At 39.6% G+C, this 132,988-nt stretch overlaps 2 protein-coding genes across 2 annotated transcripts in view; one reads left to right on the top strand and one right to left on the bottom strand.

The window, feature by feature from the left end:
* PDK4 (pyruvate dehydrogenase kinase 4) overlaps nucleotides 1–1,260 on the top strand; it is a 12,785-nt gene extending 11,525 nt beyond the window's left edge. The window contains exon 11 of the mRNA XM_003982778.6: nucleotides 1–1,260. This exon is cut by the window's left edge and continues 1,058 nt beyond it. The gene's annotated coding sequence lies outside the window, so the exon portion shown is untranslated.
* Nucleotides 1,261–37,364: 36,104 nt separating this feature from the next.
* ASB4 (ankyrin repeat and SOCS box containing 4) lies at nucleotides 37,365–94,095 on the bottom strand. The gene is made up of 5 exons (XM_003982777.6): nucleotides 93,822–94,095; nucleotides 83,746–84,045; nucleotides 50,286–50,776; nucleotides 40,691–40,804; nucleotides 37,365–39,611 (listed from the first exon to the last, which is right to left on the bottom strand). The coding sequence occupies exons 1-5, from the start codon at nucleotides 94,006–94,008 to the stop codon at nucleotides 39,423–39,425; spliced, it is 1,281 nt and encodes a 426-aa protein (XP_003982826.1). The 5' UTR covers nucleotides 94,009–94,095; the 3' UTR covers nucleotides 37,365–39,422.
* Between the last annotated feature and the right edge of the window lie 38,893 nt (nucleotides 94,096–132,988).

Raw genomic sequence — 132,988 nt, 5'->3', positions numbered from 1 at the left:
CTGTAGTGGTGGTAATCCAATGATGGTATCCATTTTCTAGGCTTAACAAGATATATTTTTGTTATATTTAATTATATCCTCTACACTCCTGCATTACTATGTCTATAAAAACAATTTCTAATTTTCAAATGGTTTGAGAACATTAGAATTTAAATACTTTTTAGGATATTTTTAACAAATAGCCTGGGAGTAAGAGGTTTTCATGCCCGGATGCTTTCATTTGAATCATTGAGAGAGGGCTGATAAATGAAAGTTGTAATGCATATGGAAATTTGTGAAGCTCAAATATAATATGTAGGTTGACAGGCCAGTCTACTGTATAACTCCCACAAAAAGAATGGAAAAATGAAGGAAGGAAGGAAAGAAGGAAGGAAGGAAGGAAGGAAGGAAGGAAGGAAGGAAAGAAGGAAGGAAGAAGGAGGGAAGGAGAAAAGAAAGGGAGGAAGGAAGGAAACAGAAGACAGGCATCTTGCTTTTTTCCCTACAAATTATTTCAAGAAATTATCTATATTTTCATAGATAAATTACTGGCAAGAGGATGAATGGATGTCTTTCAAAACACAATGGCTTCTTTAAATGGTTCTCTCACTCTTGTGAGATAATAGGCTTTAATGAGGTAATAAACTCACCTGTTCAAATTGATGTATAAACCGGGATTTAGAGAAAAATATAGAATCTTCTGCATTGTTAAATAATCGGTACTGTTTGTATATGTTGAATTTAACATTTTTGTGTAATTTTCTTGTGGCCTAGAGTTGTGGTGTTTCTTGTAGTGGCCAAAAGGGCCTCAAACAATTTGTTGTGGATGTCAGACTTATCATGAGAAGTCCTGCATAGCAACTTTTCTTGATGGTGGGACTCTGGCTCATGCATTTATCGATTACACAAAACTATTTACAATAGGTTATTTGACTTTTCAGTTTTTACTCACTGAAATTTAAACGTTGCATATAAATACTTGTATTTACCAAAGATTTAAAGCAGTTGATTAATTAACCCAAACACTGTGAACTATCTTTAAAATACTAGAGAAAAAAATGTTAATATCTCAATAACATCAACTGGGTAAATGGAGTTCTATGAAATAGAAACAGTCTACATTGGTATTTGTAAAATCTGCGGAAGAACTTTAGGATTCTAGCAGTTGGATACTGAATGTTCAGGCCCACTTAAGTTATTGATGTATAAATTGTGTTTTTGTTTCTATGTACAATGAGATGTAACCATTTTTATAATAAATATTTTTATTATAATAGTAAACATGGTCTTTTGATTTTCATTTCTCAAATTAATGGCAAAGTACTAAGAAAAATTTGAGGTAAAATTTTCCTCACTTTGTATTCAAATCTAATTTATCTATGTATTGGGTATAGCCTTTTAAAAGTATTGAAAGTAACTAAAAATCTTGATTTTTAAACAAAAGATAAGTACTTTACAGCAGTCCAGAAATTTCCGATTGTCCTTGGGTATGCCCCAATAGCACATAGTACATAGTATGATTACTTCCATAAATATATTCAATAATAATTTCTGTGATGCATACATTCTGTATAATTTTTGGTACATTAAAAGTTTCATTTGGTGACTGTTTTTACATAATAAATACAGTAAAGTACCAAAATAATGATAATTTACGTTCCCAAACAACTTCTGGATTAAATGTCTGAATAATAATAAGGTAGAAATTGAATAGAAAATACTAAATTAATCTTTACACAGTCTTTCTTAACTAATTTAATCCTGCTTTATCTTTAGACAATATCCTTTGCCTACATTCATAATGCCCTTATGGCAAAGTTTTGTAAATAAAAAAGAAAAAGGTGGGGGGAGAGGAAAAAGGAAGAAAGAAAGGAAAGAAAAAGAGAAAGAGGAAGAAGGAAGGAAGGAAGGAAAAGTGGAATAGGCTTGTCATAACTAAATTCTAAAATCTTCTCAGAATAATCATATTTAAATCAGAAATGTCATCAACCTAAGGCATTAGACCTGACAGAGCATATTGTAAAGCCCTTTATCAATGATACTCAGGGGAAGTACTCACCATGCCTCTAAGGAAAGTGCATGCACACGTGTGCGCACACACAAACATGTACACACACACACACACACACGGATTTAGGGGTACAGTTTTCTTGGATTAAGCTGCTTGGAAGGTAGAGGCTTAGTGCACTTTGCAGACCCAGAACGTTCATCCACATTTCCATAAAAACTGCAAGACTTCAGTCCCCACAATTCTGTATGTATGTATGCACACATACATCTTTTTGACTCCAGTCCAAGGTTACTAATTTTCAAGTTAAACAAAGTTGGCCAAATTTTCATCAAACCATCTTTATACCATTTCTCCCAAATTTCAAATTTGGCTAGAAACTGCAAAACTTTTGATCTTAACTACAATGACATGTGCAGAAAGAGAGAAATCACTGTGAGCTAGCAGCTTAAGTATTGACCTTGATAATGTCTTCATTTTCCTAGTATACTTTGAAATAGTGCACTTAACACTTAGATGTGTACCAACACTGCAAATGTCCATGAACTCTTCCAGATCACTTCCATATGGCCTGGTGAAAGAATTGAGGGACTTTCATAGTTTCACAGGAGCTTAGAAAAGAAGTCCCTAAGCCTCCAGCCATGAATACTTAGAGCAGCAGGGTTTTTATTTCCATTAACGTTTTATCCATATCTCTCTCTTTTTGATTTTTCACTTTTTTATCTTACATCACAGTTATTTAGGCAGTCCATAAACAGTCACCGGATAAAAATATGAATAAATGAATAAACACATAAACATAAAATTTCATACAATTTTATGCTTTAAATGATATCCAAGGAGTTTTACAACATTGCAGAAACTCTGGAATACTTTTCCAGCAAGTTAAATTGCGACGGGTCTTTGTTTAAGATCACTCTCTGTTGGTCATCTTTGGCCATTGGAAATTATCACATATTTCAAAACAAATGAAATAACAGGTAAAAGTTATTACCACTCAGGAAATTTCTTGAGCAAATGGGTCAGTATTTCAGATCTATGAGTATTCTTTCTTCTTGTTCACCTTGGACTCAGATAAAAAATATCACCATCTGTATTTCATGGCCCCTTAATGGAAATGAGCAACTGTCTTTTAATGAGATTTTTCAGTCCCTACTCAAGTGCAAATAAACATTAGAAGCCACTCAAAACCAACAGAAATGTCAGTAGCCTTGAGAACATGTTGAATCTACTAAATGATGTGAAAATGATGTGAGCTGTCTTAGTGATAAATTCAGCAAGAAAATGATAAAGTTTATCAATGCATTATGAGACATCATTTTCATGTTTACTGCTACCATTTAATGTAATGAAAATAACATGGGACTGGTTGTCAAATAATGCAATAGAGCTAGGAGTTATTTATTAGCATACTGTTTTCCATAAATGTAAAAGGATGTTTTAATATCTCAGACAAATAACATACTGCATAGCCAAGTCTTGAGGCTTTTTTTCCTATCAGTTCCATTAAAACTATGCCCTTTAATGTTTCTAGCCCCAAAATATACTTTGATAGTTGGTAGAATTGCCCTTGACTCAGTGTTTTTCTTTTAAATTCAATTTAAAGCATAACAAAATTTGTTCAAAATTACAAATTTATGATCCGGAAATAAAATTAAAAATTGAAAACAAAAGTAAAAGCCTTACACTGTGTTCTTAGGCAATTATCTTTACCTCTTTGGGTCACAGTTTTCTCTTCTCCCTAAATGAGATCTAGCTATGTAAGGCACTTCTAAAGTTTTGAATCTATATTTTCTAATAATTCTTTACTGCATACTCTGCCTCCAATCTTTCTCCAATCCAAATTAGGCTTCTCATAATATTTCTGCTGACTTTCCAGTGCCTAAAAATCTGATATTGATAGTTTTCTGCATGACCAACCTCACACTTTATACCTCCCATTACATACATAGCTCAAATCCCATTTTCATGGACTGAGCGTCCCAGTCCAAAGTGGCCTCTCTCCCAACTTTCTCCTCTAAAGTCTCACATGGTTAAGATCATTTTAGTTTTTATTACATAATTCTTAAGCTTCTTAGTTACACGTTATAGAGAGGTATAGAATCCAGAAACCCAACTAGACAATGTGTTCCATGCAATCCAGGACCATTAATCTTTACCTATATATATATATATATATATATATATATATATATATATAAAATGAGGTTAGCCCTGTCTCATGCATAATTGACATTGAAAAGCATTTCTTGAGAGACAGAGAAAAACAAGAGAACAATTCCTAAATGGGCAGATGATTCTATTTATCTAAAATCAAAGCCACCCATCTTAATATTTTTTAATGACCCTCAGCATTTCATCTTAATCTGGGAAGGATTCATGTTTTATTTTGTGATGGATTATGGCTGTAATATATACATACAAACTAACCAAAACCTTTTATTTAAGGCTTAAAACCAGGTCTTTGTCTCTCAAGGAGCTTAGAGTCCTAGAAAAGAATTAAAGAGACACAAGACACATGAGGAGTTAAATCATGACCAATGATTTCAATAACAGTTCAAGTCAACAATAGAGGAAATGCCATAATTCTTAATATATATAGCCAGATGGGGCGCCTGGGTGGCGCAGTCGGTTAAGCGTCCGACTTCAGCCAGGTCACGATCTCGCGGTCCGGGAGTTCGAGCCCCGCGTCGGGCTCTGGGCTGATGGCTCAGAGCCTGGAGCCTGTTTCCAATTCTGTGTCTCCCTCTCTCTCTGCCCCTCCCCCGTTCATGCTCTGTCTCTCTCTGTCCCAAAAATAAATAAAAACGTTGAAAAAAAAAATTAAAAAAAAATATATATATATAGCCAGAAAAATGCACTACCATTAATTGCTATAGAAATTTGAAGAAGGAAAGGTGATTTCAGGCTAAATTGACTAGGTGGAAAGAGGCCAATTGACATGGAGGAAGTGGGGAGAAGACCATGAAGAAAGTGTCTGGAGAGAAGTTTGAGCTCATCTGCAGAGAGTAATGTCTGGATATAGTTCGTGAGGCATCAAGGAGCTAATTACTAGGATAGTGAAAGGATCAGCACAGATCTGTTGACTAAATCTTAAAATCATATATTTCATTGCCAGTTTATTTACAAAATACGTTGCAGCAATCAACGCAATTTTCTTAAATGAAAAACTAATTTCATCTTCAAATAACAAAAGACAACATCCTTGGTATGTTAATCAGTGAGTGAAAACAGTGGGTTTTCAGCCTGACTGCCTAGAGTTCCATGCCACCTCTGCCACTTAATAGCCAATGGGAGTGACATAACCTCTCTCTGTCTTAGTATTCTGGTGTGTGAAATGGGGATAATACAGCATCTTCTTTATAGGGATCTATGAAAATTAAAATGAACCTTATATGTAAAGCATTTATAACAGTTCTTGGCACATAACACATCTTATATAGAATTAGTTCTTCTATCCATAAGGTTGTTTAAGTTTTAGATACTGGAACCTTCTGTTGAGCTTCTATACAAATGAGTTGATAGCAATAAAAATAAAGTACCATCTTTCAGATAGGAAGTCATACAGTGTGAACACACAGTATCAGTGACAGTAACAAATTTGCTCTAATATTTCCTATTGCCTGATTTTGACTCTGGGGTTAGATTGTTAGGTCAAAGCATGCTTTGTGACCCAAAAGTGCTGAGCAAGACGAAAACCTCTTCAAGTAAGAATCAAACATAGACCTTGACCTCTCTGGTAATGCCATCCAACCAAAAACTGGGTGGATGGTGATGCCACATGTTACCTAATGAGATCTATTAACTCTTTTGGGTCCCTTTGAGAGCGCTGCACAAGACTGCCCCTCCCTGAACACGGAGGAGATGCCAACTCACCACACTTAATAAATAAACACATGGACGGCTTAATACACACTTTGCCCAGAGCACACTCTCAATAATTATTTGTTGAATGCATGAAAAGAGACTTAAGCCATTAAAGCAACAATCAGGCTTTAGATGTTCCCTAAGCAGCCTCTTTCCCCTTCTAAATATTATATTTCATCTTGTGAAAGCAGACCTCCAAATGATAATAAAAACAAGCACATCACATAGTCTTTAAAAAACCTTTGAAAATAGTTCCCTGGCTTGTTGGAAAGTACAGAATGTTTTCCTCCTTTTTTTTTTTTTTCTTAGAATGTTTGACAATAGTTCTTTGTAACTAAAAATATACCCTGTATTCTGTATAGAATCAGATGTGATTCTTATTTTTACATATTCCAGATGGTTCCGGGCAGGATTTCACTTACTGTGCACTAATTTGGGGGAAATTATTTTAGGGATAATACTTGCCACTGAACCTGAAGAAATGATTTGTTAACAAAAGAATCTATAGGTTAGAATGTTGACTTGATTTTTTAAACTATATTTTTCATTGGCCAAAAAAAATTTTTTTCATGTATTAGAATAGAAAAATTGTTTTACTGAACTTTTTTCTTCTCTCTCTGAATCCTTCCTAAATTGAATATTACATAGGCAAAAAAAAAAAAAAATTCTGTAGAACTGATGATGTGGCAGGTATTTTTCTAAGGATTTTGTAGTAATTAATTCATTTTTTTCCCCTCACAACTCATTATATTATTAACTGCTCTGCATAAATAGCCTCCCTTTATCCTCACAACATTGGTGATTTTATTATCCTGCCCATTTTACAGATAAGAAACTGAGCCACAAAGAAGTCCAGTAAGTTGCTGCTGTCAAGGGACAGAGCTGGGATTTCATTCAAGGCGGTGCACACTCCAGAGCCTTCACTCTAAGGAAACAATCCATCTTTGAGGAATGCACCCAGGACAACAACAGGTCAGAGTGATGGCTGAGGCCTTACAAATGAGTAACCCACTGCTAATCTAGCAAGGAAAGGGACAGAACCACTGGCCCCATCAGCACTGAGCCTACTGACCAGCTGCAAGCCCCTGGATTTCTCCAAACAATATTACCGGAAGACCTCACTTACTTGCAGAACGATCGCGAGCTTTGGATAATTAAACCACTCTCACTTTCTACTGAATAACACTTAATCATTCTTCAGGCATTGAGGCAATTCACTTACTTGCTCAGCAAGCAATCAACAAAGATTTCTTAAGCACCACATACTGCCAGGCACTAGGAATACCATAATGAATCTCAAGGATTTCTACACTCAAGGACATTATAGTCCATTTGTGAACATAGAAATTAAATTTGTAAATATTGACATGTTTTAATATCTATATTTATTTATATTATCCTGAGAGTTAGAGACAAGATTTCTGGGGCAGAGAAAAACTATTTGTATTTGCTTACATTAAAAAAAAACAAAAACAAAAACTGCACCGTTTCCCTAGCCCCAATATTTCCTCTTCTGAGGTTGATACGATGAGAGCCAGATATCACATTATACTTGCTGGAGTCTCTTCTATAGGTGAAGAACCCCAAAAGAATATGAGAATTTACAGAGAAGAGACATTACTGTCTCCCTTCCTTCTCTTCATAAGACGATGAGAGAAAACTCTGCTCCCTAAGGTACACTAACTCTCCTTTGGGAAAAATAGGAAACATCCTGGGTTTTTACCCTTTGGAATGTAAATGTTTCCAGGGGAGATAGAAGACAAGTTTCTCTGAAATGAACTCCACACAAGGGTCATATCCAAGAGTACTCTTGGAATGTCTCCATGCCTCCAGACCTTATCATTCCTTGAAATAAACAGATACCTCCAGGAAAGCGAGTCTCTTACTATCTTAAGTTTCAAGGTTAGTTCTTTAACCCAGGTCCTGGAAAAATTTGCCCCCAAAACCCTAACTATGCAGAAACATAAAAATATTCACTTCCTGACCATTATGAGGATAGTGACCACCACAGATGACACATTCAGAGTGCGGTGGAAGGGTGAAATGAAACCTAATCTATGCTTAGCGAGGGAGGGGCGGTCATGGAAGACATCCCTGAAGAGTGACGTTTGGTCTGAGGCATGGAGAGGAAGTTAGTCATGCAAAGAGCAGGGCTGGTGGGGGGGGTGAGGGGGTCCAGCCAGTGGGATGATTAAGGCAGGTAACTGAAAGGTGGTTTCAGTGGAAGAAAAGCCGGCTGTTGACTGAAATCTGGAGTAGAACTGAACTTGGTAATGAAATGGGAGATGTAAGTAGAAACCAGACCATAAAAGGCCTAGCCAGCCTTGCACATTTCTTTTACAATCTGGCAGCAAGTCAAGGCACCTGGCTGGCTCTGTCGGTAGAGCATGCAACTTTTGATCTTGAGGTCATGAGTTTAAGCGCCACATGGGGGGTAGAGATTGCATTAAAAAAAATCTGGCAATAAGTCAGAAGTTTTTAGGTGGGGATAGTGGCATGATTTCTGATTGTTGTTTTTAAAAGTCACTAGGAACTACATTGTGTGAAATGGATTTGATTGAACACGGAAAAATTGGAGGGGGTGGGAGGCTGAATCTCTAATCTCTGTGATGTTCACAGGCCACGACATCGAGCTTTTTGACAATTTTTTAAAACCACTTTTTGTCAATCGTTCTCTTTGTTCCTTTTTTGATGTTCCAGTCTCAGGGAGATCATTTGCTTAGTGGTTGGCAGCTGCAGACCTGCATTTCAAGCTTTTAAGAAAATACAGTGTACCAGGGAGATTATTATGATAGCTATAAGCAGGAAAATTCTCGATGTTTGCAGTGTACTTCAGAGCCATGACCCCTAAGACCCAAGCCAATCAAAGAAAGATCTCATTGGAGGACTCACCCATTGAAACCAAGTGGTGCTCAGTGAGCAAGCTGACTTTCAGCCTCCTCAAAGTGTTAACCTAGATACAGCAGATAGTATCGGCCACAACTCAGACAGCTTCTTGCTCCCCTAAAAGACAATCAGGGGCTATCCTATTATCAAGAACAACGCTGTTTAGTTATAAAGAGTCCAAGGACTTTTCTTGGGTCTAGCAGCAGATTCTGCAGACTCTGCAATATTTTTAAGAGTTAAGGAGAGGTTCCTGGTTACAGTCACTCCTAGCCGGGGAAGTAGGACGCTGGCAAAGGAAGTATATCCTGAAGCATGAACGACTCCTGGTAATTCCTGTTTCAAACTGTAGCTTGGGACTTGGAAGGTGACAGTCATGAAAGCCACTAAAATTTTAAGCATCTAGAGACAACACAACCAATTTTATTCTCATTACCTTTGCCTTATGTTCTCTCTCTCTCTCTCTCTCTCTCGCTCTCTCTCTTTCACAGAGTCTGGATACAGAGTTCCCCAAGTTTGAGGTTGTTAACCAGAGACAGGGAGACAGACCAGGGGGTCTCCAGCATCGTGACAGTCTGAGAAGTAACCCCCACCCCAACCCCCACCCTCCTCCCTTAGCCATGGCCTGGGAGATATAGATGAATGGCATTATCTTTACAGGCCAATACCGGAGTAAAGGAAAGAAAGACTCTCTGGGCACAAAACTCTTTGGGCTTAGGAGAGAAGGCCTAAAAACTCCTATCAGGCTCTGAATATCCTCTTCTGACTGGGACAAATTTCTGACCATAAAGTTATTAAATCCTTTCAGACATCTTGTCAGTTTTCACCTCTCACAGTAAATACATATAGCAGCATTAAACAAGCCCAAGGACCCAAGAGGCATCCTCAGTGAGGATATAAAAAGTATCTTCACAAGATCTAAATGAGTGAGGATACAAAAGATGTCTTCACAAAATCTAGAGTCACTGCCAAAGGTAGCCTAAGGAATGGACAAGCTGCATGGCCCTGGCAGGTAGAAAGCTAATCCAAGTTCTTAGGATCTAAAATGAGACAAGTAAGGCAATAGCTAGAAGAGAATAGGATCAATAATTGATTGGTCTGGATATGGAAAGGAAGAGACAATACAAAATTTTATTTCCCTCTCCGAACTGGCCTTAAGAGTTAATCTATTTTACAAAACCTTTTGAGGATTATCCCTAGGTTTAAGAAATTCTTTAAGGCCCCTAGTTTGGCCTTTGACCAGAGAGTGAAAGATATCTGAAGAGGATTGCCTATAGCTTCAGATGGTCTAGTTTTAAGAGGCAGCTGTTAATAGTCTCTTCAGAGTGGAAAGGCAATTCAGAGAGGATCACCAGATGAAGCACTGAAATGAAGGAGGGTAGAAGGCAGCAGCAGAAATCCCCTCAGTCTGATACCTCCATCTTATGGTCTTTTAGATACCTTTTATTTCTGGGGTGCCTGGGTGGTGCAGTCGGTTAAGCTTCCGACTTCAGCCAGGTCACGATCTCGCGGTCCGTGAGTTCCAGCCCCGCGTCAGGCTCTGGGCTGATGGCCCAGAGCCTGGAGCCTGTTTCCGATTCTGTGTCTCCCTCTCTCTCTGACCCTCCCCCGTTCATGCTCTGTCTCTCTCTGTCCCAAAAATAAATAAACGTTGAAAAAAAAAATTTAGATACCTTTTATTTCTTTCTCACTAGTTTTTTGCAATGAATCTTTTAGTGAAACTATTTTGGAATTTTGAAAACTTTTGGAGGCTTCTGCATATGAATTTAAAGTAGAGATCTTGGGGCACCTGGATGGCTCAGTTGGTTGAGCATCTGACAGTTGATTTCAGCTCAGGTCATGATCTCACAATCATGAGATCCAGCCCTGCTTCAGGCTCCCCAATGATTAAGATTCTCTCTCTCTCTCCCTCTGCCCCTCTCCTCAGCCTGGGTTCTCTCTCTCTCTCTTTCTCTTTCAAAAAAAAAAAAAAGTAAAAGTAAAAATAAAAATAAATAAAATAAAATAGGTATCTCATTCTGTTTGTTTAATTTTGGAATGCTTGTTTTCAAGTGCACTTCTTAAACAATCATATCTAATTGGAACATTCCTTATAATGGCCACGGTAAATCTAGGTTGTCTTTAGTAAGATTTTGCCATTTTCATAAGTATCTACAGCTTCCAGGACAACAGTCCTTATACATACAGTAAGTGGTGGTGATGGTTATGGTAGGTGCCAGTGATTAACTTCCTCCACCAGGAGAAGGGGATTGGTGGGCATTTTGACAACTGGGGTTCCTCACAAATGAGTGCTTTGCAGTGAGTCTTTGCTGTAGCATGCTACAGAGAGGTGGAAAGGGGGCTGTTGAAATGGAAGGTTTGTCTGTTATACTCCATCACATGCCAGGACTATGAGAGATATGAAGGAAGCCTAAAAATTGTATTATATTATAATAAAAAATTAGAAAGCTCTATAAAATAACATTTAACCAAGCACCATATAGTTTCATACTAAATAAGTAGCAGGGAGAAGAGCTATTGGTCATCAAGGGAGCTTCTAGAAGGAAATAGAACTTTCTAGAAGGAAATGAGCTTTAAAGAAGTTTACAATCTGGCTAGGAAAAAGGATATAAGCAGACAGCAGAAAAGGGAAAAACTATAAGTAAAAGTCCCAGGGCCAGAATACATATGGGGTGTGTGTGTGTGTGTGTGTGTGTGTGTGTGTGTGTGTATTTGAGTAAATATTGTGTGTATAAACCCATATGTGTTGAAGCTAACAGGTGGAGGGAAAGGCAATAAAATAAAGACAATACATTTTATGATGGGGAAATGTGAAATAACATTTGGGATTGGTGGGATGGGTACCGATTACCAAGTATCTTGAATAGTGTAGACATGAGCTGACATACAGGAGGATGCCATCATCAATTTTGACCAAGGAGCTGAATGATCAAAGCAGTATTTTACAAAAAATTAGAACTACATTTGTGTACAGAATAGTCTGGAGAGGAGACAGACAGTTTTACAATCCTGCAAAAGTGCCGTTGAAAGTCAAAACATATTTAAATCTTTGTAAAGCTAAATTGAAGAACTCCCAACAACATATTTTCTTCCTTCCTTCTCAAAGGAATGCTGATGTGGCAAGCAAAACAGCTTCACCATGTCTTTGTTCCTTCTTTTCACAAGGAACATAAAAGAACTGCTATGTTCTTCTCATCTGAAGAGCTCAGTGTACAGGGGCTTTAAGTTCTATCTATGAATTTTCTTGTGGGAAGTTTTCCTCTCAACATGCATACTAGTTATTTTTATTTGGTGTATTAAAATCAATTTCCAAGAAAAAAATAAAAATAAAAATAAAATAAAATAATAAATTCATTTCCACTTTAAATTGACGAGGAAACCCTCCTTAAGAATACAAATACTAAAAACCAAATGCCAAAGACTTTAAGTTATTCAGTGAAGAGTGGGGAATAACAACTCTTTCCCCCAATGGTCACAGATTTATTTTATCACATAGTTTGTATCTCTACTAAAGATATTGAGAGAACAAACAATTTTTTGAACTATGGTTTCAAGAGGAACCCCAAAAGAATTCTCATCATAAGTGGAAACACTAAAACAAACTCTTAAGGAAGGTTATCGATCTTCCTAGCCTTAAGGGTTTTGCTAACATTGGAGATCTGATTTGAGCTTAGGTGATATTCAAACATGTTATATGCAGAGGCGGCAGAGATCTAGAGAAATTAGGGTGAAAGGAATATTAAATATAGAGACCTATTTTAATATTGAGAATGAAATATCATTTGACCTTTACATTTAAGACAGACTCAAATTTACCAGTCTACCAAATGGCAATCTGAAGAGGCAGACATCAGAAAAACATGTTCTGCAGGATGAAGCCAGAGGTAATGAAGTCATTCAAGAAAGAGTAAGGACCCACAAGAAGGGGAAGACACAATTTTGGAATTTTGAGTATAGGATGTTTCTGTGACTTGGATTTTTTTTTTCCAACTCAGTTTCCATCAAATATACTTTTTTAAAGATTAATATTAGAAAAATCATACTACTAGTATGGTGACTTCCAACTTTTAGGTATTGGGTTCCATGCTGCACTGCTCTGGAACGCCTCTAAGAGAATGTAACTGGGAGGAGCTGCCATAAGAAAGTACCACAATCTGGGCAGCTTAAACAATAGAAATTTATTGTCTCACAATTCTGAAGGCTAGAAGTCTGAAATTAAGGTGTTGAAAAAGTTGGGGGGATTCTGGGGGATGTGAGAGAGGATGTGTTCCATGCCTCTCTCCTAGCTTCTGACAACCTTGGAAATCACTTGGCAGGTAGATGATGTTCTCCTTGTGTCTTCACATTATCTTCCATCCCTCTGGGTTCACAGCTCCCCTTGTTATAGAGACACAGTCATACGAGGTTAGGACCCACCCTAATGACCTCATCTCAATTTGACCATTTGCAAAGACTTTATTTCCAAACAAGGTAACATTCACATGTATTGGGGGTTAGGACTTCAACATCATTTGCTGGGACACAACTCAACCCAAAACAGGCACCGTTATGAAGTGGTGAGGTCTCAACACCAACCATAATGCCACATTGGCACCTAGCGCCATTGCTTCTGACATGGAGCAAATCCAAGTATGGGGGCAGTGTTAGGTAGAGCAGGAACAGAGGAATTGCTGGCAACGGATTCTTTTTTTTTTTTTTTTTTAAAGATTGGGTGAATTAAAACCACTTGGTGGATGTGTATGGCTTATGAAAGCCCACACATTTGAAAAGTCTGCACCAAATTTTACCTAATGTCCAGACCTAGAATACTACAAATGCTAATTTAATACTTCTCTTGTAATGTTTCCATTTTCCCAAAGGACCTACATGAGGCTTTGTTTTTAATCCTTTATTTAAAATACAATATGAAGAAGTAGGTCTTAATTCAGCATAAAATTTTGTTTAGCTTGAAAAAGAAGACAGTTACTTTAAAAAAATCTTATTAAAACTTTAGTTGCTTTTTTTTTCCATCCCCCAAAGAGAAAGAAAAGCACTATATTCATCAAAAATATGCCACTGGGAAGATAATGTAATTAAACTTAATTTATAGGAAACAACCAACAGCCATGAAAACATCTGACTCTCTAGAAAGTCTTGGAAAACCTCATTTGAAGGAAAAGTTCCAGAACCTGGCCCATTTTCCTCTTTTTGCCAGAAAAAGAAGGCACTGGGTGTTTTGACTCTGCCCTTGCAAATAGAAGAGTCAAAGTTCCTACAAAACCAGGTTTGCATTTTACATAGCTAGGAGGTAGAGAGTCCAGTATCAAAAGCAAGGTTTTCTGTTGCCTTACTTAGTGCCACTGGCCATAAGTTTCAAAACCCTTCAATCTTACATAGCAATTCCCTAACTACAGTAAGCATTCTTATTTGTACCAGTTAGAAATGGTTTCATCATTCTCACAACAAAGTAGATTAATATTATCTTAAATAGATAGGGTTTGGAGGGGGAAGGATTGTTTTCATTTTGTTTCATTTTTTGCTTCGTTTTGCTTTTCCATAATCCAAACTCTGGAAAGAGTCTAGGACATGAGTAGTGATTCAATCACATCATTCAGAATCAGGCTTTTTCTACTCTACCATTCTCAGTAAGTTGACTTTTTGTTTTTATTTTGATCGCTTCAAGATGGCTGTCAAGCACCAGCCTTCCTGTGTGTGTTTAGGCTGAAAGAAGGAATCACAGGAGCCACAGAGCTCTCTGTTGTTTTTATTAGGGAGCAAAGACTTCCCCAGAAGCCTCCAGATTATCCTTTTTCGGTCAGACCTCAGTCACATGTCCACGCTTAGTTATAAATGAGGACAGGAAATTGAGTATATGGTAAAGGGACATAAGATCATTATGATTTGTTTAGACTAGAGCTAAAAACCTCATGACACTGAATCAAATCATGGTTCTGCAATCAAGAAAGAATGGGGGAAATGGCCTTTTGAGTAAAGTGTCTCCTGGGACAACCTGGAGGGGTATGTCAGAAGGCTTTTAAAAATCCATAAATAATTATATTGGAATGGAAAGTACAACAGAAAGATTAAAACAATTAACTAAAGGAACAAATGAGAAAAAAATAGGGATTCTTTATCACTTTGGAAAGCTCAAGAAATACCATTGGATAAAATCAGAGTCTGTTACAATAACAAGCATTGACTAAATTAATAATAGCATTAATATAGACACAAACTAATTATTTGCTAATCCTTAATAGTCATTTGCCATCACATATTTAAATGCTGAATGGAATCATTTCAACAAGTGGTTGTATGAACAATTTTACAGTATCTAGAATGGAGCTTTGAAAACTAATGTGTTTACAAGTATGTGGGAATATTTTCAAAACGTGGATTCTGATTCAGTAGGTCTGGGTAAGGCCTAGGAGTGAATTTCTAACAATATTCCAGGTGATGTTAATGCTTCTGGTCCATGGGCCATACTTTGAATGGCAAAGATCTAGAAAACAATTCATATCTCTTTAATTATTTCAGCATGGTCAATATGAAGTTTACTTTTGTTTGAGAGTTTTGCAGATAATTGCCCTTGGTTTTGTAAGAAAAACAAAGACTCGTTTCTAGAATGTTAGTAAAGATGATTTTTGAATAATTAGTTGTTATAAACATCATTTCTGCTTTTTTTAAACTTTATTTTAGAGAGAGAGAGAGAGCATGAGCAGGGGAGAGGGGCAGAGGGAGAGAGAGAGAATCCCAGGCAGGTTACACACTGTCAGTACAGAGCTTGACATGGGGCTCAGCACAGGGCTTGATCCCACGAACCTGGGATCATGACCTGAGCCAAAATCAATAGACTCTCAACTGACTGAGACACCCAGGTGCCCTCATTTTTGTCTTTTTCACATAGTTTCAGTCTCAACCAAGTACCAGACACAAGTGATTTTTCCTCTTTGTATTGTTGGAAAACACCCATTTCTGTTCTAATCCCAAATGCCTTCTAAAGATAGAGAAGTCTTTTTTTTTTTTAAGTATGAAATTTATTGTCAAATTGGTTTCCATACAACACCCAGTGCTCATCCCAAAAGATGCCCTCCTCAATACCCATCACCCACTTTCCCCTCCCTCCCACCCCCCATCAACCCTCAGTTTGTTCTCAGTTTTTAAGAGCCTCTTAACGCTTTGGCTGTCTCCTTCTCTAACCTCTTTTTTTTTTTTTCTTCCCCTCCCCCATAGACTTCTGTTAAGTTTCTCAGGATCCACATAAGAGTGAAACCATATGGTATCTGTCTTTCTCTGTATGGCTTATTTCACTTAACATAACACTCTCCAGTTCCATCCACATTGCTACAAAAGGCCATATTTCATTCTTTCTCATTGCCACATAGTATTCCATTGTCTATATAAACCACAATTTCTTTATCTATTCATCAGTTGATGGCAATTTAGGCTCTTTCCATAATTTGGCTATTGTTGAGAGTGCTGCTTATAAACATTGGGGTACAAGTGCCCCTACACAACAGCACTCCTGTATCCCTTGGGTAAATTCCTAGCAGTGCTATTGCTGGCTCACTGGGTAGATCTATTTTTAATTTTTTGAGGAACCTCCACACTGTTTTCCAGAGCGGCTGCACCAGTTTGCATTCCCACCAACAGTGCAAGAGGGTTCCCATTTCTCCACATCCTCACTAGCATCTATAATCCCCTGATTTGTTCATTTCAGCCACTCTGACTGGCGTGAGGTGGTATCTGAGTGTAGTTTTGATTTGTATTTCCCTGATGAGGAGCGACGTTGAGCATCTTTTCATGTTCCTGTTGGCCATCTGGATGTCTTCTTTAGAGAAGTGTCTATTTATGTTTTCTGCCCATTTCTTCACTGGATTATTTGTTTTTTGGGTGTGGAGTTTGGTGAGCTCTTTATAGATTTTGGATACTAGCCCTTTGTCTGATATGTCATTTGCAAATATCTTTTCCCATTCCATTGGTTGCCTTTTAGTTTTGTTGATTGTTTCCTTTGCAGTGCAGAAGCTTTTAATCTTCATGAGGTCCCAATAGTTCATTTTTGCTTTTAATTCCCTTGCCTTTGGGGATGTGAGAAGTCTTTCAAAGGATTCAAAAACCCCCTTTGTTTTGTGAGCACTTTGATAGATCTGGCTTTAAGGTTTTAGCCAGAAGGTCTTTAGATGTAAACCAATTATTTAACACTTCTGCGCTTATTACCTTCAGCACACCTTCCAGATAAAGTACGAAATTAGGGAGAAGTTGTTCTTTATTCATCTGTGTGCAGCTGCTTGAAAATGACATTTTAGTCGCCCGCTAGGCAGAGCCAGTATTGGTGAGAGGAGGCCACAATAAGACACAATAAGGGATCAAGGTCTTTGAGAAGGACCTCAGGGGTCATGCAGAGCACAAGGGCTGATGCAGCCACATAGCATTCACCTCTGTGTACTGGGGTGCCAGGAGGCTTTCCCTCATTGATAACAGAATGCTAAAATCAAACACTGCATCTTTTCTTATTTTAGGTTGATAAACTTCTTGACATGGTGCATGTTTTGTTAAGGATCTCTTCTTCTAATATTTGGTAAGGACTGAGAAGTCAAATGCATTTGGTACCTTTAAGGTTCTGTTTCTTCATTGGTAGTATCTATATGAACATGGGCTGAAAGTGACAATCAGGTTTAATAACTATGGACACTGAATTGTATAGCATCTCAGAGCCAGAATTAATCTTTCTGTCTGTTATGGACTGAATGTGTATTCCCTCAAATTCGTAAGTTGAAACCCTGTTAATGAAACGCTATCTGGAGATGGGGCAATTGGGGGATAATTACATGAGGTCATGAGCTGGTGACAAAGGGCACGATTGGAGGGGGGATTCGTGATGAGATTAGTGACCTTATAAGAACAAGAAACAGGGGGACGCCTGGGTGGCGCAGTCGGTTAAGCGTCCGACTTCAGCCAGGTCACGATCTCGCGGTCCGTGAGTTCGAGCCCCTCGTCAGGCTCTGGGCGGATGGCTCGGAGCCTGTTTCCGATTCTGTGTCTCCCTCTCTCTCTGCCCCTCCCCCGTTCATGCTCTGTCTCTCTCTGTCCCAAAAATAAATAAAAACGTTGAAAAAAAATTTTTTTTAAAAGAACAAGAAACAGGAAGATCTCCTTTCCCCATTTCTGTTTCCTTGTGATCACAGAGGAAAGACCACATGAGGACAAAGTGAGAAGGTAAGTGGCTGTCATCAAAACAGGAAGAGAGTTCCTACCAGAAACCAAACTCCATCAGATGTTGAATCTTGGACTATCCAGCCTCCAGAACTATGAGAAAATAAGTTGTTTGAGCTACCCAAACTATGGTATTTTGTTATTACAGTCTAAGAAGATTAAGACATACACACTCGTTGTGTCTTGTTCATTCTTTCTCTCTGTCTCTTTCAATCTTTCTCTCTTTCCCTAAAGAACTCTCTTGGAAACTGTGAACAAATATTATAAGTATGTCATTGGTCATTTCCTCAGAGCAGGGTCTAGTCTGGCTGATTTAAGCAAAAAGGATTTTTTAAAAGACCATTAAAAGGCTTACAAATTAACTGAGAGAGAAACTTTCCAGGTTGAGCATCCAGGAAGAATTTTCCAAAGCCACTCCACACTGTGGTGGCCCCTGGGAGCTGCCATGATAGGAAATGCCATCAAAGCTGCTGGACAACGCATCACGTTGCTGCTACAGTTGGATTTTAAGCCCTCTCCCCACTTGCTTCAGTTCTGAATTCACGTTCCTCATAAACACATCTCTTTGGCAGAACCTGAATCGAGTACAGAACACTAGCTGCACTGGAGTCTGAAAAGTGTTACTTTTAGCTTTCCAGCATCTACAGTTTAGGAAGAAGGTTGAAGAGATTATTAATTAGGTAAAACCATAATACCAGTAATAATAAGCACAACAAGATGGCACAAATTTCAAACTCACTCAAATCAACCTATGAAATCCTAGCTTCTGGCACCTCATGGAATATCACCCGAATCACACACTAAATCACACATTTGTCTAGGCACCGTTCGCTCTAGACATGCTTAGCTTTTCACCAACTGTTTTCATCCCCAGACCTATCTCTTACCCTCCTCAGATCCACGATGACTCATCCATCCCCACCCCAGAGTGCTATTTTCCCTGATTCCTGATAAAAGCAGGCCAGCAATGGTTGACTGGCTTATGCCGTTCCAATGGTCATAAAACTCTGAAAACATTATTTAGCACTCTGGTTATCTCAGTCTTTCCTGCAAATCGTGGGGGGAAAAGGCTAGCTTTTGACATGGCCTCCATCACTCTCCTCATGGTAGAAACCACAGCAGCTCTGATGGTTGAATCCAATCCCAGCAGCTGTCTGGAGGGCAGATGGGACAGTTAACCCATGGGCAAACCAGAGACGAGAAACAGGACACAGAAAGAAGTCAGTAGAGAGGTTCTTTGCCCTTCTTTCCACCAAAGGACTTTCTGAGATGTTCTTCATAACTGAGCAACTTTTTGAATTGCCTGGATAACTGGAACTCAGTAATGTGGTTTCTTATTTGTTTCTATCCATCCTTTCTTCCTCATTCTCGCTTCTCTGGGATTGCACTCCACGAGAAAGAAAGCATGTGTTCACAGAATTAACCCCAGACTCTCTTCTCAGGTTCCCCGGGCTAAGATAATACATTTACAAATAATATTCCCTGCAGCATGGAAAGACATTTCCTCTTTGCCAACCCACACTCAACTTCTCCTCAAAATCTGGCTCAAACAGCCTTCTTATCACATCTCATCCATTCTATTTTTTTTCCTGAATGTTTTCTGTGTCCATATTAACTTGTGCTTTTCTTCACTTGTTTTGCCCATATTATGTATGACTTTTCATCTTCCTCAAGCTGGTAAGGGAATGGACTGTCTCTTTTTTAAGATATATTTTCACAGTTACACTTAATGCAAAGGATCTACCACAGGAGGGTATCCAACATGGTGGAGAGATGAGGTGACTGTCCACCCTCCAGCCCTTTCCTGCCTTCATCAGCATTTCTGGCAAGCCCACTTTGCCTTCCTGAGGCAACCCCAGACTCTCTGGGGCCAATAGGCTACCCCTCCCTCCCTGGGTCTACCCTACAAGTGCAATTATCCTCCTGTTTGCCTGTAGTTCTCGCTCCACTGCCCAGCTTCAAAAAACAAACTTGGTTACTTGGTTACATTCTTGATTACTCGGCTAATAAACGATTTATGCCAAGTTACTAATGACTAAAGGGAGAACACCTTGGGTGTATTCACATATTTAAGAATATCCTATAAACAGTTGCCTTAAACCAATATAGACTTATTCTTAAAATGTAATTTGGACACTCTAGTGGCTTAATGGAGAAAAACTTTCTGAGCATGATGATTTTAATTAGCCATTGCAGTGACGATTTTCAACCTTCTAGAACTCGTGCTTCTCATTGTTAAGTACCAAAGCACCAAAATTTTTGTTGGTGTGATCTCATTATTTCAGTATTTAAAGAAATCTGTAATCTGAATTATTAATGCTTTGAGAAGTACCTAGAGAGTTAAGTACAGCATTGAAAGGGGTCTGGTCTACTAGCAGAAAAAGAATGAAACACTAACCCAGATTTTCCCAGATCAAATTCACCCTAGTTCTCCTTGAAAGAAGTTGGTTTTGTTTTTTTGTTTTGTTTTGTTTTCTTGTTAGAGTTCTGGGAGTATGCAAAAAAGAGCTTCCTAAAAGAGAATTATAAGGAACAAAGACTCAGTCTTACCCTCAAGATATCAGCACCTTGAATGGGGTCAGGTTGATAGCAAAAACAATCAGTGTTTACTGGTGGAAACTCCTTATCTGTCTGATTGATTTGTGTTGTTTGTTTGAACAAAGGCTGTTTCATAGCAGAAGCTAAGAACCAGGCTTCTTACAAATTGACTGCTGGGCATTAGTAACAGAAACTACAGCTCACTGTCACTAAAACTATTGAAGTCTTTATTAAAAATAAAAATTTAGAAAAGATTGTCTTTATATTATCACATAGATGTGATATTATTTGTCTATAACAAATTCAGAGAAAGATACTTTGGCTTAGTTTGTATTTATCTTCTCACTCTTTCCCCAGCTAGCATACAATATGAAAAAGCTTTTCTAGTAGCTGGAAAAATTTGCGTAAATACTAGGCTCGCCATCAAAGATAACACCATTGATACGCATTGTTCTTAAGATCATACTGCCAAAACCCCAAGTAATTCAACTTATTTTCAATTGTCAAGATTTATTTTCTTCATTTTATGTAACATATTACTTAGTTTATTTTGTATACTTATTTTTATTGCTCTTTTCTTATGATAATATATGTTAATATTTATGTTTTTGAAACGTAAGTTTACTGAATGCTGTGCCAAATGTGCTTATACATTTTATTTGCAAAATATACCAAATTTCGCTGATTTAAAATTTTTTCTGATTTCTAAATACAGTAAAACCTTGGCTTGTGAGCATAATTCATTCCAGAAACATGCTTATAATCCAAAGCACTTGTATATGAAAGGGAATGTCCCCATAAGAAATAAATGGAAACTCAGATGATTCATTCCACAGCCCAAAGATAGTCATATAAAAATGATTACAATGCTGTAATATAATACAAAATAATAAAGAAAATACAAAATATAAAGAAAAATAAACAAATTAACCTGAACTTACCTTTGAAAACCTTTGTGGCTGGTGTGAGAGAGACAAGAGAGAGGAGGGTTATTGTGTAGGATGACTTTCACTATCACTAATGGAATCACTGTTATCTATTGGCTTAATGGAATCTTTTTCTGCATGGGAGTCATTGTATATGTTCACTCAGATGTTGACTACAATACAGTATTAATAAACTCTTGTCATATACTGTATTTAATGTAACTGGCAATAAGGCAACAGAAGAGAGGGTCTATATCTGCAGGCAGCCTGACCTAGAATGAAGCAAAGCACTCTTAAGCTTACTCTTTAAAAAAAAATTTTTTTTAATGTTTATTTTTGAGGGAGAGAGAGAGAGAGAGACAGAGTGCAAGCAGGGGAGGGGCAGAGAGAGAGGGAGACACAGAATCTGAAGCAGGCTCTAGGGTCTGAGGTGTCAGCACAGAGCCCAATGTGGGGCTCAAACTCATAGACCATAAGATTATGATTTGAGCCGAAGTTGGTTGCTCAACCAACTGAGCCATCCACGCACCCCAAGTTTAGTCTTGTAGGGAAAAGCAAAGGACTGTCCATAGGTGCTTTGAAGTGACAAAAAATACACTAGTGCCAGTTTTGGGCACCTTCCATGTTCTGAAAAATCACTGATTTCTGCCAAATACCTCAGCCTGGGACCAAGCGTCCAAAAGTGGGAGACAATCCCCCACCATCCTGTAGCGAGAGAGAGAGAGAGAGAGAGAGAAAGGGGGAGAGAGAGAGAGAAAGAGAGAGAGAGGAGAACCATTGGCTCAGTTGTGATCATGCGATGTTTGGCATCACGTACTGCTCGCATTGCAAGACATCGCTTGTTTATCAAGTTAACGTTTATCAGAAATGTTTGCTGTCTTGCAGAACACTCACCGAACAAATTACTCTCGATCCAAGGTTTTACTGTACCGTTTTTAAATAAACTCCGGTATTCATACCGGGATATCAATAAATTATGAAATAAATATGAAAATATTTTTCCTTTTTGCACTAGCTGTTTCTTAAGTAGCGTTAATTCAAAATAATCTGCATGCCGAAGTGGCACATTTTGGGGGTGGCCCGCCCTTGGCCTCACACCAGCGTGCCCTTCTGCTCCAACGGCATCATCATGACTTTCAAAACACCACCTAAATGACCACCAGTTTTAATTGACTGACTGTGCAAGGGAATGTTCAGTGGATTTTCTCTGTGCCACCCTCCCCCATGCCTCTCTTGTGACCAACTCCTTACCTCTTCTTTCCATTGGTGTCTCCTGACCCTGAAATCTTGGAAACAGGAGCACAGCTGTTTTCTGAATGTCTGCTGTGTGCCTAGCCCTGTGCTACATGCTTTACATAATCATCTTATTTTTTTATTTTTTCAACGTTTTTTATTTATTTTTGGGACAGAGAGAGACAGAGCATGAACGGGGGAGGGGCAGAGAGAGAGGGAGACACAGAATCAGAAACAGGCTCCAGGCTCCGAGCCATCAGCCCAGAGCCTGACGCAGGGCTCGAACTCACGGACCGCGAGATCGTGACCTGGCTGAAGTCGGACGCTTAACCGACTGCGCCACCCAGGCGCCCCTCATTATTTAATTTTCACGATTATTCACTGCGGCCCTTGTGAAAATCCTCATGTTACCGTTAACAAGATGGGTGCGAACCGGGGTTGAATAACACACGAAACAGCACAATGTTGGGGTCTTCTGGCTCCTCTCCACCAGGCCCAGTGTCATCTTCCTTCTTCAAGACATTGGGACTCTTGGTCTCCTCTCTGTGGACTAAAGCTTGCAGGCATTGCTTTGTCTACACACCTAGGCAAGATATTTTGTTTTTAAGAACTTTAAGTATTTCCTCAATAGTTAAATAGTAGTTTGCCTTCAACTAAATTGGACGTGAGAAGAAATGACCTTCATGATCTCCTCAACCCCCCAGGGGGCGGGGGGAATCTACAAAGTGACAAAGAGCGCAAATGCCTGGAACAGCAAAAGGAACATGGTGAAATAGCTCAGAAAATTGGAAAATGGAAACTTGAAGCCATAACGAGCACAATATACTTTTTTCTAGACCAAAAATACAAACTGAGTATCTGATCTGCTCTTCAATATTAAAACATACGTAGTCATTTTCTGAATATTTATTCTCTTTAGGTGACTGGGAATAACATATATCTTCCATCTGTGGAGCACCACCTGTTTGCTGAGCACTTTATATTTGTCAGCAGTTTATTAAACACTGTGAACTCAGCAGGTTCAAACTCCATAGCGTTTTATTTTTCTCCAATCGCAGCTTTAAAACATGCTCCATTGAATCTCCCCTTCTCAAGACTTTATGACAACTCCAGCAGATGCCAGTTTTCTGACCTTCTCAGATTATGAAGGATAAACTCCAGTGCCACCCACTTCAGTTTCTCAACCAATTGAAATGTCCATCTCCTTCCCCGGACCCAAGGACAGGCTTGAGGCAGAGAGATGAGCAAGGAGCTGGGGTTCTCTTGATGCCCTCCCTCTACAACTGCATCTTCTTGTTGAAGGCAGGTAGACAGAATTTGCAAAGGGAGCAGAAATGCTTTTACTTACCTGTTGCCCTTGTGATCTGCTCCCTCCTCCATGGCAACCATCCAAATGCAGCACCTCCTGGGAAACACCTGATGATTCTTTGGAAGGCCCTTCAGAGGCCTCTCCTTTGCGTGTCTGCCTCTCCTAGGGAATCAGCTCCAGCAGACCTTTTCCAGTCTCCCTCAGCTCCCATTCCTGTGTGATCCACCCTGTATACTCGCTGCTGGGGTCTCTTGCCTCAGTGAGTCACATTTTAGGGTGGGGTTCCATCACAATAATTCAAGCCTTTCGTGATGTGCACTTGGCCTATGGAAGACTCGTGTATCTTTTTCCTGCCAGATAATGGGAGTGTGCCCTATTCCCCCACTGCTCATTTTCTCTATCCCACATTCTCTCCCCAGATCTCTTTCCCATTGCCCAAGTAAACACAAAGGGCAGCTTAGAAAATCCATTACAGAAGTAGAAAATGATATTCTAGGCTCAATTCTAGCGCCCCTCTCTAATCTGCACAAATCATCCTCTTGGAATATACCATTGCCTTATTTTTCAAAGAGTGCCCCTCAAGAGTGGAAAGAAAAGACACGGAACTCTTTCTGAGGCCAAAGATGGACAATTTAGTAGTTCCCCCAAGCCTAGATTAATGAGTAGAGACTGAGTAGGGGGCAGTAGAATGAATTTGCTCCTTAATAAATCACAATCATCTCTTTGTCCTCGAATGATCATCTATCTGTTCTGAGACAATGAGAAAAGTCCCACTCAGTATCTTGTCACACATACAGTGTTTATGAACTCCACACAACTCTGCATGTAGGTATGGTGCTGCCTCAGGAAAGTGAAGCTAGAAGAATAATGTTACAGTATGAAAGCAGGGAAATTTCCATCATCTCGCATCATGTTTGGCACATGATAGGGCTCAATAAATATTTACTGAATAAATAAGTAAATAACGTGAATGAATAAATAGCCCAAGGTCATGCTTAGGAAATGGATAAATGGCATTCAAACTCAGCTCTTTTTACCCGTCAATATCTCCCTAAATAAAGTATCATCCTCACACTAGCAGCGATTATAGCCACAACTCAGTGTCATAACAGTTCCTCAGTCTGACTCAGACATCTCTTTTAGTGAAAGATCTAATTTCTCTCCCCATATTGGAATCTGGTCCCATGAGGGTTCCATCCACTTACATGTGAAACCAATTAGCAGGTCCCAAGCCCAGAATGAGCTTATCCTGCCTGGGCTTGGCTTTCTATATTTTGCTGTTGCATATGGTTGGTGAGATCTCTCCATGGCAGAATCCTTAGCATTCACACAGATCATTCTCCCCTGAGCTTTTCTATTTCAGTTTCTTAATAAGCAATAGTAACTGTGTGACATTTATCATCTCTTAATTACTGTAGGTTCTCAACTTCAGGGCTACAAAGGCTGGTTAGTTACTTGTGGGGACTTTAAACTCAAAAAGTATTGGATGCGTGGATGGATGGATGGGCGAACTGGGTGAATGCCTACATTTCAGGTCCATGTGATGCTTCTTGGTTAGTGTCAATTTCATAAACCAGAAAAGCAGTTGAATCTTAGAAACTTAACAGAACTAAGCAAATAGTTTTCAAACAAGAAGCAATACCTTGTACAAATATAGGCAATATATGAAAAACTCACTTAAAATATTTACCTAAAAATTGACACTTGATTCTTTTTTTTTAATGTTTATTTATTTTTGATATAGAGAGGGAGAATGCCAACGGGGGAGGGCAGAGAGAGAGAGGAAGGCACAGAATCTGAAGCAGGTTCCAGGCTCTGAGATGTCAGCACAGAGCCCGGTGTGGGGCTCGAACACACAAACTGTGAAACCATGACCTGAGCTGAAGTTGGATGCTCAACCGACTGAGCCATGCAGGCACCCCAGATGCTTGATTCTTATAGGTATTATTATATGGAAGAACACTTTTTAAAAATATTTGGTTTTAGAGCTGGGCGGTAATGGAGACACCAAGGATTTGGAAGCCTCGGGAAGAGAGCTGGAGAGACACCTAGTACCTCTGAGAGAAAATAAAAGTTTTCTCTTCTCTTCACTTGCACTGGCTGAATTTCAAGTAACCTTTGTGCTCTTTGCTGGAGCCAGAACAGAGGGTGAACTTGGGGGGACAGCACTCAAACTCTGCCTGTCCCTGACTGAAATGGGCAAGGGCAGTAGTTATTCTCCTTGGGTGCTACCTCCCTGGTCCATGGTCTGGGCCTCTGACATATAGAACAGATGAAAGTAGAAGAAACATATTTGCATTTGGCTTTGGATAGCGTAATTACAGTCATCCCAAATGTGCAGTGGCCTCTAGTAATCACTGAAAAACCTGTAGATTGAGAAGTGCAGGGAAACAGTCTGTGGACTTGGCTGGGAAGGTTAGAGGAGCAAGGAGGGGTGGTGGCAGCCCAGCGCCACACAGTGTCCCCTTCTGTGGCAGGAGAGAGGCCTTGGTGTCTATTCTTGGCATTGATCTGACTCTCTCATAAGTTTCTGGCAAACTCCCAGGGAGAACAGCATGTTCCCTGCTGAGTGTATAAAGGGCTTCAAAAACATGTTTGTGTGTGCAGCCCAGTAGGCAGGGCCTGGCTTAGTCACTCCGTGCCACCTCCTGCCTTTGCCTTTCTGGAGTGTCAGGGGGAAGTTTGCTGCTCAGACCTGCTATGCAACTCCTCACAAGCTGGTCTGGTCCCTGGGCCCAGGCTGGGCACGTGGTTGGTGTTTTTGTGATGCCCATATAATCAGTGTGCAGATCAATTTTTAGGGAACCAAAATGCTCCTGTAGACCATGGTCCAAAAAATATTCTGTTGCAAGGAGTAAATATAGATTGAGTTTCAGCTAACTTCCAACTATGGTCACAAAGGCCTCCTTTAGAAACTTGCACCTGTTTTCCAGTGTTAGATCTTCTGGCTGGGCACGATTACTCATCCTGTGGGAGCTAAGATAACACAGATTAACACCAGCTCTGGGTACTATTTGCTTAAAGAGACTGACTCACTCCGTGTTCCTCATACTACCTTTTCAGGAGAGTGGAATCTGAGCAGAGGGAGGGATTAGTCAGCTTGGCCTCAGGGACCCCTGAGGGAGCTGCTGGGATTTCCAGTAAACAGAAAAGGGGTTATCAGAATGACCACGAGCTCCTGGGTCCCGTGGGCCAGCAACCCAGGTCCACTTGTCTTGGACGCTAAGAGCAAACAGCAGCCAAAATATTGTGGAATACCTTAGACACAAACTATTATAGATCATAAGATGTTATCATTACAGACGTATTCTTCTGGATGAGGTGGGGTCCATAAAATGGGGTTTGCCGTAGAACTTTCTGAAATCAAACTATTAAAATTTCTCCATATTAGAATGTATTTAACACTTTCTCCAACCACTGCTAACATACCTCTCCCAGTATGGTTTGCACTGTAGTTTGCTGATTGCACAGTCTTACTATAGTCCTGCCCAGCCCCTCCCCCCATGCAGTAACTCTCTCCTAAGTGTCTGAGCTTTCCTGGTCTTCTCCTTCCTGCTGTCCCATAAGCCCTTCAAATTCAACATGTCCCAAAATAATCTTGTCCTAAGAAACAGTCTAGTATAGTGGTTTAAAAACAAACAAAACACATAGGCATTGGTATGGGACTGATTGAGCTTGAATCCTGCCTATACCTCTTAATTAGCTGTGTGATCATGAACCATTGCATAACCTCTCTGTCCTGCAGTTTACTTGTCTGTAAAATACAGCTAAGAGTACTTTCCTCATAGGGTTGTCATGTGAATTAGATGAGTTAAAACATGTAAAATGATCAGCACCATTATATTTGCCGTATTAGATCTGCCATAAATAATGGTTAAAAGAATGAATGAAGAAACACATTTAATGGTGAATCCAATGTTTGATTGGTCAGGCTACTAATAAAAAAATAAAATAAAAAAGAAGTCAAAATGTGAAATACAGACTTTGAGAAGCCCAGAGCTGAGCAGCAATTTTGACAGGTAGTAATTAGGTAACTTTGGTCAAGTCACAGATCTTTTCTGATCTTCAGCACCTTACATATAGAATAAGGATGATACTAATAGCTACCAATTGTTGACTGCTGACTATGTGGCTGATGTTATGCTAAGCACTTTATAAGAATTGTAAATAACTAGAGAGATTTAATAATCATATCAGAACAATCCCTGGTGATAGACGATAGATTCTTCTATTCATTCAACAGTTTTATAGCAAGTGACTACTAAGTGCCAGAAGTTGAGATTCAAAAAGGAACAAATTATAAAATATTCGAACCAGCAGTCCACCAAAGAACCGGAAGAGTCAATAAGCACATGAAAGCTGTTTAATATCTTTAGCCCTCAGGGAAATGTGAATTAAAACTACAAAGACATATGAATACAGAGCCATCAAAATAGCTACAATTAAAAAAGACTGACACCACTAAATGTGGACAAGAATGTATAGCAACCAGAACTCTTATATATTGCTGATGGAAGTGAAAAAATGTACATCACTTTGGAACACTGCTTGGCATTGCTTATAAAGTGAAATATATGCCTCGACTGACCTTTCAATTCTGTCCCTTGGTATTTACTCAAGGGAAATGGAAAAGTGTCCACAAAAAGACTTGAAGAAGAATGTTTATACAGGTTTGTCCACTGTACTAGTCAGGGTTCTCCAGAGACACAGGACCAATAGGACTTGAGAGAGAGACAGAGAGAGAGAGAGAGAGAGAGAGAGAGAGAGAGAGAGAAATTTTAAGGAATTGGCTTATATAATTTTAGGGGCTGGCACATCTAAACTATGAAGGGCAGGCTGGCAAGCTGGAGACCCTAGGAAGACTTTATGTTTTCACCGTGAGTCCGAGGGCAGTCTGGAGGCAGAAAAAGACTGGGGACCTCAGTCTTTTTCTGATAAAATCTTCAACTGATTGGGTGAGGCCCACCTTATAATATGAAGTATTATGAGTTCTAGTAAACTCAAAGTCTAACTGATTTAAGTGTTAACCACTGCTAAAAAATATCTTCGTGGCACTGTCAAGATTGGTATTTGACCAAATATCTGGACACCATCTTCTACCCAAGTTGACACATAAAGTAATCACCACAGTCATCATTACTCCCAACTGGAAATAAGATCAGCAGGAGAATGGATAAACGTCTTGTGTACATTCATACAGTGGAATACTAGTGAGAAATAAAGAGGTACAAACTACTGATACGTGTGAAAACGGATGAATCTCAAAGTATTATGTAAAGAGAAAGAAGTCAAACACAAAAGGTTATATGCTGTATAATTCCATTTCTATGAAGTTGAAGAAGTAAATCTAACCTCTGGTGATAGAAATAGTATGGTGTTAGGGCACCTAGGTGGCTCAGTCGGTTGAGCATCCGACTTCAGCTTGGGTCATGATCTCACAGCTTGTGAGTTCAAGCCCCGCGTCGGGCTCTGTGCTGACCACTCAGAGCCTGGAGCCTGCTTCCGATTCTGTGTCTCCCTCTCTCTCTGCCCCAACCCACTCGCATTCTGTCTCCGTCTCTCTCAAAAATAAACAAACATTAAAAAAAATTTAAAAAAAAAAGAAAGAAATAGTATGGCGTTGCCTAAGGGAGGTGAGAGTTTACTGGAAAGAGGCAGGAAGAAACATTCTGGTGTAATAAATGTGTTCACTATTTTCATTAAAGTGTGATTACGCAGGCATATATGTTGTAGGACTTCATCCAATTAAATATTTAAAAATCATGGGGGCACCTGGGTGGATCAGTTGGTTAAGTGTCTGATTATCTCTGCTCAGATCACGATCTCATGGTTCATGAGTTCAAGGCCCACATCGGGCTCTGTGCTGATTGCGTGGAGCCTGCTTGGAATTCTCTCTCCATCTCACTCTGCCCCTATCCTACTTGTGCTTTCTCTCTCTCAAAACAAATACACTTTTAAAAAAACATTTAAGAATTATGTATTTTTCTGTTTGTAAATTTTACCTTAATTAAAAAAACAAACAAAAAACAAAAACAAAAACAAAAACAAAAACTCTCAGTTACAGTTCCTTCCATCCTAGCTGGGGAGACAGATAGGCAGAAAGACATTGTCAACATGATGTGATGAGTGAGGCACTTAACGTAATTAGCTTATTAAGGCTTTTAAAGAGTAAGTGGGGAATGGGCACTAGTATTTCTTAAAGCACCTCAAGTGTTCTAATGTGTAGCCCAGAGTGAGACCCACTACCTTATCAGTGCCCCACGTAGGCTGAGACTTTGTCTGCCATTATTTACCTTTGAATCTTTATCACCTGGTAGACGGTCCAGCTCAACAAATATTTGTTGAATAAATTCTGTTTCCTGAAAGAAAGAAAGAAAGAAAGAAAGAAAGAAAGAAAAAGAAAGAAAGAAAGAAAAGAGATGAAAGAAAAGAGATGAAAGAAAGAAAAAAGAAAGAAAGAAAGAAAGAAAAGAGATAAAAGAAAGGAGATGAAAGAAAGAAAAGAGATGAAAGAAAAGAGATGAAAGAAAGAAAAAAGAAAGAAAGAAAGAAAGAAAGAAAGAAAGAAAGAAAGAAAGAGAAAAGAAGACCTTGTACCATAATCATCACCTGCCTGCTAATTCTGTCAGCTTTTTACTTATATAAACACTTGACCATGAGTCTGTGAGAATTTTAAGAATAGAACCCAGCAATCACAAAAAGATTTCATCTTGCCTATCAGCTCCTAGCACATGGCATTGGCAGTCTAGATACCGTGTTGAGAGACTCTGAGGCTGAGTCAGGGTTCAAAAGGAGAGAATACCTTGATTCCTTAGTATTGCCTGCCGAAGGAGTGAAAAGTGACGTGCCACACTTTTTTCATTCTAAGAAGCTCAAACTGCGTACCACGAATACCTAAATAAGAAAGGCAGGCTATACCTATAGAGAGGATAAGTTAAATGTACCAGTCATCCCAAGGCCAAAAAAATATTTAAGGACTACTGAAAACCGAATCAAATATCAACACATTGCAGGAGAGTTGGTCTATTTGACTCACGTGGATGTGTCCAGGGTCTACACACGTACAGATTTCCTTCTGTGGGTTGCAGCACGTACTAATGACATATCATTGACTAGGTATCTCCATACATTCCACTCACGTTGGTTTGCTAGATGTGCGCATGTGTAAACTTTTCTGACCTGTGTGGGGTCTATAAGTCACATGGCTAACTCTGCTTGTTAGCATGTGTGGCCAGCTATTCTTCTAGACTATCTTAGGAAGGGACATTAAATGAATGGAATTACTAATGAAGTTGTCTACCTCAGTGCCACACGAAAGAGAAACTAAGTGCAATGTTTTTTCTTCCAGATTATGTAACCAGAGGATAGAGACCTGTGGTTCTGGTATCTCTTCCTGATTCCCAGACCTCTTTCCAACGAAGAGCAGAGCAGATTTGTCTGAAACTGTAGCCAGAAGATCAACGAAAGTTGCCACAGAATACCCGTTTGCCTTCCTTGAGCTTTCCGGTTTAATTTTCTCCAAGGCTGTGTTTTAGAAGAGCTGCCAGTAGTCCACAGCTCTGATTCATGGCAGGGAGAAAGCTCTACACTGCCCCCTTCAGGCCAAGTTATAAGAGCAGAGAACCATAACCAACTGAGCTTGGAACAGCTTGCCACAGAGAGCTGTCCCATAGGAAACTCATCGTGTTAAATAAGATGCAGTAAAAACCACAAGTCACTTCTCTGGCCTGTGCACATGAATGTCCTAGAAACTGGGGCGCCTGGGTGGCTCAGTCGGTTGAGCGGCCGACTTCGGCTCAGGTCATGATCTCGCAGTCCGTGAGTTCGAGCCCCGCATCAGGCTCTGTGCTGACAGCTCAGAGCCTGGAGCCTGTTTCAGATTCTGTGTCTCCCTCTCTCTGACCCTCCCCTGTTCATGCTCTGTCTCCCCCTGTCTCAAAAATAAATAAAACATTAAAAAAAAAGAAAGAAAAGAAAAGAAAAAGAAACTGTATGTCCTCCGGCACATGCTATATAATGCCCTCGCCCACAGCCGACCCAGGTAGCGTCTGAGCATTTTCTGGGGTTCAGCTACAGACGGGAACCCTGCTTTAGAAAATGCTTTCTGTGCATCATTTCATCTAGTTTCCAAAAGAGCCTTGTAAATCAGATAGCTAATTCCTTCTATCCAAATAAAGAAATTGACACCTGGGTTAAGAAACTGGCTCAAATTCACACAGATATTAAGTGGCACAATCAAGATTAAAATCCCAAACTATTGAATTCCAAAATGCGTATTTTTCCTTCTGGGCTGCACTGCATTGCTCACAAATGGGAGCAAACACTGCAGTTTCTTTGTATGTATCTTTATTGAAGAACTACCCAAAGGTTACTTAGAAACGATTTGTAGCTGCCTAAGCTTTCCTGAATGGATCATCCTAAGAGGTCTTTCCTTGCTGCTCAGACTTGAGCAGAGTCGGCAGTCCTGGGGCCCTTGAAAGACCTAATCATGTCAGTACTTCTGGGAACAATTTATCCTTTGAACACTGCCATGGAGAGAATTATATGCAGTACTAGAACTTCAAAGTTTGCCTCTGTTCCCTCATCCCCTTATGTGCTGGAAGGAAGACTTCCTTCCCTCCATACCCGTGTCCCAGTGCAATTGAAAAAAAACACTCTTTGGGGCGCCTGGGTGGCTCAGTCGGTTAAGCGTCCGACGACTTCGTCTCAGGTCATGATCTCACAGTTCGTGGGTTCTAACCCCGCGTCGGGCTCTGTGCTGACAGCTCAGAGCCTGAAGCCTGTTTCAGATTCTGTGTCTTCCTCTCTCTCTGCCCCTCCCCTGTTCATGCTCTGTCTCTGTCTCAAGAATAAATAAACATTAAACAAAAAAACATTAAAAACACCACACTCTTTAGCTTTTGATATTAAAAAAAAAAAAAACCCAAGGTTATATAGTCGCTTCTTTGCTTGAGTAGATCATTCCATATGATTGGAGTGCTTTACATGAGAAGAAAAGGGTTAATTAATGTCATGTTTAGACCTTTTTTCAAGTCTAAATCTTCAGAATTGTATTGGGGAAGGCAGGGAAGAAGAGGGGAATGATAAAGGCAGTTATCTGTATCAAGCATCATGAAAGTGCTCTGAACATGATAAAATACCATATAAATGTTATGTGGTTGTGTCATAATTATTCACATAATTATGACACATAATATTGTGTCATAACTATCATAAAAGTTACGTGGTTAGAAAAAGAAGTAACTATGATAAGAATAATACTCTCTTGGTTTCCCATGGTGCTTCCCCATTGTTCAAGATACTTCATAGTCTAATCCTGCCCCCACCCTGCCAACCTCATCTTCCACTCTCTACGACAAAGATTCATCTTCTGCTTCCATCAAGATTGTCTAATTGGTGATGGTGAATACTTGTCATATATTTCAACCATAACCGTTCACAGAGGCTACTGACTTACCTTAAATGCCTCCCTCTCCACTGCCCTGCTCTTACTCAAATTATTACTCAAACCCCACCCCTCTTCAGGTCACAGCTCAAGTCCACTTGCTTGACCACTGCTCACAGTGACCTCTGTCTTCTCTCAAGGTCAACAGCTCTTACCATCTGGACCACCACCGAGGCTGTCACTAACTTGTCACTTCCCTGTGCTTGTGCGTGTCAAGATCCCTAGAGGAAATGAATTGCACACTCAGAAGGGGTGATTGAAGATAATGTCATCACTACAATGCATAGAAGCGTAGGTAGCAAAGAATGCTGAAGTGCCTGGGACACAGACAACAGGAAGAAGCGTCTGCTACCCTTAGGTCTGGAGAAACAAGTGGAGGAAGCAGTTTGTATAATCCAAGGGACACAGTAGCTCAGAAGTGCTCCTCACAGGAGCTGTGCCTTGGGAAAGGAATTCAGCTGCCATCTAGAGGAGGCTCAGCAAGAAAGGAACCAGGAAGTGTCCCAGTCCCCATTTCCTCTTGCCCTTCAGTCTTCAGTTGGTCTTGCCATTGACTGAACCCAGCAGGAAGCCAGGCAGGCAAGGGTTCAGCTGACACAGCCCATGCATGCTGTCCAGCCAGGACCCAAAAGAGAGAGAGTTTATGTTTCGAAGTGCAGCTCGTTTGTATGACTTGTTGTTGGAATCAAATTGGTCATAACCTCCCCTGGTTCCCACTTTTGGTCACCCAAACACTGACTTTTAAGTTCCCCTGAATATGGAATGGGGTAGTGAGTAAACATCTTCCTTTGTGACTGTGGACAGTGTCTGGGCTCCTGAACCTTGAGAAGACCCCTGGTACTTAACTTCTACCTCTAAGATATCCTTAAGCTCCCCATGAGAGTTCTGTTGTCAATTCTTTATGCTCGATAAGCACTAAGAACTAGTCCTCCAGTGTCTCTAATCTAGGACGTACAAGGTGGCATCATTATTTTATTTCCTTGGCTGGATTAGCATATATTTGCATAATTGTTATCCAATATCATTGAAGCATACCTATATCTGAGAAAACCAATTACTAAAGAAGAATTTTAAGCACACTAATCCACTTAGTGTTGCTAAAAAAAGAGGGAGAGAAAGAAGGGGAAAGAAAGCAACTGTTTTTTGAATGATCCTTTTTTCATATTTCATGTATTGCTTTGCATGGGTGATAAGTATGACTCAAAATAGAAAGCAGGCAGTTTATCATCAAAATATAGGTTTTGAAAACCATTTCGCATCAACCATTTTATGGCAGGCTGACAGAAAAATAGCTCAGGTAGATTGTACCTAATTTAAAAAAAACCACAGTATATTTTTTATTCTTACCTTTTAGTGAAAACGAAGAGAAACATTGTGCCACTGATGGTGAATCTTGCAGCGAATTGGCATCAACACCCCCTTTTTCCTTCCACTTATTTCACAGAACCACACCTTTAGTAGTACTGAATAAATTCTTGAAAGCGAAAGAATAATTGAAAGAAATTCTTCAGCCCTCCCTGTTCATTCATTCTGATGTGCAATAACCCTCACCTGTAGGAATCTTATTGCTAACCTCCATTCCTTCTGCTACAAAGTTAACCTCCTCCGACTCTTTCCCTCTTTGAAGATGGAAACATGAAGACAGCTGCTCTCTGTCCACATGATGAAGTTCAAGTGACTCCATAACTCTCATGAAATAGTAAAAGGAGCCATTACCTCCTCGATAAACCCATTTACGAAAGGGCAAATTTTCCTAAAGTAAGTAATTCGCTTGTTTGCTAACGTCCAAATCCATGTTAGTTCGACCTTCATCCCCCGCCTCAAAAAATGCCCAAGAAGGTCAAGGACCCAGTTTGTCTTGTTTCCCTGATTGATTCCAGCTCTGAGAAAAGTGCCTAGTGCACGGTAGGAGCTCCAGAAATATTTGACAACGTGAGAAAAATGTACCATGTATCACCTTTGGCTATAGTTTCACTCTAAGAATACATCACCTTACTGGAAGAAGCCTCTCCCTAAATAATAATGATTATGAAAGTAACAAGGACTCTTAAAAATTGAGAACAAACTGAAGGTTGATGGGGGGGGGGGAAGGGAGGGGGGATGGGTGATGGGTATTGAGGAGGGCACCTGTTGGAATGAGCACTGGGTGTTGTATGGAAACTAATTTGACAATAAATTTCATACTTAAAAAAAAAGAAAGTAACAAGGACAATGATAATAAAATGCTTACTATTTTATGTGCTTTAATGTATAAGCAATTTAACCCTCTGATGGGGTTTTAAGACATGCCACCCCAAAGTATGATACTTTGGCATATTGGATATTCCAAGCTGAAGGAGTTTGGGAAAGCAACAGAAGCAAGAAGGTGGCTCTGATCTACCCCACACCTTCTCCCCTGGGAGGTGCCCTCCCTGTACCTGGAGGGAAGACTCATCTTTATCTTTTAAAACAAAGGAACACCAGAGAAGAATCCTAACAAACAGGGCTGGCTAATTTTCCCCTCATACTCCTTAAGGACCTGTCATATTTTCTACACAGCTGCCCACTCTTTATCAAGCTTAACATAACCATACCCAGTTCTGTTTCTTCAGATCCTCACTTCCTTATGAAGGGTCCAGTGTCACGTAAAACTTGTATGCTTTTCTCGTATAATCTTCATCAGTTTAATTTTCAGACCCAACCTGAGACCCTAAGAGAGTCAAGGAAAAATCTTTCCTCCTTTACACCTCAAAGCAATCATATACAACTTTTATGATATAGAGTCCATATTATCCCCATTTTATAGATGAGAAAGCTGAGGCATGAAGCATATCCCTAGATAATGGATCGAATAAGGTTGGGAGGCAGAAAATGAACCCAGATAGATAGGCACCAGAGCCAGGACTCTTAACATCTACCTGGAATGTATCCATTTATACTCCTAAGGAAAGTGACAATGATTTTCTTCCAGATACTAGCCATGGTGTCTGTGTTTTAAAGAAAACCAGTGAATAATTGAGGGTTTTGTTGTTGTTGTTGTTGTTGTTGTTGTTTTTTAAGTTTTGAAGGTGTGCCCGTTTAAAATTTGAGTTCTTCACCAACCGGTGAGTAACAAAAATATAAAGCTCAGCTGTTTTTTCCAGCATTGATAACCCAATGCAAATGGTTTGTTACTTTTCTTTGTACAATCAGCTTTCGACTGCTGTGTTTTTTATTAGAAGCCCCTGAATTCAGGACGGAAGGACCAAATGACAATGTAGCACTACATGATCAAGAAATGTGTCTAGGGGCGCCCGCGTGGCTCAGTCAGTTGAGCGTCTGACTTCACTTCAGGTCATGATCTCATGGTTTGAGTTTGAGCCCCGAGTCGGGCTCTGTGCTGACAGCTCAGAGCCTGGAGCCTGCTTCAGATTCTGTGTCTCCCCCTCTTTCTGCCCCCTCCCCAGCTTGTGCTCTGTCTCTCTCTGTCTCAGAAATAAATAAATATTTTTAAAAAATTTTTTTAAAAAGAAATGTGTCTAGATCCTGAGAAGGGAGAAAGCTGGATAGATGGTCTTCCCTGGAATTAAAGATCCTTCCTCACATGTAACTTACAAAAATGAAGAGGTCTGTTTTCTCAGGTCACTAAGTGACTATTTACAGAAAGTTACAAAAGTGACATCATTTCCTCTGTTGCTGTTGCTCAGGGTTACGTGAATGGGGAGAATGAAGACAAATGAAAAGCCCAGGAGGACACAGATGGTGACAGGTGGGAGAGAATGATCTGATACCATTTCTTTATTATCTTTAAAATACTCTTGTTCCTACACCAACTGCCTGCCTTTTATTTGTGTTTACCCTTTACTTTCTCTTGAAAATATTATTCATTTACAGGCACATTTCCTCATCCTCTTTTTCTTTGTAAATGTTGAAGAAAGCAATGACACATGTAGAGCTCTTCAGAGGTCTATCGCTTTAGTCAATTGGAAAAAAAAAAAGTCTTGTCGGTAAATAAACAACTCTTGAAGATGAAAGGAAACGAGGGCTTTATTTAAGTCCTCGAAATAAAAGTTCAGAGATGAGGAGAAATAACTTTTAAATGTACGAGTAAACAATTCAAAACAAGTAGGCTTGTATTATGTGCTAATTAACATAAAATGTTTAAGTACAAGCAAGCAGATTGAGAAATGTTTTCTAATGCAAGGAATATCCTCTCCCCTTGCCCTCAGCATTAAGTTTTATTGACAAAGACAGTGCATCACAAATGTTTTGGCCAGAATATTCCTGAAGGTGAGGGCAACATGTGTCTCCCCACAGCACCTCTTGCTGCAAGCAAACCATTTTCTGAAGGACCATGTTTCACATGACTAGTTTATACAAATTCAGCAACCTATTCCACAATGTATAGATCTTGTTTTCGTCCAGAACAGTCCTCTCAAAATATTTGAGTAAAACTGAAGAAAACCAGAAAGGTTATTGCACCTACTCATGATTTTTCCTACAGAGCTCAGGGCGTATGAAAATCCCAGTCTACAAGCACAGTGCAGGTGGTGGGCTCGCGGAATATGTGACATCATCTCTACTCAAAACTCAAGCATCTAAAGTTAAATAAGATGAAGAACCACACAAATAAAAGAAACCTGCCCACAACTGGCAAACGGATTTGTTTGTGCTTAATTACTTCTGCTCTAACCTCTAAAAAAATGGTGCGAAGAGGCAATGGTCTTGTCTGAAAGTGATTAGCAAGAACAAAAAAGTGAAGCGAACTTGGCCTCACAAACCCTGAGGTCCAGAGGTTAATAACTATATTTCACTTTCTGCAAACCGCTAACAAGCCTGATTGGCATACTTCTCTTTCCAAGTCTTTCAAACTTTTACCGTTTTCAAAAAGTCTCTCGATTTGCTTTCTGTAGCCAGCCATTGCTAGCAAAGGGTTCCTCATCTTCCAGCTAAGATGCTCTGAAATGTCAGGGTAGTACACAATGAGGCCAAGTAACCAACTTAAGTTCTTCCCTTCACACACTTTCTGGTACACTTTTTACTAAATTTTCTTGTGGCATACAGGGGAGCCACTGAGTGTGCAATATTTTTCCTGAGGGGAGCACTGAACAGGAAGTCCTACTAAAATAAAAAAAAAAAGTTTCTAGATGTTGGGAGAAACTGAAAGTGAATCCATTTACACTAACAGCAGCAGGAGCTCCCTTTACGTCACACAGTCCCTTCACTCTTAATATTCATGCTTCAAAGGAAAACCACACTTCGGGTCAGAAACACGACTTTGAAAGACAAGCGCTAAAAATGAGTCTGCACCTGTACTCTTGCCCCTGACATTTGACACTGCAGTTCCCTGCTCGTATGTCCGGATGCTCTGCTAAGCGGTGAGATTCTGGAGGGCAGGAGTCCTCACCTTACACTCATCTTTGCTTCTCCAGTCTCTGGCTCAATAAGCATGGGTTGAAATGTCCATTTTTTGACTATTAAGTAGATTTTGCTTTTCGTTTCAAATTTAACTCAAAATCTCCTTGTTTTGACTATGCTCATGTGCTCTCTTCACCAAGAAATAAGTTAAAGAGCTTAGAGTGGGGATCTGAGTTTGCAAAACTAGTGACAGTACTCTCTGCTAAGTGGTTACGGTGGCAGGAGGGAGTGTGGGGGGAGACACCGAGATTAAGAGGTCAGTCACAAAAGCCTATGATTTTGCTAACTCGACAGTAATGTAAACTTATTACTGACAAGGGAGAGGACGAGATTGGTTGTAAGAAAACCTGGGTCCCATTTCAATTGAGATGATATATGAAAAGTTTTACAAAAATGTATCAGGCACCAAGTAAAAACACTATACACACTAGTTATCACTGCTGTCGGTACCTTCTGGATCCATTCTTGTCTTTGAGAATTCCTTAACTTTACGTCTTGTTTATTTCCCCTCACCATGATACCCTAGGATTAATGACATGGAGTTTGTAAAGTGTTTTGAAATCCCTGAAGTGTTATAATCAACCCAAGTACCGTTTTATTTATGCAAACTGTGTCTACCCGGTGAGTCCACTTAAATATCTAGGATTGGGAACTTCTGTCTCATAAGGCTTAATAAATGATTCCCTCTGGCTCTAAAAGCAAGTACTTTTTCAATGACAATGGGAGGGAAAGCAAAGGAATTGCTCTGTGACATCTGTTGTGCAACGTTCTTCGAATGGCGCATCTCGATAAATGCATGAGAGTCCTCGGAGAGTTACTGCACACAGTGAAGAGAGAGTGGTAAAAATCCCAGTATCTCTGCAAAGGAAAAAGCAAGACAGGTTAAAACCAGAAAAGCCCCGGAGTCTACTTCAAAAGAAATCCACAATGAGGCAGTGAGTCCCTACTTTGTACACAATGGCAGCTTTCTAGCGTCTCCCACAGTGAGACAAAATTAAACACGAAATTGGGATGGGGGCTGAGACGGTGGTGCATGAAGAGAGAAGAGAGACGAGGGGGATATAGTACTCTATGCCACAATTCCGAACCCAGGAAATGAGATAAAATATACTTATGTGAACTGCCTGAGCCAGTGTATATCAAAACGGGCAATGTGAAATTAATCTAAATGCTATTGTATACACTTGACATGCCTTATGTGGCCCATACGCTCAGATATTTATTCTATTAATGACACTAAAGCCGGTTAAGTGACTTTTTAAGGGTAAGATAGTTAAAAAGTAGCAGAATAAGACTGCACCTAGGCGGCCGGCCTCTGGGCCGCATGAACTTTGCACTCTGTTCCTGATACTTCCCCAAGTGTTGGAGACAGCCTGCGAGGGCTAAAACCAAGAACAGGAGGCTCTGTGGGAGGACTGGTTTGCAAAGGGAGCAAAGTCCATTTGCCGAGTGGGAACTCAGCTTTGTCAATGGCTTTCTGCAGAACTTATTAAGGATTTTTAATACGGCTCCTGCCTACTTCAAGGCTTCAAGCTATTGAAAAATGAATGACACGATCTACATGAAAGACACATCTTCTGGCAAAAATATTATACATGAGCAATTGCAATTATTATTATTACTGTTATTACATTATTATTCAAGTATCTAGATTATTGAGGAGAAAGTAAAATTGTCACCTCTGTACCATTGTTCAACATGCCCTTAAATGGAAAAGTCCCCCAAGACATTCTCAAACACTACAGACTTGATGCATCTATTTATTCTTCTTCTCACACCTGCATTTTATAGCCATATGCTTCATGTGACAAATAAATATTCGAGTAGGTCTTACAGGCATTCTGAAAGCCAGTTCTTCAATTAGAACGTTCTGTACTTCCACTGCAGTCTTGAACTACTTTATAGTGAAAACCATGGGAAGCAAATGGATTCGCTACCTCCAAGTCATCATCTGGGATGGCTCTTTTCCACTTCACGTTCCACCTGATGTGTTCATAGGCATTGACTACAACTTCGATTGCTTTGGGACAAGAATGGCAGGCCTGTATCACCTGGAGAGGAAGCAGACAGGTTTATTTGCTCGACGCACATGTACGATTCATTCATTCCCACAAAGACACCAAGAACTGATGGATCTGTTAGGCTCCTTGCAGCCTTCAAACGCTTTTGCGAAGTCTCCCACCTTTGAGTTTTCAAACACACTGCCAGCCCCAAGGCGGATGGGAAGATTAATAAAATCACAGGACCTCCCTTCAACATTCAGGAGCAAGTGAAAACGAGGTGCTAACGAAGCAGGTGGAAGCCTGATGAAATGCACATCTTGCCCTTAGAAGCCTCACCCCTTCCCAACAGCTTCTGTGTCCACCTGAACACCTCCAGCTTCTCTCTGCCAAATTGGCCTCGTCTCCGGAAGTCCTTTGAGTACGGCCTATTTTCATTTCAAAGGGACCCAACTGGTTCTGCAATGTGTCCGCCAACTGGTCCATAGGCAACCTGCAGCACAAGTACTCTGGACTCCGAATTTACTCACCTTTCTTTCCTTTGCCAACAGAGAAGCAGCCCCAGCCACAGACTTTCACCTTTAACTTTTCTCATCGTGAGTTACACATCGGTTCCATTTTTCCCTTGAAACTCCAGAAAACTGTGGAGTTCTCTTCGCTGGACTTGAGATGCAGAGAAAGCCCCCCATTGCTGACATTACAAGGGACACATGCCTTCGCATTCAAACAACTTTATCCAAAGAGAAGTTCTTCCTGCTTTCCCAGTCCTTTCCAACCTCAGCCTACTGTTGCTGGCCAAAGGGACGCAACACTGGATTTCCCCACCTCCTTTACAAGTTTGTCATAAGTGATCTAGAATTGCATTTTTTAGTGTGGGCTGTTAAGTACCTACCGGCTTGAGGCCCCAGGCAAAAGTGAGGCAGAAAGATTATCATTCTAATGCCGTGTGTGTGTGTGTGTGTGTGTGTGTGTGTGTGAGTGTGTGGTCACCGGAATGGAGGGCCCATGTCAGGAAAGTGCTGATGTTCAGAGCAGGTAAGATGGAACCAGCTGACAGTGCACCTGCACTGCCAGTCTGATGAGCTTGGGACTGACTTCACAGGCCATAGGAGGCTATTACATTTTCTTAACAAGAAAGGGTTATATTCAATCAATTCATTCCATTAGGAGGCCTTTATTGAGCGCTGTGTTTAGCAGTATGACAGTAATTCCGAGAAGTTTATGACCTGTTTTTTGTCTTCAAGGAGTTTACGGCCTAGTTGAAGAGAAAAGATACACATTTTTCAAAGAGAGAGCAATGTAAGCCAGTAAATAATAAAAGACTAACTTAAAGATCATCAAGTGTCCCTTGGGCATCATGAGCAAAAGCACAAAGGAGAAAACAAGGATATGAAGGTCAGAGAACAGTGAGGAGGCTGAATGGGGGTGTATCAAACGGCTTCTCAGCTACCTTCACTGTCAGTCCTGAGAATGGATGGTAACTGAAGCTCTGAGAAAGAATAGTAGGGCTTAATGACTACTCAGACATGGGGAGTAAAGAATGCAACTTTCAAGACTGAGATCAAGGACATGTGGGGGTGCCACTGACAGAAATGAACAAGTTGGAAGGGTATACTAATTGGAGAGTTGTCAAGTCCCAAACAGGAGGATATGTCATATGCAATGTCTTAATGTCAGTCAAAAATGTGCATGATAGCACTCCACTGAAAAGGCCAAGAAGGAGGTGGAGATTTGTACATCATTAAAAAATGTGCTGGCTAAAGCCAAGTGGCTCAATAATGCTCTAAATGGGAATAAATGCAAGTGGTAGAGGACCGTGGTCTAAAGTTTGAGGAATCCTAATAGGCAGGAGAGAGGAAGAAGGAAAAAAGTTATAGTTATCATTTTTTGAGTACTTAGTATCTGTCAGGGACTATGTCGAATCTTTGCATATTTACCTGCACAATCTTCAAACAACTTTATGAGATTAGCTCTACACTTACACCCATTTTACAGATTTAGAATCTAAGAAAATTTAAACTCAAGGTTATTTAGCTCATCAATGACAGAGCTAGGATTCAAACTCAGGTCTGTGTGACTCCAAAGGGTCAAAAGAAAACGGGACCTGTCAGAGTGAAAGACATCAAGCTAGGAGAGCTTTGGAAGCTGGATTATCACCAAAGCCATGAGGATCAGAGAGATGAAGACAGATTAGATACCACAAGATCTGATTAGAAAGCCAGTTTACTAAGAGTTGGGTGGATTCAAACAGGGAGGAATCAGCTTGTGAGAGACAGAGGATGGATACACAGCTGTAACTAGGGCAGATCTATTCTCATCTTCAAGACCTTGGTGCCATAACATACACGGTTTTAGAGACCCCATAAATAACTTTCCCTCCTGACTTTAGAACCTATTAAAAAATAAGATGAAGGTGACAATCCAAGATCAGAATGTCGTTTTTATTATTAATACAACTGATTACATATAATATCTTGAATTACGGGGCCACATCAAGCTTCCTTACACTACACCCCGAATATAAATTTGCATCACCAAACTACAGGCCTTTGCCTCATGTAAAGAGGGTGTTCCTAGAAGCTTACCACAAGGAAGAACCAAGAATTCAGGCATTCTCTAGGCCCACAGTTAAGCAAGTTCGTTCTTCCTCCCAACTTATCAGTAGGTTAAGTGGAAAGTGATAAGGTTGGAGACAGAGGTTTGGGGTGGGGAGGGTTATTTTAGCAGAACTTCCCTTACAAACACATGGGACCAAGGAGATGGCAGTTCTTTTCTATTGTAACAAATCAAAACCCAGCTCCAATGGCCAAGACCCAGTGGGAATCAGGAACAACAAAATATGGTGAGATGAAGCAGAGTCATCAGAGTGGGGATTCTAGGAAAGAAAGATTTTTAAGAACTTATTGAAACACAGTTTCAAATCAGGAGGCATGGCCTCAGCAGAGGACTGTGTCAGCCCCAGCAAACAGGGCAACCAGAAGGTCTCAAGAAGGAATAAAGAAGTTTTATTGAAATACAGGTTTGAGTCAATGGTATGCAAAAAAATGTTCAATTACAGGCTTTCCGAGGAAAAAAAAACCTGTGTATATTTATATGTACATAAATGCATTATAAATGTTTACCAATATAATGTGCAGCCCGCAATTTATAAATAATAAAATGTCCAATACTCTTTATTTCCAATTCTGTAGAGCTGATTGGTTCCCACAGAATGCCTTCACGGATTTTGTATCGATTTTGTATGGATATTGAATTGCATTCATAGCCAAAATCTATGTCTGCCTTTGAATAACACATGTAGTTCTTATGTGAATGTTGCTTGATATTTTTATTACACGGAAGAGTAATTGTTCCACAAATGTGAGGCAATGAAGACAATATTGGAACTTTACTCATTCATCAATGACATGAGTAATTTTTTGTTGAAATATATAAATGTTTTCGAATACTGGAATCATACTTCCTCGCTTTTTGGTGCTACCCACTTTTTAAAAAAATGTTTATTTATTTATTTTGAGAGAGAGAGAGTGCATGCACAAGAGACAGGCAGAGAGACAGGGAGAGAGAATCCCAAGCAGGCTCCATGCTGATAGCACAGAGTTTGATCCCATCACCATGAGATCATGACCTGAGCCCAAATCAAGAGTCAGGCACTTAACCAACTGAGCCACACAAGAGCCCCCACACATTTAAATTTAATCTGTATTAGTAATATTCACCCCATTAATTTCTTAGGTCTAGACATCAACAAAGTAACAAATCAAGGTCTGGTCAGTAGCATTTGCTGATTTCTGTGGTGTAAATACTCCCATCATGGTTTATTCACAGCTACCAACCTGAGGTCACTGAATGTATGGTTGGTAAGAAATGTGCAGTAACAAATCATTACATAATATAATATTTCCACTACACAGGTATAATAGATGCATGTAACATCAAGAGCATTGATATATAGAGTAAAGTGATTAAGAAATATAAAGATGTGCACCTGGGTGGCTCAGTTGGTTAAACATCCAACTTCGGCTCAGGTCATGATCTTGTGGTTCATGGGTTCGAGCCCTGTGTTGGGCTGTATGCTGACAGCTCAGAGCCTGGAGCCTGCTTCAGATTCTGTGTCTCCCTCTCTCTTCCCCTCCCCTCCTTGTGCTCTGTCTCTGTCTTAAAAATAAACAAACATTAAAAAAATTTTTTAAGAAATATAAAGAAAATAATTGGGAAATAATGTGTTTTAAATACCTATGATCTTTGTTTTTAGTATACTTTACTTGTTGTAAGTTTATTTTATTTAATTTTTAATAATGGCTGCACTTAACAATCAGCTCACACAATTCCTGATAAGTTGTCAGCCCTCATAAGCCACGGTGAAGCAATTCCAGCATTCATTTGCTTTTAGTTGTCTCATATTTAAGAAGCACCGTTATAAGCCATGACAGAGTAACTGTATCTACTGAAGCTCTAAATCAGTCAAAGTGGCTGGGTCCAAATGAACACAACATAAATACTTGCTTAATGCATAGGAACCACTCACATACATATTCTGGGCAGAGTGCCCAAAACTGAGCTGCCGACCATGACTTTCTCAGCCGTGCCTAAACAAATAAAGAGCAATCCTGTATCATCAATCCATAGGGAGTAAGGAGGTGGGTTGAAGCCAGAGAGCCATTGCTAAAGGACCTCTGAAAAGTCATCATTTTTTGTGTTTACAAAAAGTGTAGCTAGAAGAACTTCCATCTCGGTCCTTGGCTGTTAGGGTAGTAATTTTTCAGCACCTTGGTCTTAGAAAATGGAGGCAAATGTGGCTGCTCCTTTCTCTACAGCTGGGATGAGGACGGCAGATGGGTAGTTCCAGGTGAAAGAGACCGACAGAATCTGAGGCTGACAAATTAATTTGTACACTCGTTATAAACTACTAACGCAGTGTTATAGAATGCTACAGTCCCAAGAGACCCTAAAGGTTATTCAACACCCATGCCCCCAATTTGGAGAGGAGAAAATTGAAACCAGAGAGGCACATAGTAAAAGGAAGCATGAGAACTTAATCTCAGGTCTTCTTAATCTGAGTTTAATGTTCTTTCAAATATATTCTGATTACCTTATTTTACTTCTTAGGTAACGGCCAGTGAAATTAATAGTTTAAGGACACAAATCTCATTGCACAGATATTTTGACACAAGAAACACTCTTTACCATAATTATGTTAGGCTGAATTTTGTTGAAACTTCAAACTAATTCTCTTTTAAATGTAAAGATGTTGCTGCTAACATAAAAATAGCAACTATCCGGAACTCCATCGACATCCTTTTCTAAAAACCTCCAGACAAATCCTTTCTGAAAGGATGATATGTGGTGAGAAGTACATTGGTAATCAATTGATAATCCAAAATACAGGTTTAAATGTCAGAGTTACTAGTACAGGGATGATAGCTGAAATTAATCCAAGGCTTGAATCAAAAATATATTTATACTGGAATTATAAAAACAAAAAGCTATAAAAGTATGGAGAAACGAGACAGCTTGTAATGAGGTCTAGCACATAGTTTCAGGGTTCACTCCGAAAACTGGCCTCTGCTCTGCATTAATTCCCTGGGTGCATTCACTCTACATGGAAGCCACACTGGTTACATTTAAAGACAAAATGCTCACATACCCAACACAGGTAATTTGTCCCCAGATATTCCTTACTTTCCCCTTCTGCCAACACCTTCATCACAGATGACCAACATTTTGCAACACATTACCTACTTCCCAACTAGGGTTTGCAAATTTAACAAATACAGACTGCCAGGTTAAATTTGAATTTCAGATAGACAGCACAGAATTTTCAGTGTAGCCATGTCCCAAACATTGCATGGGACATGTTTATATTAAAGATTACTTATTATATATCTAAAATTCATATTTAACTGAGCATTCTGTATTTTATTCGGCAACACCATTCATAGCCCCTATTCAGAAAAAGTTCCAACTAAGTTATGGCTACAAGAACACCATCCATTCATAGTTCAGGAGCCTAATTCACACATCTGGTGCCTCAATTTGCGCCTGGTATACTCCCATATATCACAGAGAGATAACTTGCCACCTTTCATGAGGCTAAAAAAAAGAATTAAGTAGTTCTTAACCTGCAGTCTTTCAATGCACGAAGTCCAAAGCTCCCACTGCTGTCATTAGGTTTTGCTGACACTGACCACTAAGTTTTCTGCTGACAGAAGATGGTTCTCACAGCAGGAAATGCTCCTCTGAGGAGCCTGACAGCCTCCCAGCTCTCTTCACTGGCATATCAGGATTCTTCCAGAACTAAGACAGTTGGACACACTGTCTTCAGGCTTCAATAATTATTACACTAGGCAACAACAATGATAAAGATCCTTAAGAGACAGCAATCCCCAAATCATCACAATACACTGATTCCCAGGAACCTTGACCATCAAATGAGAAAGGACTATTGTGGACCCAAAGGGAGAAGATTCTGCTCCTTCCTTGTCAGCCTGGAAAACAGAAGATGCCCAATGAATTTCACTTTCTGTCTCTGGGATCTCTATTCTTTCTTCACCGAGGAACAACTGGACAACAATTTCTTCCCACGCTGGTGGCAACTGGAGACACCTTTGGATACTTCCCCTCATCATCTGACCCCTGAAAGCATAGATTAAAAAACAGATTCAAGATAAATCTTCCTGCCACCCTTCCCCTACAAGTGCCACCTGTGTAAGCCACGTCAGCAGAGAAACTCTTAAGACTACCTCTGCCCTTTTATGTTGATATATCTGTGCAGAAAAGTACTTAATGATCAAAAAACTTGCTTGTATTCGGGACTTCATTTGCAGCATTGTTCAACGGCAGAAATCATCCTTCCCTCTCCCAAACCTTCATGTACATTTCCCTCCCTTAGAAAAATGTCTTTCTTGCCCTACAAGAAAACCCAATCTTGGCTCCCTGGGGTGTCACTTCCTTCTGAATTATGCTTTGAGAAAAAAAAAAATCAAATGTCCTTTTGTACCCTGGAAAGCAATTGCGGACCCTATAATTCTTTTTTTTTCCCTTATGTAATTTATACATTGGCTTTCAGTGAAATACACCCTCTACAAATTTGCTTTGTATTTGGAAGACAGCATCTTCAGCTCTGACCTTGTTCCTTGTAAATAAGGAAACTGAATTCCCCATCCACATGAGAACAAATCACTTTATCTTCTGGATAAATGAGTCAGTCATTTACTTGTCGTAAAGATGACTCTCTCTTTGGAAAGTCGGGCTGTGGAGTAGTTGTGCTAAATCACTTTGAAGCATCTGCATAGTAAATTGAATAGTTTTTCTTCAGTTTTCCTTTGGAAGGGGGCCAGTGCTCTCACACTGTCTGTTGGGTAGCAACAAAAATGTTTATAATACAAGCCATCAACCGGTAGCCAATTCTATCCTAAATCTCTTTAGCATATGGCTAAACCAGAGGAACTCAGAGAAGCAAAACACAACTAAGAACACACTAACTCTGGATAGTGTCCTTGGAACACATAATCGTACACCTATTTTACAGGCTGGTAGAGCCACCAAAGTTAGGCTGGCAGGAGGGACTCCCACAATAGACCCAGCGTGCGTTTTGAGAGGAGGAGTATGAAAGGAAACCATTTTATTGAGTACCACTACTGGGCTGGATGGTTAACATATCTTACTCACTTACTCCTGAAACGTTTTTGAAAAGTTGATATTTTTACCTTCATTTTTTAGATGAGGAAATTGAGATCTGAGAGATCAACGACTTGTTCAAACATCACGTGGCAAGTAAATGGCCAAGCCAGGACTCATCACTAAGCCTCTGCCTCTAACGTTCTTCACTGTCACCTCTCAGAGGAGTGCCTTTGTGAAAAGAAAGGGATGTTCTTCACATTTGCAGGAAAGACTTCTTGCTGGAGAACAGAAGCTCCATGGGAAGGCCCGTTCTCCTTAATCTGGCTCTCAACGGGGAATGAGGAGAGGGTATTCTAGTTACTTTTGCAGAGACCTGTTTCATCCACAGTCAACCAGCAGTGAGTCTCAGACTAAAACTCAATAGTTCGCCTCTGGACAGTCTCACACGTTGTCTCTCCTGGTTGGAAAGGACCCTGTGGGTAAACCAGGCCCAGAGCACTGATTCTACTGATCAAGAAATATGTAATAATAGCAAAGGGATTGCCATCACTTCTTCAATGGTTACCACAGCCCTGGCACAATGCCAACACTTCTAAAATATTATCATTTAATTCTCAAAACAAACTTATGAGAAGGCTATTCTTTTTTTAAAAATTGTCTGACTTTATTGATTTACTTTGAGAGAGACAGAGCGAGCAGGAGAGGGGCAGAGAGAGAGAGACAAAGAGACTCACAAGCAGGCTCCGCACCATCAGCACGGAGCCCAGTGTAGGGCTTGAAGTCATGAACCACGAGATCATGACTTGAGCTGAAACCAAGAGTAGGGCACTTCACTGACTGAGCCATCCAGGTGCCCTGGGAAGGCTATTATTATTCACAATCAAAGGAGGTAGGTACGTTTCTCTGGAAGCTCCATGCCCTTCATCCCTCTCCATCCTCTTCTATAGAAAGAAGGTGGCCTTAGAACATAAATACACAGAAAATTATGTTTCATGGAGTGACCTGTATTCGAAAGAGATCACTTGTATGTCTTCTAGAAGTTGCACTGTGAAGATGGCCAGCCTAATGAGGTGTATGTGGGGAAAGAAGATGGACATAGACCAAAGGAGTGGTACTCACAGATGTGGGACTGGGTGGGGGCAGAGACTGCAAAGATTGTCAGTGACCCCAGAGAAAGAGTAAAAAAAGGTTTGCACCATCCCCTGGGCTCTGAAAATACCTGTGTGCTACCAGTAAGATTAATTTCTTTCAAATGTAGGACCGACTCTGCATATTTTTGCCAAGCCATAAGGACAGAGTGTACCCATTTCACAGGGGAGGCATTTGAAGCTCAGGAGGTTTAAGTAATGTATTCAGAGTCAAATTCTTAGGTAAGTGGCAAGACCTCAGTTTGCTTGACCCCAAAGTCTATGCTTCTTTATTCTTGGCATGAATAGCTTGGTTTCTCTAGAATGAATGAGTTACTGGAGACAATGCAGAGATAAAAATTTAAAGCAGGAACAATTCCATGTGTAATTTAAAATATATTCTGCTTAAAAGATGGCGAGTATTTGCCTGTGTGACACTACTGACCTCTCCAGTAGCCTTAAAGTGGCCTTCTGATCTCTCTCAATTCAGTCCTGGCAGAAGCTGCTCCCAATTCACTGGTGCTCACCCGAGACATGGAGAAATATCTGCCACTCTCGTTCTCATTCTTCGCTCTCAGCCCCAGATTTCAAACAAACTTGGACCACGACAAAGTAGCCAGGGTTGTGTGTGCAAATGTGAGGACAGTTGGAATTAGCCCAAAGATTCAAGCCTCAAATAAGCTTGAGTCACCAGAAGAGTTGACACCAAACCATCCTTGAAGTCTCTGAGAACCCTGCTGACTACCCTGTTCTATACTTGGCACCTTTAGATATAACCTCACCTTGTGGAACTGTGGAGGGTATATTCGAGCAGCTCCATGGTTCAACAGCAGTTGGTAGCAGATCTCAGGCTGGGCAGCTGGGCGCACAGAGGTGACCTTCAGCACATACTGAATGGCAGCACAGCCATTGATATCCATGAGATTGGCTTCTGCGCCAGCCTCCAGCATCATGTGCATGAGCACGTGGTCACAGTTCCAGGCTGCCTTGTGCAGGGGAGATTTGAAGTCGTCATCCCTGGCGTTGACCTCAGCTTTGTAGTCCAGCAGCATGCGGCAGATGAGGTGGTGGTCCCTGCTGTACTCCTGCTCTTTAAAGCGGAGGGCCCAGTAGGTGGCGATAGCCAGCGGGGTCTCCATGTGGGCGTTCACACTGTCCACGATGGCACCGTGCTCCACGTAGAAGGCCACCAGCTCAGGGAGGCCGAAGTGGGCAGCTGTGTGCAAGGGCGTCTCCTCATCCTGGTTGTTCGTCTTCATGTTCACGTTGGCCCCTAGAAAGGGAGATTGAGGAAGACAATTTCGCAAACATATTTTGCCATTATTTCCCAAGTTCAAGAGACTTTTCTCACCGCCTCCCTTTCAACCTCTGATTGCCTTACGGGATCCGTTCTTTCCAGGGTAACTTGGTCTCCTGGGAAACCAGGCATTTGAAACAACAGTGCCATCTTCTGGACAATCAGCAAATGTACCGGGGTTGGGTAGGGGTAGGGAGAGAAGGGAGGATGTCCGCAGAAAAGCTGGAGCGCAGTTCCTTGAGTTTTAATTCTTACCCCCAGATGGATGGGGAAATACAAAGTGATTCCTATAACTAAATAGCTTTTATCGGTAAGATAGCAAATATCATTGAAAAGAAAGTTTATATTGCAACCTATGAAGCTCAGACAGTTGGTTTTAAAAATCATCAATTTCTTTGCATATTTCACAAAATCCTGTTCTTCTCTTTCAAAGCTGGGAAACCCGAAAGTTTGGTCCAAGCAAACTTTAGTGTTGTGGAACTTGCCCAGCTCTGACTGAAAACAGCAGGTACTAGAGCCACTCAAGTGCAAGGCCCCCCTGGGGTACACTGGAGAAAAACAAAAAGCACAAACACTGACCACCAAACTAGCCTAAAAGGTCATATTTTGCTTGGAAAGGGGTAGAAGCCAGTATAATAGAAATACTCATTGAAAGAAAGACAGTGACTTCAAGACATATTTGATTTCTGGTTGATAATGGCTGTTACAAATACAAATTTGTAGTATTTGGAACGTCCCACAGAAATTATTTAACCAAACCCACTTATCCAACACACCAGGAAAGCGAAGTGAATTTTATTTTTCTGATAGAGAATGTTAAGTACTAAAATGGTCAACTTAAGAACCTGAAATTTTCTTCCTTGCCGAATTTAATGGAGTGAATGCCATGACCCCTGGGGGCCTACTCTATAATCAATTCTACTGGAAATTTTTATAGCTACTTCAAGTACAAATCTGGAAAGGTATTATTATTACGATTACTACTATTATTATTATTATTTCGGCAACTAATATTTACTATGCACTTACCATGTGCAGCATTCTGAGCTAAATGTTTTCCATATAGTGCCTTATCGAATCTTTTTAGCAACCCTTTACAATAGGGGCAATTTTTATCCTATTTTTACAGATGAAGAAATTTGTACTTAGAGAGGCTAATAACTCCCTCAAGCTAAGAAGCAGTAGAACGGAGGTTTGAAAGCAGACAGCCTGGTTCTGAAATCTCTTACTACTGTACTATTCTACCTCATTTTTCTAGAAGTCTTTTCTGTGCATTGCTCTCTTTTGGTATTTGAAAACTTGAAAGTAGTAGAGAAATCACATTGCATTTTGTTAATTTTTTAAAAATGGGTTTTTCATGGATTGCTCCTTTATGCCCTTTTTTATGGCATCCTCTGGTCACATGGAAACTGCTTGAGAAAGGCAATACTCCCACAAACATGCTCAGTATCCTATACAAAATCAACCCCCCGGTGAGGTTTCTGAAAGCACATTGTTCTATAAGATCCGAGGCTGCCTATACTCCCAACTTGCAGAAAGCAGAATTCTAACCAAAGACGGTCTCGTACAGAGTCATCTGTGTTCATCAGTATTCCACCCCTGAGAAATTCTGGGTCAGGTGTCTTTCCAGGTCAGCCCTTCTTTGCTCTGTAGGGAAATGGAATGAATAAGAATGTCTTCCCAAAAGCCAAATGTGGGGTCACTTCAGACACTGGAGAATTTCCAGTAAGGAAAGGAATCAAAGGGTCAGAATGAAATTTTTACAGGCCAACTTGGAACAAGCCACATCCTTTATTTTTTAATGTACTTGGACATTTACAATTGATCCTTGACCTGTTCGTACAACTAGATGTGCTGCATAGTTTTCTTTTCTGAATAGGCGATCTTTATTTTTATATTCGAATTGTATCTTTGAGTGTAACTTTTCCAGAGAATATATAAAGTAGGATGATTTCTTTTTTATTTTAGATTTTGTGATTTATTCAAGAAATTAGACACCATAAATATAAATTCTTGGAACCTTTTTAAAAATATTCTTAATGTAAAAATACAATGTAGGGGCCCTTGCGCGGCTCAGTAGACTGAGCGTCCGACTTCAGCTCAGGTCATGATCTCATGGTTCGTGAGTTCGAGCCTTGCGGTGGGTTCTGCACTGACAGCTGGGAGACTGGAACCCGCTTCAGTTTCTGTGTCTTCTTCTCTCTCTCTGCCCCTTCCCCGCTTGTGCTCTCTCTCTCTCTCTTTCTTTCAAAAATAAATAAATACACATTAAAAAAAAGAAGAAAGAAAGCAAATACAATGTGTTAGTTGCCTAGCACTGCCATAGTAACAAAGTGCCACAAACTAGGTTGCTTAAAACAATGGAAATTTATTCACAGTTCTTGAGATGGGAAATCTGAAATTAAGGTGTCGGCAAGGTTGGTTCCTTGTGAGGGCTTTAAGGGAGACTCTGGGTGGTGCCTCTCCCAGCTTCTGGGGATGGCTGGCAATCCTTGGTGTTCTTGGTTTATAGGTGTATCACTCCAACGTCTGTCTTCATCTTCCCATGGCCTTGTGTCTGTGTCTGTGTTTTCACACGGCTATCTTCTTATAAGGACGCCAGTCATACTGTGGTAGGGGCACATCCTGCTCCTACTCAGCTAATAACATCTGCAACAACCCTATTTCCAAACAAGATCACATGCTGAAGTACTGGGGATTAGCACTTCAACATACAGTGAAACCTTGGTTTGCAAGCATAATTGGTTCCAGAAACATGCTTGTAATCCAAAGCAGTCATGTATCAAAGTAAATTTCAAGAACCATTGGTTTGGTTGTGATCATGTGATGTTAGGCGTCATGCACTACTCATATTACAAGACATCACTCGTTTATCAAGTTAAAATTTATTAGAAATGTTTGCTCATCTTGCAGAACACTCACAGAACAAGTTACTTACAATCCAAGGTTTTACTTTATCTTCTTTTGGGGAAGTGGGGCTAAGATTCAACCCGTAACATAAAACATGCATTACATAATATTTAAAGATATGTATGTATAGTTTTTTAAAATATTGTAAAGCCATCACCCACAGAGTCATATTCCAGGTCAAGAAATGAAATACCTCCCAGAGCCAGAGAAGACCTCCACTTTCCTGCTGTCTTTCCCCATTGCCAGAGGAACCTAATATGCATTTCTTTAGAGTTTTGCTACCTTTTTATATATCTCTAAACAAGATAGTTTCATTTTTTTGAACTTTATATAGATGAAATAATAAACACATATTCTTCTATGACTTGCTTCTTTCATTCAACATTATGTTTGTGAAAATAAGCTATGTTGTGATGTTTAGCTGTCTTTTGTTCATTTTATTGTGTTCTGTCTCACTGCACAAGAAATTCACAATTTATCCATCCTACTGGGTATTGGAAATTTCTAGTTTCAGGCTATTGCCATTACTGCCGCTATGAGCATTTTTGTACATTCTTGTACCCTGGTGCTCATGGGTAGGATTTTCCCTGGGTTCCATACCTATGAATGGAATTATACGATCATTGGTTATGCATATCTTCAACTTCATTAGATAGTGTTAGGCAGGTCCAGTTTATGCTTTCATAAGCCATGCGTGAGGGTTCTTGTGCCATATTCTCATGCATGTTTGGTATTTTTGGTCTCTTTAATTTTAGCCAATCTGCTGGGTACATAGTAATATGTCATCGGGTTTAAATGTTTGTTTCCCTAATTAACAATTAATTTTGACAAATTTAAATATTTTTATTGACCAATACTGCCTTTTGTTTACTCTTCTAAGCATTTCCATGTTGTTATAGAATTACTTTAAATGTCATTTAAAAATAACTACCTAACAGTAACTACATAACTCCATGCAGTGAGTTTACCCAACTGTTGGATAAGAAGATTTTTTCCAAAATTTTGATCTTATAATTAATGCTACAAGTAATAAATTTGTATGAAAATTTTAGGATTATTTCTTTGGCATAAATTCCCTCCCCCCCCCCCACACACATAGAATCATTAAGCTGAAATGTGTGAACTGTTTTAAAGACTTTTATGAATAATTGTTAAAAGTTATATAACTCATTGATGTATAGCAGTGATATTTCACTCATCAGTATGTTGTTATATAATTTTAATTTTTTTTGTCAGATTGTAAGTAAAAATGATCTTCTTTACAAAAAATCTAGGGGGCCTGGATGGCTCTGTTCGTTAAGCGTCTGACCTCTTCATCATCTCGAGGTTCATGAGTTCAAGCCCTGCTTCGGGTTCTGTGCTGACAGCTCAGAGCTTGGAGCCTGCTTCAGATTCTGTGTCTTCCTCTCTCTCTGTTCCTCCACTGCTCATGCTCTGTCTCTCTTTCAAAAATAATAAACATTAAAAATTTTTTTTAATCTAAATGCATTTGATTATTAGAGTGTGAACACTTTTTCTGTAATTATCAACTAGTGGTATTTCTTCTTTAGTTAATTGTCCAGAGTTTTGTTCTTTTATACATTAAACACTTCCTGCTTTGTTTACATTTATAGGACTCCGTCATTAAATTAAGATGTAGGCCTACATTATCATAATCGCTATAAATTTTGTAACCAACTTTTTTGCTTTTTGTTAAACACAATGATGTTAACTTCCTTTTTTTAAATATTAGAATGTGTTGTACTTCTCAGAGGTAGCATTGCTATCCAGATTAATTATAATTTTTATAGCTTTTTATAGATTTTTAAAATATTTAACATTTGATTCATCTAAAACTTATTTTGGTGTAGACAACAATTTAGGAAGAATTGACATTCTTAAAATATAGACCCTCTTCATACAGAAATCTGGTCTATTTCTCCAAATGGTTTTCTTTTTTTTCAACAATTTTTAATGTTTATTTTCAAGAGACAAAGAGAGACCGAGTGCTAACAGTGGAGGGGCAGAGAAAGAGGGAGAGACAGAATCCGAAGCAGGCTCCAGGCTCTGAGCTGTCAGCACAGAGCCCAACACGGGGCTCAAACTCACACACTGTGAGATCATGACCCGAGCCAAAGTCAGAGGCCTAACCGACTGAGCCACCCAGGCACCCCTCCAAATGGTTTTCCTTTATACTCTGTAAATTACACTTCCCAAAAATTTGTAGCAATTTTCATTCTAGTGGATAAATTATTTCATCCTGGGGTAGATTGTTTCTGGAGTAAAGTAACTTTTAATGAGAGAAGGCCTTTCAAGAACCTTTTTAATTTATGCAAGATGATCTTCAGAAGTACTCTGGAATGGTAGCAAAAGAGATAGACACAAATTTTAATTTGTACTGCTTGATAAAGAACAAGAACTTTTCAGATTCTGTCTGTGGGCAAAAAAGACAGATATTTGTGTACACTAAGAATGGGATGAAGAGAGGAGATAGAATAAGAATTTGAACAGAAAGAGTGATTGCTGGCCACAAAAATGACCAAGCATGGTCCTAGGGAAAAAGATAATGCTGAAGCCAGGATTACAGAGGGACATAGTGCCAGTCAGTACTAAATTTTTTTTCTGTTCTCCCACAGCATGTGAAAGTTTTCTTTCATTACTCTCCAACGAATAGAATCAATTTCATCAATTTCATCACATTTTCTTCTTCCCTCCCCCCAAATAAATTTAAATTGCCTCTCAGTGCCCTTTTGTTATATTGCCCAATCATCAGTGCTTAGTCATCATGGTGGCTCCCTCTGCTGGACTTTGCTTCTCCCTACAGGCTAATACGGCCGTCAGAAGCATCCTCTCCAAAGCATCCACATTCCCAATTTCTGTTCCCTCAAGAGCTGCATAAGAGTGACAGCAGAGAGCAAGTCTCTGTCACTGCACTGCAGAAACTCACTTGTCTATCTTCCCAGACTCAGGGAATCCACATCGCCCACCATATCCCCAAGCCAGCCCCTGACTTCCTTCTGTTCTAATGGATTTAATTTCTCAAAAAGCCTGTGTGTGAGTGGGGAGATCCGAGGTGAGGTGAAGGACAAGGCCAGGCCAGCACGTCTCAACCCTTTATGACATCCTTTAAACATCTGCCAAATGAGAAGGTGGCTAAGCTGGATCCCTACAAGAACTTTCCTGCTCTTCTTATCTCTCCTCCCTTTCTGGTGCATCATCTCTGAAGGGGTTTGGAGCCCATTATTAGTAAAATGGATAAGAACGAATAGAAGCACGAGATGAGGAAAGAGTATGTATCCCTTCCCTAACTGGATGCTTCCAGTCTGCAGTGGACTTGAGCAACAGAAGAGGAGAGTTTAAGTCAGGTCTGAATTATCAGCTCCGGACGTCCAACTTTTGAGTTGAGAGTGACTTTTGAAGCTTAAAGTGACTATACAACATTTTCTTACCTAAACGTTGCTGGAAATGACATGGACCCACCTGAGTTTTCTTCCCACAGTAGGGGAGACACTCAAGCCTCTGAATAATTTAAAGAGAAATTTACTATTAAATTTAATAATTTAAACAAAAACAAAATTCTTTTATGAATAACATCCCTTGTATTTTACACGATCCAGTCAAAAATCAGGTGGCTAGTAAATTTTTCATGCAGGGCACCTTTTGGCATATTTTCTAAGAACTCAAATACATGAGACTATTTTTCTATTGTCATCATACAATTAAAATAACATTGAAAGAGAGGCCCGGGTGGCTCAGTCGGGTAAGTGTCCAACTTCAGCTCAGGTCATGATCTCACGGTTCATGAGTTCAAGCCACGCGTTGGGCTCTGTGCTGACAGCTCAGAGCCTGGAGCCTGCTTGGGATTCTGTGTCTCCCTCTCTCTCTGCCCCTCCCCCGCTCGTGCTCTGTCTCTTTCTCTCTCTCTCTCTCTCTCTCTCAAAAATGAAATAAACATTAAAAAAAATTTTAAATAATAAAATAACATTGAAAGAGTATAGAATTCTTGGGTAATTTTCTCCACAATATTCCATAACTTCATTCTACTCTTTTTAAATACTAAACATTATAGAGTAATGAAAACCACTAAATCTTTTGTTTCTTTAAAAGCAATCTTCTTTCTTTTATTCAATCATTTGTACACTTTTACTATTTTTTTTTTTTGCTGTTGACATTGAATATTTTATTTAAGATGTATCTAGGCTTAATTTGTTTTCATTAATTTTGCCAGGAACCAAACTTATCCATTTCATCTCCATGTGAATAAGTGTTTTTAGACAAGAATTTTAAATTCTTGAAGTCTTAAATTTTAGACCAATTTAATTATTCATCATATTAAAAAGGAAATATTGCTTTATTATTAAAAACTATAAAACTTTGTTTTGGCTTAAAATTTTCATCACCCACTAATTATCAAGTTATGGTCATTGATAAGAAACTCACTCTCACAGTTGTTGTTTTTTTTAATTTTTATTTATTTTTGAGACAGAGATAGACAGAGAATGAATGGGGGAGGGTCAGAGAGAGGGAGACACAGAACATGAAGCAGGCTCCAGGCTCCGAGCTGTCACCACAAAGCCCAACGCGGGGCTCAAACTCACAGACAGTGAGATTGTGACCTGAGCCAAAGTCAGATGCTTAACCGACTGAGCCACCCAGGCGCCCCAACTCTCACAGTTTTTTAAAACCCCAATCCTCAAATACACCAGTGAAAACATGGTAAATTACTCATGGCTTTCTTTTTAACATCACCTTGAAAAAATTATGATTTCCTTAGAAAAATAACTAAGGATGAAAAGTATATAGTCTCTGGTTATAGTGGCCTGCACATAGGGAGACGTGGAGAAAATATTATCATAGGTCATAATAGGAAGGGTTTGAGAAGGAATTTGGTTTAATTTATTAACTTCAGGTAGGCATTTAGATTCCTCACTAGCTACTAGTTTTGTCTGACATGTCTTCTTCCCCCTCTGCTTGAATGTCACCTGCCTCAATTTGGCCATGCTAGGGCTTGATTAGGCTTTTGTGCAGGTAAAAGACAGTACATTCGTTCTGTGTTCTTTTATGAAAATATTAATAATGTCTGCTACTTTTCCAGCACTCACTAAGAGTTTTACATATATTGTCTTGCTTGTTATTAACAGTAAGCATTCTTTAGAAACATCTATTATTCAAAGGTTAGATTTCTTTTTTCATATTCAGGGCTTTTCATTTTCTGCGTGTTCTGGGATTGTTTCTCAAGTCTGCTTCTTTGTCAAGGATGCAATTTTGTACAGTGTCAAGTTTGTTATTAACTGTCACCAAAGCGTATTTTCAGTTGGCTGCTTTGTTCTAGTTTCAATTTTGCCCTTTCAATCTACAATCTATGGCAAATATATTTTCCTGTATCTTTCATAGTCTTGTCTTAAATGAAATCTTAAATGAAATACCATTTCCTGTAAAGCCCCGTTTCTCTAATACTCACATTCTCCAGGGTCTGGAGTTGAGAACTACCTTTTTCTAGATCAACAATGGTCTTCTGAGCCATTACTCTCTCACCCTTGTGTACAACCCTTCATCTGTTAAGGTTTATTATCACCCAACAAGGTTACTTTTTATCCCTTCTTATCTACGATCTCACAAACTCCCAATCACTCTCCCATTTGCAGTGAGGACATAGGTATCTGGCTCAGTCTTTCTTTTGTCTCTGTCCTGATACCATCCTGCAATACCCTTGTGGATGTCCCATCCAACACGTTCACACGCACAGTTCCTAAATCTTCTGAGGCAGAGTGTATTACCATTATTAAACATCTTGTTGGTCCTTCTTGCAGTGGCTCCCCTGTTGAAGGTTTCTGCATCTCTGCCCTGCTGAAGTCAGTTTGAATGACTGATTCTAATTGCTTAGCGGCCATCTCTATCCTTTCCCTAGCTAAGCTGCTCAACTTTTCCTTGGTCACCGATAGATTTTTAAATTTTCCTTAGGCTAGGATTTAATCAGGACAGACAAATCATGCTGTTGTAATTATGCCACTCACACACTAGTGGCTTGTTGCAATAAGGGTGTATTTCTCACTCTTAACAATGCATTGTAGTTCCAGAACAAATGTACTCTGTTTGATCTCTCAGGAATCCAAGCTACCTCAGTCTTATGGCTTCGCCATCTTTGCTTGAGGATTCCTCCACCATCACAATACCATGGGGAGAAATAGACTTTAAAAGTCCTGCATGGGCTTTTCACTGCCTGAAAGTGACTAATTTATTCTGTTCATATGTCATTAGGCAGAAGGTACATATGATCCTGCTGAACTGCAAAGGGACTAGACTAGAAAGTGTGGTTTCCATGAGCCTGGAAGGGAAGAGAACTGGATACTGATGACACTAGTTATTGCTACCACGGCTGAATTGAGTTTCTGTAGGTCTCAGTAAACCTACTGTAAACCTCAGTAAACCTCAGTAAAAATACGGACCAATTCAATACTTACCTTTACCTTCTCCATTTCATTTCAGAGAAGAGGAGTCTCCCCCCAGTTCAAGACAAATAGCTCCATCTTTGCAACTGATCATGTGTGCAGCAATGGGATGTTGTTCCACAAATAATATCTCTTTACTGTCCAACACCTCCCTCTCCATTAACTTTTTGCCCTCATCGAATAAACATACTTAAGCTTCTCCCAACACTTATCTCCGTTTTAAGCACCCTCCGATTTCTTTCGATCTCTTTTTAGCCAAACTTCTTGAAAGTGAAGTTTCTACTTTCTGCACCATTTCCTCACCACTCGCAATCCCCTCAGCCCATTACAGCCTGCCTTCTGTTCCCTCCACACCATTGGAGCTGCTCCGACAGAGTTACCAGTGGCTTCCAACTGATCATTCCCATCTACAATTTTCAATTTTCATCTTACTACGCTTCTCTGCTATATCCAATAGTGTTGACAACTGACTTCCCTGGAATGTTTTCTTCTCTTTCTCTGGATATTCCTTCATTATTTTTATACAATTCTTTTTCTTCTCATTCCCTAGACTGTATTATTTCACATTGGATCTCATCATTTTTTTCCCTGGACTTCTTACTGTGCATGACTTTCTTGAGCAGTCATAACTACTCTTTTCATTTCATCTATGAACAGATACCTTTCAGGGGCGCCTGGGTGGCTCAGTCGGTTAAGCGTCCGACTTCAGCTCAGGTCACGATCTCATGCTCTGTGAGTTCGAGCCCCGCGTCGGGCTCTGGGCTGATGGCTCAAAGCCTGGAGCCTGCTTCCGATTCTGTGTCTCCCTCTCTCTCTGCCCCTCCCCCGTTCATGCTCTGTCTCTCTCTGTCTCAAAAAAAATAAACGTTAAGGGGCGCCTGGGTGGCGCAGTCGGTTAAGCGTCCGACTTCAACCAGGTCACGATCTCGCGGTCCGTGAGTTCGAGCCCCGCGTCAGGCTCTGGGCTGATGGCTCAGAGCCTGGAGCCTGCTTCCGATTCTGTGTCTCCCTCTCTCTCTGCCCCTCCCCTGTTCATGCTCTGTCTCTCTCTGTCTCAAAAAAAATAAACGTTAAAAAAAAAATTAAAAAAAAAAAAAAGAACAGATACCTTTCAGAACTATATGAATGACCACATATCTGATAAGGGACACATCCTTCTCAAGGTTATATAGCACATTTACAAAAATTGATTCTATACTAACTAGGTCATAAACTCATCTTCACAAATTGCAAAGGCCAGGCATCACTACAGACCATTTTGTTGACCATAACGCAATTAGAAGTTAGCAACAGAAAAGACGAGTTTAATCTGAAATCTATTTGCAGACTGGGGGCACATTTACAAATGACTGAATGGTCAAAGAAGAAATCATATCAATTAAAATATCATTAAATTTTAAAAAAAGGGGAGGCACCTGGGTGGCTCAGTTGGTTAAGAGTCCAATTTCAGCTCAGGTCATGATATCACAGTTTGTGATTTTGAGCCCTGCATCGGACTCTGTGCTGACAGCTTAGAGCCAGGAATCTGCTTCAAATTCTGTGTCTTCCTCTCTCTCTGTTCCTCCCCCGCTCATGCTCTGTCTCTCTCTCTCTCCTTCAAAAATAAATAAAAACATTAAAAAAAATATATATATATCATTAAATTAATTATATGTTAAAATAAATTAATGATATCATATCGTTAAAATAAATTAACGAGGGTGAATAAACTTCATATCCTCCCAAAAGGGAGAGAATCCAATTCAAAATGGGCAAAGTATCACTGTGAAGAAGATATATAAATGGTCAATAATCACATGGAAAGATGTCATTAACCATCAGGGAAATGCAAATCAAAACCACACTTGGATACTACCTTATACCCATTAGGATGGCTATGGTCAAAAAGACAAATAATAACAAGCGTTAGCAAGGGTATGGAGAAATAAGAATCCTCATACATTGATGGTGGGAGTGTAAAATGGTGCAGCCACTTTGGAAAATAGTATGGCACTTCCTCAAAAAGTTGAACACAGAGTTCCCGTACGAACTCAACAATTCCACTCCTGGGTATATACGCAACAGAAATGAAAACACATGTCCACACCAACATTTGCACTGGAATGTTCATAGCAGCATGATTCATAATAATCCCCAAATGTAAACAATCCAAACATCCATCAACTGATAACCGGATAAGCAAAATGTGTTATGTCAATACAATGGAATAATAGTCATCAACAAAAAGGAACGAAGTACTTAAGCTGTGTTCCATTTCATTGGTTCAAAAAGTACTGAAAACATTATGCTAAATGAAAGAAGCCAGATACAGAGGACCGCATATTGCATGATTCCATTTATACGGAAAGTGGCAGAAGAGGCAAGTACACAGAGACAGAAAGTGGATTAGTGGTTGCCTAGGGCTAAAGGGTGGGGAGCAGGGGCTGGAAGAAAATGGAGAATGATTGCTAAAGGGTACAGGTTTCTTGTTAGGTGATAAATTGTCCTAAAATTGTAGGGATGATTGCTGATTGCGTAACTCAGTGCAAATACTAAAAGCCATTAAATTGCAGACTTTAACTGGGTGAATGGTATGCAAGTGAGTTCTCTCGCAATAAAGAAATACCTGCTAAGAAATATCTGAACAGTCTTGAGCTGACCCCTGAGTCTCAGACCTATATGTACAACTGCCTTCGGAACAAATGTATTTGGAGGCCCACCGAGCACTGACATTTAACAGGTCCCAAACTAAACTCTTTTCCTTTTTAATCCTCGCGCTCATGTAAGCTATATTTCAATAAATAGTGCTGCTCTGGCCCCAGCGAATCAAACTGAAAGTCAGAAATTCACCTTCTGTCCCTCCTTCTTATTCATCCTCCTGCCCCATCTCATCAATTGTCGAGTGTTGGCACTACTGCTTGTTTGTACATCCCCCTCCATATGCTGAGAACAATGTATTTAAAATGCATAACTGACCATGTTGCCATCTGTCTTAAAATCCTACAGGAGCTTTGGGGCGCCTGGGTGGCTCAGTCGGTTAAGCGTCCGACTTTGGCTCAGGTCATGATCTTATGGTTTGTGGGTTTGAGCCCTGCATTGGGCTCTGTCCTGACAGCTCAGACCCTGGAGCCTGCTTCGAATTCTGTGTCTCCCTCTCTCTCTCTCTCTGCCTCCCTCCCCCCACCTTGCACTCTGCCTCACTCTGTCTCTCAACAATGAATAAACATTAAAAAAAATTTTCTTTTTTAAATCCTGCAAGAGTTTTCCATATTCTATAAGAGATGGTTTCAGCTTTTTATCATAAGAGATAAAACCATCCAAAACCCAATTTCAGCCTCTGTGACTTCTACCCTGCTATCTTTTGTCTCACACTTTGCTTTAATTACTGAGAAATCCTGTATGTTGTTCTTTGCAGACACCTACGCACCTTTGCTTATGTTGTTTCCTTGACCTGCAATGACCTTAATTTCTTCTTTCCTCATCCTTCAAGTTCCAGTGTCATGTCTTCCAGAAAAAAACTTTCCTCCCCCCTCCAGGCTGTGCTACTTGTCCCTCCACTATAAAAATTTTATTTTCTCACTCTAACGAGTAACAGATTTGGGTGTCTTTTTCTTTACTTTAAGATCCTTGAGAACCGATGCTATTTCTATTTGTTTTTGTGTCCCTCGTATGTGGTACATTCATCCATTCAACAAATATTTATTGAGCCCCTACTATGTACCTGCTACTGTTCGAGGCTCTGGGAACACCCTAGTAAGTGAGAGAGACAATGTCCCTAACGTCATGGAATTCATATGCTAGAGAAGACGAAAAAGTTAACTCACATGTAGGGGCACCGGGGTGGCTCAGTCGGTTAAGCAACCGACTCCTGATTTCGGTTCGGGTCATGATCTCAACAGCTTGTGAATTCAAGCCCCTGCATTGGGCTCTGCTGGGGATCCTCTCTCTTACGCTCTCTCTGTCCCTCCTCCACTCGTGCACTGTCTCTCTCTCTCCCTCTCTCTATCTCTCTCTCAAAAATAAATAAACTTAAAAAAAGTGAACTCACGTATAAAGTTACAGGAAGAAAAATACGAAGCTGGGGGGAGTGATGGAGGATGACAAGGGAAGAAGATGAAGTATTTCACGTACAGGCTCTGAGGACATGACGTTGGTGCAGCACGGAAGGAAACCATCTGAAAAGCAGGGGGGGAGGGCTTTCCTGCGGGTGCGGGTTCTGAGGCAGGCAGGAACAAGGTAGATGTTTTCAGAAAACGCAGAGAACACAAGCATCGAAAGAAGTGAGTAAAAGAGGGAGTGGTAGGAAATGCCATTGGTGAGGCCAGCCTTGACCAGAGGATGACAGGCTCAGCAGATGACAGAAAAGACTTTAGACCACATGCTGGGTGTGAGGGGAGGCCTCAGGGAGGGAAATGGTCTGATTTACCTTTTGCAAAGATCACTAAGGCTGGATGTGTGGAGAGTGGATGGTAAAAAAGGAGATCATGAAAGCAGGGAAATTATTGAAAAGTCTGCTATGGTACTCCAAGAAGAAATAATGTGGCTCGGGTTTGGGTGGTCCCAGTGTAGCTGGCTTGAAGTGGCCAGACTGGAGATATTTTGATGGCACCAACAGGTCTTGTGAGGTGTGAAGGATGAGGGAAAGTGAGGAAATGGAGGTGCCTTCTAGGCTTAGGGCTTGAGCAATGGGAAGAACAGAATCGTCGTTTGTTAAGATGGAGGCAGGGGCAGGAAACAGTTTCAATCTGGACATGGGAAGTTTGAGACGTTCATTCAACATCTAGTGGGAGATGGGTCATATGTAGTTGGGTAGGTGAGCTGGAGCTTGGAGAAGAGGGTCAGGCTGGGTGATACAGATCTGGGAATGAACCCCATTTGATGGCATCTGAAGCCGTGGGACTAGATAAAATCACCAAAGTGAGTTTAGAAGGGAAAATATGTTTTCAACTGAGTCCTGGGACCCAGTAACGTTTAAAAGTGGGAAAGAGAAACAAATCCAGGAATCAAGACTGAAGAGAGCCAGTGAAGAAATAGAAAAACGTCTTGGCTCTATAAATGCTTATTAAACCAAGCTGGTTTTCACATGGCCTCTTCTCATAAGCTTTTTTAACAGCTAACTGTATTTTTTTTAAAACACATTGAAAACAGGAAGCAAATATCACAAACTATTTCCTTCTGTCTACTGAAGCGAATCTTTTTCATATCAAAGCTTATCTGCCAACTCCTCGGAATATTGCTTCTTATCCCTGGGGATGCAGACTTTTCCTCATACAGCCCATGTTTATTTATTCTTATGTTTATTTTTAATTTACTGAACCTTAAGGCAAAGTTATCTTTCTAGACATGAACAATCCAGATGCAGGCACTGAGCTCAGTCACCTTATACTTACTTTATTTTTTATCTTTTTAATTCAAAAAAACCCCACGTTGATGAAAATTTAGCCAAATAACCATAGATAAGACTGAATAACTCAGACTTTGGAAAATGTACTATTATCATACTATTTTGCACTAATCTTTATGGGCTCATGAAGTCAGACCATATCTTAGGATTGGGGATGGTGTTTTTGCTGAGGGGAATGAATGCTGCTATTGTCATTCAGCTGAAAAAAGAGATTAATCCTTGGGAAGTTTGTGGGGTTGTGTATTTTTTAAAGGCCAGGAATTTGGAGAGAGCGAATAATGATTTCTTCCTCTACCCCGGGACAAAATTCTGTTTGTTCTGGAACAAGTGGAAGCCTAGGCCAGACTCGAGGGTGGAGGGGAATGGCCCGGGCCGCTTGGAGGCGGCTGGAATGACAAAGGAAGATGATGAGGAATGAATGGGAATGGTACCCCCACTCCTGAGGCAGAATTTGAGGGGGAGGGGAAGAAGCAAGTGGGGCATTAATTAGGTTAGCAGAAACCTACTGCATGAGAAGAAATTTGCCAAGCAACAAGGGGCCTTCCCTGTCCGGTGGCAGCAAAGCAGTAGTGGTGAAGCCTATCTCAGGAGCCAGCATTCTGGACCATGAGTGAGGATTCCTTTAGTCCTGAGGAAACATGTGGCTTCTTTCTACCTCCAGGGGCCTACAGAAGGAACAACTGCTTGAACCCAGGTAAGTCACTCTGTGGATTCATCTAAGGAAAGGAGGTTTGGGGGAAGACTTCTTGCTAACACAATCTGTAGAAAATTAGAATTATCCTAATGTACCTGGGGGTACATATGAGTGATATTGTCCATGTCCAAGCTGGGGAAACCAGATATTTGACTACATAGAACTCTAGGACAGACCCTGAGGTTGAGGAAAGAGGGAAATTATCACACACACACACTGACCCGCCGCCCCTCCCCGCCCCCCCCCCCCCCAGCTTCCTTTGCATTTCTGCCTTTATCTCAGCCCCTTTTCTGCTTAGGTTTCATAGAGGCCATGTCCCCTTCAAACTTTGGATGGAATTAAGTACAGGGCTTCAACATTTGTGTCTATTTTTCAAAGAAAGCAGTTACAGAATTATCCTCTCTCCTGAGTTGTCAGAGTAACATTCCTTCCCTGTGGGCCAGCATATTTTTCTTAGACTCTCAGTTGGACTTCTTTTTTGTCATCTTCGTATTTGAGAGCTCTGTAAGACAGGTAGGGACTGATCATCTGAGAATACAAGATCTTCTCTAATTCCTGACATGTAGCATGCTGTGAGTGGTATTCTCAATGGATTTAGACTGCTAAGTTAAGGGGAGGAAGAATTTGTGTGCCCTAAATCTAGACTGAATGTGTGAGTCAGTCTCTTTCTTTAACTCTTGGGGAGGGCCATCTGTCTGGTTTTATTTAAGAGTGTATACCATGTGGCATCTCTTCCAGAATGCACATCCCAATCCATTCCTTTGATGATGTAATTAATAGAAATTTCACTCATTCTTTGACTTACAGTTTGTTCATATATTTAGCTTATACAGTTGTTGCTAAAGGATTTGGGGGTCAATTTTAATGTATTTTTATAGATATTTAACAGAGAGCAGGAAAGATATATTACCCAGGTCTGTGTTAGCCCAGAAGAACCCTGGTTTGGCAAAGAAGTCATAATGCTGGTGAGATAGTAGTTCAAGTATCAGCCAGGAAGCCCAGGCTGAGGTGAGAAAGAAATGATTCGAGGAGGGGCTGAGAGACTTGAATATGAGATGAGGTGGTCCCAGAGCTGTGAGTGTGTTCGGATCAGGAATCTACAATATTGAAATCCATCCCCAGGGATGGAAGTAGGGAAATGGACCCAAACTGAGAGACAGATGACCACATCCTCAGTAGGGAATGACTAGTATTACAGTAGATGACAATAGGTATAATGGATAAAAGGTGAGTGTATTAGTTTTTCACTGCTGTCATAACAAATTACCACAGATTTAGTGGCCTAAAACAACACAGATGTATTATCTTATGGTTCTGTAGGTCAGAAGTTCCACATTGGTCTCCGTGGGTGTGATGGTCAATTTTACGTGACAACATGGTTGGGCCACAGTGCCCAGATATTTGGTCAAAAATTATTCTGAATGTTTCAGTGAAGGTGTTTTTTTCTTGGGGTGAGATTAATGTTTGAAACAGTGGATTTTGAGTAAGCAGATAATGTGTGCACCTCAGCCAATTAATCGAAGGTCTGAACAAAACAAAGACTGGCTTCCCCTGAGCCAGAAGGAATTCTACCAGCAGACTGCACTTCTTCCCTGGTCTCCAGGCTGCCAGCCCACCCTGCAGATTTTGGACTCATACCCCCACAATCTTGTGAAGCAGTTCGTTAAAACAAATCAATCAGTATCTTCCCCCTGCCCCCTGTTGATTCTGTTTCTTTGGAAAACTCTAACACAGTGGGCTGAGATCAGGTATCAGTGAGACTGTGTTCCTTTTGGAGTTTCTAGGAGAATCTGTTTCCTTACAGTTCTCAACTTCTAGAGGCCATCCACATTACTTAGCTCATGGCCTCCTTTCTTCATCTTCAAAGCCGATGGTGGAGGGTGTAGTCTTTTTCACAGGGCAGAACCTTCCTTCCATAGTCCCATTTCTTCTGACCACAGCCAAAAAACGTTCTCCAATTTTAAGGAGATGGATAATCCAAAATCAGCCTCTCATGTCAAGGTCCTTAATTCAATCACATCTGCAAAATCCCTTTTGCAATGTAAGGTAGCATATTCATAGATTCCAGGGATTAGGATGTGGACATCTTCTGCCTACTATAGTGAGATAGAATTTGCCCTCAGATCAGACACTGGAGGGAAGACTGATGTATTCAGGGCTGAGTTCAGTTCTTGCTTCTGGTTAAAAGTCCCAATTTCACTCTTTTGTGTCAGCATTGTGACACATAATAGCACAAGTCTATTGTGTGGCATATTAGCACTGTGAGATGCATTAAAAACAAGGACTCTGTGGTTAAATAAATTTGTAGATCTCTGTACCTTTGTATATGCACAATTCACATTACCGTATGAAAGATTCTGCAAAATCCTCAGATGAGGATCTCTGTCTAATTTAACATGTGTTTTCCCAAACTATTTGACCAAGGAACTGTCCTTTTATAATACCGTCCTTTTGTAATTAAAAGTCCCAGAATCAATGCACTTTGGGAAATGCATTTCTAGACAACACAAAGGTAAGAGGTGGGGAAAGAGTCACATATGAAAATTCACAAGCCTTGTTTGAGTTCTCTAGAATCAGCTTAGATTATTGTCAACATCCCCATTTATTACATGAAGGTTGAGATTCCAAGAGCTTAATTCTTGCCCTCACTTGTAGAGAATAAATGGAGGGCTATCAAGATTTGAAACAAGGAAAGTTGATCCCAATACTTACTTCGTTAAGCACTATACTTGAATGCATCTTTTCATATGGAGCTGTATTTGAGCCCCTTGGATTGAATACCACCATCCTGGTTTTATCGTCTATGGTGGGGAAGGATCCAGCGTTACGTAACTTAACAATCTAAGCCGCTTCATCAGGGCTGTGTACAAGACAGTTCTACAAGGGGCTGAGCGAGTGGCAGGTTTACTGATTGACATGTCCGGTCTGCAGTGGAGACGGATTACAAGATAAGGCCAACAGCACAGTCCCAAGACTTACATTACTGGCAAGGATTGTTAAGTAGCAAAGGGAAGGCAGCACCACCTAGTGGAGAGAGCAAGCGCATTGCATTGAGGTCATTCTATCTTCAAAACCTGCTCTTACCGTTAAGCAATTTGTCTAAAGCTCAGTGTTTTCATCTGTAAATGGGATAATAGCTTAACCGCATAGAATAACTGTGAGGATTATGGCAATAGAAATGCCATATCCGGTTATTATTATGATTATTGTTATTATTATTATTATTAAATTATTGACTCCAGGCCGACTTTTCCTTGGGGCTCTTATTCAGTCCTTTCCTCTTGCCCCCACCCAGTTAATTCAACGTTGCTTGCAAGAAGTGAATTTACTTTCTGCCCTTGCCACCCTGCTTTTGGGTTGGTGTGGCCCTCTTAATTGAAGAGTGCTTCTGAGGGCTGCTGGGACTTCTAAGGCTGCAAGTAAATGAAAGCAAAAGATGCTGTAGGAGCTTCCCCAAAAGTATGGAGCCCTCTGTGGCTCTCAATTAAGCTGGCTAATACCTCCTTCTGCCTACCAGGGGGGATGTTTTATCTCAGAAAAGATCCACTCTGTTCTGATTAACTTTCTAATCAGTAGAAACTTCTTCAAGAAGGTGGTATACGCTTGATTCTTAGCTCCCAATTCTGATGCTTTTTGCCATTCGTCATATTTGTGTGTTTTCTTGGTTAGCTAAATAGAAAACTGAGCTGGGATCCCCAGATCCTTGTTTGATTTAACCATTTTACCTCCCAATCTGGGCCCTTGAGTCTCCTTCTAAAACGGTTTAGATTATGTTCCGTTAGTTATTACTTTTGGAGATTACAAAGAAAACACTTACATTTCTGTTTATAAATCTGATATCCTTAACTAAGTGGTGTTTAAAACGTTCGGGAGATAATCTTATCCAGCCTCCTCTGAGTAAGAAACAAATTAGAGACGTGCTGATATAAAAAAATAATAATAATAAAGCAGTGCAGGCCCATGAAAATTTTATCCTTCAATTTCTAGTGTCAGATGCTTCTAGTTATAAAACAAAGATAACATACCCAGACTGAAAACTCACAATGCAAGTCACATATGGCCTTTGATAGGAGTTAAAAGTAGAGAGAACCAGTCAAGAAACCTTTAATACTGACAGGGGAGAGAAGGCTGGAATTCACACTTTCCCCCTAAAGAAGCACTGGGGAGTCATCTGGGGAAGCAATAAGCACCCCGAATTTTAAAAAATAGGCCTGGGATAGTCATATAGGTGAAACTAAGCAATTAGAATTTGGAGGAAAAAAAGAACTAACAGCTAAGGTTAGTGACAAGGATATTTAACTTGCACCAAGTTGTTTCTATTTATTTTAAACCTTGCTATATCACATTATTAGGGGCAGAAATTAGAAATTGATCAGTGTTGCTTTTAATTAAAGAGTTTAATTTTAAAGAAAATGAATTCATGGATTTTTAATATATCTTTTTCAATCATTTTATCTACATCTTTGCTGGAGCAAATCCAAAAAAAAAAAAAAAAAAAACCAAAAAAACAAAAAACAAACAAAAACAAATAAAGTCATTAGACCTAGAAGGCAAAAAGCATCTTCTGTGTTGAGGGTCTGCCTTGCAACTTCAAGCCTTCCACGCACCAGGAAATGCAAAGTGGGCATAAACAATTGCTCTGGAGGGACTCATTTTGGAAGAAGCATTGACAGTTCTTCACATCTTTTAATTAAACACACTTCTAATATAGCCAGCTGTCTTCTCAATTTCTTTTCAAGAAACGCCTTTAAACCCATCTAATGGTAGTGAATGTTTTCAAGCTAATGGGATTCTGATACAGCATTTACACTTCTCTTTTATATAGGCAATGACACCTTAGGACAAACTTTTCTCCTAATTTTTTAATTAGCCAAATGTTACAGAAAGATAAGCTGTACACAATTTTCAGCAAGGCATAGTGGGAGCCTCACGGACCCAAACCAGGCAGAACTGGGCCTGCCTGAATCCTACCGATTTTGTGAACCAGGGCCTTATTTAACCTCTCTGAGTTTCTGATTCCACATCTGCAAAATGAAAGGAGTGGTATGCACCTCACATGGTTGTTGCAAGGATTAAATGAGACATTTTACTTTAAAGTACCTGACATGCCACACCGTAGATGCTTAATATATGTTATTTTCCCTTCCATTTTCCCCTTCATATGCATATATACCAGCAACATCAATTTCCTTTATATGTAAAGCTGATGCTGTTAACTTTATTAGGCTAGATTTTCCATTAAGCATTTATTCTTATTCATTAGCTAGGAGGACTGACGCACAAAGATATTAAATTATTTACTCAAGTTTAATGAATGAAATTGAAAACCTTTTTCCCCTGCTTAACATGAATGTGCCCTTTTCAGTATGCAGAGCTTTGTTGCATTTATTCAGAAGCTATCGCTAAGTGCTTAGTTTGGAACACAGGATTAATGAGCCCGGAGACATGGCGTTGGTCACCATGGCAACCAAACTAGCTTTGCCCTGTTCCAAGCTCAAAGAAAAGATGCAGGATGCTTAACTCTGGCCTGCAGTATATAGCTGGGTGTTCTTTTTCATATGTCTGACTCCCCATTGCTGCTTCCAATTACTCCTTAATTCTCTCGAAAAAAAAAAATAAATAAAAATGAAAGGAACATCTCAGCTTCTTTAGGGCTCCGCTTTTTCATCTATACCACCTCCCCTCCTTCCTGAATACATTTATCTCCCCATCAGTTTCTGAAGATTTGGCTGACTGATTCACATTATCCTTTGCCACTCAAATTCTGGGTGATTTTAACAGCCACATGGATGACCACCCAATGCCCTGGCGTCTCAAACTCTGGATCTCGTTTTCCTCACTGACTTAGTCCTCTTCTCTGACCTAGTGACTCCCACCCACTCTCATACTTGGACTCAGTTATTAATTAGTTTGAACTGATCAGTCTCCAGACAACATGAATTCCCACATTTGATTTTTTGACCATAGCTGCTCATCTTGGTATCTTGGTTCTGTTAGAACCCCTCTCTGTGACCTCTTTGTCCCGTACATGTTCCTTACTTTCCTCCTCTCCCTACCCAGTTGACTTCCATATTCCATCATTTCAATAACTCTTTTGCCAAGACCTTAAACCCCTTCCAATCCTTCCAAGAACCCACCTGATGCAATGAATGAACCCAATTATCCACTGTCTCGGTGCCTGCACCCGAGCAGCTGAGAGCTGTGTAGCAAAAATCACACTACAGGTGAGGTACCAACTGAACCAGACTGGGTACCACCTTGAACTCACACACAACACTCAACTGCATCCTCAAGACTGCTCAGCAATCCAAAGATTCTCTTTCTGTGCTTAATTTATTGTACTGTTCTTCATAATGATTGTTTCAGACATTTTCCACTTCCTTGATTCTTTTTTTTTTAATTAATTTATTTACTTTGAGAGAGAGAGAGAGAGAGAGAGAGAGCACACGTGAGCTGCGTAGGGCCAGAGAGAGAGAAAAGGAGAGAGAGAGAGTCCCAAGCAGGCTCCGTGCTGCCAGCACAGAGCCTGATACATGGCTCCATCTCACAAACTGTGTGATCATGACCTGACCTGAAATCAAGAGTCCAACACTCAAACCAACTGGGCACCCAGGCACTCCTCGGTTCTTTAACGCTTTCCTCTCTGCCTCCACTCTCAGATCTGCTTGCCTCCTATTTTACATAAAAAATACCTTGCAGATGGAAACTTCTTAACACCTTCCTACTACACATATCAACTCTCATCTTCTCCCCTTTTTTTGCCATTCAGCTACATTGGAAAGATGCTCTCCTCTCTAGAGTCAATCCTTCTACATGGTTCTAGAACTCATTTCCTGAACTTCTCAGATTCCTCACACCATAAATCATCCCTCCTCTCTCCTATGTCTTCAATGTCTGCCCCCCTAGGGGATTTTGCCATTGGTTTTTCAAATGCTCAGGTTTCTGTTATCTTCTCTCCACAAATACTCTTCTTTAGAAGGTTTGTTCATACTCTTAGACAACTTTTTTAGTTATCAGTCCCCTCCACTGTGATTTCTGCATCCATGACTCAACTGATGTTACAATCTCCAAGTCCCTCCATGTCATTAAATTCAATGTAAACTTTTTAATTCTCAACTGACTAGATTTCTCGATAGTCTGTGACACTTCTGCATTCTCCCTTCTTCGTACTGTCTTCAATGTAGGAAAAGAAGTTAGGAATGTAATGGACCATAAACCCAGAGTCATCTTGCCAGTAATAGCGACAGGATTGCTCTGGTTCAACCCCACTCTCCTCCTTAGTTATAGTACCTATATTTAACTAAATATCCAATGAATACCCCACAATCAGCAACCAATATGGACTATTCACTGGGCTATGCGGAGCAAAACTCTGCTCTCATGAAACATAGATTGGTGAGGAAAACAGATACTAATCAAAGAATTAAACAAAATGTAAGTTGCACAAAGGAAAACTATGTGCTATGAGAATTCAGAATGACATAGGGGCCTAATCTCATTTAAGGGAATTCAGGAAGAATGATCCTTGGAATTGATGTCTGAACTAAGGCTTTATGTGCTAGAAGTTAGCTCAGCCAAGAGGAGAGGGCAGAACATTCTAGACCACAGGCATACTCCTTAATCATTCCCAGCCTTGTGCCCCAACTCAGCACCTAGAAAAATGACAACTAAGCCTTAACCCAAGAAGAAACCAGGCAGAGGCATTTTGGGTTTTTGTTTGTTTGTTTATTTGTTTGTTTGTTTGTTTGAGAATCTGACCAACCTAAGAAAAAAGATCCAAAGATACTATGTAAGAGATTTCTCAAATAAAAGGTTCAGCCAGATCCCACATAGCAAAGCTAATAATTAATTAAGCTTACTCATACACTGAGTTTGTAGTCACTCCATCTTAACTATCAGCAGACAGCTAAAGATTATAAAAACTTAAGGAAAGCCTTTAATAGGGTAGATAGAAGCAATTTTAAAAAACAGAGAAAAATACTCTGAAGTAAATTTGCCAGGAAGGAAAGGATAAAGATAAAGAAATATAAAAGAGGAGAGACAAGATAAGACAATAGAGAAACAGTGTAGGAAGTCCAGTATCTAACTAACAGCAATTCAAGAGACAGGGCATACAGAAAACAGAAGAAAAGAACTCAGGAATATTTCTCAGAACTTAGAAACATACAGTTTTTGGGGTTGAAAAGACCCAGTACAGTGGATGAAAATAAACACAACAAGGCAGATCATCGTGGAATTTTAGAAAGCTGAAGAGAAAAAGAAAATTCTAAAACCTCCAGACAGGAGATAATAAGTCACATATAAACGATGAAGAAATAAAATGGTTTCTAACTTTTCAGCAGCAGTCCTGGAAACTGGGAGGAAATGGAGAAATGTCTTCATTATTCTAAAGGAAAATGATTATCAGTCTAGAATTCTATGCCACATGACAGTAGGATAAATGCATTCTGGGGCTTGTGTAGTCTCTTGCTCCCCTTCCCAGAAATCTACTAGAGGAGGTACTCAAGCAAAACAGGCAACACACCAAGATATGGAAACACTCAGGATCCAGGGAACAGGAAATTGAACATGAGTGAGAGGCAAAGGGAATCTTTAGGGTGATGGGGAATAGAGGTCCTAGGAGGGCAGCAGTTGGAGCAAGTCTGAAGGTTCTAGAAGGGATTTTTTTTCTAAGAAAATGAAACTGACCATATACTTGTTGAATTGAAAATTTTTCAGAAAAGATGAAAAGTATTGGCAAAAAGTTTGGGGTTAAAATGGTGATGATCTACAGAAAACCAAAAAAAAAAAAAAAAAAGAAAAAAGAAACAATTAACACCAGGGAAAATGAAGTATACAAAGAAGAAGTTACCGTAAGTTTACTACAAACCTCATGGTTGTAATATCATCATATTGTGAGTATGGAAGATAGGAAAGGTACTTGGATTGGGGAGTCGATGTAGAAAAACAGCCAGATCCTCATCTTCCGTTATGATAAATAAATAGATTATCAGAAACTGCTCATGTTGCTACTTATTCTTTTCGATTTTATGCATAAATAAATGGTATTTATTTAACAATATGGAGATAAACATCAAACTAATCAGGCAAAAGGAGGGAAAGTGGCTACCACTTAGGTGGGAGTCATCAAGAACTACAGTTTTCATCATGAACCTTGCACGTGGTATCTTCTTAATGTCGTTCATTCAATTTTTATATTTTTTCCACCCTTTTGTTGACTATATTTTCTAGGTCGCTTAAAGTTTTCACGATATATGTAAATATATCTTTTCTTACGTGATGATTTCTTGCCACTTGGTTCTGGTATATACAATACAATTGATTTTTGCATATTGATCGCAAATGCAGTACCTCTGCTGAACTCCATGACAAATTCTAATCATTTGACCTTAGCTTTTCTTTGTTGTTGTTGTTGACAAACACATTGTGTGAAATAATAGCAGTTTTGCTTCCTGCTTTCCCATCTTCGTACATCTTATTTCTTTTTGTTTTCTCTTTGTGCCGGCAAGGACCTCCAGGACATAACTGGTGAGAGCGGTAGGCTTGTTTCACTCCTGGTTTTAAAGGGGATGCTTCTAAAATTCACCGCCAAATAGACCATCAACTTCAGAAAGCACTGCTGAAGGCAGGGTCTCCGACGGTGTGTTGTAATCTTACATGGGACGTTATTTACTGGGCTGGAATACCTGCCTGGGTGGGAGACATGGCCTGGAAATAAATTTCAAGTTCACTCATTCAGAGCTGAATCACTGGAGACACTGCTTCTAGGAAAAACAACAGCCAGAGATGAGGCTTTTGAGTCATTCTTTGCCATCTGAGAGAAGAAGGTCTCTGGGCAGATGGAGGTCAAGAATTTCATTGCCCATTATTTACTGTTACTGTTATGTTCTATGAATGGCCAGGGAGCTTGCCCTATTTTTTATAGTGACAAATCAATTTTTGTGGTGATACAAAGTTTCTTTTAAAATTGGATTTAATAAGTAATGTCAGTTTGAAAAAAATATTAAATTCATATTATACAGGTGGTACTAGCCATATAGCAGATGGGGCAAAAACCCCCAAAGCTGTTTGCAAAGGACTGGGATGGTCATATCTGTGCTATTATGACGTATCATTGAAGAGCCAGAAAGACACAGAGGGTGACAGACTGGGCAGGGGGTGCCTGTCCAGCCAGCATACCTGCTTCTTGACTAAAGGTAAGTCCAGTGACACTCTCGCCTTGCTATATGTTCTCATCATTGGACAGGGAGTTTCCTAACATGTGGGTAACGTGTCATTGTCACACCCAGTAACAGGGGATGGGCTTTTAAAAGGCACGGTCTCCTTTACATTGGCCTCATGCTACATTCTGGTAGGAAACATTTGAATTTTTATGGCTTTCCTGCAGTAACAAATTTTCCTCCAACTGTCAGGATTTGCTTCATGCAGAGTAAAGCAAGCAGCTTTCATTTTCCTCTTACGAATGGGAATAGGTAGAAATAATATGCTGCTATTCAGCCAGCTGAACTTGACCTGACTCTCTTTATTCGTAGGGAAATGCAGGATTCACAGAGAGGACATTTTCACTGAGGTAAATAAGCCCTCTCAGCTGATGAGCACTATTATACTAATACCAAAGGAAACAAAGGCCAGAAGATGGGGGGCATTAAGTAGAAAGGCAAACAGAAAAATAGCAGACAAAATCCAGCATGGGGACAAAGCAGGCTCTGCAATGCTGAAAAAATAGGGGAAAATCCTTTAAGCGAAAATTGCATGCAATTTTTTGGCCTCAATTAGCCTTTTCCACAAAGAGCACTTTTTTTCTACAAAGAGTCCATTAAATAGCAAATGAAATTACATTGGTTTTCAGTTGCCATGGCATTGGTTCTTCCTCTAATGGACTTCTCTGGTCCGCAGTTTAATGTTAGCCTAACTTGCTTCCCTTGTCTGTGTGCTGTCTCAATTCCCTGTGTCCAGCCACGAGGTGATGTATGTGACTTCTCCTCAAAGTGCCTAGGACATAATCCAAGAGGGAGAAAATTCATCCCTTAACTATCCCCCGAGAGAGGGTGAAACTGACCAACAACCGCATTTCATTAACCATGAACATAACAGTTTCCATTTATTAGATGGCAGTCGTTCCCATCCATGCACTCAAGGCGCCTGGAGCCATTCCCAGATCAGTCAGAGACCATTTATTGAGTACTTCCTATGTGCCAAGCATTGTCCAGAGGCTGAAGACATAAAAATGCAAAAGAGAGAATGTAAGATGCTCACGGTCTTCTAGTGTTTCCAGACTAAGATATCTACTGTAAGCCCTTACCCTTTCTTCCTATTTCTGCATCCATAAAATGGGTAGAATTTGCCCCAATTATCTGATTCACAGTTTGTTTTGCTTTTGATATATTTACCAGGTACCACACTTAAAAAAAAAAAAAACACATATTATCCTAAGAGTAAGGATCTAGAACAACACATTGACTTTTTTGAAGTTGCTTAGTTAGCTACAGCTAAACATTAGCTATGATACGAGGTGTGACTCTGAGATGCATGATCATATATACTTTTTAGAAAAATAAGTTTATGCAGTTCATACTCTCCTCTAAACTTTTTTTTAAAACATTTTCCATGTCAACAAACATTTTTTTACAACATAATTTTTAATGCCTATATGATATGGAAGTAACACAGCTTGAAAATTTTATTTTATTTTAATTTTTTTTTCAACGTTTATTTATTTTTGGGACAGAGAGAGACAGAGCATGAACGGGGGAGGGGCAGAGAGAGAGGGAGACACAGAATCGGAAACAGGCTCCAGGCTCTGAGCCATCAGCCCAGAGCCCGACGTGGGGCTCGAACTCACGGACCGCGAGATCGTGACCTGGCTGAAGTCGGACGCTTAACCGACTGCGCCACCCAGGCGCCCCAATTTTATTTTATTTTAAAATTTTAAAATTTTATTTATATGCAAACATTCTTCAGTTTTTCAGTAACATAAGTAAATCTCTGAGGACAAAAATAAATTGGGCAAATATTTTGTGACTCTAAATATATTTAAAAATGAAAAATGTCAGGATATATATTTTAAATTGTATGTTTTAAACGTATTCCTTAACAAGTCAAAGCTTCTGATGCAAAAATACAAAAGAAAACATAACATAACTACAATATTTTGAAGACTCTTGTAGAATCAGGAGAAAGTCTCTTAATTTCTAGTGTACTACAGATTGCATGACCAAGCACAATTCTGTTACATGCTAAATGTCTTCTTTCTTTCTCATCAGTTATCTCTTTGAGTCAGTATATAGCCCTCTTTAGAGCTAATACCTGGAATTTGAATTGGAGGCCCCACAGAAATGACAGCCTATCTCAGCCAAAAGGTACAAAATTAGCCCTAAATCCCAGAGGGGGAATTTCTGAGTTACAAAAGGTTTCAAGCTTATGACATTGCCCTCCGGACGATACCCATCCGCATCCCACGAAGGGTGTGTGAGAGCACGTCCCTGTGTGTATCAACAGATATACTGTCATCATTTGTATCTTTGTTAAATGTAATAAATGACAACAAAAGCACCTGCCATTTTAATTAACATTTTACAGATAACCAAGGCAGGTGATCATTATGCTATCTTTATTTGTTGTTCATATACTTGGGTTTTATTTCCTGAAATACCTTGGTCTTTTGTTCTCTTTTTCTCTCTCGTTCTTCGTTGTTAATCTCCTTACTTTAATTTTTAAGATTTCTTTCTAAAAGCAAACAAACCAAAAAGCTTTCTTTCTATGTTAAGGATATAAATAGGGCCTTTGTCTACACAGTCTCAAATATTTTTTCCCCCGCTTTATGACAGCCTTTTAATGCTATAATTTGTTTGCCACTCGGACATTGAATATTTTTGCTTTCTCTAATTCATCTTTCCTTTATGGCTTTGGCCTTTGATGCCATGGATCTAAGAGTAAGTAGATCTTTAATTGACTTCCACTCTTCCTCTTTGATTGTTATTAGCCTCGTTCATTAGTGTCAGCCTACAGGGAGTGAGCATTGCTTGGTCTCTCCATACCCCTTTACTCCTTCTCATCTCCAGGTGGTCTCCCTATGTCAATAGGGATAAAGGAGATGGGCAAAAAACCCTTGCTCTGTGAATGAGGCTCCCTCTGATTACAGCTCTGGGGAGTGAAAGCCTTGGCAGCTTTCTGTCAGTCTGTGGTTGATGAAGTCACATGAAAAGGCAGCAATATAAAAAGTCAGTAATTCAACAAATGATACAATTTCTTAACTTCCTAAAAATTTTTAAAAGGACAACCTTAAAATTTTAAATTAGTGAATTAAAATATAAATTAAAATAAAAACTAAATCTGAAAGCCATCAACGTATAAATAAATGTGAACGGTGGTAATGGCCGCGTGCCATAGGTGGCTAAGCCCTGATGGACACCTGCCCCCTCTCCATGCATCTCTGCACTGGACCTTTCCTCTCAGGGAAGGCAAGAAGGAGAATAAGTTGGACTGATTTTCCTTCCCACCAAATACTCACAGGTTGAGAAGACCATGGCATCTTTAAACTTGTTTCCCCATTCTTTCCCTCATGACACCTCCATACCTTCCTATTCTCATCACAATGTCCACCCTTTCTGCTCTCATTTTTGCCTGATGACTTTGCCTCACACATTAATTGTATAAGTTCATACCAGACACGAACTCCTTCATCTCACCACCACCATGTCAATGAACACTCTTCAAAGACATCTTTTACTTTAGACCATCTGTTAAACATGGGGATGTGTCTCACAGTCTCTGGATTTCACCCCATCTCAACCTCAAAGATTTGAACCTTCCAGTTATTCTGTCTCATGCATTTTTAACTGTTTGCTTTCTGCAAACCATTTCCTTCAGCACACAAATATTTCCTTTTATCTCCAACTACAGATAACACTCTCTTATGTCCCCTAGCCCCCTTCAGCAATCATGCTACTCTTACGCATACATGTGCAGCCAGACATTTTTTTAACAGTCGTCTATACGTGCCATCCTTAGTTTCTGACCTCTCATTCACACCTTATACCATTCTAATATGGTTTCTACACCCACCATTTCCCCCAAACTTCTTTTGTCAGTGATAACTCTGTCACCTAATCTAATGAACATCTGATGAATCGAGTCTCTCAAGTAGCCATTGATACAGCTGACCACCTCCTCCTTCTTCAACCTGCCTCTTTCTTAATCCCTATGATGCCAAAAATGCTCCTGGGTTTCCTCCTACTTCACTTACCAATCCATTTCACTCTCATTTATTGGCCTCTCTCCCTCCTGCTAGTATCTAAATGTAAGAATGTATCGGGGCTTGGTCCTCGCTTCTCTTTTGTTTTTCCACACCTTTCATCCAAGTGATTTCATTGATTTCTTTGGCTTCAAATACAATCTATAGGCCAACAATTCCTAAACTTACAGCTTTAGTCCAGAACTCTCTTCTGAAATCCATACGTTTATGTCAAGTGCAGCCTTGACTCATTCACTTTGAGGTCTAAAAGAAATCTGAAACTTCTCATGTTTAAAACTGATCTGGGGAAACTAATCTGATTTTGAGACTTAATATAAAACTACAGCAATTGAGTGAAACATCAGCAAAAAATATATAGATCAATGGATTCATACATTTCTGGCCACTTGATCTTTGACAAAGATACCAAGGCATCTCAAAGGTGAAAAAATAGTCTTTTCAGTAAAAGATATTGAAGCAGTTGTATATATAAGATAATTCATCCATATATAAAGAAGATGAGCCTCAACCTGTACTTTATACTATATACAAAAATTAACTCAAAATAAGCCAAACACCTAAAATTGAGACCTAAAATTATAAAATCTTTAGAAGGAAACATAGAAGAAAATCTTTATTACTCAGATTAGTCAAAGATTTCTTAGGTAGGACACTCAAAGCATAAATCATAACAGGTAAAAAGTGATAAATTGAATTTATTAAAATTAAATACTTTTGCTCTTCTAAAGACAGAAAGAATGAAAAGTCAAAGAATGAATAAAAATATTTGCAAACCACATATCTGATAAAGGGCTAGTATCCAGAATATATAAAGAACTCTCACAAATCAATAATAAGAAAACGAACAACCCATTTTCATGAAGGGGAGAGGGAGCAAAAGATATGAACAGACATTTCACCAAAGTGAATACACAGCTGGCAAAAAAAATACCTGAAAACATACTCAACATCCTTGGTCATTAAGGGAATTTTAATTAAAACCATAATGAGATACTTTATATACCTATTCAATTTACTAAAATAAATTTTTCTTTTAATCTGACATTACCAAGTTCTGGCAAGGCTGGAGAGCAACTGTACTCATACGTTGCCGGTGAGAATGCAAAACGTACAACTCCTTTGAAAAACGGGTTAGCAGTTTTCTTGTAAATTTATTACAATCCATCATCCCACGCCTCAGTACTTACCCAAGAGAAATGAGAACGTTCCCATATAAGAATCTGTAGGCAAATGTTTATATCAGCCTTTTTTTCCCAAAATTGCCAAAAACTAGAAACAATCCAAATGTCCCTCTACTGGGGACCAGATTAATTGTGTTGCACCCATACAAGGAATACAACTCAACAATAAAAGATTCAATATACTGGCTAATGCAACCACACGGCTGAATCTTAAATGCATTATGCTAAGTAGGTAAAAACAGACCTGAAAGGCTCCATATTGTGTAATTTAATTTATATAACATTTTGAAAAAGACAAAATTTTAGGGACAGAAACTAGATCAGTGGCTGCTGGAGGTGGGGATAAAGTGAGGTGATTAATTGCAAAGGGTATCAGGGAACTTTTTGAAATGACTGTGATGATGGTTTCATGACTATGTGTTTCTCAAAAATACCGAACTTTACTGTGTGTAAATTATAGCTCTATAAACATGATTTTTAAAAAACTAATTTAATGATCTTTTCCACATATATGCTTCTTCCTCAATTCTCTCCATCTTAGAAAAATGGCATTATGGGGCACCCGGGTGGCTCCATCAGTTAAACGTCCAACTTTGGCTCAGGTCATGATCTCACAGTTGGTGAGTTCAAGCCCTGCCTGCATTGGTCTCTCTGCTGTCAGTTCAGAGCCCACTTTTGATTCTCTGCCTCCCTCTTTCTCTGCCCTTCCCCTGATCTCTCTTTCTCTCTCTCTTTCTCAAAAATAAATGAAAACATCAAAAACACTTTTTAAAAATGGCATCACTCTCCACCCATTTTCTAAAGCCAGAAATCTGGCAAGGATGCTTGAAACTTCCTTTTCCTTTACCCCTCATCCATATATAATCCATCTCCAAATGCCACTGACTCTGCTTCCAGAATATATTGCAAACCCATCTTCTAATCTTCCTATCAAACTTTGCCCCTTGATACAAATCACCATCCCTTCTCACTTACACTGTTAAAATCGCTTTGCTGCTGGTCTCCCAGTTTCCATACTCGGGCTCCTCCAGCCCTATTCTTGTATAACTCCAGAATGATGATTTTAAGTGAAAATTAAACCATGTCATTGCCATGCTTAAAACTTTTCAGTAGCTCCATTTCTAAACCCCATACCTTGGCCCTCAGCAAGCTGTATATGATCTAACATAACCAGTGTCGTCGTGTGGCACTCCCAGAACGCTCTTGTCCCTCCCACCCACCCCACACCCACGGGCACACTGGCCTTCTTCCATCTGTTGAATAGTTCAGTTGTTTTGCTCCCTTAGCAACTTTGCACATACTGTTCCTTGTACCTGGACTCTTCTTCCTCTTGGCTTCTTTTTTAATGGCTAGTTCCCTCTCGTTCATAAAGTTTCAGCTTACATGTCATATCTTTAGAGAAGTCTTTATACATTTTATAATAGTTCACTCTTGGCATTCTCTTCCATAACACCCTGTTTTGCTCCTTTCCCAATTTATTATTATATATTTACAAATTTATTTTGATAGTATTTCTCTCCCCTATTAGAATATGATTTCTTCCTTTTTTAAGTTTATTCATTTATTTTGAGAGAGAGAGACAGATAGAGAGCAAACGGGAGGGGCAGAGAGAGAGGGATAGAGAGAATCTCAAGAAGGCGCTGCACTGTCAGTGTGGAGCCTGACGCGGGGTTCGAACTCAGGAACCATGAGATCATGACGTGAGCCAAAACCAAGAGTTGCACGCTTAACCAACTGAGCCACCCAGGCGCTCCTAGAATATAGCTTCTTGAAGGCAGAAACTATTTTTTTCAGTTACTTAACACATTAATTGACACCTCATGAGAACTAAATAAATATTTGTTAAATAAATGTGTAAACTAACAAGGCTCCTATAATGAAAAAAGTAATGATTTCAATGTGATCATCATTAAATAACCTGGACCAACACATATAGTTATATAAATATATACATACTTATGCAGTTTTAGGGCCCCCTGAATGAGGCTTATAAATGGGATGCCTACTACATTACCTAAAGTAGGTAAAGATCACTAAGTTTCAAAACCCTAGGTGTGGAAGTGGATGACAACGTCAGCCACCCAGAAAGGCTTACCTCTCCAAACCAATTGCTTGGCACAGAGAATGGAGCTAGGAGTTGTACAGAAGTGTAAAGCTGTGTGTCCACTTAAGGAGTAGCAATTCAGCTTTGCTCCACGGTCACAGAGGATTTTAACACAATCCAAGTTGGCCATTTCACAAGCCACATGAAGGGGGGTTTTCCCATTGGGTCTACAGTTGATTGTAGCATTGTGGTCCAGTAACACCAGAAGACACTCCACATGACCAAACAAGACAGAGAGATGCAGGCCTGTTGCCCAGGAAGACTTTAATTTATAACTAGGCAGCCAATAACCTGAAAAAGAAGAGGGAGAAAGTTTCATTTCGTGGCCTAGGATTTTTCTCTGTTTTGTGAGGATTTTTGCAAGGTCTTTTACTTTGGTCACATCTATAAAATTGGGGGGAGTGATTCAGATGTTGTAAACTAGTAACTGATGGGTCTGCAAATAGAAGCATACTTGGATGTACTTGAGTGGAACAGGCACTCGTGAGTCTCTCTGTTTCTACTATTCTCCATTATCTTGTTCTTTTATTTATTTTATCTTCTTGGCCCTTCAAGGCATTTGAGTTTGAGACCTCATTTACATGATTGCATTTTATTTTAAGTGGTGAGTTACATGAGACTCTTATTGTTTTAAGCCCCAATCATGTTCTTGAGTGATTCCAAAGCTGTTAGTTACAAGCTTTAACTTTTTAACCTTACTTTACTGGTTGTTGTCAGTCTAAAATATGAATGTAGTTGGTGTCTTTAAAAAATTTATCACGCCAAGCTTTTATTTGCCTGCCTGTTGGTTTATACAATTCCTCTTTCAAAGAAGAATTTAAGGCAACTCACAAAGTTTACACAATACCAGATTTTCTAACCATCTAGAAAACAAGGGCAAAGAGAAAAAATAAGGTAGGAAAATAAAAGTGATCAATGGGTAAGATAGGTACACAAAATATAAACTGTGTCCTATACACTAGAACCACATTGCAAATTTGCCTTGAACTTCCTAGCAGCCAAAATAAATAGGAAAACATGATGTATTGCACAATTAACCATGCCCACAAGCTATACACAAATTAATTGCCCAGGAGAAGCATAGCTGTTCCTAGAACTGAGAGCTTAGATAAATTTTTCCCATTAGTCGTTGGAAATGTTCTCTCTCTCTCTCCCCATCTCCCTCTCCCTCTCTCTCTGTCTCTCTGTCTCTCACATGTCTCACAAGCTATAACAAACTTAACTGTATATACCTTCTTTCAATGTCAATACATAGAGCCATGGCATTAAGCCCACTACGAGTGGGTAATGGAAATAGCTTCAGAAAGATAAAATATTGATGGCAGGGTGAAGATGTAGACATAACAGCTTAGAAGAAGCTCTAGGGCTGAAACAACAAAATATATTTTAACATGGGTAAAACAGAAGTTTGCTTTTAAGGTATAAAATTCCACCATGCAAGTACAAGGTAAGCGGAATATGGTTTAATGGTAATCTATTTGAGAAAAGACCTAGGGATTTGAGTTGACAGTATTCTCAAAAGGAGCCAACAGCAGGATGGAGCTGCCGAAAAGCTAATACAACCTTAAGATACGTTAATAAAAGTGCAGTGCCCAAAACAAGAGAGGTAAAAGTGGTAATTTTTACTGGTTACATGAGGTCAGAATAAATCTAGACTATTGTGACTACTTTTGAGCACCAATAATGAGCACCAGGAGGGCACTCAGAGGATGATGACCAGTTTACCAGTGGGCCTGGTGGTCAGGAATCAAAATCCTCTCATTTAAGTGAGAAACATTACACACATGCTACTCCCGGGTATTTATCCTACAAGTATAATCACTCATGTGTGAAATGCCCTATAGGGGCCACAGTATTGCACAACTTCCAAGGACACCATCTGTACTGAAATCTTTGTGACAAGTATAAAGTTCTCAGGAGTCATAACCTGGCCTGTGGACAAGAATAGGCATCACACTACAGCATAGTTCTTAATGGTTAACAACTGGAAACAATCTCAATCCTCGTCAATATTTGGAGATTGTTTAAAAAATTATGGTGCACCCATATAATCGAATACTATACAGCTATTATAAAGAAGAGAGCAGTTCTGTGCATACTGGAAAATGGTATATCTTTGGAATGGATATGGAAAAATCTCAAGATATATTATTGAGCAAGAGAAGCAGGGGCTGACCAGTGCACTTAATATGCTATCATATGTGAAAATATTTATCAACACCTAGAACAAGAAACTGGTTATAGTGGTGGCCTCCAAGAATTGGGGGCTAGGAGACAAGGACATAGATTTATGTGTCTTTGGATGCCCCCTTTGAGCTTTTAAACTCCGTACGTTTGTGCTTGTATAACTATTTGTAAAAATAAGTAAAATTAAAATAAACTATTGCCCCCCTGTTTGTAGGGGAAAAGATAATTTAGTTTAAAAGGCCATTTATAGGGGTGCCTGGGTGGCCCAGTCGGTTGAGCATCCGACTTTGGCTCAGGTCATGATCTCACAGCTCGTGAGTTGGAGCCCCACATCGGACTCTGTGCTGACAGCTCGGAGCCTGGAGCCTGCTTCAGATTCTGTGCCTCCCTCTCTCTCTGCCCCAACCCACTCACATTCTGTCTCTGCCTCTCTCAAAAATAAATAAACATTTAAAATAAATAAATAAATAAATAAATAAATAAATAAATAAAGGCCATTTTTAGGGATGTACACAATATCAATTAATCATGCAATAATGAATGAACCCAACCTGAAGTTTGTTTTTCTGTAGCCTACTCTCCAACCTAGACACACACACACACACACACACACACACACACACACACATGCACAAATCCCTTTTCATTCCATTAGAATTCTATGGCCATTTTGCTCCCCATCCCTCTCAGCTCTTCCCTTATCCAAATCTGCTCTTTAAAAGGAAATCCAAAGTTAATTCATACTAAAGTCTAATGAACTGAGGATTTTTTAAAGTGTGGCCCTCTTAGGATTATCTGAATTTATGTAGGAATCTGTATTCAACTAATCGAACTGAGTGCTAAGATACTAATTTGAGATTCCAGATGCTGAGAAGGGAAGTTATTCGTTGATATGGACTTTTCTCTGGCAGAGACAATTAGTATCACAGGTACTGCCAGAGACAATTAGTATCATAGGTACTCTGGGGCTGTGGGATTGTCATTCCTGTGCCTGTAGTGTGTGTGTGTATGTGTGTGTGTGTGTGTGCAAATAGGCACTCACACTACATGTGTACGTGTATGTACCCATTTATGCATTTCTATTTAGCTATGTACATTGAATCTGTGTTCTGAGCAGAGTTTTCAGGCTATACGGTATGCAACCTGCTTTTGATCATGAATGAATCGCAACAATACCCAATACCTAATCAGTCATTGTAATGCTCAAATCTCCTCAACAAGCAATTTGCAAAGCTAGTCTCTTCTAACTGCCTTGGAAAGAAGCTGGTTCCAGATCTGGAAACCAGAGTATGTTTTGCCTGCTGATTAGCAGCAAAGATTTGGCAGCTCTGTGCACCAACTGATTGGAAACTCGTGCCTGCTTCTGCAATGGGAAGAAAAATGATCTCGGAAAGGAAGCAGTAGAGAGCTGATTAAGAAAACACCATTTTGATGTGAAATCAAAGAAAACACCGAATGTTAGCACTGGAGGGAAGATTATCCAGTCCAAGCCTTTCATTTTCCAGATGAGAAAACTGCCACTTTTTCAGCCTGCTAGAGCCGTAAGTCGCCCACTTCAGTCCAAGCTAATGGACTCAGGATATCTGCAATGCAGCGTTTCCATCTGTCTTTGTCTTTGTGGAAGCAGAATAGGTTTAGCGCCAAGCCTGCTTCACAAATCACGAGGAAGGAAAGAAGGTCCTGAATGCATCTATAATATGCCACAGCTCTGATATGGAAATGCATTTGCTTGTTGATGTTTTTTTATTCTTCCTAGATTCCCGGTAGCACCTAGAGAGTCTATCCTGCCCATTTATTATATGAATCTGTCATCCTTAGCCTCTCAGCCCCTTTCATCTGCATGTCCTTTGCTCATAATCATTAACCAGTAAATCAGCCCCGGAGACAGCTGGGTTTTGGGATTCAGCCCACCCCCTGGGTGAACTTGTGCTTATAACTCCCCTCTCCTAGATGGAAACGTGTGTAGGTGGTTGGCAACAAGACACTGTCGCGGTGCCCGTAGAAACTGAATAGAGAAATAGGAAGGGGGCAGATTGTCAGATACAGATCAGGGCCGATATACTGAAGAATATCTTGAAGCCATGTTGCAGAACTTTTTGGTGATGCTATGTGTGTGGGGAAAGGGGGGTGGATTCTGGATAATTCAACCCCCGGCATAGCAGGAAAGCCTCCTGTAGAGAAAGGAAAAGCCCATAGCAAGAGGCCACCCACATACACTCACACCTTAAAATGGGGCTGCAGTCACGGGGCGCCTTGTACCAAGGAGCAAGAGTGTCCTTTCCATCACACCTACCCTCTCTGAGGACCAAACCTGAAGTAAAGCCATCCTCGAAAACCACGGTGATGCAGCACCTATTAACATTCTTGTGTTGATACTGAAATGCCAAGACATCAGAATTTGTCCTCTAAAATATAACCAGCAACAGTAGCAGCATAACAGAAATACAGTTAACTAATTGGGTATAATCATTTTTTATACTCAGCCTTCTTTCCAGGGCGGAATTGTCCCAGGGCTTCAGAACCTAGCATGTGATTGATTCTTAGCATTTATCTTTCAAAGAGCCCCCCCTACGCTCACCTCTGCAGATGCCAGCCTGCTCTCTGTGTGCTCAGATGGGCACAAAGTGCAGGAATGGAGCAGAACCTGGCACAGAGCCCCCAAGTGGGAGGGTGAGGAAGCTGCTGCCTCCCAGTAACCTGAGCCACTCACGCTTCCGCCCCCCCCCCCCCCCCCCGCCCCAGGTCTGCAGTCTGTGTAGCCATGGCTCTAAGCTCTTCTTGAGCCAAGTGTTTAAGTGAGAAGAGAAGAGACCACAGATCCTCCCTCCTATGCAAAAACCCCACAGAGACTCTCAAATACAGGCCATGCCCATGTGGATTTATAGTATCTACAGTTACTTTTCACCTTCCCCAGACCATGACACATAATCTGTTTATATAATTTCCCCTTCATAACATCGTAGATTATCAGCATGCAGGGGATTTAGAGAAGGTCCTGACAAAGCCTCCACTTTACAAATAAGACTAAGATTAAGTAGCATAAAGGGCTCACGCCTGTATAACTGGTACTGACAGATCCACTCAAACCCCGGGCTCCCCCAAATCTTTAAATAGCCACAGGTGATCTGACGGCTACACACATTTCACTTCTCAACCAATAGCACCTGTAGGCAAAAGTTCTAAAGGGATTTTAGAAGTTTCACCCCTACAAAAATATGCAGAGTAATCGTGTGTGTGTGTGTGTGTGTGTGTGTGTGTGTGTTTACTTTAAATGTGAAACCGAAGAGAGATGCCTGAGTAGCCGAGTGGAAAGCCCCCAGCTCAGGAAATATGGTAAGGAGAAAAGTGTTTGGGCCGTTTTTGGAAGAAGGAATCGATTCTGCTCTGTGTTTAGGAGGGATGTATACATCTCTGGTAAACTTTCAGCTACTCCTGGGTTCTGCAACAGTTATCAGCTATAATGTTACCTGAGTTCAAAGAACCCTACACATGAGAAGCCTCTGTTATTACAGCCAAAGTTTGGACACACTGCTCGTGTCGGGATTAGCAGACATTTGCTCTGCCTGTGTCCATGTATTTACACAGTCCTGAAGGATTATAGACTGACGCACAATTCTTGACTATTTTTTTAATAGCTAATGTTTTCAGGATAAATCTCAGAACTCCCCCAGCAAAGAAAAACAAAGTCAGCTTGAAATGCAAAATTTAAAAGAGAAACGTTTGAACGTTCAGGGAGGGATAAGAACCCTAAGATGGTAATAGGAAAGTAGGAGAGCGAATTTCTGGCAAAGAAGAACATGAGGTGATAAAGAGTCTGTTCATTAAGAGAGTGGAAGGGGCGCCTGGGTGGCACAGTCGGTTAAGTGACCGACTTCAGCCAGGTCATGATCTTGCGGTCCGTGAGTTTGAGCCCTGTGTCAGGCTCTGGGCTGATGGCTCAGAGCCTGGAGCCTGTTTCCTATTCTGTGTCTCCCTCTCTCTCTGCCCCTCCCCCGTTCATGCTCTGTCTCTCTCTGTCCCAAAAATAAATGTTAAAAAAAAATTTTTTTTTAAATAAAAAAAAAAAAGAGAGAGTGGAAATAAGAGCTTTTGAGATACTTGGGAGGAAGTTGTGACTTAGTAAAGTAGATAGAGTACCTGCCAGAAAGTTTTCCTGTGAAATCATTCATTGGTTATTTTAATTAAAAATATGACTACCAACTGAAGTAGCTGCTGCTGTGGGCCATAAATGAAGTGCTTAGAGTGCATTACACTGATTAATAAAAGGACTCTGATTAACCTTGCTGACGAGGGAATTTCATACCCAAGAGATAAGTATGATATTCTGCCTGTATCATTAACGCGCCAAGGCTCATACATCGGAAAGAGAATCGAAATATGTACTTGGAAAAAGCTTTGGAAACAGCTTTATGGATGTTGGCGTTTCCAGGGCAGAGAACACTGGTGAGAACCAATAGGAATTAGCTCTGGGTTTTCTTACAGATCCTGCTTTCACTCTGGATCCTGGGCGCTTGGCTCTAGGAAACTTTGTATCACGGAAAACCCTTGACCTCGCAACTCCTTGTATGGGGCACTTCAAAAGTTGGGCGTGTATTTAACGTTTCTTCACGTCATTCCCATCTTAAAGCGGTCGTCTGGTAGAAGGAATTTCGCTTGCCTGTTTTTGCTTTAAAGACACATGTCTCTGCTATGCTCCTGGAATTATCCCAAATGCCAACCAGAATGTTTTTAATGTTTGCTTTACAAAGTGTGAGGCAGATGTTTTGGGGTTTTTTTTTTCCAATTAATAAAAACATGATTTTATTTGAAGATTTGATCGTGAAGTTTAACATAACTTTAAAAAGCAAAACATGGGGCGCCTGGGTGGCGCAGTCGGTTAAGCGTCCGACTTCAGCCAGGTCACGATCTCGCGGTCCGTGAGTTCGAGCCCCGCGTCAGGCTCTGGGCTGATGGCTCAGAGCCTGGAGCCTGCTTCCGATTCTGTGTCTCCCTCTCTCTCTGCCCCTTCCCCGTTCATGCTCTGTCTCTCTCTGTCCCAAAAATAAATAAACGTTGAAAAAAAAATTTTTTTTAATTAAAAAAAAAAAAAAAGCAAAACATGATCTCTCTAATTTTAAGAATCATTCTTAGGTACTCGGTCTGGGCGGGCCCCACAGCTTGAACCTGAGCTCTGGGATTTTGTTCTCTGTTGCTAGAGATGAGGAAGCAGAAGTGAATTTCCAGATGGTTTGTTCTGCCTTCCTCACAAAATCCACTTTTTACATTTGCTTCCATTAGTGTGCCAATTGGATTGTGGATTTGGGGAAGCAATGTTTAGACCCCAAGTTGATTTCCTTGCCAACAGATTTCTGAGTTGTCTTTCCAAAAATTATAAACCGACTTGTCTACTAGCTTAGACATACCATACTCAGGGGGGAAAGTGTGGTCGCTTTCTGAAATTCTATGAAAAATGCTGTATGTCCTAAAAGAAGTAAAAAAGGTTGGGGATAAATTGTACCCCTGTTGATATGCTGCAGGACAATGAAATATTGAACGTGGGTTATATTATTAATCATAGAAGCAAATTTAAAGGTAGCATGGTATCTTTCATAGGTTTGAAACATTGTCTTGCTTAATAAGCCACAAAATAACCAAAACCTGAAGATTCCCACACTAAAAGTAAACAGGTAGTGTTTCTGTTTCCACATCTTAATGCTGGCTGTATAGGTTTGTTTATTTTGTGAAAATTAATCATGCTGTACACTTATGAGCTGTACACTTTTCTTGGTGCAGAGCCTTTCAAGAGTGCTTGAAAAAAATAACTAGTGAAGAGCAATCCAATAGCATTCAATGTCCAAAAAGTCTGCTATGATTTAATAAAGTCTCACAAAGTTTAATCCAGCCACTTAGGTCGACTTTGCTTGGCTAGCAACTAAGATTCTATTTATCACTTCCATTCCTGACTGAAATATTAAAAGGTTTGATAATTAGGCTAGAAGACATGTGAAAGTGTGAAAAAAAAAAGTTAGAAGAAGCTTTGAAGAAAGATAAGACTTTAATCTGGGTTTAAGATTGAAGAGATAGATTCTTATACCCATACATGTATTTTCTATACATACAAACGTGTGCTCATGCCCACATACACACAGTTCCTGTATAAACCCTGAAGATATGACCACATATCCTATTGTTTCTGTGCATACATTCATCTGGCATGCATAAGAATCAAACTCTTCTTTTTTCCTTTCCCAGAGGGTGTAATTTGCTGTTTCTCTAATTGAAAGGCATATTCTGCGGTCCTAACACTATGAAAACACCTGTTAGCATGAATGAATATTTAGCTCTATGAAGACCACGGGAGTCGGGTCATATTGACAGAAAAGATTAAAAATGCATCTTCTTCTGATTCAGGGGTGATGACACCATTGGAAGCAAAAGAAACAACACCCTTCTTCCCTCGAACCTGCCCTAAAATGCCCTTTCTCACAACCTCAGAACCTTGGGCAATCCATGCAGTTTGGCATGTTTAGGAGATGGGAAAAGGCAGTCTTTACAGCTCAGTGTCACATAAATCATGCCAACTTGGACCTCAGTTATTTTACATGAACACCAGTATAAGCTTAAAACATACCTTAAAAATGTATTTAGCATTCGGACAGCCTTTCACCGAACAAATCCATAAGGTGAAAGTAATCTGATTACATGGGACACACTCCTTCTTTCTAACAGAGCCCGATCAACTACTTAAAAAACAAAACAAAACAAAACAAAAAACAAAAAACCAACCAGACCTCTTTGTTATCTTCTAGCTAAAATAGCAATGTCAATGTATGATAAAGCCCTTCAGTAAGAGTCACAAACACAGTAACTGGCCTCCACTATTATACCCTTCCTTCAGAACTAACAACCAGAGTATGGTAAATAAATGTGAAAACATATACCATTAACATTGTTTCTGAACATTGATGGCACTGATGATTTGCATGCAAATGAAGAGTACTTTCCAACTGAAAAAAGAACTGCTATCTCTCCGCAAATGCTGACCTTATCGTCTCTTTTGTTTAAACAGAAGTGATGGAGAACGTGGTGTTTGCGTGGAGTCTGCTCACCAGATGGCCTCGCTCCTCAAGTTCCCCCGTTAACTAGCTGATTTGGGAAATCAGAATCTGCACGCTTCTAATTCATTTCTGATTTCCTAAGCGTGGATTCCAGAAAATCCCCAGATAAAAAAAAATTCAGTTCTCATTTTTGTTATCCTTAGTTCTTTAAAGGGCAGGTATTCTGTATGGAGAATATCTACAATTTTGATCTATTCTTGTAACCAAGGAGAAAAAGTTAACTTTTTGGTGTTTCTGGTTTCAGATTTTTGCCTGAACTAAAAACTCATTGACATGTTGAGGACCAAAAAGGTGCCTCAAGGCAGAGCCTTCCCTATTCAGTAACCCTCCAAATGGGGGCAAAATCCTCTTTTTCATCCAGATAGATACAGAAATGATATATCTTTAAGTGGTTGTATTAATAGACAGTTAGCAGTCACACTGGATTAGATTTTAGCAATCTGTTTAGCCATAATCTGGAGATGTTTTCTTTATTCTATATCATTACAGGCAGAAGAAAAGTTAGAAACAAAAGCAAAGTACATTAATAAATATAATTGTTCACGATTTCAAATTCCAGACACAAGGATAGAAAAGGAACAGAACAGAAAAGAAAAGAAAGAAAAACATATTTATACCACCCATGATGGTGTCTAGTTAAAAAAGAGAAAAGGTTAAATCAGAAATATTTTTAAAATACATACTTAAACCCCAAGAGCTACTGGGTTTAGAGTGGGTGACTGACACTGCATTTAAAACAAATCCGTTTTCTATCGATTTGACACTCACACCTATAGTTTTTACCTTGTTTATAAGATGCCAAAACCATATTCTCATCTTCAACTTCAAAAACTGTGTCCACATCTATTTGCCTTTGGATTAAAATGGCCTTCAATTTTCCGAAGTCATTTGACTTTAGAGCCTCAAGGAAATTTCTCTTAACTATCTTGGCAGCTGCAGATTTAGTGACAGGGGTGTTGGTGCCCTCCATCCTTCCTCTCCCTCTGGAAGCTTTGTTGTGATTTATCAGGAGAGTAGCACCAAGCAAACAGGCACAAGCGAGAGCCCACAAACTGTCGGCTAATTTTATCCCAAAGTTATGCTGATCCGTTCTATTTATATAGGGATCATTTCAAACTTCAAAATATCCTTCTTGGCTGTCACTCCCTTTTCAGGTCTTTTAAACTGGTTCTATACTAACTGATTCATTGAAGAATATATTGTGTCAATATCAAGGAAAACCCTCACAACACACTTTGGAGAACGAAATGTCAGTATTATTTCTTCTATGATCAAAGCAATAGTGTAAGATTTAAAAGCTCTTAATGCTTTTTTTTCCTCCCTCAGTAAAAACATCTGGTGCCCAACTGGAGATCCAGCCACTTGCTTTGATTAACCAATAGGCAAAAATGAAAATTTGTTACAGTTGCTGATATGTGCACTCCTGCAAACCTATAATAATTGTGTAACATAAGCCTGTAAAATCAAGCACAGTTGTGCACATTTGAAAACAAACAGAAAGTTTTCAAGTGACGTGGACTTGAAAACTTTCAATGCCAAGAGAGAAAGTGGGGTAGGGTATGGTGGGTATTACTGTTCTAGGTAAAAAAAAAAAAAGACTGAAGAAACAAAACAGCCAACTGCAATGAGTGAATGAACTTTATTTAATGCTGTATTTAAAAAACAGAAAAGAGTATATATTGAGGGCAATTGTGGAAATATGAATATAGATTAGATATTACTTCATAATTTGGAAAAACTATTGATGTTTCAAGGCGTCATGGAGGTATTATGGTTAGGTAGAAACATATTTTTACTCTTAAGTGATGCATTAAGGAGTAAATTGTCATGATGTCTAAATCTTTTCAGATAGTTCACAAATGAAAAAATAATATATGTATGTATGTAAATAATATGTGTGTGCTTATATACACACACTCTTGTGTGTGTGCACATGCAAGTGTGTGGGGGGGCTATGATTAGAGGCAGAGAAACAAAAAAATGTAGCAAAAAGTTGAAAGTTGGCAAATCTAATGAAGGATCTATGGGTGTCTGTTATATTATTTTTTCAGCTTTTCATTTTTTTTTAAAGTTTATTTATTTTGAGAAATAGAAAAAAAAAAGCACGAGTGGGGGAGGGGCAGAGAGAGAGAGAGAGAGAGAGAGAGAGAGAGAGAGATTGGGAGAGATAGAATCTCAGGCAGGCTCTGTGCTGTCAGCATGGAGACTAATGTGGGGCTGAGATCACCACCTGAATGGAAATCGAGTCAGACACTTAACTGACTGAGCCATGCAGGTGCCTCTCAGGTTTTCTAGAAGTTTGAAACTTCTTCAAATAAAAAGTTAGACAGAGAAATAGTCAAATTTTAAATTTATAAATCATTAAACATTAGAAAAATGATGACAGTAAGTATAAATCTGAATGCAGTGAAATCACATCTTATATATTGTTGGTAAGAGTCAAAACTGGTGCAAACTTTTTGCAGAATAATTAGCAACATGAATTTAAGAAAACTTAAAATGATAATACTAAGCATTTGGTTCTTAGGATTTACTTAAGGATGTAAACATGGGTGCATACCATAGCACAATTTGTTAATTTATTTTATTAATGTGTTACATAAATACAAGAAGGTGGAAAGGGACAAGTCATAAACATACAGTTCGTTACATTTTTAAGAAGTGAACGCTCCCATGTGATGGACCTCCATATCAAACCATAGAATCGTCCAAACACACTTGAAACACTTTTTATGTCTCTTTCGAATCAAAACACTCACCTGACTCCCCAGTGACAACCATTGTCTTGACTTCTAATCCTGTAGATTCATTTTGCTTGTTTTTTAATGTTTAAATGTTTTGTTAATATTCTTTTTTTAAAAAAATTTAATGGTTATTTTTGACAGAGAGAGAGACAGAGAGAGAGAGAGAGCCAGAGAGAGAATGGGGGAGGGGCTGAGAGAGAGAGAGGGAGACACAGAATCTGAAGCAGGCTTCAGGCCCTGAGCTGTCGGCACAGAGCCCGACGCGGGGTTTGAACCCACAAACCATGAGATCATGACCTGAGCTGACGTTGGATGCTCAACCGACTGAGCCACCCAGGCGCCCCTAAATGTTCTGTTAATATTCTTAATTTTTAAATCTTCAAGCCTAACGTGGTATAAAATATTTCGCCTGAAAAGGATGGACAAATGAATATAAATGTATGTGTGGGTAATTACATTGTTAATAATAAAAAAAAGTTCTTGGAAGAAATCTAAATGACCAAGAGTAGAAAATTTCATAAACAAATTATGACATAATCATGTAATCGAATACTCTTCAGTCATTATGATTATGTAGATATATGCTTATTAAAAAAGTCTGAGATAAACAATTTATAAAATAGTATGCATAGTATAAATATCTTTAAAATATCTATATTTATATGATGTACAAATATGTATTATTATATGCTTATATAATTTGTATATTATATTATATATGCTTATGTAGTTTGTATATATTTGTATAATATACAAGTATATAAATACATATACTTTATGCACATATAGGAAGAAAAGTCTATAAGCATCTATTTGCAAAATATCACCCACTTTTATTTCCTAGTGGTAAGATTACATCTGATTTTTTTTTATCTCTTTCTTATTTTCTGAATTCATCTACAATAAACATATTACATAATACATAAAAAGTATTTCTGTATATGTATATAGGTAACATATTATTAATAAGGATAACTTGTTAACTCAGAATAACTACTTAGTGCGAATGAATGAATAAATAGCAAATGAAAAAAGAATTATTAACTGATTATTTCCAAGGTCCTTAGTACTGTGCTAGGTGGCAAATAAGGTGCAGCTGTTCCTTTTATGTCCATACGGGCAACTCACATAGAGGAATAGCATTTATTGATATGTTTTGTCCCTTTTTGACAAAGCTAAGAGAAAAAAACATCTCTGGTGGAGGAAACAAAGAGATCCAGAAGTTGTGCACTTTTGGAGGATAATTATTGCTGGAAAATTCCACCAAAATGCAATCTATGTAAAATGAAGACTAAATTTCACAACAGGTGGAGAAAACTCATTTTAAATTCATCTTAAAAAATAAAAGCAAAAATTATGAGGAATATTTTTTCACCTAATATTTAACAAAATTTAAGTGGACAGAAGCTATGTGTAAGTTGTAAGACCACAAAATAAAAAAGAGGCACCTGGGTGGCTCAGTCAGTTGGCCGTCCGACTTTGGCTCAGGTCATGATCTCACAGTTTGTGGGTTGGAGCCCCACATCGGGCTCTGTGCTGACAGCTCAGAGCCTGGAGCCTGCTTCGGATTCTGTGTCTCCGTCTCTCTCTGCCCCTCCCTGGCTCATGCTGTCTTTCTCAAAAATAAATAAATATTAAAAAAAAAAAAAAAGACCACAAAATAAATTGTCTACCATTTCCTGGGTAAGATAATTTTTCTGATCAATTTTGTAACAACATGAAGCAATATCCTGTATCTTTGGAGTGACTTTTGTCAAACTGATATAAAAAGGATCATTTTTGCAAAAAGTATTCAAGGGCTTCATCAGTTTTGCCAAGGGCCTGTCTTCATCCTTGGATACTCCAATGACTTTCAAACACAGTTGCTAGAATTCCCGCTGGAGCACTTATCAACTCCTTTTGTTTTCAGACTCTTCTTATTCAGTTATTAACAGAAATGACCCTACCAAATCCTCATTAGCAAATGGTTTTGTATGAGACTGGGCAATTCTCTTACATTTTCATCAATTTCCTGATGTCTTACCTCTTGTACAAAATTTGCAACTTCACTTTGCAACAGACATCAGATAGTGAGTGAGCTATGGACTCAATAGTCAAGGATATGTTCTCAGATTTGAGTTTGCCACCTTATGACCCTAGGGACTGAGATAACTGACAATCAGTTGATAGGCCCCACAACTCTTAACAGTAATAAAGTTTTAATCTAACCCTACATTCCAAATTTTACAGTTTTCTGCTTTCAAGAAGATACAATGAGCTTAGGGGAAAGGGAGGCAAATACCAGTGAATATGGAAAAGAAAATACAAGATAAAATGTAATTCTCACATCCTGGTTCACAAAGCAATCCATTCCGTTATTGGAAAATTAAAGTTGGTATTTTTGTTACATTGAGCCAAAATTGCCTATCCATAATTTTTTCACTGGGTCTAATTATGAACATGCAATCATACACTTATTTCATTTTCATCTTTGATGAATTTCTAACATTTGAAAACAGTATCCTATCCCTCATCAGTCATTTTTTCCCTCAATTAGTATCAACTCTTCCTTATTTGGGGTGTTTTTCAGAATTCTCTTGTCCTACCTACTCTCTTCTGGATCCTCTCTAGTTTATTGCAGAATGCCGCTCTTAAATTTGGGGGCCTAAAATGGAATATAATATGCTAGAGGGAGCTGAAAACTAAGGGAGTATGATGGAGGTCACACAGCGACTCTTTGCTTTTGTTGAAATTGCATTGTGATTCCTTAAGGGCACTTTGCAAGTCTGCCTTATCTTATAGTTGTAATTTCTTCAACAGATATTTATTGAGCACCTACCATGTGCCAGACATTTATTCTGAGCACTGGAGATACATACAGCTGTGAACAAAAGAGATCAAAGTCCCTGCCCTACAGGATTTAGCATTGCTGATGGACTGAAGTGAAAATGGAAGTCCCCAAATCTTTCCAAACTCCTCTACACCAGAATTTGTCACAAAGCTGCAGATTCACTAAATTTCATAGAGAAGCAATGCGGTTTGTTTATATTCAATTAGTTAATCCGATCCTCCCTTTATGGGTTTTTCACCTTAGAGGCAAACGGAAGGACAACTTAATTTTAGTCCAACTTAATATGTTAAGCCCTATTCAAATTTTTAGCAGTCTCTTTAGGTAAATGCTCAGTCGCTACGGATTAAATTCTCTATTTTGGGGAGTTCTAACTTTCCTCTAAGATGGTTTCTGGAAATACGGGATATGTTAATAAGAATAATGTTCAAAATACTAATATTTAACAACCGGCATCAGTTAGAAGAGGCTTTGATCATAAATAATCAACAGGGCCAGACTAGTGTGTGCCAGATGAATATCAGTCAGGGGTAGGAGTGTAGCTTATATGATCTCATGGGAGGAGAAGGAGTCCTCAGATGGACTCATTGTCCTGGGAGCCCTCCTTGATTTCCATGGCAGAGTGGCACAGTGGCTCCTCTAAATTGTTCTTGACTGTATTCAGATTTCTGGCTCCCACCAATGGAGCTCGTGATCCTGGTCATTTGTCTCCAAACGTGATGTCTTCAAACACTGCAGCCTTTTGGCTAGGTTACTGCAATGCATACAGAGGAAATTCCAAGTCCTCTCTCCAGGCACCCTGCCACCCCCTCACACTTCATGGGGAATAGCAGCTTTGGATAGCCTTTTTCTTATCACCTTTTTAGGGCAAGAATAGACATGGACCTTAGCTGATGGCTGGAGTTCTCCAAGGAATCTACATGCTTCCTGATGCTGGCCATTAATCTCTGTCCTTAGACAGGAATTTCTGGTTGTTTCTAAATCCCCTCCCCCCTCCACTGCTCCACCAAAGTTCACCCCTGGAAGAACTATTAGGTACCTGAACAGGGATGAGAACACGGCATCTAATTCCTCTATCAACCTGTATTTCTCCTCCTAGTCCCTCCAGAAGTCCAGCCTCCTGGCTAGAAAGGTCCAGTCTTAGATATTTTGCTTCCTTTTTAACTTTACCTTTTTCCTCCTAGCAAGCTTGACCTCCCTCCATAGGTAGAAAAGTTGTCATCTTTGCATTGTGGAAGAAACTCCATGATCCTGAGTTCTTTGGGCATGGTCCTTGATATACAAAAGGAGATAAAGTGATCTAGAAAAAAAAAAAATCCTTGTTTTCTTAATGCCTGCTTTTCACTAATGTCTTTCTAAAAGTCAACATTGGGACTAAATTTGATCAATGGCCCATTTATCCTAGGTTGTTCTGTACTTTCTCTCCTTGGGTTGATAAACCTCTCAAGACTTGGCCCTGAAAGCTACAAGAAACATGATTTTCAAATAAATAAAAAAACATTGCTGTTAATATTTGGAAACAAGTTTACAATTTCAACTTAAAGAAAGAACTTACTTTTTCCCACAGAAGCTATTTCAGTCCCATCTCTTGGCCATAAAAATAAAAAATCTAAACCTTGTGGAATAATTTGAGGAAACAAAGCAAATTTCCATGAAGAAATGTATAAAATGGAGAAAGTTACCTGTATTATTATGCTAAAAAAATCAATCAGTGACCAATCTACTTGAGCAGCAGAGGATAAAACTAAGAGATAATCACTTGCACTTACAAAACAAACAGCAGTTTAATTACATTGCCCATCAAAGTCATTCTAACATATAGGAAGCAATGTGACCAAAGCTAATGAGACAGACTTGAGAGCTGCTTACATTGTCCACACCACTGCTTCAAGTCACCATATCTCCAGGCCTCAGGAGGCCAGATTTCACAGTGGTCACGTTTCATGCTGTCCATCCAGGCCTGTCAGAAACCCCTGTCTCTTCAGCTTTTAAAAATGAAAACTCTTCAATCTGTAGATGAGTTTTTTATTAGTATTTCACAACACGCCCAGGACAGTGTCCTCTGTCCTTGGAACAAAATGAAGAGCTCTCCGACAAGGTGATGATATTGTGGCAAGTGGCCCAGAAGACCCTCTTGTACTCTCTGGGGACCTACGGGGGAGGCAGCGGCCACAGAAGCCTGGCTGCTTGTTTTCTCGATGTCTGTGCACAACAAAGTCTGGCCACTCATAGTGTCTTCTCTGGAACACAAATAGCTCCTTGGTCCTTTATGGCATGTAAACATCAATTTGATGCTACTCAGCCAGCAATTACCTGTCAAATGCAGTCAGAGGGAATAAATTCAATGCCAAGGCTTCTCAAATATACCTACAAAAGCCAAAATTTCTATGAAAACAGACCCCACTGGGCCTCTCTGACTCTCCCGGGCAGATGAATTAGGATGTCCTTGCCATCAGCTCGCAAAGATGGTTGATAGGATGCTCCGACAATCCCTTCCTTAAGGGATACTTAAGTCAGGCATGTAACATTGTACTCATTACATGTCACCTTGTTTTGTTTGCTATTGCTTCATTTGTGTTAGTGTTGATGCTCTGTATAAAGAGCTTTTGGGTTTAGGCGACACCAACACATGGAACTGACTTAAACATTAAAGAAGACTTATTTGTTCACATAATGGGCAATTTCATTTGTGACACGAGTTTCAAGAGAGCTCTGATCCAGGGGTCTACACTGTCAACGGGGGTCTTGCAAGTTGGTGGTAGTGTTAGTAGCAGAACTATAACTGTTACCATTATTTCTAGCTTACAGATTAGGAAAATCAAGGACCAAAGACTGGAGGTGAATTATTCAAGGTCAAATGGCAAATGAGTAAGAGATCCAAGACTCAAGCCTACATCCTGAGACTCCCAAAACCAATGTAGCTATTGAACTAAGACTTTGTATAGTTTTGTTTAGGTTAATAACAGGCATTATATTATGATCATTGAGTACCCTAGGGAAAAAAATCTGCTTACATTTATCCCTTAATTCGATGGGAACTTTTTGTGGGCCAGGCACTATTTGGCAATCTCTTGCTACATCACGAATAACCCCAAAATGTTTAAAGCACCAATAATCATACGTCTCATGGTTTCTGTGGGTTAAAGCTACAGACAAGGCACAGTGAGAAAGTCTTTTCTCTGCTACATGATATTTGAGGTTTCAGCTGAAAGACTCAAAGGCTAAGAGTTAGAAGATCCCCTTTTAAAATGGCTTGGTCATTTGGCTAACAAGTTGGTGCTGACAGTTTGGTTCCTGTCCATGGACTCCATGGTGCTGCTCAAATGTCCTCATGATATAGCAGCTGGCTTCCCCCAGCATGAAAAATCCAAGAGAGTGAGTCAAGAGGTGCAATTCCTTACTTTATCTAACCTAGGAACTTGTACACTGCCATTTCTAACATGTTCTGTTTGTCACACTGAGCAGCCTGATTTAGTGTGAGTGGGGATAAAAGAGAGACATGGTCACTGGGAAGTGAGAATCACTTGGGTGATTAGCTACCAGTAGTGATTCTCCTCCACGCTGTAGATACATGCAAAAAGTTTGTACTTACGGAGCTTGTAGCTAGTAAAGGCAATCAGACAATTTAAAAAAAAAATTTTTTTTTCAATGTTTATTTATTTTGGGGACAGAGAGAGACAGAGCATGAACGGGGGAGGGGCAGAGAGAGAGGGAGACACAGAATCGGAAACAGGCTCCAGGCTCAGAGCCATCAGCCCAGAGCCCGACGCGGGGCTCGAACTCACAGACCACGAGATCGTGACCTGGCTGAAGTGAGACGCTTAACCGACTGCGCCACCCAGGCGCCCCGGCAATCAGAAAATTTAAAAAGATCAGACAGTAAAATACATAGTTTGCCAGGGGGTAATACATGCCACTGAGCAAAATAAACTCGGGAAGGTCTAGGGTCATGGCCCACCCTGTAAGTCACTCTTGGTTAGATTAGAAAAAGGTGTGCTCCCCTGGGCCAATAAATAAGGAAAAATCTGCTGTACTCTCAAGCTGGTCCTGGGAAGATATTATGGTCCTGGAAAGCATTACAATTTCAAATATATGATCAGAGGCATCCTCATTTTCCCTGAACAAAAACTTGAAGGAGGTGTGAGACCGAGTCATGCTGATATCTAGGGGAAGAACTTTCTGGGTCACAGGAGCTGGAGATGTTAAGGCCCTGAGATAGGGAAAAAGAGGTGGCCCTAAGAGGCCATCTTTATTTAGATGCTTCCACCCCTTTTAGGTTATTTTTGAAGTTCAATAAAGCTTAGGAGTGGAACTGATGGATATCCATTTATTTCAGTTTATCTGCTTCTCAAACCCAAGTGCAATTCAATTCTCTCAAAGTTTGGCCTAGGACAACATCTTCATATTTACTGTTATGTCTGGCCTGATACCTAGTAGTATCTCCAAACCGGCTTAGAACTGATGATAAGCTTATTATTTTCCACAGATAAGCAGTAAAGGGCGTATTTTATTTTATTTGTGGGTATTCTATACTGAAGTGGAGCAAACACATGCAAAAAAAAAAAAAAAAAAGTCCAAACCATAGTAGGGTTCCAATTCTCTATCTTCCAAGGCCACTATGTCACCCTTGATATTGGGGCATGGCAATAAGATTATAACAGAGACCTAAAAAGCAGTAGAATTAGAACTATGCTTGTATAACAATGCAGATCAATTCTCTGTGTTAAGCATACTATTTCATGAGAATAATTCCCAGGGTTGTTAAGAATCCAATGAAATGATATATATAAACTTGCTTTGTACATTGTAAAGCATTTTCAAAGCATTACAGGATTTCTATCGCTGCCTTTCATATCACTAGAATAGCAGGGCATCACAACTGTCCCAAGAAAGACTATATGGTGTTACCGTAAAAGAGCCTTGGATTGGGAAACCTGTATAGTGTTCCCAGCTCTGGTGATTATTAGCTGCGTGTTTGAATAACTGAAAATATTTCTCAGGGACTCAGTTTCTTCTAAGTAAAATAAAACCTACTAGACCCACTTCTCAGCTTTTAGTTTTTTTCTCTCATTGAGTATATAGTGTCTCCTGGATATTGGCAAAGCTCGACAATGTTGTACAAGGGCAGAAGTTTTGGCTATGATTTTCTTAACGGGCTGCCCATCACCGTTGCCCACAGACAGGCTCGGGTTCCATCTTCAACCAGTGGGGGTCGCTGGAAGAACTCTCAAAACTCTGCCAGTTGTAAAGTTTTGCGCATCTATACCCTTGGTGGTAATTACAAACCGGAAGTGTGGTTAGCTTGAAATCTGTTTTTAAAAATCCCACGAAGGGCTGAACCGATTGCTCTGTAAACAGGGTCCAGAATCCTACTCAAGCACATCTTCGCTTAGAACTCTGTGGCCTGGCATCACTCACTTTGGAACGCTGAAGTGATTGTTCGGCCACTGCTGCACACTAATTGAAACTGGTATCAGCGAACAAGCCAGCTGTCTTTTCGTGTAAGAGTGTTTAAACTGAATTCGTAGCGAGTCGCTAAGCTTTCCTGGAGCATCTTGGTCACTGGCAGGATGTTACATTGTTCTCTTTCATTTGCTTCCTTTATGGGTGGCAGATGACAGAATGGCTGAATGGACACAAGTATTAACCAAGCTCTAGTCCACCTGAATTTTGACAGACTATATATTTAATGTCATCGTTGACTGTGAAAGACAAGGTTTCTTGAGATAAAACATCCTGCGCACCCAGAGGGGCATTAGCTTTGTGCTCTAGGTCGCCTAGCAACTGACCTGCGTTTACATGCCCTTCCACTTTAAATATCAACACCAGCTTGTATTTCCATCCCTCACCCTGCTATGCACATCACAAAATCAACTCCGGGGAATAATTTGTCATAATTTTGTCTCATCAGAACATTAACCTCACGATTGTGCTCCAAGCAGTATTTGAATCCTCTTTCCACTCTTGACAAATTTATAAAGCAGAAGATGTAGTTAGGAAAGAAAATTGCCCTTCCCTTTCAGGTGTTAAAGACATCAGACTGTTCTGAATTGTCTTTACTAACATTCTGGAACGTTTTTTAAGACCTACAGCTCTCAGAAGCCAGGAAGCTGTTTACCAATTTGAAAGATTCATCAAGTTTATTTTCTATCTGTGGAGATACCTAAACTATGAATGCCCACAAAATGCATGAAAGCCGTTTGCCCTGGAACGTGCTGAGCACAACACATAATCTCTGGGTTCTTGCAGAGAAAATTTTGCATGATGAGTCATGCAGACAAAGCTTCAGTTAGGGCTGCAGGGGGGGGGGGGCGGAGAGGAAGAGAGAGCATATTTACAGGAAAATCATAGGGAAAGAAAAACAACATTCTAGCTTTTTAAAGAGCTTGTTTACTTGTCAGGTCAGAATCACAGAATTAACTGGAAAACGGTTTTGACTTAAGTGTACCAAACCTACTCCATTTAAGAAAGCACTGAGGCAAGGTAGCTTATGTGCCTTGCTCAGGATTACATAATTAGTGGCAAACTGGAGGCTCTGACCTAGGGTCAAGTTTCATAGTTCCAGCTTTCAGACCACATGATGCTACCTCCAGACAGTTCCCTACCTCTCATCTCTCTCAATGGACTTCATGGTGTGCAGAGAGAATGTTAGTTTACATGATAAAGACTTTCTACTGTCTTTAAAGTGGATAAATTTATGAACACTTGACAAATTCATAAAATAAACAGGATCATTTATTATTTTGTATATGTGATAATTTTTAATCTGGTCACTATATACATGGGGGTTCAAAAACAGACACAGAATTAGTCCCCTGGAAAATATCTTAACGATGCTGCTTTAGAAATGAATCAACAAATCCAGCTTCAAACAACAAAGCACATTTTAAAGCCGCAAATATTTCTCTGGAGAGAGCATCAAAATTAAAACCCTGTTGTCTTTTATCAGCTGTCCTTACCACATCAGGCCGCATGATGGCAGTGTTCCTCGGCAAATGAACCCGGAGGAACAGCTGCAGGATCCCTGAGGGGGAAAAAAACCAAACTTGAGCCAATGCAGATAAAACGTGATCTAGATTTAATCGCAAATATAGATTAAAATTTGGGGGGGGGGGGTCTTATCCACATAAACCATATCTTTCCTTATCATATTTTCCTAACAATGAATTTCGCTGTTCAGAATTTTCCACGGGTTTATGATGTTATAGATGAATTTCAAGACACGAGCCGCTAACAAATACATAAATATAAATTAAACGTTGTTTGGGGGGAGGGGTTGTCCATTTCTTGTTTGTTTTCACCGCAGTGGTATTAAGGACACTAATAAACTAAATACATTTTGTACCGGGTGTCTTCAGATTCTTTCTAGACCGTTATTGTTTTAGGAGTCTCTGTCTCTGGGTGTGGGAAAGCAAGACAAGCTTGCTTCTCATGCTCACAATTTTCCTCTTAGGCTGAAAATATTCCCTGTAAGACCAGAGTGAGATTTCCTGAGTCTCTTCTAAAAAGGCGTGAAGCCACAGATGGAAGTTAAAGCAGCAGCTACTGTCAGTCAAGGCCCCAGGCAAGACTGTGAAATCAAAGATTTGTTCCCGTTTCCCAGCCCCGGTCCTTTCTAGTGTCTATACGCTGCCCTTGATAGCTCCAGGGGGTAAAAGAGCTAGGCTTGTCCTCGGGATCTTCCTTCTATTTCTTGATCCCTCCTGGGTGGATTTTGTATTTTCAACCTGGGTTGTAAGCTTTCTATAAATCTTACAAAGAATGCATGTTGGTTACCTGCGAGGGAATATTTGGGGACAAGCAGGCAATGTACCTCTAACTCATAACAGCTAATAGCCTTGACCAAAAGCTATCCGATGACTCTCTGGGCTTGGTGGGTAGCCCTGTGACTCCATTCCACAATGCAACAACTATTGACGGAGTTATTATTGTGTCGGGCACTGTGATAGGCGTGGCAGAAAGATGAGTAGGAAGCAGCCCCTGATCTCAACAACTTATGGTCCAATCAAAGAAATCAGATAATACTGGCTACACAAGAAGGCAGAATAAGCTATACATACTGTGGAGGAAATACCAAACACAGGAGGGGAGGGGCTGGGGCATTATACAGGGAGAGCTCACACCTTCCAGTTGAAGGATCAAGAAAGATTTCATAAAGGAAATGATAACTGACATAAGATTTTGTTGGAAACCAAGAAACTAGGGTGACTTGATACATTTGATCACGCCTTGGCACCATCCAGAAATGTACTCGCCCCTAAATCTCCACTTATCAAAGTCTCTTCCCTGTCTTATGTCAACTGTCCTGCATGCAGAGGGTGAGGGCATAGGGGAGAGAATGGTAATCCAATTTCACTATAATAAGAAGTATGTGAACAGGAGAAGATAACATTGGAAACATGACTTGGGTCTATATATATGGGGGGGGAAGACTTGAATTCAAATAGAACAGTTGATATTAAATTCAGCCTATAGTGGGAATCACTAAAGCCTGCCAATACTCTGGGTTGTAATTTTACTTCCAAATTCGATTTCCAGTTGGGCATGAGGAGGGACTATTAAGGAAAGATAGTCATTAAACATAATTTATCATCTGTCTATTCCATTGCTGCCTGGATTATGACAGTGGTTCTCAAATTTTAAGATATTTCAGAATTATCAGGAAGGCTGCTGTCCCCCTCCCAAACTTCTGATTAAGTTTGGATGAGATCTGAGGATTTGTTCAATGTCAGTACTGCTGGCCTGGGGAACACACTTAAAGAACAGGTGGTTTATGGGCTCTGTAGGATATTTGCTAGGTTAGAGAAAGCCACCTGATTCTAAGGGTCATACTACAAAAATACTTAAGTCTCTCTTCCTTAATTATTGTTTTTAAATTTCAATGATCAGGAACATCAGATAATTTTTTTTTTTTTTTGTCTTAACCACAGTCCTATTTGGGATAAAAAAACATTCTACTACTGAAAACATGGTATGCATAATGATATAATTTTTCTAAATTTGTTTTATTTCCATCACAGACCTCATTGATTTGCAGCTGTATGTTAAGAAATCATAACCTGTTACGGGGGATTAGAATAACTTAGAATATTGAAAAGATATATACAAAAACAATAAAGACACAAGAAAAACATTTACATGATAATGAGTGAGACAACAGATGATCCCATTTGGTAAATTTTATTTCTTTAAAATACTAAAACACACAAGTTATTATTAAGTACTACCACTATGTATATCCTACTTTTGTATTTGGTAAAAAAAAAAAAAAACAAAGAAAAATGCAAATAGCTAAGAAAAAAAGATATATATATATGTATATATATATATACATATACACACACACACACATATATATATATATATACATATACACACACACACACACACATATATATATATATATATATATATATATATATGGATGAGGCAATCATTAACGTGAATAGGTGAGAAAAGTTAAGGCTAAAAAAGTGCAGGACACTTAGGCTCTTGAGAGCTAACGGGAGGTCAGGAAAGTGTATAACCTGACCATGTGATCTTCAGTCTGGGCCAGAGCAGTCATGGGTGTATCTCGACTTTTAGCAAATATCACATGTAAAAATCCAACATTACAGAAAAGGTCAGGGTTCATTGAATGTTATGACTTTATGACTTCATTTTACAGTTGAGGAAAGTGAAGTCTAAACATAACCAATATGCCCAAAGCCACCCAGTTTCTTCTTTCCATCCCCCAGCCCACCTAACCGGATAGCCAGTGTGAGTAAATACCCATCCCCTCTCCCATGTCCCACACCATTCAGCGGCAAAGACCACAGAGCGGCATTTGCTTACGCCAGCCCTAGAGTCCCTCACTATTGTTCCCCATCTGTTGGCTCTGTCTCTCCAACAATGATTGCAAATGCCTCAAAAACAGGAGCCGCTTCTTCATCCCTTTCCTGAATTCCCTATGGATACATTAAGGGGCTGATTATTCCGTTTATATATATAAAAAAAAATCTCCAAATTAGAAAAGCACCCACAATAGGATCTGTATTCTATAAGCTCTTTCAGGTTGCAAGAGCAAGGGAGATCAATTGTGCTTCCCTCGTTAATGGGGGTTTATTGTGAGGACAAACAGGACGCAGACTCAGCAGCTGCACACACAGCCGGGCCCCACCGGGAACTCCTCACTGCGTGTTATTGTCCCGGATGAACCTGTAGCTCTTGCGGCCGGCCGAGCAGCTGCTCTCCTAACTTAACTGCTTACCCTCTCTGTGCCTCGGGTCCTTCACCTTTAAAATGGAGATAATAATAATAATACCTACCTCGCTGGCTTGTTGTGAGGATTAACTAGGCTGACGCATGTAAAGCCCTTACAAGGGTGTCTGGGGCATAGTAAATGCTAGAAGATGTTAGCCGTCATTATTAATTCAGCGTAGCCCCACAGATCTTGAATATAAGGGTTTGGACTCCTCTGAATGAGAGAGACACAGAATTCCCTTTCTGTCTTCTTTGAGAAGATGGCTTTTTTTCCCCCCTTATAGTTTCTGTTCATTGGTATCATTGCTGCCCTGGTGGAGAAAATCAGCTCACTACCCTTCACTTCAGAAAAGGCCTCGGAGCAACCGATTCCATGGAAACTCGCCATTGGTGAGCATTTGTTTATTCTAGTGCCAGACTGCTCAAGCATTGAGAGAGGAGATAGAGGACTTATCAGATTGGCTTCCTTGTACCGAGGCAGTTTGATTTTCTCTACAAGTTCTGGCAAATCTTGACTTAACCATAGCATGCCTAAAATATGCAAATACCGTGGGATGGCAAACACAAATTTCCAGGAGGACCCGAGTTGGAATTTTATACGTAGACTTATGTTACTCTGCAGGGGCCCTCCTTGGGGTCAGCTACAAATCTAGCTGAGGTTAACAGTGTTTTATCATTCTGCAAAGAGGCTCTCTTGTAGTTAACCTTGCTGTTGAATTTGGAGCCTGTCCTGAGCCTTTTTGCTCCAGGCTATGCACGTGGACCTTGGCAGAGCATCATTAAAGCCCCTATTAGTGAGAGCTGACTGCTTTCCCCTGTGAGGAAAAGTATTACATTGCAGTAAAATGCAAATCCACTAACAGGCAACTGCAGATTTATAGCACTGCAGTTCCACAGGAATCACAGGGAAATAGAATCTTCTCTCCCCTGGTAGATCAGAGCTACAGACTTCTCCAGATTGCTCAGGATTTCCACGTAGGACTGGCTACATAATTTGTGGGACCCGAGTGCAAAACAAAAATGCAGGAACCTTTTGTTCAAAAAGTAAGACTTTCAAGACGGTGACAATAGAGCATTAATCCAAGTGCTGGGTCATTCAGACTCCAGGGTCCTGAGCGACTGCCCAAGTCACGTGCCCATGAAGCTGGATCTGATTCCATGTGTCACTGAAAAATAACAACACTTTCCATGTGATTTAGACACATCATATGGCCTATGGGGAGACAACCTTGTTTGCCTAATTCCCTCAGCCCTAGGCACAACAACAGGATGGGGGGGGGGGGGAGAATCAAAATGGCCTGTGTTGTTGTGCCTCTGCCTACTTTTATTACTGATATTGTAAGTCCCCCCTCCCCCCACCAAACACACACACAAGCACACATACACACACATCTCCCTTTGCTGTGCGTCTCAGGGCACCGACACTCCTCCTCTGGTCCTTGTGTTTTTCTGCTTGGCATCCGGTAAGAGATCAAATGACACAATGCTTAAAATCATGGACTCAATACTACTGCTAATTGTGCATCCCTGGGCAAGTCACTTAATCTTTCTGTGCCTCAGTTTCTTTATGTATAAAAATGAGGATAACAATAGTACCTACTGGAGAGAGCATAATATGTTAGCACACATAAAATTAGATTTGTCCTTGGCTCACTATAAGTGGTCTAGAGTTTTAGCTGTTATGAACCTGCCACTTTTGATCCCGCTGTAGCCACTCTTCTGTTGCTACCACCACTGTCGTCTGGACTCCTACAGTGCATGTTGGGCCATTCACTTATTGAACAAGAGGGCATTGGGCCAGGACTCCAAATTCATTAAAGGACCAACATTTAGACAGTTGTTTTTATTTCCAGATAAGGTTAGATATGCACAGTCACAGAGATACACTGACAGTATTGGAAGGTCCCCTGCTGCTCTTACAAACGTAAAAACCATTTTAAGTGCAACACAACACAATTTTGGCATTTCTTCATTCTTAAATGTATTGGAGGCCGAAAAAATGAAGGGGGGCCTGCTCAAGGGGGTGTCCAAGGCCATTGGCAGGACCACTCCTGACCTTCCTCTTCTTTCCCTTGGTTAGAAAGGCAAGACTGGAATCCACACTGTTTTGCAAATGAGGGACCCCAACAGGAAAGAGATGGTAAAGGAACACGGGGTTAAGAATATATGTTTCTTCTGAGTCATGGCTGCTGGTGGTCAGGCAGGATATATACTTCAGCAAACAGCAGTAAGAATGAAGCCAAAGAGGAAAGGAAAAAGGGAGATGTTTCAAAGAGGTCATCAAGAACTAAATCACTCTGGTATCAAGGAAGGCCGAAAATGGAAACGTGACATAAATGGGAGTTGACTTTAAGGAGCTAGAGGAAAACAGAAATTGAGCTCACACTGTAAACAGGATGCTATACTATGAGTTGTGTGAATTTCTTTCTCTTGGTTAGTGACAGATTGGAAAGGAATTTTTTTTTTATTTTTTTTTAACGTTTATTTATTTTTGAGACAGAGAGAGACAGAGCACGAATGGGGGAGGGTCAGAGCGAGAGGGAGACACAGAATCCGAAACAGGCTCCAGGCTCTGAGCAGTCAGCACAGAGCCCGGCGCAGGGCTTGAACTCACGGACCGCGAGATCATGACCTGAGCTGAAGTCGGACGCTTAACCGACTGAGCCACCCAGGCGCCCCTAAAAAGAAGAAAGGAATTTTAAATGAAACATGGAAATGTCTTTCCTGATGGGGGGAAAAAAAGAAAACCCCAGCTTTCATTTCTATTGAGTTCATGGATGGGCAGAGCTTTGAGACGTGCTATTATGTAACTGGGAGCATTATCAGCCCTCCAGCTTACATTCAGCCCTCACAGCTGCAAGGCGTGTCCAACCAGCAAACAGGAAATGAGAAAGGAGCCTCCACTGCAGCGGTCAGCAAGGTTTTACCAGCCTCTGGGAGGCGCCCAGGGAGACAGAGAATCTTGAGCAAATGTGATCTCTCTGCTTTATAGATAAAAAGAGAATTTTATTGCGCAAGGCTTATAAACGTGGCCTTGGCAACACGTGTTTGTTCATTTGTTTAAAACTTTTAATGGGAAATTGTATTTTATTTGCTTAGATCTGTGCATTTCAAGAGTCTTTCAAAAAGCGTAAAAGAGCTCTTATTGCAGCATAAAGATCAAAGAGAGTTGATTTCCTCCCATAGCTATTTCTTACTTTTTTTTTTTTTTATTCTGGAATGTTATTTTCTTCTTCTTTTCACAAATGGTGCCCAGAATGAAAAAGCAATCTGTATTTAAATGTTTGCATTATATTTCTTTTGGAATTCAAGAAATTGTGTGTGCCCAGGCATTTAGGGGTCAGATTACACTTATAAGAAAACTAGAACAAATATTCAGAAATTGTATACCTGCAATTTGAGGGCAATGTGTTCAAAATTAAAAAAAAAAAAAAAAAAAGAAACTTTTTCCAAGAAGAGGCTCTGTGCACAGGATTGGGATGGGGCTACTCTGATTCAGAATCTGTTGCCATAGCGACCGACCTGGGTGCCTCCTGGGCTCTGTAAGGGAGGCTGGTGTGGTAATTATATAAGCTGAAGCGATGCTGAATAACCCCAGGAAGGCAGGACCGCCACAGTGCAATTTCTAGGAAACCACTATTTTAAAATTCATACATCATAATGCCTTCTCCTTTTATATGGAAATGTACCTTCTTAGTATTTTTTTTGTATATCAATCTGATAAAACTGATATAGTGGACAATAAAATTCACTAAATCTTGAATATAAGAAGTAAGCCACATGGACCATATTGTATACTCATGAATTTGTTTCCAACAGTTCCATTTTTTTATGAATGAACACTGAACTAGCAATTAAATGCCTTACTTTTTCTCATAATATGCCACATGCAACTTGGTCCTTTTCTTTAATATGTAATATATAATAATTATAAAGTATAAGCAGGTGATTGCTTAGAACGATAAATCAATGCCATATTTAACTAGATAAACAAGTTAAATAGGCTAAGCATGAAGGGCAATTAATACACATTTGTCAATGAAAAATATATTTAAGAAGAGGAATTCATACAAATGTTCTCCTTCTTTATCACATTTTACGTTTCACATTGCCGCATGTCATAAACCTTCTAGGAGAGAGATAATTACTTGACCTATAGGAAATTGGTTTCTGGTGATGATGTAATGTTATTTCTTCATTCAACAAATAGTTATTTATTGAGAAAACTAAATCTTTCACCTTGAACAAATCTTTTCACTTCCTCAGGCCATCATGTTCCCCATCTGTAAAATAAAAGTTTGTACTGAGGGTCTTTCCAGCTCAATCATTTCATCGTTCCAGAACTCACAAGATAAAATAGTCTGTCTATCAGTCACTTAGAACTCTTACTTTGAGTGAGAAAACCACTATTTATTCAATATCCATCGTATCCTGACACTGAGCCAGACATTTTACTTATTTGACCTATGGCACTGTAATCCACTTAAGAAATGAAGAGACAGGTCGTATGATTTTAATCTGTCCAACTCAATTTTTTTTAACGTTTATTTTTGAGAGAGAGAGAGAGAAAGAGAGAGCAAGTGGGAGAGGGGCAGAGAGTGAGAGAGAGACAGAATCCAAAGCAGGCACCTGGCTCTGAGCTGTCAGCACAGAGCCCCATGCGGGGCTCTGACCCACAAACCGTGAGATTATGACCTGAGGCAAGTCGGTTGCTCAACCAACTGAGCCGCCCAGGCGACCCTCAAATTTTTTCAAATATTTTTTTAATGTTTCTTTGTTTTTGAGAGAGAGACAGAGTGTGTGTTGGGGAGGGGCAGAGAAAGAGGGAGACACAGAATCAGAAGCAGGCTCCAGGCTCTGAGCTGTCAGCACAGAGCCCGACGCGGGGTTCGAACTCACAAACTGCGAGATCATGACCCGAGCCGAAGTCGGACACCCAACCAACTGAGCCACCCAGGTACCCCCTGTGCAACTCAGATTTCACGTGTTGTGCATGGCACCAAGCTGCCCACACACTAGTGAAGGATCTGCAGCTACCTCTATGGCTGGATGATTTTTTGTGAGGATAAAGAAATGGAAAGTATGATTGTATGGTATGTCAAAAACTCCGAGAACACTGTTTTCTTTTTAATTATTACAGAATTCTGGAATCAAAGTATCAAAGTGACAAAAGACTAAATTGAACTCTCATGAGATAGGGACGTCCAGATTCATCCAAAGGCAATGGATGTAGAAAGTAAATGCTGCGTAGTACAATGCTGCGTTGTACAAGTACAACCCTAAAAATGGGACTTGGACATTCGATTACTGTTTATTAGTACCCACTTGAGTCTAGTCATACTCAGAGGATTAATCATGGATCCAGGTCTGATCAATTGAATTTTAGAAAAATTAAATATGGTAAAAAATAATTATTGTAATGAGCACTTAATATGACAGATATGACTCAGTACAGGCTTTCTTCATTAACCTGAGTGTTTTTCCTACTACTCCCCTGAAAGCACTTTCTCTCTCCCAGTATTTGAAGATGAGGCTGATAATGATGCTGCCATTTGGGTGTCTATATTTATTTGCAAAGCCATTGTGTATTCTGCAAGCTCCCTCCATTGCATACATGTTTTTCTGTTCAGTAGTTTTACATACTTTTTATTGAATCGATACTGGCCTTTTCCTGTTCTGCCCAAAGAAGAGGCCCCCCAAATGCTTTACAACTCAGTGAATACAATTCTGTCTCTTTATCTTTGAGATTTTTTTTTTTTGCCTCAAGTCCCAGTGTTATACCCCACCTCGTTTTTTGTTGTGTGAAAGAGTGGTCTGATGACAGATTTCATTTCCCAGAATTTATTACCTATTGTGTATTTTGCTGTTCAGCCACAATGACCCCATCTGCATTTAGGTTGAATGGGGGCCCCACCCTGACCCAATTTAATAAAAAAATAATGAGGCCACTCGAAGCTCATAGATGTGTCAGCACTATGAAAAGGGTCTATAATCAATGCAAATGCGCTGTTTTCCTGCTTTGTGGAGCACAGAGGTTTGACACCCATCTCTTTTGCTGGATCAAATCAGACTCCCTCTTTGCTTTGAGAATCTAATGAAAGGTATGGACTCTCCCCTCAAAAAAAAAAAAAAAAAAAAGCATGTGACTGGATAATTTATTGAAATGTTAATTGGTGGGTTGTTTCATGCTCTATTTTTTCCTCCCTCCTATTCCAAGAATGTGGTCAAGCCTCTTGAGATGTGAATGGTGCCCCTGAGGTTGTACAGAGCACAACCTGCCAATCGCTCGTGGGAGGCCTCCCGAAAAGTTCAGGAGCCTTTGTATACTGTCCTAGGGTGGGGTTGGGAGAGTATCAATAATGACCAAGCTTGGATTTCCTGCCGTCCGAGGCAGAATGGAGCTTGAGGTCAAGTTTAACTTGATTTAAAGTTTATTAAATAACGTGATGATTTTGTACCCTTGTGTGTAGATATAAGTTCCCATCCTCTGTACAGTTTGATGTTCCCACACACCATTTTACACACTCTTTCTAAGGGTTTGTGATCATTCCCCATCCCCCAACCCTTCCTACCCCACTCTCTGAGATCAGTAATAAGAATTTTAACATTTATTAAGTGCTTACTATTGAGTTTTAACAAAGAATGATACACGTGTTTTTCACGAAGGGAAGCAAGGGTTTGAAAGGTCAAATAACTTTCTGAAGGTCATACAGGCTTTATTGATAGAGGCAGGGTTTGAATCCACAAACACGGGGTAGTGGTAAGTTATACGTTGTCACAAAAGCCATCGCGTGAAGATGCTATCCTCAGGACTGTATTTTATTTCTTTTATTTCTTTCTTAGTTTCTTTAAAAAACCCTTTAGTAATCCACAACCCTGAACCTGGTCATAACATCCTCAGTGTAAATTCCCATACAGAGAGAGCAATCACCATTCATACTCTGACACGCAAAAAGAGTCCCCTGCTCATGCTATTACCTGTTAGACCCGGCACCCCGGCGCACCTCTCAGAAGAAGCGTGGCCTTCACTGCCTACTTTACCTCTCAAGACTTGAGATTCCTTTTCAGAAAAATGGGGATGATAGAAGTGCCTATGATACGAGATTGTTGTGTAAATTATATCAAAAGCTGGGCACATTAATTACTTGGCATAGAGCCCAGTACATGGGAAGAGTTCAATAAACGGCAGCTCATTATTATAATTAAGCCCGCTTCTCACTGTGAAGACTTGCCCTCAGTTGATATTTGTTTAAAGGCAGGGAAGGCTGTGAGTCTGAGAGGTCTTCTGTGACTCCTTTAAGCTTTTAAATTCTTCCTTGACACTACTAGAGTATTTTGGACATACTTCGTTGTTGCATTTTAGATTCCATAAAAATTATATTTTCTTTCCCTAACTAGACTGATAGCATCATGTTGATATTTGACATCTCAGTATCTAAGAGAGGAGCTAGCACTCAGGCCGGGGACTCCAGGGACACCATTCATATTGTATTCATTGTCAACGGTGCCAGCCCCCACCAGGTGGACCTTGCTGTGACCCCAGCCCCCACCAGGTGGACCTTGCTGTGACCCCAGCCCCCACCAGGTGGACCTTGCTGTGACTGGGGTATGCCCAGAATAAAACATGGCTCTAATAACAATGATTTTGTGTATTGGAATATTAGGCATGAAATCATATTTGAAACAGAATAGAAAAGAACTGTATTTTCGAATATTTTCCCACCTACTATTAACTTTTTTCCCCCAGCTTTATTGAGATACAATTGATACAGAAGTATTCATCTTTTTTTCTGGTTTTCGTAAGGCGTCACTTAATTTTCTACTGTAACAGAAAATGCGGCATATAGCAGTACTCTGGCAAGATGCATCCAGTCGTAAGTGGACTAAAGATTTTGTTGGATGCCCTCTTAGGATTTAATTTAGAATTTAGTATTGAGAAAAATAGTGTATCATTGACAAAACATAAAACTTCTTGCCTTTCCCCGGCTTGTATAAATTGAGATCATTATTAAGTCAAGATTGGTAACATAAAATGTCTTCCGAGCTGCTGCATAGAACTCCTGTTCCAGTCATTTAAATGAATTCTCAAAGACTTGAAAAGAATCCTGATTTCATTCAATTTACTATTGATGTGTCTCATGGAGAGAAAGGTTGACTATGAACAAAATAGTCAGACTTGAGGAAGGGTTTCAGAGAGAGAAAATGAAAAGCATTTAAATTTTAAAATGTAAATCAAGCTTTTTGCTTTAAGACAGAATATAATTCAGGCCAGACTAATTTCAAATTTATGATAATTTCATTAGCTGCATTGAAACTTTCCTTGATCCAATCTGTAAAAAAGTAGTTTGCTAATTTATAATTATAAAATATGGGAGATATTTAAGGCATTGTTTTCAAGCACTATTTGCATTTGTTGTTTTCAAGCACCATTTGCTCACAAGCTGCTAATTATAATTTTAATTCATTTATTAATCTAAGTCTAACAGAATCTCCAGTAATGTTTTATTATTCATTACGAATGTTATTGTAATTACTTAAAAATTATATAAACGCATTTATGTTCAAATAATGTAATCCAGAATTTTTAAGGTAATTAAACTTCATTTTCTGGTGTAGGCTTTGTGTTAACTTTCCATTTACTCAAAAAGATTTAACAGACAACCTCTAAATTCATACTCTCAACAGTATAGTGAGGGATGCAACTGCTATGAAGCAGTCAGTAAATGAAACATTCTTACAAATATGTTGAAAGCCTGTCAATTTTTTTTACTAAGTTGCAAAATTTTTATCTGTCTTAAACACACGCTCATCAGATAAAATAATTTGTTTAAGCTTTCTAATGCAATAGGCCATCTTCCCACTTCAGTTAAAATTCTTACATGCCCACAACTGTCATCATTTACTTTTGTTTCTCTAACTGTCCATATTGATTTCAGTGATAAAATAGTAACAGTAATTATTCTAATGGATGATTAAATTGAAGACAACTACTATTAATCTATGGTTGCTTTTCAAATAGTACTATTTTTTTTTCTGTAGATAATTTTATAGACCTGAACGATCCTCTAATCTTCTTCTAAAACCTCTGACAAATCTTTTTAGAAATGGTTCTGAGACCCTCCTTTCACTCTGGGTTTCCCTTGGGATTCCCACCTAAATTCTTCTTCCCTCCTTTTATTTGCCTTTTAACTCAACTGTTGCCATGGAGTCAACGGTAGCAATGATCCCCAATCAATAGCTGTCTGATTTCTCAGATTCAGCTCAATGTAATAGCTGTGTCTCTGTGGTATTTTTTATATTTGTAAGACTAGCATCATCTCAATTTTAAATATTCAGAGCTTTATTAATTGATGCATATATTTTTCCTGCAGTTTGTATTTCTTTGCATAAGATTTTGCTATTCTCAATAAGCATGACTTAATGAATGATAACTAAAATAAATTCACAGAAATAAATGTTCTTTGTATTCTGGTTCTAGACTGATCCCATGTGGAAGCCTCTATCTTCACAGTGAATATCTAGAAATAACAGAAAAGATGTGTGATTTAAACATCTGTTACCACAATAACCTTGGAAGAACCCTAGATGCTAATGAAACATATAGAATTAAATATGGGGGAAACACTACTAAAACATTAATGGGAGCCTGCTGGTTCTAGACAACATGGGGGAAACACATTCCATTGTATTCCTTCCAGTAATCACAATTAAATTTTAGAAACCTAATGTAAGACACAGAAGAATCTGAAAGTAGGAGAAAATAAGTGGAATGGCTAGAGACCTTGGGACTTAAGGAACACCCTAGCAGTGAGTTCTCTGAGTTTTTCTTGCCGTATAAATACCTGTCTGAATGCTAGACAGGCCCACAATTGAGAAACACCAAGAGTCACAGACAAAATAGCCCCAAGAAAAGTCTGATTTCTCTAGCCAGAGGACCAGGAAAAGGGTGGTCCAACAAGACAGAAACACTGTAACCATATCTTCCTGTCCTTGAGGTAAACACTTTGAAAAACACCACATTCCTCTCCGCCAGAGCCCAGAGCCAGGGTGCAGAGCTCTGTTTTTGCCCTTCCCTTTGTGATGAGGGGGAGGTGCCCTTCCCCAAAGACCCCGTGGGCAGAACTCTGACTTGCTCTTTTCAGCAACAGTAGTGCTCTTCGCTGCAGAGTCTTGGGGCATAACTTGGACTTTGACTGTCTTTCTACAATAACAGAAATGTGCTCCTTGTGCACAGAGCCTGTCTGTAGAACTCTGACTTATAACCCCATTTTAGTGACTGGGAGGGGACCATTGCCACTTAAGTCAGAGGATAAAGACTTATCTTCCAAACTCTGCCCTCTGCAATAGAGCTGGTGTCCCTCCACCTACTCAGACAGTGCTGAGAGGCTTGGCATGCAGTGTTGTCATCTGAGTAGCACAGGCAGAGCAGATCAGAATAATATGGCAGAGGCTTGAAAGATTACTGACATTTGAACTACAGCACACAAAGAATATCAAGATATGCGTTCTGAACCTAAACACGTTACTAAAGAAGATTCCATAAGAACGAGGGTCTTATAACAGAATACTCAAAATGTCCAAGCTACAGTATAAAATTTATCATATGAAGAACCAAGAAAATGTAGATTTAAATGAGAAAAGAAAAGTAACAGATGATAATACCTAGATGATAACACAGACGTTCAGATTGTCTGAACAGGATTTTTAAGAAGCTGTCAAAAAATGCTTCAATAAGCAATGTGAACACTTCTAGAAAAATAAAAATTAGAAAATATCATCAAAGAATTAGAAGATGTAAAGAAAAACAAAATGGAAATTCTAGAACTGAAAAATACAATGATCTAAATAAAAAATTCAGTGGGTGGGCTCAATAATTACAGAATGGAAATCACAAGGAAAGAATTAGTGAACTTTAAGGTAAGTCAATAGAAATTATTTAAACAAAAATAAAAGAAAGAAAGAAGAAAGAAAGAAAGAAAGAAAAAAAGAAAGAAAGAAAGAAAGATTTTTTAAAAAATAAATTGAGCCCTCGGGACCTATGGGATAATAACAAGAAATCCAACATTCATGTTGTCAAAGTCCCAGGAATAAAGTAAAAAGAATACAGGACTGAGAAAATATATAAAGCAATAACGGCTGGGGCGCCCGGGTGGCTCAGTCGGTTAAGCATCCTACTTCAGCTCAGGTGATGATCTCGCAGTTTGTGAGTTTGAGCCCTGCGTCTGGCTCTGTGCTGACAGCTCGGGGCCTGGAGCCTGCTTCAGATTCTGTGTCTCCCCATCTCTCTGCCTCTCCCATGCTCATGCTCTGTCTCTCTCTGTCTCTCAATAATAAAGAAACATTTAAAAAAATTTTTTTTAATAAATAAATAAATAAAGCAACAATGGCTAAGAATTTCCCAAATTTTATAAAAGATATAAACCCACAGATTCCAAAAGCTCATTTTGTTTGAACCACAAACAAAACAAATCCAAAGAAACCCATACCAAAATATATCATGGTCCAAATTCTGAAAACTGAAGACAAGAGAAAAACTTTTGAAAGCAGTTAGGGGAAAAAAACCACAACATATTACCTACAGAGGAATAATGACTTAAATACTAGCTGATAATTAATTAGAAACCAGAGGTTAGAGGTCAAAATTTTTCAAGTGCGGAAAGAAAAGAATTGTCAACCCAAAATTCTATATTCAGTGAAAATATACTTCAGAAATAAGAGGAATCAATATATTCAGATATTAAAAACAAAAGCTAAAGAATTTGTCACCAGCAAAATAAAAGAATAACTGAAGGAAGCTCTTCATACAGAAACAAAATGATTCCAGAGAATAACTAAGAACATCAGAAATGAAGAAAGAACAGCTTCAAGGGTAAATATATTGCTAAGTCCAATGGGATATTTTTCCCTTGTAATTTTTAAAAATTGTGTTCAATAGTTAAAAGTAAAAGGTTTCTTTTTTTCTTTTGTTTTTTTGTTTTTTTTTTTTTACTGAGCCTGGGTGGCCTGAGTCTAGCTCAGGTCATGATCTCATGGTTTGTGGGGATTGAGCCCCACATCAGACTCTGTGCTGACAGCTCAGAGCCTGGAGCCTGCTTCTGATTCTGTGTCTCCCTCTTTCTCTGCCCCCCACCCCAAGAATAAAATTTAAAAAAACACAAAAAATAAATAAAAAATAAAAATGAATCAATAAACATTTAGAAAAATAGAAATTATAACAACGCCTGATACAGTCTCAATGTATGTAGAAGTAATATTTTTGGACAACTATATTACAGAGTGGGAGGGTAAATTAACCTAAATGGTGGTGATGTATTCACATGCAAACTATTTAACAGTAGACTACAATGAGGTATACTTAATATAACCCAGAGAACAAACACTCAGGAAAAAACTATATGAAGAGACAGACCCAATAAATAACACCATAGATAATCAAAATGGAATACTAAAAAAGTACTCAAGTAGCCCACAGAAAGATAAAGGGGAACCTGAGGAATTAAAATCAGAGGGAGCAAATAAATAATAAAAGAGCAGACATAAATTCTGAAAAATCAATAATTACCTTAAATCTAAAAGGCCCAAAGACATCAATTAAAAGACAAGGATGGGCAGAGGGATTTTTAAAAATGACATGACTGTATATAGTATATATAGCATACACCTAACATGCCTCAAATGTAGTGATAGGTTAAAGGTAAAAGGATAGAAAAAAAAGAGAGCATGCAAACACTAATCAGAAGAAAGGTGAAGTGGTTATGTTGATATTAAATGAAGTAGACTGGGGTGCCTGGGTGGCGCAGTCGGTTAAGCGTCCGACTTCAGCCAGGTCACGATCTCGCGGTCCGTGAGTTCAAGCCCCGCGTCGGGCTCTGGGCTGATGGCTCAGAGCCTGGAGCCTGTTTCCGATTCTGTGTCTCCCTCTCTCTCTGCCCCTCCCCCGTTCATGCTCTGTCTCTCTCTGTCCCAAAAATAAATAAACGTTGAAAAAAAATTTTTTTAAATAAATGAAGTAGACTTAGGAACAAAGAAAATTACCAGAGACAAAACAGGACATTACGTAAGGCTACAAGGGTCAATTCACCAAGAGACTAACAATCTTAAATGTACAAGAGAGCTACAAAGTACACAAAGCAAAAACTTACGGGAAGGAAGAAAGAACTAGAGAAATCCACGATTATCATTGGGGACGTTGACACCCCTTTGTTAGAAATTTGTAGAAATGTCAGCAAAGATTTGAAAGAATTAGACAATATTACCAATCAGTGAAATCTAATTGACGTTCATGAGAACATTTCACCCCAAAACAGCAGAATACACATTTTTTACGTGTTCACAGGACATTCACAAGAGACTGTTTCTTAGATCATAAAATAAACCTTCACAAATGTAAAAGAACTGGACTCATGTAAAATATGTTATCTGATCAGAATGGAATAAAACCAGAATTCAACAACAGAAAAATCACTGAACACTTGGAAATCAGACAGTCTACCTCTAAGTAATCTAGGTGTCAAATAAGTAGTCTGAGAGGGACATTTTTTAAAAAATCAACTGAATTAAAATAAAAACACAAAACTGTGGAAAACCATAATGACATATCACTGCATACTTACCGGAAAGGTTAAAAAATAAAAGAGAGTGACAACGCCGAATTCTGGTGAAAATCTCAAGAAAATAGATCTTTCACACATTTCTGATTGGAATGCAAAATGGTACAGCTACTCTGGGAAATAGTTTGGCACTTTCTTAAAAAACTAAACACGCAACTATTATACTACCCAGCAATTGCACTCCTGGGCATTTATCTTAGGAAAATGAAAGCTTATGGTCACACAAAAACCGACAGATGAATGTTCATAGAAGCTTTATTTGTTACAGCCAAAAGCTGGAATCAGTCCAGATTCCTTCAACGGGTGAATGGTTTAAGTAGCTGTGGTACATTCATTGACCATGGAAAATTACTCAGCGATTATTTAAAAATGAACTATGCAGCAACTTGGATGAATCTCCAGGAAATTCTGCTGACCAAAAAAAGTCAGTCCCTTAAAATTACATACAGTATGATTCACTTTTATGACAATTTTGAAATGGCAATTTTAGAAAAAGAAGGCAAGGCAAACCTAGTTTCCCTGGGTTAGGGAAAGGAAAGGTGGAAGAAGGGAGGTATTATATAAAAGGGCAACATGAGGGACCCTGGCCGATGGTGGTGTTGGAATTTTTCAGTATCGTGACTGTGGTGATGGTTACAGGAACCTGCAGAGGTGATAAAATTGTACAGCACTACGGACATACCCAAATGAGTACAAGTAAAACTGGTAAAATCTGAATAACATCAATGGATTTTCTCAATGTCAATATCCTAGTTGTGATAGTACACTATAGTTTTTTTAAACATTACCATTGCAGGGAACTGGGCAGACTGTACAAGAGCTCTCTCTATTATTTCTTACCACTGCAAGTGAACCTACAATTATCTCAATAAAAATTTCAGTTAACAATATCTGCTCTATATGGCTAAAGCAATACTTAGAAGGAAATGTATAGGAATAAAATGCTTAAACTTTAGCCCCGTGGCCAGTAATTTTTGCTCAGAAAGCCCTGATTGTGCAGAAGCTTGAACATACTAGTTGTTTCTGAACAAATATGTGTGGTAGATTTAAATGTAAAATGTAATGCTATAAAACTTCCAGAAGAAAGCATGAAGAAAGTCTTTGTGACCTAAATTTAGGTAAAGATTGCCTAGGTATGACTCCAAAGTCACGATTCATAAAAGAAATAAACAATGAATTGGAGCTCATAAGAATTTAAAATATTTGCTCTGCAAAGTACTCTATGTTTTTTAAAGATTAATCTATTTTTGAGATAGAGCGCAAGCAGAAAAGGGGCAGAGAAAGAGGGGGACAGAAGATCCAAAGCAGGATCTGCACTGACAGCAGCAAGCTCAATGTGGGCCTTGAACTAGGGAGCTGTGAGATCATGACCTGAGCTGAAGTCGAATGCCCGACTGACTGGGCCACCCAGGTCCCCCTACAAAATACTCTATTAAGAAGATGAGAAGACTAGCCAAAGACTGGGAATAAGATAAACAAATTTTCAAATCACATATTCAATAAAATATTCATATCCACAATATGCTAACATTCTGAACTCAATAGTGAAACAAACAATCCAGTTAGAAATGGGTAAAAGATTTGGATGAACACTTTAACAAGGAAAATCTATGAATGGCTAATATGTACTTTAAAAATGTTCAGGGGTGCCTGGGTGGCTCAGTTGGTTGAGTGTCTGACTCTTGATTTGGGCTCAGGTCATGATCCTGGGGTTGTGGGAATGAGTCCCATGTTGGGCTCCAACACGGAGCCTGCTTAAGATTCTCTTTCTTCCCCTCTTCTGCTCTCCTCTCTCTCTCTCTCTCTCTCTGTCTGTCTTCCTCTAAAAAATAAAAAATAAAAAATGTTTAACATGATTAGTGTAGTAGACAGAATAATGTCCTCCAAAAGATATCCACCTCCTAATCCCTGAAACCTGTGAATATATTATTTTATTTGGCAAAAGGGACTTTGCAGATGTGATTAAGATTAAGGACCTTGAGATGGGGAGATTATCCTGGGTTACCCAGATTGACTCAGTCTAACTCATATGAATCATAAAATGATGAGAACCTTTCTTGGTTACAGTCACAGATACACAACAACAGAATAAGGATCAGAGAAATGCCACGTTGCTGGCTTTGAAGTTGGAGGGAGAGCCACAAGCCAGAGAATGCTGGTGGTCTCTAGAAGCTTGCAAGGGCAAGGAAATAGATTCTCCCCTAGATCTTCCAGACAAGAATGAAGCCTTGCGGACACCGTGATTTTAACACAGGAATGCCTATATCAGACTTCTGACATATAGAACTATAAAATAATACATGCTTTGTTGTGTTAAGATGCTAAAGTTGTGGTGATTTGTTATGGCAGCAATAAAAAAACTAATACAAATAGGCATTACCAAAATGCAGATTAAAACCGTGACCTGGATCTCCATGGTTAGAATCGCTAAAAAAAAAAATTACTGGCAACAGCAAACACTAGAGAGGATGCAGAAATTGGATCGCTCATCAATTGCTAACGGGAATATAAAATGGTACAGCTACTCTAGGAAACAGTTTGAAAGTTTGTTTAAAAACTAAATGTGGAGAAACACGTACGTCGCTCAGTCGGTTAAGCATCTGATTCCTGGTTTCAGCTCAGGTCATGATCTCATGGGTTCAAGCCCTGCATCAGGCTCTGTGCTGGCAGTGCGGAGCCTGCTTGGGATTCTTTCTCATGGCCTCTCCCCCACTTGCACTGTCTCTGTCTCTTTCAAAATAAATAAATAAACTTAAAAAAAAAAAAACTAACCATGGAATTATCATATGATCCAGCAATTGCACTCCTGGACATTTATCTTCGAGAAATGAAAACTTGGTTCACACAAAAACTATAAAGTAATATTCATAGCAATATTATTTGTAATAGCCCAAGCTGGAAACAATCCACATGTCCTTCAATGGATGAATAAATAAACTGTGGTCCATCCATACTATGGAATAATTCTCAGCAATAAATAGAAACAAAACACAACAACTTGACACATGCAACAACTTGGATGGATTTCAAGAGCATTATCCTGAGTGAAAAAAAAAAAGTCAATCTCAAGGGGTTAAATATGGTCTGATTTGCATAACATTCTTAAAATGACAAATTCTAGTGATGGAAAACAGATCAGTGGTAGCCAGGGATTGGGGTTGCAGAAAATGTGGGATCATTAAGGGATAACATGAAGGACTTTATTTGTGATGATGAAACAGGTCTGTGTTCTGATTGTGATGATAGTCATTGAATCTCTGTGGTGAAATTACATAGAACTACCCTCCCCCTAAAAAACACAGTATATAGCAGCATCATTCATAATAGCCAAAAAGTGGAAACAACCCAAATGTCCATCAACTGATGAATGGATACACAAAATGTTATATATGAAGACAATGAAATGTTATTTGGCAATAAAAAGGAATGAAGTACTGATACGTGCTATCACATGGATGAAAACATTAGGCAAATCTATACAGACAGAAGGTAAATTAGCGATTGTCTAGGACCGGAGGGAGGAGAATCAAGAGTGACTGGTAATGGATACCATTTTCCTTTTTGGAGGTAATGAAAATGTCCTAAAATTAGATTGTGTTGATGGTTGCACAACTCTGTGAATATGGTGAAAATCATTGAATTGAAAACTTGAAATGAGCAAATTTTGCGGTATATGAATTGTATGGCATATGGTATATGAATCATATCTCAATAAAGCTCTTTTTTTTTTCTTAAAGGAGTGCACGTAAAAACTGGTGAAATCTGAATGAGGCCCATACTTGAGTTAATAGTACTGTAACAACATGAGTTTCTTGGCTTGACAATCTACTACCTACATCGTACTGAGTGCAGAGTATAGAGGAATTCTTTGCACTGTTTTGCAACAACCTGTGAGCCTTAAACCATTTGAAAATAATTTTAAGAAAAGGAAGCTGCTCCATGCACAGGGCTGGAAGATATGAAATAGGAGGGAGCCCTGGGGCACTGATGGCAAGATAACGGGGTTACCACAGTGGGACCTGCCAAGTAGATCAAGCACTCCATACTTCTCTCTGTGTCAAGCAATAGACAAGAGTGGTGCCAGCCTTGAGGTCCCAACAATTCATGTAGCGGCCTCTATTGAAAAGGAAGGACTATGGGGCACCTGGATGGCTCAGCCGGTTAAGCGTCTGTCTTTGGTTCAGGTCATGATCTCACGGTTTGTGAGTTCAAGCCCCGAGTCAGGCTCTGTGCTGACATCTCAGAGCCTGGAGCCTGCTTCGGATCCTGTGTCTCCCTCTCTATCTGCCCCTCCCCTGCTCATGCTCTGTCTCTCAATAATAAATAAATGTCAAAAAAATTTTTAGAAAAGGAAGGACTAGGGCCTTAGAATAATGGTCACAGTCAGAAGGAATGAGCAGTGAGCATCTCAGAGACTAACCACAGGTACAGCCCAATCAGAAGTCTCTTCTGCTACTCCTCTCAGGTGACTGGAAGCAGTCTGCCAGTCCACTGCCAGGATCACTTCAGGAATCTCCTCCATGTGCATGCTGGAGTAAATGGGTAGAGCTTTTCCACAACGGCCTCACAGGGCATCACAAACACAAGACACACATATGACTATCAGTTGAGATAAACCAGCATCACCACATGGAGGAATGCAAACACAGAGAAATAGTTAATAGAGTGGGCAGCACTGGATTTTAGAAACACCATCATTACTTTATGTGGTACATATTTCTTGGTCTCTCCAATGTGTACTAGTCACTTTTTTAACCTCTGGAAGTATGACAGTAACCACAACAGGCAAGGTCGCTACCTTCATGGACGTTCCAATTTACTGATGAAGACCATGAAAAAAAGTAAATGAAATAAAATATCAAAGAGCAAAAGAGGAAGTAAAGGGTGGGCGAGGGAGAAAGAGAATGTATGTGTGAGGGCACTAAGTGCTGTTTTGGATAAGGTAGTTAGGGAATATCTCCCCGAGGAAGAGGTAACCTTTGAGCAGAGATCTGAATAATGTGTGCGAGTAAGTCTTATCATATCCAAGGGAGAAGAGGGTGAGCAGGGAGGAGGAACAGGTACATGTATTGGGAGGGTTTGAAATGTTGACAACAGCAGGGAGACCAAAATGTCTGGAGCGGAATGGGCAAAGTGGGGAGAGTTCAGAGATCCACAGGAACGTGATCATCTAGGACATTCTAGGTCGTTATAAGAACTAGTGATTTTATTCAAAGCTTAATTAATACATTATGTTCCAAGAGATGCAAGAGAATATTTTAAACAGCAATTCTTTAAAAGGAATCAATCAGCAGGCATGTAAATTAAAGGCTTCATCTTTGAAATGAATCATTCAATAGATGAGTAGAAGAGCCAATGGACACAAAAAAGGAGCAAATTAGGAAGCTGGAGGAAAAACCCAAATATTTTTTCTCCAGAATACAGGACAAACACACAATTAAGAGGCAAAGTAAGAAAAGGAAGGCAGAGGCTCAAAAAATCCGTCCAGAAGAACCAAATTTTATCTAACAGAAGCATTAGAAGATACTATTATAAAGTCCTTTTTGGAAAAATGGAGAAGAGACAATATTCAACACAATACAAACAAAGAATAATTCTATTTAAAATCTTCAATATATAAGAAACATTAAACTCTGCATATAATAAAGATATAAATACTTACCAAATATCCATGGATCATTATAAAAATTGACCATATGTGACACAAGATACATGTTTATTTTATAAGGTTATAATTTCAAAATGGAAACAAGGCAAAGACTGCCCAAGATATAAAATTAGAAGGGCGCCTGGGTGGTTCAGTCAGTTAAGCGTTCAACTTCAGCTCAGGTCATGATCCCACAACTTGTGAGTTCGAGCCCCACTTCTGGCTCTGTGCTGACAGTTCAGATCCTGGGGCCTGCTTCAGGTTCTGTGTCTTCCTCCCTCTCTCTGTCCCTCCCCCACTCACACTCTCTCTCTCTCAAAAATAAACACACACACCAAAAAAGAAAATTAGAGGCCAGTTTCACTTAAGAACATAGAGGTAGATCCCTAAATAAATACTGGCAAATCAAATCTGATGGTGTATTTAAAAAAAATGACCAAGTAGAGTTTATCTTTGTAGATTAACATTGTTCACTGTTTTTAAAAACTATACATGTAATTTACCATGTTAACAGGTTAAAGTTGAAACAACATTGTGTTAGATGATGCAATTAAAACATTTCAACATTCGTTATAAACTCACATTTTATTTTTTCAGATACAAGAGATTTATTAAGGAACGTCTCTCAGAATACATCATGAAGTGAATGGGGGAAGGACAGGGAAAGGAAAGAAGCTGAGGACTGGTGTGGTTTCATGTGAAGTCCCAGCCTTGGCCTGCCTGGCTCTTCATAGAATGGTCAAGCCAGAAGTTCTCGGTGATCCAGAAATCACATTTTCCAGTACTCAGGTGACTGATGTCTTCATTTATCCTTTCTCCATTGCTCTTCCTTTCTTTATGTAGACTTGAGTTTCTGACCTATACTATTTTCTTTTCTCTGAAAAACTTATTTTAACAGCTCTTACATGGCAGATGTACTGGCGAAAACAAATCTCTCAATTTTTGTTCATCTGAGAAAGTCCTTATTTCTCCTTCACTTTTTTTTTTTCAAGTTTATTTAAGTAATCTCTACATCCAACAGAGGGCTCGAACTTATAACCTCCAGATCAAAAGTCATATGCTCTTCTGACTGAGCCAGCCAGGAGCCCCTCTCCTTCATTTTAAAGGTTAATTTTATTTTATTTAAAAAAATTTTTTTAACGTTTATTCATTTTTGAGAGACAGAGCATGAGAGGGGAAGGGGCAGAGAGAGGGAGACACAGAATCTGAAACAGGCTCCAGTCTCTGAGCTGTCAGCACAGAGCCCGACACGGGGCTTGAACTCACAAACTGTGAGATTCTGACCTGAGCTGAAGTTGGACACTCAATTGACTGAGCCACCCAGATGCCCCTTAAAGATTAATTTTAAAGGGTACAGAATTCTAGGTTGGTAGGTGGTGGGGGTGGGGAAGATCTCATCTACACTTTAAATATTTCACTTCACTGTTTTCTTGCCTGCATGGTTTCTGAGGAGAAGTCTGATGTAATTCTTATCTTTGCTCCTCTATAGGTTTTCCCCCCTCTGGCTTCTCTTACAATTTTTTTCTTTATCTTTGATTTTCTGAAGTTTGAATAGATGTCTAGGTATAGGTTTGTTTTTGTTTGTTTCCTGAGTTTTCTTTGAGCTTCCTGATTGTGTCTGACATCAGTTTGGGGGAAATCCTCATTATGATAGAGTAGGCGGTAAGGCAGACATGAGCTGGAGACAAAGGTGGTGATACATAGGTGACACGTTAGAAGCCTGAGAGCACAGTATTCTGACTTTGTGGGGTTTTTTTTTTTTTGGCTTTTTATTATTTTTATTTAGTTTCAGGTTTTTATTTTAATTCCAGTTAGTTAACATATAGTGTAATATTAGTTTCAGGTATAGGTTTTAGTGATTTGTCACTTACATACAACACACAGAGCTCTTCAGAACAAGTGCCTTCCTTAATACCCATCATCCATTTAACCCATCCCCCTGCCCACCTCCCCTCCAGCAACCCTCAGTGTGTTCTCTATAGTTAAGAATCTGTTTCTTGGTTTGCCTCTCTCTCTTTTTTTATTTCTGCTTATGTTCATTTGTTTCTTAAATTCCATATATGAGTGAAATCATACGGTATTTGTCTTTCTCTGACTGACTTATTTTGGTTAGCATAATACACTCTAGCTCCATCCACATCATCGGAAATGGCAAGATTTCATTCTGTTTTATGGCTGAGTAATATTCCGTTGTATTTATATACCACATCTTCTTTATCTGATCATCAGCCAATGGATATTTGGGCTGTTTCCTTAATTTGGCTATTTTTGATAATGCTTTTTTAAACATTAAGTTGCATGGTATACCTTTGAATCAGTTTTTTTGTATCCTTTGGGTGAATACCAAATACTGCAATTGCCAGATCATAGGGTAGTTTTATTTTTAATTTTTTGAGGAATCTCCATACTGCTTTCCAGAGTTGCTGCACCAGTTTGCATTCCGACCAACAGTTTAAAAGGGTTCCCCTTTCTCTGTATCCTCACCAACAATTGTTTCCTTGCATTGTTAATTTTAGCCATTCTGACAGGTGTATCTCATTGTGGTTTTGATTTGTATTTCCCTGACGATGAGTGATGTTGAGCATCTTTTCATGTATCGGTTAGCCATCTGGATATCTTCTGTGGAAAAATATCCATTCATGCCCTCTGCCCATTTTTTAAACTGGATTACTTGGATTTTTTTTTTGGGGGGGTGTTGAGTTTGAGGAGTTCTTTATAGATTTTGGATACTAACCCTTTACCAGACGTGTGATTTGCAAATATCTTCTTCCATTCTGAAGGTTGCCTTTTAGTTTTTTGTTATTTTCTTCAATGTGCAGAAGATTTTTTATCTTGATGAGGTCCCAATAGTTCATGTTTGCTTTTGTTTCCCTTGCCTCAGGAGACGTGTTGAGTAAGAAGTTGCTGCTGCTGAGGTCAAAGAGGTTCTTGCCTATGTTCTCCTCTAGGATTTTGATGGTTTCCTGTCTCACATGTAGTTCTTCCATCCATTTTGAATTTATTTTTGTGTATAATGTAAGAAAGTGGTCCAGCTCCACTCTTTTGCATGTAGCCGTCCAATTTTCCCAGAACCGTTTGTTGAGGGACTGTCTTTTTTCCATTGGATATCCTCTCCTGCTTTGTCAAAGATTAGTTGACCATACACTTGTGGGTTTATTTCTGGGTTTCTATTCTGTCCCATTGATCTATGTGTCATCTGTTTTTGTGCCAGTATCACACCATCTTCATGACTACAGCTTTGTAATACAGCATGAAGTCCAGAATTGTGATTCCTCCAGCCTTGGTCTTCTTTTTCAAGATTGCTTTGACTCTTTGAGGTTTTTTGTTGTTCCATATAAATTTTAAGATTGTTCTAGCTCTGTGAAAAATGATGGCCTATCAAAATATCACTCACTTTGTGGTTTTTAACATCCTGGCACTATGCCTTCCAGCACCCCAGGGAAGACAGACCAAAAACCAGAGTGCTCTTCTCTTCAAACTCTGCCCCAGGATAACCTATAACTTCATTATAGTATATTTACATTCTGGTTTCCACCCTCCTTCCTCCCGATCTTCATCCCCACTCTCTAGGTGGGGAAGATGGCCATGACATTTCTGGCAAGAACATTATAGGGCCAAAAACTTCCCCTCACAACTGGTAAGAGGCATCCCTTAGATGACTGGAAACAACATCGATTGCAGCCCACCCTACCTATGACCCATAACTTCTGCAAATGTAAAAAAGGAAAGACACCCCTGTCCTCAGTGACATTACCATCTCGGGGACTGCCCACTTTCCTACCCTGAGAGTGTCCTGTCCTTAATAAACTGCTTTGTGCTTCTCACCTTCCTTCTGGCTGTATTTACTTGAAGGCTGATCCTCACATAAATCTTTCTAATAGGGAATCCAAGAACGGAGACCTCCATTCACCCAATGCAGACCCTCCCACTGATAACAATTTTTGCTTCAAATATTGTTTTTGTTCCCTTCTCTTTTCTTCTGGTATTCCCACTTGGCATTTATTAAGCTGTCCATAACTGTCTCACAGTTCTTGGATATTCTGTTCTGTTTTTTCAGTCTTTTTCCTTTTTGCTTTTCAGTTTTGGAAGTTTCCATTGTCATAGCCCCAAGCTTGGAGATTCTTTTCTCACTGTGTCCAGTCCACTAATAAGCCCACAAAAGGTATTCCTCAGTTTTGTTACAGAGTTGCTGACCAGTAGTATTTCCTTTTGATTCTTTCTTGGGTTTCCATCTTTCTGCTTACATTATCCATCTGATCTGGCATATTGTCTATTTTTTTTTTCCATTTGAGCCCTTGGCATATTAATAATCGTTGTTTTAAATTTCTGGTCTGATCATTCCAACACCCTTGTCATATCTGGTGCTTGTTTATTCTTCTTACACTGTGTTTTTTGTGTTTTGATATGTCTTGTAAATTTTGGCTTAATAGCAGATATGATACACTGAACCAAAGGAACTGTTGTGAGATGACCTTTAGCAATGATGTGGTTAGGTGTGGGAGGAGGGAAAGTGTTCTATAGTCCTACAATTAGGTGTCAGTCTTTCAGTGAGCCTGTGTCCTGGACTGGGAAATTTAGTACTGTTTAGTTTTTTCCCCCTCTTAGGTGAGATAGCATGGCGATAGGGAGCTGGAGTTGGATTCCCTTCCTCCAGGTAGTGTAGGCTCTGATAATACCCCAGCAAGTTAAGTTCTGGTAAAATAATTTCTCCTGGGGGCAGACTTCATTGAGAAGAATAGAATGCAATGGCATAATTTATTTTATTTTATTTTTCTTTAAGAGGAGAGAGTAAATGGAGGAGAGGGGCAGAGGGAGAGAGAGAGAGAGAGAGAGAGAGAGAGAGAGAGAGAATCTTAAACAGGCCCTACGCTCAGGGCAGA

This window comes from Felis catus, chromosome A2, assembly GCF_018350175.1.
Source record: "Felis catus isolate Fca126 chromosome A2, F.catus_Fca126_mat1.0, whole genome shotgun sequence".
In the NCBI taxonomy this organism is placed as follows: Eukaryota; Metazoa; Chordata; class Mammalia; order Carnivora; family Felidae; genus Felis; species Felis catus.
The sequence above is the reverse complement of the archived record's forward strand: the minus strand, read 5'-3'. Positions and strand labels throughout refer to the sequence as shown.

Coding starts and splice junctions, on each gene's coding strand:
- ASB4 (XM_003982777.6), bottom strand. CDS start 94,008: ATGGAGGGCACCAACACCCCTGTCACTAAATCTGCAGCTGCCAAGATA. Junction 84,046..93,821: donor TTTGGCATCTTATAAACAAG/GTAAAAACTATA, acceptor CTTCTTTTTCAG/GTTATTGGCTGCCTAGTTAT. Junction 50,777..83,745: donor CAAGCAATTGGTTTGGAGAG/GTAAGCCTTTCT, acceptor CTCCCTTTCTAG/GGGCCAACGTGAACATGAAG.